Source organism: Pleurodeles waltl, chromosome 8 (genome assembly GCF_031143425.1).
Source record: "Pleurodeles waltl isolate 20211129_DDA chromosome 8, aPleWal1.hap1.20221129, whole genome shotgun sequence".
NCBI classification, from domain to species: Eukaryota; Metazoa; Chordata; class Amphibia; order Caudata; family Salamandridae; genus Pleurodeles; species Pleurodeles waltl.
Window position 1 is genome coordinate 1,523,268,824 of NC_090447.1, and position 121,896 is coordinate 1,523,390,719.

Sequence of the window (121,896 nt, forward strand, 5' to 3'; positions counted from 1 at the left end):
ATAGCTCTGGATACCGTACTCTCCGTGCCCAGTCTGGAGCCACAAAGAATACTTGGGCCAGAAGTGGTATTGGCAGGAAGGCGTAAAGGAAGCCCGAGATCCACTCAAGACTAAAAGCGTTGCAGAGCGAGTGCAGTCATGAAAACTTCAACATGCAAAACAGCTGACATTGAGTGCTCTCTACAGAGCCGAACAGATAACCAAAGCTCTCCCCATTTGTGAAAGAGACCTTGCACCTTTTCTAGAGGTAGACGCCATTCTAGATCGACTGACTCAATGACTGCATTTGTCTGCTCTGACGCTTGGGGATCACACCAGATGTTGAACCACCAGCGATATGCCCTGATGTGCCAGCCATGTCCAGAATCACAGAGCCTCTTTATAAAGTGTCCAGGACCCTACTCCACCCTGTTTGTTGCAGTACCACATGCCAGTAGTGCCGTCTGTGAACACTTGCACTACTTTCCCTTTGAGAGAGGGAAGTATTTCAATGCAAGCGTGATTCCCTGGAGCTCCAGAAGGTTGATGTTGGGCCCAGAATCCGCATCAGACCAGAGGCCTATGATCTACGCCTCTCCTATGTGGCCGCCCAATCCCAGTAGTGAGGCATCTGTCACTACTGAGATATCTGGTTGGGGGAAGCAAGAGATCCAGATTCCAAAGCCACCACAGCAGATCTTTCACAGTCCCCTCCGAGATCTAGACCATGTCGGAGAGATTACACTGATGCTGTGCCCACTGGAACTTAAGTCCCATTGAAAAGCCAGCATATGCCATCTGGCATGTGTCACTAGCAGGATGCAGGACGCCATGAGGCCCTGCAGCCTCTGAGTTGTTTTCACCAAAAGCCAGGATAGAGGCTGAAACATCAGAATCATAGCATGAATATTCTTGATTCGCTTTTTGGGAGGATAGGTCCGAAACTGCACTGTGTCCAGAACAGCCCCGATTAAACGGAGCATCTGATAGGAAGTCAAGTGAGACTTTGGCATGTTTATAGTGAACCTCAATGTATGCAGGAGGTTCGCCTTAGTCTGAAGGTGGGAGACAACTTTCTGGGGCGTGTCTGCCTTCAACAGCCAGTCATCGAGATAGGGGAAGACCGAAACCCCTAACCTGCACAGATGAGCTGCAACCACCGCCATCACTTTCGTGAACACCTGAGGGGTGCTGGTAAGGCCCAAAGGGATCACAGTAAATTGAAAGTGCTCGTGATCTACTAGGAATCGTAGACAGTACCCGTGGGCAGGCAGGATGGGAATATGGAAACAAGCACCCTGCAAGTATAACGCTACCATCCAGTCTCCTGGGTCCAAGGCAGACAAGACTTGAGCCAGAGTGATCATTTTGAACTTCTTCTTGCAGAACAGAATGAGGGCCCGAAGGTCTAGGATAGGACATAAGTCTTTGCCTTTTTTGGGCACCAGAAAGTAGCAGGAATAACAACTACAACCTACTTCTGGCACAGGGACACTCTCTATGGCACCTTTGGCGAAGAGAGCCGTGACTTTTTAGCAGAGAATTGCCAGATGATCATCTGGTAAGGGGCCGTAAGATGGAGGCATGGCCGGTGTGGATTACCCCCTTTGTATGATATGCAAAACCCACCTGTCTGTCGTGATGGTCTCCTAGTGGGGCAGGTGAATGTGAATCCTGCCACCAACTGGTATATGAGGGTGGGTACTGACTAGGAAGGTTTGGAGGCTGCACCAGGGTGGAGTGGGCAAACCTGTGTTTTCCTGTCCCATGGGCCTGCAGGATTCTGCATCCCCGGTGGCTGTAAAAGGGACCCAACAGGAAGCCCGTTCCGTTGCCACAAAAGGGGCAAAATATGGACTGTTGGTGGTGAGGTGAAACAGAGAGGCCAAGGGATCGAGCCATAGCCCGGCACTCAAACCTCTCATGCATTGAGTCCGCCTTGTCCCCAAAGAGACAGGTGCCATCAAAGGGCATGTCCATGAGGGTCTGTTGGACATTTCCTGGAAAAACAGATGCCCTCAACCAGGCATGGCTCCTCAAGGCCACCGTCAACGCATCTCATTTACCTGTAGAATTGGTTGTGTCCATTTCACAGGGAATGGTGAACTTAGCTGCATCTCTCCCATCAGCAAAGGCTTGGGAGATGTTAGCCCGGGTCTTCTCCAGGATCTGCGGCAGAACGTGCACGACCGTATCCCACAAGCAGTGGTTAAAGCAGCACAAAAGGCATGCAGTGCTCACCGACCGCAACGCCAGACTGGAGGAAGAAAACCTCATCTTCTTACCAAGTTCGTCTTTGATTCTCTATCCGGGGGAGTGGAAAGTAATGCACCAGATGACAATGATGCCTGGATGAAAAGGCTCTCAGGTGAGGGGTGTTGGGCCAGGAATTTAGGGTCGTTTGGAGCAGGCTGATGGGGGCGAGCAATTCTACTGTTTACAGGAGCCCATGTTCTGGGTCTTGACCAAGTACCCGGAAGGACATCAATAAGGGCTTCATTGAAGGGGAGGCTCGGCGGTAGAAGCCCCAGCTTGAAGCACCTCCGTCAGGAGATTCGTCCTGACCGCTACAGTGGACAGCTCCATGTCAATGACCTCAGCCACCCTACTGACCACAACAGAATAAGAGGTTCCCTCCGCCGTAGCCACGGTAGGAGGAGAATGCATGCCAGCATCTGGAGAAGTATCCAGACCATTAGCTTCACCCTATTTCTGTGCCCAGTCCAAATCAGGGTTATCTAGCTGGTATTCTAAAGGGTCCAGCGTCCCCTCCTATCCTTCCTTGTATTTGTACCCATAGTAATAAAGGTCCAAACCCAATCTGGGGTGAGAACCACATCGAAGTCAGAAGCAGCGTCGGCAGGCGCCGTTCTTTCTCCGGGTCATCGTGGGTAAGAATTGGGTCAACATTGATCGTGTGCACCACCAATGTCAGAAGCACTGATGACCTAGCTGGTGTCGGGGAAGGTCGCGATGGCACGACCAGGGTCAGCAAGGATCCGGAGGGACCACTGGGGGCAGAGGCCAAAGACGCTGGCGTGGAACCAAAAGGGCCCTCATATGAACCCCTAGGCCTCGAAGGTGCCACAGAAGGGTCAGAATGACCAAATATGAGGCGCATGGCCCCAAAACACATTGAGTTTGGCAAGGGTCGCCCTGGCTCACGGAAAACTGGGGAGGTGCGGAGCACAGCAAGGACACTCCTCCCACGTCGCATCGGCTGAGCGATGCGGTGAAGTTGGAAAACGCCTGGCCTTCTTTGACGACTTCTTTCTCTGACCTGAATGACACGAATATTATGATGATGAGTGGTGGTGACTCCGCAAACAGTCTCAAGACACTCCTCATGAGTGACACCATGAACGATGCAGAGTCGAGCGTCGAGCCTTCATGAGCTTTAGGGACCGCTCCCTCAAAGCCTTCGGGTGCATGGCCTGGCACTCAAAGCACAACTTCGGGTTGCACTACAAACACAAACGGACCGGATGCCGATCTGTCCCAGACATCATATGGTGACAGGCCTCGCAAGGCTTGAACCCGTTCTTCGGGGACATCATGAGGCGCCAAGGGTCAACACAAAAAACAGACAAAAGGGTCCAATACACTTAAAAAATTAACAGGGTATCTCTTCTCCACATCAGCGTGTGGCACAGAAAAGAACAGACGTCACTACGCCGATTTCCTCAAGTAGTGGAACTAAAATGTTGTGGATGATTGCATGGCAAAGTAGTGGCTTATGGAAGGTAGGTATCCATACACAGACTTTTGAAAGGTTTCTCTAATGGAAGGTAAACCTCAGTCAATTTCGAAGTACTTAATTTTTGTATGATACAACAAGATACAAGTAGGAAAATACAGGTCTGGTTGAGATGGGAACTGGGGGCAGCAAACAACACTCTACAGCCTTTTCCCCTGCTTAGGTCAGACTTTAGAAGGACAACATGGTTGAGCCTTTTTTGGGCGTTTCAGGTATGAAATCACAAAGTGTCCTTTTCACCCTTGCTACGTTCTCCAGAACATATGAAGTGGAGGCTGCCGCTTCTGTAACAGTAAGACTTTCAATAACAGGCAAAAGAAAGTGAAGGAAAAACACAAGACTTCATGTGGTTGTCTGATGAGGAACAAAATACGCAATGTACTTTACCCTCTGGATTTGGAGGATAAACAATTTCTAGTACCAAGAAGTTTTATGACTCATATTGTATGGATGAAAAAACTGGTTCTTTTCCAGTCCGTCCAATGAAATCAGGTGATCAGAAGATGAGCTGGAATCCAAAGGCACCTAACAGTGAGCTGTAGCCTCGGAGTTCTGAGCAGTATCCACCAACTGATAGGGAGTAAGAACCGCAGGTCCTTAGGATTCACAAAACCTATTGGTCCTTGAGGTGGGCAGAAGACTTTAGTAGGAGTGTGAACCTCTGGGGCCATGTGTAGGAAGTTGGCTCTGTGTATACTATTTCAAAGTATGAAATAGTCTGCACAAATCCCAAGGTTTCCCCTTACAGGTAAGAAGGTGGCAAAATCAGATAATACTAATGCACTATTTGTGGGAGTGTGGTCGAGCAGTAGGCTTATCAGAGAGTACTCTTAAGCATTTGTTGTACACACACAGGCAATAAATGAGGAACAAAGACTTACTCCAGTCCAATAGGTTTTTATATTGAAAAATATTTTCATAGTTTATTTTAAGAACCACAGGTTCAAGATTTACAGTTAACACTTTAAATGTAAGGTACTTCACTTAGGTACTTTAGGAACTTTGAATAAAAGCACTATCATATACAGTGTTTGCAAAAATGTCAATAAGCTATTTTCAAAATGGACAGTGCAAAAATCAACAGTTCCTGGGGGAGGTAAGTAAAGGTTAGATTAGGAGGAAAGTAAAACACTTTCAAGTCTCAGTTCTGGGGGCATAGGCAGCCCACCGTTGGGGGGTTCAAGGCAACCCCAAAGTTACCACACCAGCAGCTCAGGGCCAGTCAGGTGCAGATGTCAAAGTGGTGCCCAAAACACATAGGTGCCTATGGAGAACAGGGGTGCTCCGGTTCCAGTCTGCCAGCAATTTAGTACCTGCGTCCTTAGGGGCAGACTGGGGGGGGGGTGGAGGGGGGGAAAGGGAGGGAGGATTGGGCGCACAAGTAGGCATACAAAATACACCCTCGGCAGCACAGGGCCAGCCGGGTGCAGTGTGCAAAGCAGGCGTCTGGTTTCAATGGAGGGACCTGGGGGTCACTCTAGTGGTGCAGGCAGGCACAGGGGGTGGTTCTTGGGACAGCCACCACCTGGACAAGGTCACCTGGGGGTCACTCCTGCGCTGAATTTTGGTTCCTTCAGGTCCTGGGTGCTGAGGGTGCAGTGTTGGTTCCAGGCGCCGGACCCTTGTTGGAGGTCGCGGTCAGGGGGCGCTTCTGGATTCTCTGCAGGCATCGCTGTGGGGGCTCAGGGAGGGGTCGTCTCTTGTCACTCACTGGCTCGCAGACACCGGGTAGTCCTCCCTGTAGTTTTTGTTCTCTGGATCTTGAGCCGGGGGCGTCGGGTGCAGAGTGTGAAGTCTCACACTTCCGGCGGGAAACGTGAAGTCTTTGAAAGTTGCTTCTTTGTTGCAAAGAAGTAGCTGGTTTTGAACAGGGCCTTTGTTCAAGGGAGTTTCTTTGTCCTTTAATCCAGGGCAGTCCTTTGAGGCTTCAGAGGTCGCTGTTCCCTGATGGATGCGCCGCTGGTTGTAGGTTTTCGAAGTTGGAGACAGGCCGGTAGGGCTGGGGATAAAGCAGTTGTGGTCGCCAGTCTTCTCTGCAGGCTTGTAGGTCAGCGGTCCTCCTCGTTTCTTCAGGTTGCAGGAATCTAGTTTCCTAGGTTCTGGAGTGCCCCTAAATACTAAATTTAGGGGTGTGTTTAGGTCTGGGAGGGCAGTAGCCGATGGCTACTGTCCTGGAGGGTGGCTACACCCTCTTTGTGCCTCTTCCCTGTGGGGAGGAGGGCACATCCCTAATCCTATTGCCCCTAATGCCCATTGCTTCACAGCTTGTGTGCTGGTGGGGAGAAAATGACTAAGTCGACATAGGACTCCCCTCACGAGTGCCATGCCTACCTCCCACTGCCTGTTGCACAGGTAAGTCACCCCTCTATCAGGCCTTACAGCCCTAAGGCAGGGTGCACTCTACCACAGGTGAGGGCATAAGTACTATGCCCATACAGTGGCCAAGCAAAACCTTCGACATTGTAAGTGCAGGGTAGCCATAAGAGTATATGGTCTGGGAGTTGGTCAAACATGAACTCCACAGTTCCATAATGGTAACACTGAAATCTGGGAAGTTTGGTATCAAACTTATCAGCACAATAAATGCACACTGATGCCAGTGTGCAATTTATTGTAACATACACCCAGAGGGCATCTTAGAGATGCCCCCTGAATGCCAACCAGAATTCTAGTGTAGGCGGACTAGTTTTTGCCAGCCTGCGACAGACCAGACATGTTGCTGGCCAGGAACAAAGCCTGTACTGGGTGGAAGTGCTTCTCACCTCCCCCTGCAGGAACTGTTAACACCTGGAGGTGAGCCTCAAAGGCTCACCCCTTTTGTTACAGCACCACAGGGCATCCCAACTAGTGGAGATGCCCGCCCCTCCGGCCACTGCCCCTACTTTTGGCGGCAAGGCTGGAGGAGATAATGAGGAAAACAAGGAGGAGCCACCCACCAGTCAGGACAGCCCCTAAGGTGTCCTGAGCTGAGGTGACCCCTGCCTTTAGAAATCCTCCATCTTGAGTTTGGAGGATTCCCCAATAGGATTAGGGATGTGCCCTCCTCCCCACTGCGAGGAGGCACAAAGAGGGTGTAGCTGCCCTCCCAGACCTAAACACACCCCTAAATTCAGTTTTTAGGTGCTCCCCAGAACCTGGGAAACTAGATTCCTGCAACCTAAACCAAGAAAGACGCTGACCTGAAGCCCTGCAGACAAGACGGAGACAACAACTGCCTTCGACCCAGCCGTACCGGCCTGTCACCGGACTCAAAGAAAACTGCAACAGCGACGCATCCGACAGGGACCAGCGACCTCTGAAGCCTCAGAGGACTGCCCTGAACCTAAGGACCAAGAACCTCCTGTGAACAGGAGCCCTGTTCAAAACCAGCTACTTATTTGCAACAAAGAAACAACTTCCAAAGATTGCACATTTCCTGCCGGAAGCGTGAGACACTACACTCTGCACCAGACGTCCCCGGCTCGAGATGCAGAGAACCAACACCACAGAGAGGACTCCCCGGCGACTGCAAGCCTGTGAGTAGCCAGAGACGACCCCCCTGGGCCCCCACAGTGACCCCTGCAGAGAGAATACAGAGGCTCCCTCTGACCACGACTGCCTGTAACAAGGGACCAGACGCCTGGAACCAACACTGCACGCGCAGGCCCCAGGACCTGAAGGAATCTAACCTCAGTGCAGGAGCGACTCCCAGGTGACCCTCTGCCGAGCCCACCCAGGTGGTGGCTGTCCCGAGAAGCCCCCGCTGTGCCTGCCTGCAACGCTAGAGTGACACCCCCCCCCCCCAGTTCCTCCATTGTTTTCAACCTAAAAACCGATGCCTGCTTTACTCACTGCACCCGGCCGCCCCTGTGCCACTGAGGGTGTACCTTGTGTGCCTTCTCGTGTCCCCCTCCCCCCGGTGCTCTACAAAACCCCGTGGTCTGCCCCCCCAGAGGACGCAGGTACTTACCTGCTGGCAGACTGGAACCGGAGCACCCCTGTTCCCCATAGACGCCTATGTGTTTTGGATACCTCTTTCCTGTACACGTGACTAGCCCTGAGCTGCTGGTGTGGTAACTTTGGGGTTGCCTTGAAACCCCAATGGTGGGCTGCCTATGCCCCAAACTTGAGACTTGTAAGTGTCTGTCTTATCTCCAAAACTAACCTTTACTTACCTCCCACAGGAACTGTTGATTTTTGCACTGTGTCCACTTAAAATAGCTTATTGCCATTTCTACAAAGACTGTACATGATATTGTGTTTATTCAAAGTTCCTAAAGTATCTATGTGAAGTACCTTGCATTTAAAGTGTTTGATGTGAATCTTGAACCTGTGGTTCTTAAAATAAACTAAGAAAAGCTATTTTTCAATATAAAAACCTGTTGGCCTGGAGTAAGTCTTTGAGTGTGTGTTCCTCATTTATTGCCTGTGTGCAATAGAGCATTAGAATTCTCTCTTTTTGCCACTATCTGACCTCTAAGGGGAACCCTTGCACTCTGTGCACACTACTTCTCAATTTGAAATAGTATATACAGAGTCAAGGTCCTACATATATGTACTCCCTTAAACATACACTGCAACCTGCGCATGAGGCTACCAAGGGCCTACCTTCGGGGTGCCTGACAAGTAGTAAAAAGGGAAGGTTTAGGCCTGGCAAGTGGGTAAGCTTGCCAAGTCGAATTGGCAGTTTAAAACTGCACACACTGACACTGTAGTGGCAGGTCCGAGCCATGGTTACAGGGCTACTAATGTGCTGCAGGCCCACTAGTAGCATTTGATTTACAGTCCCTGGGCAACTCTAGTGCACTTTACTAGGGACTTACCAGTAAATCAAATATGACACTCATGGATAAACCAAACGGTACAAGCTCTATAGGGAGCACTTGCGCACTGATTAGAAGTGGTGAAGTGCACAGACAATAAACAGTCAAAAACGGACCAGAAAAATATTGTAGGAAGGCAGCAAAACGTTTGGGGATAACCCTGCAAAAAGGGCCATTTCCAATATCACACATGCAGGAGCTGATGGTGAGCCTCAAAGGCTGAAGCCTCTTGTTACAGTGCCATGGGCCACTCCAGCTAGTGGAGTTGTCCGCACACGGACAAAGCCCCACTTTTGGCAGCAAGGTGATCAGGAAAATTATGGAAAGCAGGGAGGAGTGACCCCCCCAAAACTCACCCCTCCCCCTGCCATCTAAAGCTAGGGCCATCCCTAAGGTGTCCAGAGCGGAGGTTGCCCCCCCCTTCCTGCAGAATCATCCATCTTAGTTTGGAGAACAGAAATCAATAGGGTTAGGTTTGCGTCCCCCTCCCCAAAGGTAGTGGACACAAGAACGGGGTGTAGCCACCCTCTGGGACAGTAGCCATTGGCTACTGCCCTCTGACCCCTGTAACCCCCCTAAATCCAGGATTTAAGGGCTTACCTGAACCCAGCTCATGAGATTCAGGCTGACCTGACAAGAAAGAAGAAGGACTGCTGAGCTGAACCCCCAGCAGAGAAGACAACGACAACTGACTGCCTCAAAAAACCTGCACAAAAACAGTGAGGCATCCAGCGGGGCCAGCCACCTCGACCAAGTTATAGAAGTCTGTCCTGCACCCAAAAGGACCAAGAACTGCAGTGGACAGTGGCCCTGTCCAAGAAGGAAACATCCAGGGACTCTGGCACACCTCCAGACACGCGAGTCCTGACCACCCTGCACCAGACACCCTACGGCCGGTGACCACGTGGCCCAACCAGCTAAAGAATCATCAGGTGATTGTGAGCAAGTGCCCACCCTGGGTTGACCTTTCGACCCCCCCACAAAGATGCCTGCAGAGGGAAGACCGAGGACCCCGACCCCTGAACGCGAAAGCACTGGATGAATATACCCGCACTGTGAGAGACTGGCACCTTATTGCAGTACTCCCCCACATTTTTGCCTGGTTTCCGAATGCAACTTGGAATAGAGTGCACTGGGATCCTGCTAACTAGGTTCCCGGTACCAGTGTTCTTTCCCTAAAACATTTTAAAAGTGATTGGATACATCTTTAGCTATCACTATAAGTCCCTAGTAAAAAGGTACTTAGGTACCCAGGGCATGCAGTACTTTGGATAAGCCCCTGGTGGCAGTGACAGCCTCAAGGGACATGCATCAAGATGTGCACAGCACTGTCATAGCAGACAGTCTCCTGCTGCAAACCTAAAATACCAACTCTACTTGGCACACTACCTGTGTGCCCGGTCCACCGTACACTGCATTAACTATGGGTAAGACACCCCTATAGCAGGCCTTACAGACCTTAGGCAGGATACTCCATACTATATGTGAGGGCACAGCTGAATGAGCAGTATGTTCCCACCGTGTCCCTGGCAAACCTGGGATATAGTGAGTGAATAGAGCTGCCATTTTAATGTATGTGCTGGACACTGGCCAACACGAGATTCCCAGCAAAATAATGGCTTCTCTGAACCCTGGGTTGTTTGGTATCAAACCACTCCGAATGATAAATTCAAACTGGTACCAGTACTGGATTTATAATAAAATGCACCCAGGGATCACCTTAGAGGTGTCCCCTGCAAAAGCCAACTATCCTGGCATATTTTCTGACTGGTTTCATCCAGCCTGCCACACCCACACAGTCCATATACAAACCTTGGTGGAGAGCCCAGTCTCCCTGGTTCGTAAACCAATGCCCTCCCTTGGTGGAGGAGCTAACCACCCACTCCCCCAGGAACGTGCAAAACCCCGGTAGTGAGCTTCAAAGGGCTACAGCTCCTGAAACTCGAGCCTCCAGGCCTGCTGCTAGCATCTGAGGGGTTGCCACTTTGCAAAACACCCACTTTTTGAGTGAGCAAAGGTGGGAAACCACACAAAGATTAGGAGTGGCGGCCTAGCATGCACCACCTCTAAGGTGTTGTCTGCGAAGTGGACCCTCAAATTCAGTTTCCTCTATCTTGAAATGAAGGAAACTAGCCAATCAAGTTTAGGGAAGTCACCCTTCCCAAAGGAAGTGGACACTAAAGTGGGTGGAGCCACCCATAGGTAAGTGTCCCATTGGACATTACCAGGTTTCCCCTAGAACGCCCACTAAATTCTGTATTTATTGGACATCCCTAGAGAAAGAAATCAGATTTCAAAATACAAAGAAGACCTGCACCAAAGAAGATCCAAAGCAAAAGAACTACAGACCTGTTGCACAAGAAAAGGCACCAAACCCTGCCTGCTGCACCCAGGACCTGCAAATTGCTGCTGTGGAGGAGCTGGACACTGGACCGAGCCCGAGAAACCCAGGTAATATCCAGGCTTAAAGAATCACCCCAGATATCCCTTTTGAGTGGAGGCACCACTCAAAAACCAAGCAAGATCCAATAAGCCAGTAAAGGTCGCTTCACTGGCTGGCCGATATGTCCACAACCGGAATTTGCAGCCGGACCCCACGACACACTAACTACCGTCCCGGACGTGACCTACAAGTGTGCCAAGATTGGTGGCAATGTGCCCTCCAGTGGCCGAGTTACGCCAATTCCCTGGGACAACCTCAAACCAGCTCCCCAAGAGCTGAAAGGATCCGGAGGAAGCTCCTGTAGAGGGACTTTAATAACACCCTGGGACCTACCACCAGAATGCTCACAGTGTCCTGTAAGCAGCCAGAGAGACTCACCTCCAAAAGGACTCAGTTGCGCACAGCTCTGGATCTCACCCCGCATCCGGCCGCTCTGCGCCCGCAACAAGGAACCAGCTGTGCTCCACTGATCCCCAAACCCTTGCGACCTCGACAGCCCAAGGGGACCCCGAGAAACCATCTTTTCCAAGTGGCCCCTACAGGTGGCCATGTGCCAAAAGCGTTTCCTACACTGCTCCCGCCGGAAATGGGAGCCGCAAGAGGCTCTCCGGCTGGTGCAAGGTGCCTACTGACTGCTGCGACCACCCTGCAAAAAAAAAACAAAAAAAAAACACAAAAGAGACTGGTAACTTAATTGTACGATTTTGAATGGTAACTGTACATTGATTCCAATGATGCGTAACTATGGGCAGAAAGACTAACTTTATTACAACTTTTAAAACTAATATCTAAAAATGTATTTGAAAGATCTTGGTCTTAAAAATTAAATAAAACTGAAGTATTTTTATAAACTCTGGTCTCAAGTTATTTATTGAGTGCATGTGCTGCATGATTGGTTTTGTGAGCACAACAAATGCTTAGTACATCTCCTGGATTAGCCTAACTGCTCGAGCAGCTACCTTAAAAATTGTAGCATTAAGTGGTCTAATTTTTGCTCATGGAAACCAAAGTGTGCTCGCCTGGACCCACTGCATAGTGTGCCTAGTTTTGCACACTGCATAGAGGGGCCAGCCTCCTACAGATGCCTAAAAGACCACTGCACCCGCAGCCCCCAGAGAACCCGACCTCCGGCACAGGTACATTCCTCCCTGTCTAGCTTAGGGTTTGCTCCAGGGGACCCCCTGGTCCTCACATGCAGCATCTGAGTGACCCCAGGGTCTCCTCACAGAGATCCATTGGAAACCCAATGCCTTGTTTGCATCCTGCACCCAGCTGCCATAGTGCCACTGAGGGTGTGCGTTTGATGCCTCCTTGTGGCCCCAACAGTGCCCCTCTAACCCTCCCCCTCCTACCCCCAGGTCTGCCCACCAAAGAACAGGTACTTATCTGCTGGGAGATCTGATTCAGAGTGCACCCTGTCTCCGTGGGAGCCCACTTTAAAATGGCTCAAATTTGACCTCTGCACCCGAACGGCCCAGTGTTGCTGGGAGCTTGGGGTTCACTTGAACCCCCAGCTGTGGACTTCCTAAGCCCCAGAGACTGAAACTGTTAAGTCAAGTACTTATCTCTAAAACTGCCCCAAGGATGTGTCCTGAAAATTGCAGTGTCAACATTTAAAATAGCTTTATTGGCATTTATTCAAAAACTGTATGCTATATGAATTACATTCAAAGTATTATTTTGATATATATGTGAAATAATATCTATTGATGTAATTACATGCAAAGAGAATCTTGTGATTCTAGAAATAAACACAATTTATTTTTCTATATAAAAACCTATTGGTCTGTAGTTTAGTCATTAAGTGTGTGCTTCTTCTATTGTGTACAAATGCATTTGTAGTATCTACTTTAGCCTCTGTGGAACACCTGGAGTCTGTGCATGTCATTTTGATATAGTATATAAAGAGTGAGCTTCCTACAAAGGGGGACTGACTGAGTTGGCGAGGTAGCATGTTCCAGGTCTGTGCTGCGATGTAGGAAAAGGATCTCCCTCTGGCTGCATTGTTACCAATTCTAGGGGTGGCAGCAAGGGCAACTTGTGCAGAGCGGAGTTACCGGTCTCTGGGTCTGAGAGACTCAGTTGGTGCATGAGTTGCTGAGTCTGAGTGGCTCTGTGAGTGTGCGCATGAGTACCTCAGTGAGTGTGAGTGCTTGGGGATTCTCTGAGCAGGTCTGTGTGAGTTCACGAGTGCCTCTGTGGGTGTATTACTGGGTGCATGAGTATGTGAGTATTGTAGGAAGCAGCATATATAGTGAACCAAAACGAGGTACACTGCGCAAAAAGTCAAAGCAATCAGAGGAACAAATTACATCCCAAATGCTCCTTTTTTCAGTAGTGTGGTCAAGCGACTCCTACGGTAAGTGAGACACACACTGAAAGAAATCACACCAATTTATAGTAATAACATGTACTTTTATATAAAGTCTGATATTTTGATTTATTAATTTTTACAGCTTGCAAAACTTGATACAGTGCATTTTTCAGATGTGGTAAAGTTATCCTATGAAGGAAGAACTAGCACTGCATACAGGTATAGTAAAGCGACTTACGTGATCAATCTCCACACGGACCATTCACCTCAGGCAGCAGGGTGCATGGGTACAGCTCAGCGTCAAGTGCCCCATGTAAGTCTATGGGGACCGGTTTGGTCACAAAGTTGCTTGAGGGATGGATTGGGAGTCCACATCAGAGGAACCCACGTGGGTTTCGAACCTTGAGACCCTTAGGCACGTAGTGACACCACCGATCCACTTCACCTCAGGCTGTGGGGTGCAGGTGCAGTGGTGTTTTATCGCATCAGGTCTGGTGCTGGAGTTCCTTGTGGTTGTAAGGAGCCCCGCAGAACCAGTCTATAGGCATCAACTTGGGGTTTAGTCCGAACAAGCCAACAAGTGGCCTCAGGTCTCACGAGGCAGAGAGATGTGGGGACAGCCTTGGTCCTCTTCTCCTAGGCCCAGGGCAGACGGGTGCAGAGGTGTCCTGAGACATGGGGTCTTTGTCACTCACTGTTGCTAGGGGTCTGCAGAATCAGGCTGCAAACGCTGTCAGGAAGTCCACATAGGGCAAGCTCTGGGTAGGCTGTGTCTGGGGACCATGGTAACACCACTGGACCACTTCAACTCGGGCTAGGCAGCTCAGCTGCAGTGATGTTGCCCAGTGTTGGGTTTTTGGCAGTCAAGGTCCTCATGGTTCTTCCTTGGGTGCCTGCAGATGCAGGGCAGCAGCTCCTGTAATCCAAAAGAGTTCTTCTTGGTGATTTGTGAAGCACGGACAGCGCTCCCTGATTTTTGGAACCTGCAGTGGCAGGACAGGTCAGATGCTCCTCAAGGGCCAGGCGCAGCAGGCTTGGCACCACGTCAGTCGTGCTTCTTAGGTCTATGGTTTTGCAGTCTTGTTGCACACTCCTTTTGTGTCATGGAAGAAAGTCAGAGAATCTGTGTAGGAAAGTGGCCTTGTTGGCATGGTTGCCCCCCACTTTTTGTCTGATATTGGTGATAACTTGACAGAGCGTGATGGGATCCTGCTAACCAGGCCCCAGCACTAGTGTGCTTTCCCAAAACTGTAGCATTGTGTCCACACAACAGCACACCCTTGGCACACAGTTAAGTCCCTTGTAAAAAGTACCCACGGTACCAAGGGCCCTGTTAACTGGAAAGTCCCCAAGTGCTGCAGCATGACTTATGCCACCCTGGGGACCACTCACCTAGCACATGCACATTGCCATTGCAGCTTGTGCGCGCTGGTGCTGAGAAAAAGGCAAATTCGACATTGAACCTCTCAGTGTGCCACACCACGAACCACTGCCGATGGTATACGTAAGTCAACACTCAAGCAGGCTTTACAGCCCTAAGGGAGGATGCACTATACCATAGGTGAGGGCATACCTGCATGAACAATATGCCCCTAAGTGTCTAAGTCCATTCTTAGACATTGTAAGTCTAGTGGGGCCATATAAAGTATATGGGCTGGGAGTTTGTCATTATGAATTCCACAGATCCATAAACTAAAGTCTAGAATGTTTGGTATCAAACTTGTCAGCACAATAAACCCAAACTGATGCCAGTGCTGGTTTTATTGAAACATGCACTCAGAGGGCATCTTAGAGATGCTCCCTGTATTTACCCATTCCTTTAATGCAGGACTGACGGGTCTGCGCCAACCTACCACGAACAGACAAGTTTCTGATTCCATGGGGTGAGAGCTTTTGTGCTCTCGTAGGCCAGAAACAAAGCAGACACTGTGTCCGTGCTTCACACCTCCACCCTGCAGGAATTCTAACACCTGGTGGTGAGCCTCAAATGATCAGGCTTCTTACCTAGAAGCAGGCCTGATTCTGAGTGTCCCCAGTCGCCATAGGTTCCCACTGTAAAACCCGGCAGCAACGTTGACCTCTGCATAAAGCCAGCCCCGTGTGGCTGGTGGAGGGTGCTTGGCACTAACTCAAACTCAGACCCATGGTATTATAACCCCCAGAGAATGGAACTGTAGGTCTGGTACTTACCGCCATAACTGTACTTTCTTTTATTCCCTATGGAACTGTTCCTGAAAATTGCAGTGTGTCAACTTTTAAAACATATTTGCTATATTCAAATAAGCCATTTATATTGCCAAATTAAAACAAATAGGTATTGATACATATTTTGGATACTTACTTGTAAATGTGCTTTCCTTGCAAATTGAATCTTGTGGTTCTAGAAATAAATGGACAAAAACAAGTTTTGGTATCTAAAAAGAATTGCCCTGAAATTAGGGCTTTGAGAGCATGCTTCATTTATTACCTGTGTGTACAAAAAATGCTTTGCACTACCCTCTGATAAGCCTAACTGCTCAACCACAGTACAACAAAACAGCATTAGTATCATATTTGTTGCCTCTAAACTCTTGTGAATCCCTGTACAGACTATATCTCAATTTGAAATAGCATATCCAGAGCCATCTTCCTACAATCTTGTATCAGTGGTTCCCCTAAATAGTCAATTTAGGGGAACCGGTATTGAGAGTGAAGGGTAGCAATCACTGGAGTACTGTAGGAATCTGGCCTGGTGTGTGCTAACTACCTATGGTATGATCACCTTATACAAGGTCCATGTATCCCTTATGAGTGAAGTGGAGTCAGTGTCAAGGAAGCCAGGCTCTCTAAAGGTAGCTGTGGATAAGTAGCCAAGGCTTATTTAGGAGACATGCAAAGCTCTCATGCAATACCACTGTAGTCATACAGCACTTACACAAATGAAAGAAGGCACTCAGTGCTACGAAAATAGAGGCTCTTTATTAGAGTAATACAAACACTAGTTAGGCAATACTCTAATTGTAGGTAAGTAAACATACTACACATGTACAGTAACAATCAGGAATAGGCTTAAAAAGCAATTGAGAACACTGAAAAACAGCAGACAAAACTCTAGACCAGGGGGAGTGGGGGTGGGGTGGTGTTGGTGTTAGGTGGATGCAGGAGTTGGTCGACGGTGGAAAGAAGACGGTCAACACTGGGGCAGGTGAAGAGTTCCTGGCTGATGCGGTCGACGTCCCACGCTGGATGAAGGATTGCAGTCAGTCTGTGGAGTGAAAAAAACACATACAAGACCTGAAAAAGGAAAATATCGCAGTTGCTAGCAGTGGAGCTGTTGGGGTCCAGGAAGGCCAAGTGAGGGGGAGAGGGAACTAAACCCACAGGGGATGTCCGTAGCGACCCTCGGCAGTGCGGAGAGTCCAAAGAAGAAGATGCAGCCCACACAGATGACTCGCAGGCAAGGAGCACAGGAGTCACGGTGAGGCCCATGCAGGACACTTAAAAAGGAGTCCCACGTCGCTGAATAACCATGCAAAGGGCTGAGCGTCACAGGGAAGAGTGATGTGGACAGGAGCAACACAAAGACTGAAGTTCCCCTGGAGGCGGTGCCATCAAGCCTTGTCAGTTGCAAGAGACACTATGCATGGAGAAGGGAAGGTCCTACCTTCACCCAAGTTGGACAGCTGGTAGGGAGGACACAAAGGACCACAAACTGTGATGCAGGATCCACAAAATCCATAGAAGAGGAGATCCATGCAGCCGGTCATCATTGCAGCAGAATGCCTGCAGATGCACAGGAGCGACTCTTTAATTCCACGGGAAGTTTGCTTCTTAGGGCAGACTGAAGACTCGCCACCCTCATATGATGCACAGCCGGGGAAATGTTGCAGTTGCTAGAAGAAGCCAGAGAAACAATGTTGGAGAGCAGAGGCGTAGCTGTAGATGCGGACTGTAGGTCCCTGTGGAGTCCAGCTGCGGTTCGAGAGGCCAGAAGTTTCAGTAAACAATGCAGAGGATTCCTGCTGGAGTCTTGCATGTCGAATCTGGGAACCCACCCATGAGGAAGACCCTAAATAGCCCTGGAAGGGGAACTGGTCACCTAACCACATGGCCACTAAGATGCCCCAGAGGCCTCTGCCCACCCTAAGGTCAAGATGGCAGAATCAAAGGGCCATCTGGGGTGGTGATAGACAGGGGAGTGGTCATTCCCATTTCCATTGTTCAGTTCCAGGACAGAGCAGGGATTAGGGGTCCCTCAACTGGTGCAGATTGGTTTTATGAGAGGATGGCACCAATGGTGGCCATCAAAGCATACCAGTGGCTTGGCGAGGCTACCCCTGACAAGTCATTTAACACCTTTTTTCTACCCAAAGGCAAAGGGTGTTGACTCCGTCACCTAAAGGAAATTCTTTTGTTCTGCCTTCCTGGACTACAAGTCGGAAACGTTTGATAACAAACATGCCCATGTTCAGAGTTACCCTTATGTAGCTGGCAAAGGTAGTGACCTATGTCCAGTACAAGCGTGAAATGGCATCCCCGCACTAATGAAGTCCAGGAAAATGGAGATGAGTCTGTGGGGGAATCTCTGCTCATGCAGGGGTGCCCTCCGACATCGGTACTTGCAGCAGGCCCTCTGGGCTAGGAGGTCCTGCCTTAGGAGTGACTTACAGGGACCTGGTGCAGTGATCTTCAGTGAAAGGGTGCATGCACCTTTACATGCAGGCTGCAATGCCAGCCCTGCAAACACATTTTACATAGGTCCCCATGGGTGGCATAACATGCTGCAGCCCATGGGGAACCCCTGGTGTCTCCCCGCCCTGGGCACCATATACTAGGGACTTACATGGGGGCACCAGTATGCAAATGTGGGAGGTATGAAGTCATAGCAAACAAATGTACAGGGGGAGTGCACAGTAACTGGGGTCCTGGTTAGCATACTGACAAGCAAAAAGTGGGGGTAACCATGCCACAATAAGGGTACTTTGCTACAGCTACATACCCTGGAGTCACAACACCCTGTAGATGACCACTTTCTGTGGGGAGTGGGCAACACCATGTCCAGAGGTCCTAAATTCCACCAGACACAAGTAGAATTTCCTAGGCTGTGTCCATTTCGGGCTGGTCACCCTAGGGGTGTGTCCAGCCCGAAATGCAAAATGCCTCCTACATAGCTAATGTTCCTGAATATCCAGGTGCCAGATGGGGTCTGGGGGTGGGCATCTCCCTTTCAGAGACTAGATCTGTCTCGGAATGCAGATCATGCTATGGGAAGGGGTGTCCAACACCTCACCCTGAGAAGCTTCGTGTCTGACCTCTAAAGAGCAAAGGATCTCACCCCTGGATCTCACTCTAGTCTGTTGGTGGCAAACTGGCTAGAACTGGTCAGTTAGCTTAGAAGCAGTTGTTATGTTTTCAGGAGGAAACTGTAAGGTACACTCTGGATGCGTGCATTAATAAATCCATCGCCAGGGCTTATAAAACCTGAGAGGTTCAACATCCCTATTTTCATTAAAGACATCATGGAGCTGGGCAACTCATATTAATCAGTGGCCAACTAAAATGGATTCCCTGTTCACCTAATATATCTAAGAAACGACAGACCTAGCAGGGGCATATCTTCTCTTGCAGATATGACCACGCATATAATAATATGCACCATGCCTTAGGGCTATAAGGCCTGCTATAGGGGTGACTTACAAATATTACATGCAATGTTTTGGGGACATGGCACACAGTCCATAATTTATGTTGTGTTTTCACTTTTAGGGGGCACCTTGTCAAGCAGTCTGCATGAGGTCAGTGCTGGGTCCCTTAGAGAAGAACAAGTTCTGCTACAGCTCTTAGCGACCCTCTGCAGTACCGAGGCACTCTAGGTAACACTTACTATGGGACTTAGAAGGGTGCTACAGAGCCTTATCACTTGGGATCAAGGGATCAGGTGTCTTGTTTTGGGGAAAGACTGGCACTGGGGACCAGCTTACCAGGAAGCCAGTGAACTTCAGTTAAAGCTGCATCAAAACTTGGCAACAAGTTGGGAGGGGGCAAGGGACGGACAGCTAAGTACCAGTGTGAGTATGACTTTTTTGTGATGTTCGTTAATTGGTTGCAATGTTACACAATGAGGACGGGCTGGGAGTTGAGATGAATTTGTGAGTATGGCACGTGGTGCCAAAAAAATCTTGCCATTGAATGTATTATGACCGCCCATGTTAAATATAGGGCTGCTCAGTTCCAAGGCAAACAAGACTTACTTGGTTTCACCTTATTCCATTTTCTTCTACCGTCCTACTCTTCCTTTATCCTTATTTTATCCTTGCAGGTTCATTTTTTTCTCTACTTTCTCCTGGTGATTGCTTCTCTATGACCCTGTTCCCCTTCCCATTCTGCCTTTTGCTCTTTGGCCAGGTCACTGGCACACTGGTCTACATTCTAAAAGTTTTAACATCTCATTTTCAGGGATAGGGAGGTCTTTCCATTATTGTAACACGGGAGAAGCTCACTACTATTCATGGAAATAAAGTGTGACACCCTCACATTTACAATATATGAGGTTCTATTTTGATGTATGTAGGAAGTTGGCTCTGAATATACTATCTCAAAGTGAGAGATAGTGTGCACAGAGTCTAAGGGTTCCCCTTAGAGGTTGATAGTGGGAAAATTAGATAATTTGAATGCTCTATTTTTTGGTGGTGTAGTTGAGCAGTAGGCTTGTCAGAGGGTAGTGTTAAACATTTGTTGTACACACACAGGCAATAAATGAGGAACACACACACTCAAAAGACTTAACCCAAGTCCAATGGTTTGCCTGCAGAACATCAGGATCCCTCGGCACCGGCGAAAAGTGAGGGCTACTTTGAGCGACCTCAAAAACTGAAGGGACCAGTGACAACTCCGGACTCTCCTGCTGAGGCGTGACAGTAGGACTCATCTCCCATGTCTTCTGGCATCGTGAAGATCGAGACCTCGACCTCGATCGGCTCCGCTCCAAACGGCGCCGAGAGTCATGATGACGCTGCTTCTTATGCTTTTTGGGAGAAACATGGAAGGAATCCTTTTTATGGCCCTTCTTCTTTGCTTTGGCTAAGAAGAGCTTCGCTTCGCGCTCCTTCAGAGCTTTTGGATTCATGCTCTGACACGAAGAGCAACCTTCCACATCATGCTCTGAACTAAGGCACCAAATACAGTCCGAGTGGGGGTCGGTCACTGACATCCGACCCCCCGCATTCTCTACACAGCTTGAAACCGGACTTCTTCGGAGGCGACACTGTAACCACCGAAAATCGTTACAGTTAACAACGAGCCAGGAAGAAAAACCATTGGCGAAGGCACGGAAAAAAGGAAAACTGATGTCAGTACGCCGACAAGGACCTATTATTGGCACGTTGACGTCAGACGGAGTCACGTGGAGCCATGCCATTATAACGTCCTCGTCGACGTAGACAGCTAGGAAGAAGACTTTCCGTCGGATGCTGGCGCAAGGATACAATTCAAAAGGTGAGGAATCCACAGGTAGTTGTATCCATCAGAAATATATTTTAATTTATTTTAGAACCACAAGATTCAACTCAGGTTACTCACGTTATCGCAGTCACCTGGGAGTCCCCTCTGCGGTATTTGTTTTCTGGAGCTCGAGGTGGGGGCATTGGATGCAGAGTGAGAAGTCTCACGCTTCTGGCGGGAAGGGAGAGTTCTTTCAAGAGTGGCTGTTCCCCGACAGATGCTTCGCTGTGCAGTTTGAGTCTGGGGACAGGCCGGTAGGGTTGGAGCCAAGTCAGTTGGTGTTTCCGTCATCTCTGCGGGGCTTTCAGGTCAGCAGAACTTATTTGTGCAGGTTGCAGGAATCTGATTTCCTGGGTTCAGGGTCGCCCCTAAATACTCAATTTAGGGGGGTGTTTAGGTCTTGGGGCAGTAGCCAATGGCTACACCCTCTTGGTGCCTCCACCCTTAGGTGATGGGGGCACATCCATATTGCTTTTGGGGGCATCTTCCAATCTCAAGATGGAGGAATTATAAAAGTTAAGAGTCACCTTAGGGGCTGTCCTGACTGGTGGGTGGCTCCTCCTTGTTTCCCTCATCATCTCCTCCAGCCTTGCTGCCTAAAGTGGGGGGTGGTGGGGGGGGGGGGGGGCAGGGGGGGGGGAGTCCATCTCCACTAGCTGGGATGCCCTGGGGTGTTGTAACAAAAGGCATGAGCCTTTGAGGCTCCCGTCAGGTGTTACAGTTCCTGCAGGGGGAGGTGAGAAGCATATTCACCCAGTACAGTCTTTGTTCCTGGCAACAGATTGACAAATGTACTCTCCCCATGTTGCCAGAAACTAGTCTGGTTGTGTCAGACTGGCAGAAACTGGTCAGCCTAGCACTAGGAGTCGGACTGGTATTCCGGGTCCCTCTATAAGATGCCCTCTGGGTGTATTTTAAAACAAATACCACACTGGCATCAGTGTGCATTTATTGTGCTGAGACGTTGGATACCAAACTTCTCATATTTCAGTTTAGCCATTATGGAACTGTGGAGTTCGTGCTTGTTAAACCCCCAGACCTTATACTCTTATGGCTAACCTGCAATTACAATGTCCAAGGTTTTGCTAAGACACCATAGGGGCATAGTGCTCATGCAGCTATTCCCTCACCTGGGGCATAGTACACCCTGCCTTAGGGCTGTAAGGCCTGCTAGAGGGGTGACTTATCTATGCCATAGGCAGTGTGAGGTTGGCATGTCACCCTGAGGGGAGTGCCATGTCGACTTAGTCATTTTCTCCCAACCAGCACACACAAGCTGGCAAGCAGTGTGTCTGTGCTGAGTGAGGGGTCTCCAGGGTGTCATACGGCATGCTGCAGCCCTTAGAGACCTTCCTTGGCAACAGGCCCTTGGTACCAGGTGTACCATTTACAATGGACATATCTGTGTGCCAGGGCCGTGCCAATTGTGGGTACCGGTTAGGGAAAGAACACCAGGCAGATCTTATCCTCCAAACCCACCCTTGCTGCCATCCACAGAATCAGGAAGAGCACATCTGAAGGCAGATGGTTTTCTTACCTTGTAGCCCAGTCAAACACGCTTCCACTCAAACTCAGACATGCAGACTCACTGAACCAGCTCACAAAGGATCTAAAGACATGGATCGCAGAGTGTGCAGCACGTCCGCAACAGCTATTTGAGCCTCCATGGGTGATAAGCCACCCTTTAAAAGCGTCTGATTGCTCAAATGACTGATGTGTGCAAAAATACCTTTATTAGGAATGAAAAACTTGCCTAACAATAGCTTTACAAGTATGTCTCAATAAAAACATAAAAGAAAATAAATGTTTTACCTAGAAGTTATTTTGAAAGATTAGCAACACATAACTAACCCACTGTTCAATATCAGTCATGTTTGGCCACTAGAAATGGCTGCCAATACTCTTTTTAGTTTTGTTAGTTCCAGAGTGATCTCCAATTAGTGAAGAATGTAACTTATTAAAAATGTGTTTTGCCAATTCTTCACCAACGATAACTTGTGCCTTCTTCCCCTTTCCTACAAAGAACACCTTTTCACCTAATTTGCCAAAAAAACATGAGAACGTTTAAAGGACGATTTCTATTTACTGCAGATGTTGCACGAGAGATACATTAAAAGCACGTAATATATATATATATATATATATATATATATATATATATATATACACACGCTAACAATCATTTAAAAAAATAAAATATAATGAAATGAATCAGACTAAACAATATTTGTTAACACATAAGTAGGTAGATCAATATAATTGAAAGGATCACCAATTCATGAAGCTTCATTCAAACAAGTACAGTAATTGTATGAATGTATAACAATTTTCTAATTCCAAAGTAATTTGAAAAATAACTTACCATCAATGGTGATTTTTTTGGAAAGTCTCCGTAATCCATGCTTCATTATTTTACTGAAATCATCAGGGTACACATTACTGCGTATATAAAATTCAGAATCTGGTTGTACTTTGTAGCATCCATTGTTCTTTACAATAACAAAATAAATATAAACTGAAGAAAATCTAAACATCGTAATAGTAAAAAAATAAAATCACATGGATGAATATACGTTAACAAAGGTAAATAATGTGTTCCTCTGATTGACAATTTGCACCCACACATTCGTTTTTTGAGAATGGATACCATAAGAATATCTCTCCACAGTAGCTGCCTCCGCTCTGGTGGGAGGAGCACATAAGCCATCAGAAGTCTGCTTCTTCGCCAAGGCATTGCACCTTTTAATAGGAAGAAAAAGATAGTTGGAGATGGTCCTTTTCTCTCATCAGCTAGCCTAATTTTCACAGCAATTAAGCAAATAAAAAGCTGATCATCCATTTAGCGTTCTTTAGTACAATGAATGACCGCTGTGGGTCAAATATATGTAAGAATGAGGAGGTAGAGAAAAAGTCGTCAGGACAATATTTAGACCAACGTGAAAGAGTGAACACTTTTGGAAAAAGAGAACCAGCTTGCCTCAATAGATGGTAGTTAAATGTGTGGCTACAGAGAGGGTTAGATGCTCGTTAACCCTTATGTAAGAAGTAATTACGGGAAAAAAAGAATATTGTATCGTCAACAAACCTATAGGTCCTCATTACAACCCTGGCGGTCGGTGTTAAAGCGGCGGTAAAACAGCCAACAGGCCGGCGGTAAAAAAAATGTAATCACAACCGTGGTGGAAACCGCCAACATAGACAGCCACTTTAACACTCTGACTGCCACAGTGGTACAAACAAACAGCATGGTGGTCACCACCAACAGACAGGCGGAAGACAATGTATCGCCCACAGTATCATGAGAGGCTAATCCGCCACCTTTTCAGGGGCGGATTCAACGCGAACAAAAACACGGCGGAAAAAGAACTTGGAAGGAAAAATGCTCACCTCTACACACCATACGAGGAACCAGGATGCCATGGAGCCGGAACTCCATATTCTACCAGCCATTGTCTTCCTGCTCCTCTACCAGGAGCACAAACGCCAGCGGCAAAGACCACAGTGAGTATTGCACCTACGACACAGGGGAGGGGGGAGGGAAAAGAGTGACACACACACGCAACACCCCCACCCTCACCCACTACAGCACACACACACAAATACATGTTGATACATTACAGTTACACCCCCCAAGGCCCCCAGAAGAAGGCAAGGACAATGGAAATGACTAACGATTCTGATCAATAAAAATCCAGTACTCATAAATATATATATATACACACTATTAACAAATATATACACCAAGAATTAAAGTCCATGTGCTGCACATACATAGTCCGTGGACCACTGGGCCCAAAATGCATGGGCGAGGCCCACACAAGATATCCAATCAAAACAGAGCGAACACTGCAGGGGCATCAGATCGAAATACAACAGGCACCTCAGGGGGAAGGGAAGGGGGGGGCACCTCAGCCGGATGAGTGCACAACGCCAGATCCATGAGGGGCCTCCATGCCCATTGATGTATCCTGGGGAGTGCAACGCCACAGTCTCAAGTCTTTTCAGTGGGTGGTTTGCCCACTGCTGCATCCTGGGGAGTGCAAAGCCACAGTCTCACAAGTGAATAACAGTCTCCACTGGTTCTGGAGGAGGGTTTGTGCCCAGAGTGCTTCCTCCTGCCAAGGACTGAGGTAGTGGATGCTTTTCTCTACTGGTTCTGGAGGGGGCTTTGTGCCCAGCGTGCTTCATCCTGCCAAGGACTGAGGTAGTGGATGTGAATCTCCACAGGTTCAGGAGGGGGCTTGGTGCCCAGCGTGCTTCATCCTGCCAAGGACAGAGGTAGTGGATGTGAATCTCCACTCACGGTGGGCCATGGAAGCTGTCCAGGCCCCTGAAACAGACCACCAGCTTCGTACGACTGACCACGGAGGATGGCAGCCATATCTGCGGTGGTGCCACTGGCATATGTGGCGTGTCCACTGGCAGTGATTGTGGCAGCCTCAGTAGCGGTGGTGCTTGCGGCGCTCATTGGCCTGCAGTGCTGGTGGGTGGCTCAGTGAGCGTGCTGGTGGCGGTGGTGTCCTGGGACGCGGTGATGGTAGCGCCGGTGTCCTGGGAAGCGGTGCTGGTGGTGGCGGTGTCCTGGGAAGCGGTGCTGGCGGTGTCCTGGGAAGCGGTGCTGGTGGCGGCGGTGTCCTGGGAAGCGGTGCTGGTGGCGGCGGTGTCCTGGAAAGCGGTCTTGTCCGCCGTGCAGGTTGGCGGCGACTTCCCTTTTTTCTGTGCCCCTTCCCCACCTTGGATGGTGGCACAGCTGTCTTCACACTCCCAACTGTAGTCCTGGGAGAGCCCTTGGTGGCAGGTATTTTGCCCTTCTCCCTCCGGGCTGTGGCCAACTTCTTATGTTTCTGAGGTGGGGGACTGTCTGTGGTCTGGCTCCTTGGCACACTGGCTGCCCTGCTGCTTGGCGCACTCCAGAAGCCGGTTACTGCTGGCACCACTGTTCCCGTTGATGTGGTGGCTGAGGTGCTGGGTTGTGACCTGGAAAGCCGTGCCATAGGGGACGGAAGGGGTGGGGGAGGGGGAAGAGGTCAAGGTTTGACAGGAAAAGTTTTAGACAGACTGGGAAGGGTAGATGGAGGGGGTTTGGGAGTGGAGGAAGAGGTAGTGGTTGTAGGAGGTGTACATCTGCTGAATTTGGGTGAAGGTGCATGGGCTGGAGGCTGTTGAGGTGGATGGGTGTTGGGTATGTGGGTGCCTGCGTTTGTGTACTTTGGGAGGAGGGCTCACAGACACACTGGGAGAGGAAACTGGGGATGTGTGACTGGTAGTGGTGTGGTGAGTGCACATGAGCCGTGTGTGGTGATGGACGTAGTGGCTGAAGATGTAGTGCATGCAGGTGTGAGTGGAGACGTGACAGGGAGGGATGAGGGAGACGAGGAGGAGGGGGACACAGTGGAGGCAGTGGATGTAGGTATGTCTGCATGGGTATGATGCTTGTGTGAGTGCCTGTGGGATGTGTGGTGCTTATGTTTGCCAGAGCTACCCTTGTGTGTTGAGGTGTGTGCATGTTGGTCTGATGGTGTGCTTGGGATAGGCTGAGGTACAGGGGATTAGGTCTGGGTGGAGGAAGTTGGAGGGGGGGAGGCTGGACACAGGGACAATGGCTGCCATTAGTGCTGAGGCCAGCGTATGAAAAGCTTGCTGTTGGGCTGCCTGACCAGAATGAATGCCCTCCAGGTATGCATTTGTCTGTTGCAACTGCCTCTCTACACCCTGGATAGCATTCAGAATGGTAGACTGCCCAACAGTGAGGTATCTGAGGAGGTCAATGGCCTCCTCACTGAAGGCAGCAGGGCTGGCAGGGGCTGAGGTGCTGCTGTGAGGACGGTGCTGGTGGGGGGGCGGCTGTACCTGTAGGTGCAGGGGGCACAGAGGGGCCCGCCACCGCAAGGGAGCTCCCATCAGAGGAGGAGTCCGTGTCGCTGGTCTCAGCGCCTGTCCCCGCTTTGGAACTCCCCTCGCCCGCTGTTTCGCCCTCCAGGGCCATGTGGGATGCAGCTCCCTCCTGCTCCGGTGCCACTGCTCCTCTGCCTGATGATGCTAATGCACATAAGAACAGGTAGACCACAAAAAGGTGGGGAAGACAGAAGAAAGACATGTTCAGTGCATGCAATACCGCTACAGTTGGCGGACACTACAGACACAGCAGCCCTCTGCACTACGCCATGCACTTAGAGTTCCCTAATTAATCACAGGGACATGGGGTACAAGGCCTATGCCCGACTGCTGCACACATGAGTCACAGGAGCCTGACTAGGTGTAGATGGCTCTTAACAGTGGTGGGGTGGCACATAGCCTGCCTTACGGAGGGAACATGCCTACAAAACTCGTCCTGGCCAAGGGGTACCCACAGCCCACCTCCCCCAACCAGACACCGCCAATGTGCGCTGAATCAGCTGAATGAGAGCGTACTCACCCCCTTGTGGCTGCTGTGATGCTCTCAAGCGCCCATCCAACTCCGGGTACGCCACCACCAGGATCTGGAACATCAGGGGTGTCATTGTGCAACGGGCACCCCCCCCCCCCCCCATCCCCCACATTGGGAACTCATCCCCAGCTGGGCCTCCCCTGTCTTCTTGCTCAAGCGGCGAATGTCCTCCCATGTTTTCCGGCAGTGGGTGCTACGTCTGTGGTTGACACCCAGGGTCCTGACTTCCTTGGCAATGACACGCCAAATATCCTTCTGGTGGGCACTGACCTACAGGAATAGGACAGGGGAAAAGGAGAAGATATAACCGTCTGCACTGTCAGTCATTGGCCCGCATTCCTACCCTTGCCATGACACACATACACTCACCGTCGTTTCATGCACGCCTAATTCTCCCCTTCCATCTTCCATCCACACAGGCATTGCCCATACAGCATGCTCACAGTGTACTTACCTGTTTGTCTGAAGGAACGTAGAGCAGCGTGTACGGGGGGAGGACCCCATCCACTAGTTTCCCAAACTCCTCTGTGGTGAAGGCAGGGGCCCTTTCCCCAGACACATGAGCTATTGTCTCTTCCAGACTGAGGTCACAGCAGCACTTGCAGTGTAGGTAATCTCCTGTTGAACATCAGGTATCAAGTGAGTGAACAGATAGAAAATGGCGGTCATGTCCGCTGCGGTGCGTACCGTCACCGCCAGCGTACATCGTCATTGGCTCCTGGGACCCATAGGGCCCAATGTTAACCAATGCAGGATTGCGCCGTGGTCTTCGACCGCCTACTGCGACGGTGTACAACGCCAGCGCAGTTACCTCATATCCCATTGTCCCACCTTACAGGTCAGGCAGCCGCCATTTCAGGGGGCCACATGGCATTATGTTTAAATGCGTCACACATACCTAGGCCTTGCATACACACTAAGACAGGCACATATCGGATTGAAAAATATGTGCAATAAAGTTGTGTTTTCGTACATCAGTGTTGGCTGACCCTCTGCTCGCTGTTCTCCTCCACAGAGTACGTCCGCTGGGGCAGGTGAGGAGATGGCGGCATCCTCCAGTGTACAGACCGCTGGTGGACCTGTTGACAATGGAAGAGCGACATGTAATTGTCACCTACAGACTGGACCGTGCCACAATCCATGAACTGTGTGCCCAGTTGGAGCCAGACCTGATGTCCGCTATCCGTCATCCCACAGGTATCCCCCCCCTATAGTGCAGGTGCTGTCAGTACTCCATTTCCTGGCAAGTGGGTCTTTTCAGACGACAGTGGCCATAGCCTCTGGGATGTCCCAGCCTATGTTCTCCAACGTGTTGTCCAGAGTGTTGTCTGCCCTGCTGAAACACATGCACAGCTACATCGTGCTCCCTCAGATAGAGGATTTGCCTACAGTGAAAGGTGACTTCTATGCCCTGGGACATATCCCCAACATCATAGGTGCCATTGATGGGACACATGTGGCCTTGGCCCCCCCCGCAGGAGTGAACAGGTGTACAGAAACCGGAAGAGCTACCATTCAATGAATGTGCAGTTGGTGTGTTTGGCCGACCAGTACATCTCCCATATGAATGCCAAGTTTCCTGGATCAGTGCATGACGCTTACATTCTGAGGAATAGCAGTATCCCTTATGTGATGGGGCAACTCCAGAGGCACTGTGTGTGGCTATTGGGTGAGGACATGGACCCTATATAGTGTGACTAGGTGTCTGGGAATGGGGTTGCCCCTAAGGGTAAGTGTGTGTCTAACAGTTGTTAACAACATTTGCTGATGACTCTGGCTACCCCAACCTGTCATGGCTACTGACCCCAGTGAGGAATCCTAGGACAAGGGCAGAGGAACGCTACAATGAGGCACATGGGCAAACTAGGAGGGTTATAGAGAAAGACCTTCGGCCTCCTGAAGGCCAGGTTTAGGTGCCTACATGACGGGTGTTTCCCTATTCTACGCACCAAAGAAGGTGTGCCAGATCATCGTGGCCTGCTGTATGCTGCACAACTTGGCTTTGCGACGACAGCTGCCTTTTCTGCAGGAGGATAGTCCTGAAGGAGGTCTTGTGGCAGCTGTGGAGCCTGTGGATAGTGAAGACGAGGAAGCAGAACAGGAAATCGACAACAGAAACAAGGTGATTCATCAATACTTCCAGTGAGACACAGGTAAGACGACATCACTGCCTGCTACATCTGATACACTTGTTCTACCTCTCATCTGTCTGTCACTTTCACCCAGTGTATGGACCCTGATTTGTCACTTTCCCTTTCGATTTCACAGATGTGGGTCCCACTGTGTGACCTCTGCTATGTTTCCTCATGGACTAGAGCTGTGTGACATAGGTATGCTGACAATACAATGGATATTGCTATTTTCCTCAGTTATTGCAAATACACATTTGTGAAAGCACAGACTGACTCCAGATTGTTTTGTGATTTAAGTGTGTTTATTTAAGTGCTAAATAGTGGAGGGGGTTGTAAAATGGTCAGGGGTGATGGTGGAGGAATGTCCATGGCAGAGTCCAGTCTATTTGTTTCACAGGTGCATTGTCCAAAGGGACATAGGAAGTGGAGCTGGGGCAGTTGGTGGATGGACAGTGTCAAAGTGGGACAGAAGGATGACAATCAGGGTGGTCTTATTTCTTGATGGGGGTCTTGGCATCGTGCTCTGTCTTTGTCCTTGATCTCAGGGACCGCTTGCAGGGTGGTTCTCCATCTGCAGGGGGTGGGGTGCTGGTGTCGAGGTCCTGTGGCGGTGCCTCCTGTCTACTAGCGCCGGCGGTGGGCAGTTCATCGTCCAGGCTAGTGTCAGGGGCCCCTTGTTGTGCCACAGTGTCCCTCCTGGTGTTCACGAGTTCCTTCAGCACCCCTACAATGGTGCCCAGGGTGGTATTGATGGATCCGAGTTCCTCCCTGAATCCCAAATACTGTTCCTCCTGCAGCCGCTGGATGTCCTGAAACTTGGACAGTACTGTTACCATCGTCTCCAGGCGAATCAATCAATCAATCAATCAAGGATTTGTAAAGCGCGCTACTCACCCGGAGGGTCTTAAGGCGCTGGGGGGCGCTACTGCTCGAACAGCCAGGTCTTGAGTTGCTTCCTGAAGGAGAGGTGGTCTTGGGTCAGACGGAGGTGGATGGGGAGGGAGTTCCAAGTCTTGGCTGCCAGGTAGGAGAAGGATCTTCCTCCCATGGTGGCTTTTCTAATGCGTGGAACGGCGGCGAGGGCGTGGCTGGTCGATCGTAGCTGGCGGGTGGGAGTGTAGAAGGTCAGGCGGTTGTTGAGGTACCTGGGGCCCAGGTCGTGGAGGGCCTTGTGTGCGTGGGTGAGGAGGCGGAACGTGATTCTCTTGCTGACGGGGAGCCAGTGCAGGTCTCTCAGGTGTCCGGAGATGTGGCTGTGTCGGGGGATGTCGAGGATGAGGCGTGCGGAGGCGTTCTGGATGCGCTGGAGTCTTTTCTGTAGTTTGGTCGTGGTTCCGGTGTAGAGGGTGCTTCCGTAGTCCAGTCGGCTGGTGACGAGTGCCTGGGTGACCGTTTTCCTGGTTTCGGTGGGGATCCATCAGACGATCTTTCGGAGCATGCGTAGGACGTTGAAGCATGATGATGAGACGGCGTTGACTTGTCTGGTCATCGAGAGGGAGGAGTCCAGGATGAAGCCCAGGTTGCGTGCGTGGTCCGTTGGTTTGGGTGCGCATCCCAGGGCAGGGGGCCACCAGGAGTCGTCCCAGGCGGAGGGTGATGATCCAAGGATGAGGACTTCCGTCTTGTCTGAGTTCAGTTTCAGGTGACTGTTCAACATCCACTCGGCTACGTCTTTCATCCCTTCGTGCAGGTTGGTTCAGGCGGTGGCTGGGTCGTTGGTGAGGGAGAGGATCAGCTGGGTGTCATCGGCGTAGGAGATGATGTTGAGGTTGTGTTGGCGTGCGATGGCTGCGAGGGGGCTCATGTAGACGTTGAAGAGGGTGGGGCTGAGTGACGATCCTTGTGGTACGCCGCAGATGACTTCGGTGGCCTCGGATCTGAACGGGGGGAGGCGGACTCTCTGGGTTCTTCCGGCGAGGAACGAGGTGATCCACTCTAGTGCCTTCTCTTGGATTCCGATGTTGCTGAGGCGCTGCACTAGGGTGTGGTGGCAGACAGTATTGAACGCTGCGGAGAGGTCCAGGAGGATGAGTGCCGCTGTTTCCCCGTTGTCGAGCAGGGCTCGGATGTCGTCAGTGGCTGCACTGAGGGCGGTCTCGCTGCTGTGGTTGGCTCGGAAGCCGGACTGCGAGTGGTCGAGGGATCCATTGGTCTCAAGGAAGGTGGCAAGCTGTCTGTTGACGGTCTTCGATGACTTTGGCAGGAAACGGGAGGAGCGAGATGGGGCGGTAGTTCTTGAGGTCGGTGGGGTCTTCAGGAGGGCGCCGAGTTTGGCATGCTTCCAGTTCTCCTGGAAGGTGGCGGTGTTGAAGGAGCAGTTGATGATGTCCCGGAGGTGGGGTGCGATGACGGAGTCGGCTTTGTTGAAGACGTGGTGGGGGCATGGGTCGGTTGGTGATCCGGAGTGGATGGTGTTCATCGTGTGGATAGTGTCTTCGGTGCTGACCGGGGTCCAGGCGCGGAGGGTGGTGTTGGGGGGCGTTGGGTGCGTGGTCTGTGCGCCGAAGCTGTTGTGTATGTCGGCTATCTTGCGGTAAAAGAACGAGGCGAGTGAGTCGCAGAGGTCTTGTGAGGGAGTGATGTCGTTGTTTCCGGCGCTGGGGTTGGAGAGCTCTTTAACGATGTTGAAGAGTTCCTTGCTGTTGTGTGCGTTGTTGTTGTTGTCTAGTCGTTCTTTAAATGCTGTCTTCTTGGTGGTGTGGATCAGCTGGTGGTGTTTGCGGGAGGCGTGCTTGAGGGCGGTCATGTTGTCTGTAGTCGGGTTTTTTCGCCAGGCTTTCTCGAGGGTGCGGCAGTTCTTCTTGGAGTTCTTGAGGTCGATGTTGAACCAGGAGGCTTTCTTGCTGTTGGGCTTGATGGGATGGGTTTTCAGCGGTGCGAGGTTGTCGGCGCAGTTGGTGATTAATTGTGTGAGGTTGTTGGCTGCTTGGTTGGGGTCCGCTGAGCTGGCGGGAGGGTTCTGGTTCAGTGATGTGGAGAGCTGGTCGGTGGTGATCTTGTTCCAGCTCCTGCGGGGAGCCTGGTGTGGGTGGTGGTGAGTCGTGGTTCTTCTGAAGCTGAAGTGGACGCAGCTGTGGTCTGTCCAGTGGAGTCCGGTGGAGTGGCTGAAGGAGATGTACTTGCTGGAGGAGAAGACTGGGTCAAGCGTGTGTCCGGCATAGTGGGTGGGGGTGTTCACCAGTTGCTTGAGTCCGAGGTTGTCCAGCAGGGTGGTGGTGTTGTTGTCGTTGTTGTTCTCCAGGTGGAAGTTGAGGTCCCCTAGGAGGATGTAGTCAGTGGAGGGGAGGGCGTGTGGGCTGATGAAGTCTGCGATGTCTTCGCTGAATTGTGTGCAGGGTCCTGGGGGTCTGTAGATGAGGGTGCCTCTGAGTGTAGTCTTGGGGTCGGTGTGTATCTGGAAGTGAAGGTGTTCGGCGGCTGTGAGGGTGTCGTCGGTGTTGGTTGTGATGCGGATGGTGTTCTTGTGGACGATGGCGATGCCTCCTCCTGTCTGGTTGGCGCGGTCCCTCTGGGTGATCTTGTATCCGTCCGGGATGGCGATGGCGATGTCGGGCGCTGAGGAGGCGTTCATCCAGGTTTCTGTGAGGAATGCGACGTCTGGAGATGTGGTGTCGAGCAGGTTCCAGAGTTCCACGGCGTGTCTGTGGATGGAGCGGGTGTTGAGCAGGATGCACTTCAGGTGGTTGCTGCTGGTGCTTGGTTTGGCGGGTGGGGTGCGGGTCTGGATGCAGGAAAACTTGCAGGATTGGCAGGTGAAGGGTCCGTGGGTGCGTCTTGGGGCGGCACGGGAGCACCCGGGGATCCGGCCGGTGTTGAGTGCGAGGAGGGTGGCGGCGCTGTAGGTCTTGCAGGTGGGCTGGCCTCTGCGAGGGCCAGGGGGTCTGGCGCTGGATGCGGGCCAGGCGCGGACGGGCGCAGACGGGCTTGCCTTAGGCGCGCCTTCGGCACGCCGCTGCGTGCGTCCGCTGTGGGGTGGGAGAGGGAGGGAGGAGTAGCTGGGAGGTGGGAGCGGGGCGGCCAATGGGGAGCGAGGGGGGGCGGAGCTATGGGACGCAGCAGCGGGAAACGGGCGGCAGGGGGGAAAGCGCGGTGTGCAGGGGAACCGAGGAGACGGACCCCCAACAGGCAAAAAAGGAGAGGGGAAACCCAAGGCAGCAAGGACACAGGTAAACAGGGGCGAAGCAGGCACTTACACGAGGGAGCAGGGAAGAAGGAGGAAACTGGCACTCGAGGCTGGGAGGAGAAGAGCAGCGGTCAGCGGTCACACGGGGGCTGCGTGGCGGTGAGGGGAGCGACCTGCCTGGAAAACAGGAATAGTGGTAGGTTCCCATGATGTTAGAGGGCCTCATGGAGAGTGGGTTCCCTAGGCCTGTCCTCCCCCTGTTGCCCAGCAGCCCTCCCAGTTCCCCTGTGTTCCTGGGCCTCTGTCTCCTGAACTGTGTGCCCACTGCCAATGCCCCCAATTCCCTGCTGTTCTTGGGGTGGTGGGTTAGCCTGAGTTCCCTGAAGTGGTGGACACACTGCTGCTTGACGTGTCATGGGGACAGAGGTATGGGCCCGGTGGGTGCTGGTGTTTCCAGAGGGGGGAGGCTCTGTTGTGGCTTCTGCCAGTGTGAGGGGAACCAACTGTCCTGAGGTCCCAGATGGGCCGGGCTGGTCATCTAGATCCAGTTGGGCAGAGCTGCTGTCATCAATGTGGGCCTCTTCTGTGGGTGGAGTGGACATGTCTGGAACATCCTGTCCGGTGACGTTGGTTAGGGGTCCTGCAGGGGGTTTAAAGGCATAGTTTATCTGTGTGTTCCATGGTGTGCAATGGGTGGGTGACCCTGTACCCCAGTGGTTGCATTCCTGTGTAGGAGCTTGTGTGCTTGATGTTTAGGGGTCTGTGTGGGTATGTGCAGTGGACATGCATTTATGATGGGTACCCATGCTTTGTTGTTGCATGAAGGGCCTGGTGTTGGGATGTGTGGTTTGTGATAGTGGGACATCTGTTAGGAGTTGGAGTGCTGGGGGGTGAGGGTGAAGGTATGTGATTGCATGCAAGTAGGGTGGGGGATGAAGTAGTGAAAGCTTTGACTTACCAATTCCTCCAGCTACTCCTGTGAGGCCCTCAGGATGCAGTATAGCCAAGACCTGCTCCTCCCATGTTAGTTGTGGGGGAAGAGGTGGGGGTCGGCCGCCAGTCCTCTGAACCGCGATGTGGTGTCTTGAGACCACGGAACACACCTTCCCCCGTGGGCCGTTCCACCTCTTACTGATGTTATCCCGTGTTCTTGGGTGCGGTCCCACTGCGCTGACCCTGTCCACGATTCTGCGACATAGCTCCATCTTCCTAGCTATGGTGGTGTGCTGCACTTGTGATCCGAATAGCTGTGGCTCTACCCGGATGATTTCATCCACCATGACCCTGAGCTCCTCCTCAGAAAACCTGGGGTGTCTTTGCGATGAACATGGGGTGGTGTGGGTGATGTCTGAGGTAATGTTTAGGGGTGTGTGGATGAGTGTGTGATGGTGTTTTGTGCCTCTGTATGGTGTTGTCATCTTTGCTGTGCTGTCTCTCTGGCCTTCGTCAATATTTTAGGTAGTAAGGGATTGTGGGAGTGGTGTGTGTATGTGTAAAAGGTGCGTGTATTTGGAATTGTCCAATGTGGTTGTGTTTTGTAAGAGTGTATTTTGAGCGCGGCGTTGTGTTATCACAAGTTTATCACTGACCTTTGGTGTTACCGCCAATGTTGTAATGAGGGCCATAGTGATTATGCTCAAATGGCGTTCACGAGAAAATCTCAAAAAACAAATGTATAAGATTTCAGTGTGCTCTAAAAAAACATTTTTAGGCTGCTAGTGAAACAAGCTGCTTGAAATACTATCGACAGCTGGTGACTAACATGGAAGATCGGTCAGGCACCCGCAAACAGGCTGGAAACACTGAAAGATAACCTTTGTTTGTGCTCAAAGATGACGATAGTCCCACGCCAATGAGCTGACACCACCATCATCAGTTTTGTGAAGACACGAAAGAGGATCACAGTAAACTTAAAAAGCTACTTGCTCACTTTGAAACACAGTTAACATGTGTGAAAAATTCAGGATGCGGGTGTGTGAATAAGCATTGTGAAGGTCCAGCACTACTATAAAGTATCCTGTTTGAGCACTGACAACACCTCAGCCAGGGTGTGCATTTAGAAATTGTCTTTGTGGAGGTAGCTGTTGACTGACCACCAAAAAAAAAAAAAAAAAAAGGACCTTTTAGTTTTTTTTGTGCACAAAGAAATGAAAAAGAAAAAGAACCACAACCTATCTCTGGAGGTAGGACAACCTACTCTGCGCTTGTGCAGAAGAGAGATGGAAACACCGCTGGAGCAAGGAAGATTAGCTCTCCATCAGACACTGAATGAACATAGCAACAGGTCATGAGCTTCGCAGGTTTCTAAACGTAGATGACCACTGCTGTTGCTTTTGCCATCTCCATTCCTCCCAATGACTCCCTCCCATTTCTGTTAGTCAGCACAAACCTTGGCACTGAAAAAATAAAAAATACCAAGCCAAAGGCACTTTACCGTCAAGTCTGCGAAGATCCACATCCAGAGCTGATCCCACATAGCCTGCTCTTCCTTGCCAGCACCAAATGTTGCGGCGTTAGTCACACAAGCGCAGAACATTTTGATAGCTGCCTGTGGATCTTCCATGGTGTGTACAAGCTTGAACTTTCTGGTGCAGAGCCTGTGGGTGTCTAAAACTGAAACTTTATAACAGAGGGCACAAAAACGCATAGACCTCAGCCAGATTATGTTGTGACTTTAAAGACTCATATTGACAAGCAGGCTGTATGTCACCACACTAGACTGAGGAATAATAGTGGGTAAGAGACAAAGAGCCCACACAAACAGTTGTAGACTACAGTTCTAAGAAAGACTATTATTTTGCCACACTATGTTCTATCTTGCGTGTGATGTTTAATTAAAAGACAAGTATTAAATGGAACATTTGTTGTACACACACGGGCAGTAAATATGAACACACACTCAATGACTTAGCCCCAGACCAATAGGTTTTTTATATAGAAAAATATTCTTCTCTTAATTTACTTTAGAACCACAAGATTCTGAATTCAAGTAAGTACATAAATTGTAAGGTACTTGGCATAAGTAAATATAGAACTTGGAATGAAAACAGTAAGGTACACAGTTCTGGCAAATATGCAAATAACCTATTTTAAAAGAGGACACTGCAAAATTCAACAGTTCCTGTAGGAGGTAAGTAGAAGTTAATTTAGCAGGTAAGTAAAGCACTTACAAGTTCAGTCTCCAGGGCATAGACAGCCGACTGTTGGGGGTTCAAGTCAACCACAAACACCCAGCACCAGCAACACAGGGGCGGTCAAGTGCAGAGGTCAAAGTAGCATAGGCGCTTATGGAGAAAAGGGGTGCTCCGGTTCCACTCTGCTAGCAGGTAACTACCTGCGTCCTCTGGGAGCAGACCCGGGGAGTTTTGTATAGCACTAGGTTGGGGGGTGTCCCAAACAGGCGCACAGGGCCAGCCAGGTGCAGTGTGCAAAGTAGGTGTCAGGTTTTGAATAGAAATCAATGGAGGGACCCAGGGGTCACTCTGGTGATGCAGGCAGGGCATGGGGTTCTTCTTGGGCCAGCCACCGACTGGGCTAGGATGAGGGATGCCTGCTGGTCACTTCTGGACCGGTAGTTGGTTCCTCTTGGGGGCTGCAGGGGCAGTGCTTCTTCCAGGCGTTGGGATCTCGGTTACCAGGAAGTTGCGGTGAGGGGGAGCCTCTGGATTCTCTCTGCAGGCTTCAGCGTGGGGATGCAGGGAGATTGTCTCAGGGTGGCCACGTCGTTGGAGTCACCTGTGGGTCCACGCTGCAGTGTTGGTTTCTCTGGACACAAGCTGGGGGCGTTGGTGCAGAGTGGCGGGGACTCACGCTTCAGGAGTGAGGTGGGTGTCACTTTAAAGATGGTTTCTTCCTTGTTGTTTGACAGAGCCCATATCCACTAGAGTTTTTTGGTCCTTTGGGTTGAAGGGCAGTACCCCGAGTCGGCAGAGGTCGCTGGTCCCGCAGGATGCATCGCTGTTGCAGGTTCTTTGAGTCTGGAGACAGGCAGGTAGGGCTGGGGCCGTCAGTTGTTGTCTCCATCTTCTCCACGGGTGTTTTGAGGTCAGGAAATCTGAAATCCTGGGTTCAAGGTCGCCCATAAATACTGAGTGTGGGAGGGTGTTAGGGCTGGAGGGCAGTAGCCAATGGCTACTGACCTTGAGGATGGCTACACCCTCCTTGTGCCTCTCTTTGGGGAGGGGGGCACATCCCTATCCTTATTGGGAAAATCCTCTAAAACAAGATGGAGGATTTTCCAAGGAGGGGGAGGGGGTCACTACAGCTCTGGTCAACTTAGGGGGTGGAACTGGCTGAGGGGGTGACACATCCTTGTTTTTCTCATTATCTCCGCCGGACTTTCCGTCCAAAGTTGGGGCTGTGTCCAGGGGGCGGGCATCTCCACTAGCCAGAGTGCCCTGTGGCAGTGTAACAGGAAGCCTGAGCCTTTGTGGCTCACTGCTAGGTGTTACTGTTCCTGCAGGGGGAGGTGTGAAGCACCTCCACCCAGTGCAGGCTTGGTTTCTGGCCTCAGAGAGCACAAAGGCTCTCACGCCAGGAGGTCAGAAACTAGTCCCTCTGTGGCAGGCTGGCACAAACCAGTCAGTCTTGCATTGAAGGATTGGGTAAAATACAGGGGGCATTTCTAAGATGCCCTGAGTGCATTTTGTAATAAATCCAGCACTGGCATCAGTGTGGGTTTCTTATTTGGAGAAGTTGGATATCAAACTTCACAGTGCTCAGTGTAGCTATTATGGAGCTGTGGAGTTCGTTTTGACAAACCCACAGACCATGCTCTTAATATGGACACACTATATTTACAATGTCTAAGAATGGACTTTGACACTGTAGGGGCATATTGCTCATGCAGCTATGCCCTCACCTGTGGAATAAAGCCGTAAGGCAGGGTGCATTAAGGCCTGCTAGAGGGGTGACTTACGTATGCCAAGGCAGTACTTGGTGTGCATGCCATCCTGAAGGGGATGCCATGTCGACTTTGCCTTTTTATCCCCACCAACACACACCAACTGCAATGGCAGTGTGCCTGTGTTAACTGAGGGATCCCTTAGGTTGGCACAACACATGCTGCAGCCCTTAGGGACCTTCCCTGGTCACAGGGCCCTTGGTAACACTGGTACCTTTTGCCAATCAATCAATCAGTAAATTTATAAAGCGCGCTATGTACCCGTTAGGGTTTCAAGGCGCTGAGGGGGGGGGGGGGGTGGCCAGCTGCTATCGGTCGAAGAGCCATGTCTTGAGGAGTTTCCTGAAGGTGAGGAGGTCCTGGGTCTGGCGCAGGGAGGTCGGCAGTGAGTTCCAGGTCTTGGCGGCGAGGTAGGAAAAGGATCTGCTGCCGGAGGTCTTGCGTTGAATTCGGGGAGCGATGGCGAGGGAGAGGTTGGCAGAGCGGAGTTGGCGGGAGGGGACGTAGAAGTTGAGTCTGTTGTTCAGGTAGGCGGGTCCGGCGTCATGTAGTGCTTTGTGCGCGTGGGTGAGGAGTTTAAAGGTGAGCCTCTTGTCCACGGGGAGCCAGTGGAGGTCCTTCAGGTGGTGGGAGATGTGGCATCGGCGGGGTATGTCGAGGATCAAGCGGGTGGATGCGTTCTGGATGCGTTGGAGTCGTTTGATGTCTTTTGCTGGGATGCCTGTGTAGAGTGTGTTGCCGTAGTCAAGTCTGCTACTGACAAGGGCCTGAGTCACAGTTTTTCTGGTTTCCGTCGGGATCCACTTGTAGATTCTGCAGAGCATGCAGAGGGTGTTGAAGCAGGAGGAGGAGACTGCGTTGACCTGTTTGGACATGGTGAGAGCGAAGTAGAGGATGAAGCCGAGGTTGCGTGCGTGGTTGGTAGGAGTAGGTGGGGGACCCAGTACGGTGGGCCACCAGGAGTCGTCCCAGGCAGAGGGGGAGCTTCCGAGGAGGAGGACTTCCGTCTTATCGGAGTTTAATTTCAGGCGGCTCTTTCTCATCCATTCGGCAATGGATTTCAGTCCCTCGTGGAGGTTGGCTTTGGCGGTGTGTGGATCTTTAGTAAGGGAAAGGATGAGCTGGGTGTCGTCGGCATAGGAGAGGATGCTGAGGTTATGCTGACGGGCCAGCTGTGCGAGGGGTGCCATGTATACGTTGAACAGCGTTGGGCTTAGCGAGGAGCCTTGGGGGACGCCGCAGATGAGGTTGGTGGCTTCGGAGCGGAAGGGTGAGAGTCGGACTCTCTGGGTTCTGCCGGAGAGAAAAGAGGAGATCCAGTTGAGGGCTTTGTCTTGAATTCCGGCTTCGTGGAGACGAGTTAGTAGGGTGCGGTGGCAGACCGTATCGAAGGTGGAGGATAGGTCTAGGAGGATGAGGGCTGAAGTTTCGCCGTTGTCCATTTGCTGTCTGATGTCGTCTGTGGCGGCAAGGAGTGCAGTCTCAATGCTGTGATTGCGTCTGAATCCGGATTTAGAGGGGTCTAGGGTGGAGTTGTCTTCGAGGTAGTGGGTGAGCTGTGCGTTGACGATCTTCTCGATGACCTTCGCTGGGAAGGGGAGAAGAGAGATCGGACGGATGTTTTTGAGGTCGGCCTTAGGTTTCTTGAGGAGGGCTTGGATATCGGCGTGCTTCCAGCTGTCCGGAAAGGTTGCGGTGTCGAAGGATAGGTTGATGATCTTACGAAGTTGGGGGGCGATGGTGGAGTCGGCTTTGTTGTAGACGTGGTGTGGGCAGGGGTCTGAGGGGGATCCTGAGTGGATGGATTTCATTGTCTTTCGGGTTTCGGCGTCATCTACGTGGGTCCAGGTGGTGAGGCGGTCGGCGTGGGAGTAGTTGTTGGGGGTGGGGTCTGGCGGAGGTGTGGTGTTGAGGCTGTCGTGGATGGCGGCGATTTTCTGGTAGAAAAAGGTGGAGAGTGCGTCGCAGAGTTTCTGGGATGGTGGGACGTCGTTGGGTTTGGAGAGCTCCTTCACGATGCAGGAGAGTTCCTTGCTGTTGTGTGCGTTGTTGTTCCGGCGTTCTGTGAAGTGGGAGCGTTTGGCGAGTCGGATAAGTTGGTGGTGCTTGCGGGTGGCTTCCTTGTGGGTTGCGAGGCTGTCGGGTGTGCGCCCGAGAAGCCATTTTTTCTTGAGTTTCTGGCATGTGCGTTTGGAGATGATCAGTTCGTCTGTGAACCAGGCTGCTTTTTTCTTTTCTTGGTTGACGGTGGGCCTCGAGTGGTGCGAGGGTGTTGTCGCAGTTGAGGATCCACTGTTGGAGGTTGATGGCGGCGGAGTCCGGGTCGGTGGGGTCGGACGGTGGGTTCTTGGCGAGGGTGCTGGTTAGTTGGTCTTCGTGACTTTTCACCAGCGGCGGTGTGCCGGTAGTGGGCGTGCAGTGGTGTTCGGTGTTTTTCTTGAATGTGAAGTGGACGCAGTGGTGGTCGGTCCAGTGGAGTTCGGAGGTGTGGCTGAATGAGATGTGGTTGCTTGCAGTGAAGAGTGGGTCTAGGGTGTGACCGGCGATGTGGGTGGGTGTGTTGACCAGTTGTCTTAGTCCGAGGTTGGAGAGGTTGGTGGTCAGTGATGCGGTGTTGGCGTCGTTGTTGTTCTCCAGGTGGAAGCTGAGATCTCCCAGGAGGATGTAATCCGTTGAGGCGAGGGCGTAGGTGCTTGCGAGGTCGGAAATGGTGTCACTGAAGGGGGCTCTTGGTCCTGGAGGTCGGTACCAGGAACTTATCTGTGTGCGAGGGGTGTCCCAATTTGGGGAAATAATGGTACATTTTAACTGAAAGAACACTGGTGGTGGGGCCTGGTTAGCAGGATCTCAACACACTTCAGTACTCAGTAGAGTCAGCATCAATAGCAGGAAAAAAGTGTTTGGGGTAGGTGGGGGTTGTGGACTGCAAAAAGGAGGCATTTTCCTACAGAGGGTGTGTAAGCTTGTTGAGGAGACAGCGTTAATTTGTTGTGTTATTGATAGAGAAGCAAAGGGTAAACGCCAGGTTACGCAATTGGTTAATGTGGGTGGGGGCATTAAACTGAGTGGGGGGGCCACCAGGAGTCATTCCAGGCAGAATGGGGTGTAGGCAATCACAAGCATTTCTTGTCTGAGTTCAGCTTGAGGCAGCTGACGTCCATCCAAGGGCAGACTGCTCTCCTCCCATTGGGAAAATGCATCTTGGCTTGAGCAGAGTCGTCCGACATGGAGAGGATCAGTTGGGTGTCATTGTCGTAGGAGACTATCTTTACCTCGTGTTTGATGATCTTAGCGAGCGAGCCATGAAGAGGTTAAAAAGCTTCTGGCAGTGTGTGGATCTTTGGGCTACTCTGCAGCAAGTGTCTAAGTTCTGATGTGAATGGTGGTAGTCTGACCCTCTGTGTTCTTCTGGTGAGGAAGGACCAGATCCAGCTCAGGGCTTTGTCTCAGATGCCAGCGTCGAGCAGCCTGTCACAGAGGCTGAAGTGGGAGACTGTCTAGAATGCAGTAGAGAGGTCTAGAAGGTTGAGTGCGGCAGTGCCTATGCTGTGCAGTATGATGCGTATGTTGTTGGTGGTGGCCAAAAGTACAGTTTCGGTGCTGTGATTGCTTCCAGATCGGAAATGGGAAAGTTCTAGGATACGGTGTCTCTCGAGGAACTCTACGAGTTCCTAGTTGATGGCTTTTATCCGTTACCTTGGCTGGGAAAGTGAGCAGAGACATGGGTCAGTAATTCTTCAGCTCCCTAGGGTCGGCTTTGGGTTTCTTGAGTAGCGGGCGGATTTCTGCGTGTTTACAGTCTGAGGGGAATGTGGCAGTCTTAAACGATAGGTTGATGGTTCAGCAAAGCTCTGGTGAAATGATGGGAATGACAAGCTTGAGGATGTGATGTGGGCATGGATCTGAGGGTGCTCCCAAGTGGATGGAGTTCATTATTCTTTGGGTGTCCTCTACAGTAATGGTGGTTCAGCAGTTCGTATCTGGTGGGGGAGCAAGGTCCATGGTGCTGAGCGGTGAAGGCGGGCTCTGTATGCTGAAGCCTTTGTAGATGTCCCAGATCTTACAGTGAAAGAAGGTGGGGAAGATCGTTGCGGAGGTCTTGGGAGGGAGGGATGGATGAGGTTTCTGCCCTGTGGTTCGTGAACTCTTTGACAAGGATGAAGAGCTCTTTGATATTGCGAGTGCTGGTGTTGAGGCATGCTTGAAATGCAGCTTTTTGGGTGGCGCGTATGTTATGGTGGTACGTTGTATTTTTGCAGGCGGTGCGGTTTGGTGGATTTGCGGAGGCTCCATTTGCATTACAATCGTCTGAGGCGCGCTTGGATTGATGTAGGTCTTGCGTAAACCACTTGGGAGTTTTGCTATGTAGATTCCATGCCAATTTCCTTAGGGGGGCTACATTGGCTGCACATTCAGAGTCAGCGCTTTAGTTTGCCTGCGGATTCATTGGAGTGGTTGACAGCGTTTGGTGATCTGTGCTTCCGTGACTATACCCCAATGTTTGCCAGGGGGTTAGGGAATGTGGTGGCGTGCAGTGTTTGAGTAGGTTAAGTAGATGCACTTGGTCAAGCCAACAGTGTTTGGAGGTGTGGATGAAGGTGAGGTTGTCCCCTGCTGAGAGAATGGCGTAGAGGATGTGAAGAGGTTTGTGGGTAGGGACGATGACTAGTTGTTTGACGCTGAGAATTGTGGGGTCGTACAGGATGTTTGATGTATTGGGGGTCATTGAGGGTATCAAGCTGTAAATCGAGATCACAGAGTGGGATGTAACAGGAGGAAGTGAGTGCTTGGAGAGGCAATGAGGTTGACAATGTCTTGTAAAGACTGGGGTTGAGGTGCAGGTGGCCTGTAGATGAGGGTGCCACGTAGGAAGGTGTTTCGGTTGGTCAGGATGTGGAAATGTAGATGCTCATGCGTTGACAGAATGTGACTAGATGATGAAAGGCGGAGGTTGTTCTAGTAGATTATGGCAATGACACCTCCAGGAAGGTTGGCTCTGTCCTTGTGTATGATTTTGTAGTTGTGCGTAATGGCCGTGGCAATGTCCGTGGTAGCTGCAGGGGTGATCCAACTCATAGCGAGATGGTGACGTCCAGAGCTGTTGAGTCGAGGTCTCAGACTTGTAGTGCATGCTTGACGAGGGAGCATGTGTTAAGAAGCAGTGAGGAATCATGAGGTGGTACTTGGGAGTATGCTGGAGCAGGCGCAGCAAGAAAATGATCCATGTTTGTACATGTGGTCAGCTTGGTGGCATGCTGATGATCTTATGGGGTTGAGGGCACGTAGAGTGCTTGCGTTAAACCAGCAGAAGGGGTGAGAACCAGGGTCCCTGGTGCTGGGTGGCGTCCATGCACAAACAGGCTTCCCTGTGGCGCACTAGCGTGGCGGCCGTCGTTAAGGAAGAGAGGTATGGAGGCGGTGGTCCAGCGATAAGGAGGTGGGAGAAGCGCTTTGCATGGGGTGGGTGGGGATGCTGGGACACCAGCATTGCGGGGTAAACACAAGAGGGAAAAAACGAGAAAAGGACAGAAAAGCAGCAAGTGAAAGGGAAAAAAAAGGTCCAGTTATTATGCCCAGTGGTGCCTCTGAAATGGGGGAGACTTAAAAAAGAGGCCTTTGAAGAAAGTGCAAATAGGACAGGAAGTGCAGTGACTAGTTGCAGACTCGCTAAGGGGGATTATGCATCCATGTGTGGGAAGAATAGCCAGCCCATTTAGATGTGCCAGCTGCACCATTTCATCCTGCTCAGGGTGGGCCATCAGGATATTTATGATCCAGTCACACCTGAGCTCCCTTGGCGTGTGCCTGTCTGGAGGGAATGCACAAGAGATGATGCGTCACCCACCCAAACATGTAGACATGCCAGTAGGCAGTAAATATTTAAGAAAATAAAACGGCAAATTTATTAATGTGACATTTTCAGCCACACAAATTAATGTTAGACTTGACCATAAGTTGTGATTTTGAATTGCGAGTCCATAGACACCAAAGTCCAAATTTTGTTTTTTTCAATTCGAAATTAGACAGGCTGCTTCAAGGTAACCCTGATGTTAGCTTAAGTGAAAGTTAGGCCTTGCGGTGGTGAAAGACAAGTGTAATCGTTTTTGTATTACCACAACAGGTTAAAATTAAAAATACACGTCCAACTTGCCCCTGCCCTTTGATCTGTCCCAGGCCCACTAAAGGGGTTACATATGTTTTAAAAATAAAAGGTTTGAACCTTGAAAGATTTAACTTGACAGATCAAAATGGAAGTTTAGAACTGCACACGCAGACTCTGGAATGACAAGCAAGTTATGTTGACCTACTACTTGGGATGCGCAATCATTACTGTGGGCGCACTAGTAGCCTTTAATTTACAAATCCAGGGCATAGGTAAGTACAATTTATTAGGGACTCATAAGTAAATCTAATATGCCAACTGTGTTAAGCATACATCACCATATTTTAAGGCAAGAGCGCATGCACTTCAGCACTGGTTAGTAGTGGTAAAGTGCTCAGAGGCCCAACAACAAGAAAAAGTCTGAGAAAGAGTAGGAAGGTCAACATTTGGGGGTGAACCTTAAGAGAAGGACATTTGACAATAAGCAAAACGCAAAATACATACAGATATTGTATTTGATTCTCATTTTTGAACCACTGTAACAATATGTCCTGCAGAAAAAAATATAAACTGAGCAGATAGGATAGATGCTCGTACAAAATACCAGTAGACTGGACTAACCAATTAACTGAAAGAAGAAATTGACTGCCCATACACAATTAAGTTCAGCTGCTAACTGTAAATCAACTATATTAACAGGGGAGCTATACTATATGTGAGTTATACTAAGTATGATGATGTACCTCAACTAACCAGTACCTCACCTACTTATCTCAAATGTCCGTAATACAAATGAAGGTCACTCTTCTTTCCATGAAAGAAACAGTAATGGGGCAGATGTCAGACAATACAAGATTGTATAGATCCTCTGAAAAATGGCCATTTAATTTTGGAATCTTTGAGAAACACTGCACTGGTCGCCACCATACTCTACACCACTCTACTCTGTACTAATACATTCTGCACCAATAAACTCTATTCCACTGTATTCTATGACACTGCTCTGTCCCATGCCACTGTACTCTACGCCAGTGCACTCTAAACAACTGCACTGTATGCCGCTGCCCTTTACTCTGCACCACTGTTCTCTGTGCCACTCCACTGACACTACAAAACTGCACTCTATCAATCAATCAATCATTAGATTAATAAAGTGCGCTATGTACCCGTTAGGGTTTCGAGGCGCGGGGGGCAGCTGCTATTGTCGAAGAGCCATGTCTTGAGGAGTCTCCTGAAGGTGAGGAGGTCCTGGGTCTGGCGTAGTGAGGTCGGGAGTGAGTTCCAGGTCTTGGCGGCGAGGTAGGAGAAGGATCTGCCACCAGAGGTCTTGCGCTGGATTCGGGGGACGATGGCGAGGGCAAGGTTGGCAGAGCGGAGTTGGCGTGAGGGAACAGACGTTGAGTCTGGTGTTCAGGTAGGTGGGTCCAGTGTCGTGTAGTGCCTTAGTGTGCGTGGGTGAGGAGTTTAAAGGTGATCCTCTTGTCCACAGGGAGCCAGTGGAGGTCCTTCAGGTGGTGGGAGATGTGACATCGGCGGGGTATGTCGAGGATCAGGCAGGCAAATGCGTTCTGGATGCGTTGGAGTCGTTGGATGTCTTTAGTTGGGATGCCTGTGTAGGGTGCGTTGCCGTAGTCGAGTCTGCTACTGACGAGGGCTTGGGTCACCGTCTTTCTTGTTTCTGTTGGAATCCACTTGAAGATTCTGCGGAGCATGCGGAGGGTGTTGAAACAGGAGGAGGAGACTGCGTTGACCTGTTTGGACATGGTGAGAGAGGAGTCGAGGATAAAGCCGAGGTTTCGTGCGTGGCTGGCTGGGGTGGGTGGGGGGCCCAGGGCGGTGGGCCACCAAGAGTCGTTCCAGGCCGAGGGAGAGCGACAGAGGATGAGGACTTCCGTCTTGTCGGAGTTTAGTTTCAGACGGCTGTTGCTCATCCACTCAGCGATGGATTTCAGTCCCTCGTGGAGGTTGGCTTTGGCGATGTGAGGATCTTTGGTCAGGGAGAGGACGAGCTAGGTGTCGTCGGCGTAGGAGAGGATGCTGAGGTTGTGCTGACAGGCCAGTTGTGCGAGGGGGGCCATGTAGACATTGAACAGCGTTGGGCTTAGCGAGGAGCCTTGGGGGACGCCGCAGATGAGGTTGGTGGCTTCGGAGCGGAAGGGTGAGAGTCGGACTCTCTGTGTTCTGCCGGAGAGAAACGAGGAGATCCAGTTGAGGGCTTTGTCTTGGATACCGGCTTCGTGGAGGCGATTTAGTAGGGTGCGGTGGCATACCGTGTCGAAGGCAGAGGAGAGGTCTAGGAGGATGAGGGCTGAAGTTTCGCCGTTGTCCATTTGTTGTCTGATGTCATCTGTGGCGGCGAGGAGTGCAGTCTCTGTGCTGTGGTTGCGTCTGAAGCCGGATTGGGAGGGGTCTAGGATGGAGTTGTCTTCGAGGTAGTGGGTGAGCTGGGCGTTGACGATCTTCTCGATGACCTTCGCTGGGAAGGGGAGGAGGGAGATCGGCGGAAGTTTTTGAGATCGTTGAGGTCAGCCTTAGGTTTCTTGAGGAGGGGTTGGATTTCTGCGTGCTTCCAGCTGTCCGGGAAGGTAGCGGTGTTGAAGGAAAGGTTGATGATCTTGCGGAGTTGGGGGGCGATGGTGACGTCGGCTTTGTTGAAGACGTGATGTGGGCAGGGGTCAGAGGGAGATCCTGAGCGGATGGAGTTCATGGTCTTTAGGGTTTCTGCGACGTCTACGTGGGTCCAGGTGGTGAGGCGGTCGGCGTGGGAGGAGTTGTTGGGGGTGGGGGTCAGGGGGAGGTGAGGTGTTGAAGCTGTTGTGGATGGCTGCGATTTTCTGGTAGAAGAAGGTGGAGAGATCGTCGCAGAGTTTCTGGGATGGTGGGACGTCGTTGACGTTGGGGTTGGAGAGCTCCTTCACGATGCAGAAAAGTTCCTTGCAGTCGTGTGCATTGTTGTTAAGGCGTTCTGTGAAGTGGGAGCGTTTGACGAGTCGGATCAGTTGGTGGTGTTCGCGGTTGGCTTCCTTGAGGGCTGCAAGGCTGTCGGGTGTGCGCTCGAGGATCCATTTTTTCTTGAGTTTCTGGCAGTTGCGTTTGGAGGTGATCAGTTCGTCTCTGAACCAGGCTGGTTTTTTCTTTTCTTGGTTGACGGTGGGTCTCTTGAGTGGTGCTAGGATGTTGGCGCAGTTGAGGATCCATTGTTGGAGGTTGATGGCGGCGGAGTCCGGGTCGGGTGGTGGGTTTTTGGCGAGGGTGCTGGTTAGTTGTTCTTCTATGGTGACTTTTCCCCAGCGCGGTGAGGCTGTAGTGGGGTGCGGTGGTGTTCGGTGTTTTTCTTGAAGGTGAAATGGACGCAGTGGTGGTCGGTCCAGTGGAGTTCGGAGGTGTGGCTGAAAGAGATGTGGTTGCTTGCAGAGAAGAGTGGGTCAAGGGTGTGACCGGCGATGTGGGTGGGTGTGTTGACCAGTTGTCTGAGTCCGAGGTTGGAGAGGTTGGTGGTCAGAGATGCGGTGTAGGCGTCATTGTTGTTCTCCAGGTGGAAATTGAGGTCTCCCAGGAGGATGTAGTCTGTTGAGGCGAGAGCGTGGGTGCTTGAGAGGTCGGAGATGGTGTCGCTGAAGGGGGCTCTTGGTCCTGGAGGATGGTATATGAGGGTTCCTCTGAGGGTAGTGTTGGGGTCCGTGTGGATCTGGAAATGAAGGTGTTTGGCTGTCTTGAGGGTGTCTTCCGTGTGGGTGTGGATCTTGAGGGTGGATTTGTGGGCGATGGCTATCCCTCTACCGATTCCGTTGGTGCGGTCTCTCCTGGTGCTCTTGTAACCGGCAGGGATGGCGATGGCGATGTCTGGGGCCGAGGAGTCGTTCCACCAGGTTTCGGTTAGGAAGGCTACGTCTGGGGCGGTGGTGTCGAGCAGGTCCCAGAGCTGGATGCCGTGCTTTCGTGCGGAGCGTGTGTTGAGGAGGATGCAGTTCAGGTGGTTGGTGTTGGTTGTTGTAGGCTTCGTTGTTCTGTTGCAGGTGAACTTGCAGGTGCGGCAGGAGAAGGGTCCTTTGGTGTGCTTCGGGGTGGCCTGCAAGCAGGCTGTGGATTGGACAGGGTTGAGGGCGAGGAGTTCGCTGACCGAGTAGCGAAGGCTGGGGATGGGGGGAGGGGGGGGGGGCGCTGGGCGCAATCCAGGCGCGGACGCGCAGTGTCAGCCATTAAGAAGGGAGGGGGGAGGGAGGAGCAGCTGGGGGGCAGGAGGAAATGGCGAATGGGGGCGGGGCTGCAGGGAGGCAGCGGCAAGGGTAGATCGGCAAGGGGGAGTGCCCAAGGGGCGAAAAAAACAGGGAAAAAAGCAAGGCACAAACAGTAAGGAAAAGTTCAAACACAGTCACAAAAAACAATTCTGGCACAAATTACAATCGGGATACAGCAATCAGAAGGGGCACAATGGGGTCAGAAGCGCAAGGAGGCAAGGCGCTGAAAAAAGAAAAAAACACTTACAGGACGGCGAAAAGCGTCCCACGGGTCAAGTGAAGCTTAAACAGAGCCCACTAGACACCAGGGATGAGACGCAGGAGGATGCCTGCGGGTAGAGGAGGGCCTCGAACACACTAGCAGCAGCGTGGGCGGGGGTCAGGGGCACGAGACAGCAGGGTGGTGCTGCCGACGTGGGGGGCGAGCTCTAGACCTAAAGCAGGTCAGAGGTCGCTCACTCGCGACGCGCAGCGCCAGCCATTAAGAAGGGAGGAGCAGCTGGGGGGGCGGGAGGGAGCGGCGAATGGGGGCGCAAGGGGGGCGGGCTGCAGGGAGGCAGCGGCAAGGGTAGATCGGCAAGGGGCAAAAAAAACAGGGAAAAAAGCAAGGCACAAACAGTAAGGAAAAGTTCAAAAACAGTCACAAAATACAATTCTGGCACAAATTACAATCAGGGTACAGCAATCATAATGGGCACATCGGGGGCAGAAGCTCAAGGAGGCAAGGCGCTGAAACAAAAGGAAAAAACACTTACAGGACGGCGAAAAGCGGCACACGGGTCAAGTGAAGCTTAAACAGAGCCCACTAGACACCAGGGATGAGGCGCAGGAGGATGCCTGCGGGTGGAGGAGGGCCTCGAACACGCAAGCAGCAGCGTGGACGGGGGTCAGGGGCACGAGACAGCAGGGTGGTGCTGCTGACGTGGGGGGCGAGCTCTAGACCTAAAGCAGGTCAGAGGTCTACACCACACTATTCTTTACTACTGCACTCTATGCCACTACACTGCATCACTGCACCCTATGCCACTGCACTCTAGGCACTATACTCTGAACTGCACCACTCTACGCCACTGCACTCTGCACCGAGTCTACTCTGCACTCTATGACACTGCACCACTCTGCATTACTGCACTCTCTGCCACTCTATTGTATGCCACTCTATGCTACTCTACCACATGCCACTGCACTCTAAACTACACTGTACACCACTACCTTCTACTCTGCAACACTGCACTCTCCGCCACTGTACAGCAATTTACTCTGTACTACTGCATTCTACGCTACTGCACTCTATGCCACTCTACATCAATCCACTCTACGCAACTGCACTGTACAGCACTATAATCAACTCTGCACTGCACCACTCAACACTACGCCACTGCACTCTCTGCCAAACAAGTCTACTCTGCACTCTATGCCAATGCACCACTCTACACTACTGCACTCTGCCACTCTATTGTATGCCACTCTACTTTGTCCCATGCCACTGCACTCTACGCAAATGCACTCTAAACAACTGCACAGTACCCCACTGCACTGTACTCTAAATGAACTTCACGCCACTAACTTATAGCCATGCTAAACAGCAGCCACTCTGGTCAAAACACATTGGCAAAGCCAATAACTCTTGCGTAGACAAGACCTATTGGCTTTGCCAATGCCTGTTAGTACTATGAGGTAGGATGTCCCTGAAAGAACTGTAAATGTGTAAGTCCTTGTTTTAAACATGCAAATGATGCCTCGTCGGGGGTAGTAAACGTTATATAAATACAATTACATCATATTATAGGCTGCTACAAAAAGTGGAAATACTTTCCAGTTAAATTTTTTAAAAAAGTGTTTTTCAAATACAGATTTGATTAATATATAGTTTATACCTATTACCAACATTATTTATAACAGTCTAATAAAACCACACACTCCACAGCTCACCTTGGAACACCATTACAGTATCTCTCTGAAAGAAAATATCTTTGCTATTAAAAAACTTCAAGTGACTCCTTTGGTTAAAGTTAATGCAGGTTTTCAATCCCCTTTATGTTTGCAGATTTACCAGTTGCCCACGTTTGAAATGCGTGCGGCGTCCCGAGCTGCTTCTAACGGCCCAATGAGGTACCGTGACGCAGCTCGGGAACAGGTAACTAGAAGGGCAGTGACACAAAAGAAAGTTAGTGAAAGAGGAAAGCCGAGATTATATATATAGAATATATAATCGGCACGAGTACTGACCTTAAAGAAGGGGTAGCGCCGCTCCGACAAGTCTGTAACACGGCTGCTCCGACCGCAATCGTTGTGCCCCTGGCAATGCGACCGTTAAAATGAAAAACGTGCATGCGCATGCGCGTCATCCGCGATAAAAATTCAAAGCGCGCATGCGCTTCCGAAGTGCCCGTGTTCTGTCTTTTTCCGATTCCCGTCCGAATCGGGTCTACTTGATGATATGCGCATGCGCAGAACTTTGCGCATGCGCAATAATGTTTTTGTCAATTTCTTTGACTTTAACTGCTCCCCCTCACAGCGCACTTGTAAAGCGCATGCGCATGGGTGCGCGCATGCGCGTTTCGCATTTTTTTGCTATTCTAACGGTCGGCTCAATGCGCTGGGATTGTTGCGATCTCAGCGGCGCTACCAGTCAGTACTCGGGCCTATTATTACGACTTTCCTTTTTAACGGTGAGTTTCTCTTTCACCTCTGTCCTCCTGCTTGTTGCATTTTCACATTTTTCGCGTATTTTAACGGTCGTCTTTGCCAGCTCCCTTCGCGTATTTTAACGGTCGTCTTTGCCAGCTCCCTTCGCATATTTTAACGGTTGTCTTTGCCAGCTCCCCTCACTGCTCACGGTGGTCTCGTTTCGGTCGCAGCGGCGCTACCTCCACCTTCTTTAAGGTCAAAACTCGTGCTTATTATTTATTCTCTCTCTATATATATATAATTAATACTTTATTTTTGAACGGTGTTTCTTTTGTGTCTCTGCTCTCCTGCATATTAACGTTCCTGTATTTCGTCTCTGTACCCCGTTGCGCTTTTAGAAGCAGCTAGGGCAGTGGTCTCCAAACTTTTTAATGCCCCCACACCCCCTTTGAAAAATAAAAATCATTGGGCCCTCCCTCTGAATTTTCACAATTATTTTAGAAAATGTGGCAATGTTTAAATATGCCTAGCCATATTTAAACATTGAAGTTAAGTACTGTTACCTTTTTAAAAGTGCAATAACATGTTTTTGCTTAAAACAAAACACTGTTATATGTGTAATGCTTCTTTTGGGCAGAGCCTGGTGAGCCCCCTCCCCGGGACTACTTCATGCCCCTTCCCAGTTTGAAGACCACGGAGCTAGGGACTTTTCACGCATTTTCAGAGAAGTAAATAAATGGCAACGCGATTATGATGATAAAATGCGTGCCTTTGCTTAGGTGGCGCGCAGGCATACAGCTATGAATGAATGAATGTTATTGCTACCCGTGTGATCATTATACAGGGCAGGCCATTATCTTTACAAGTGTGTACTTTCAGGCCTGCCCTGCCTAACGATCATGGGGACAGCAAGACGCTCGCTTATTATTGCTATGTGTGACATTTGTATAATTTAATTCTAAGGGTGACTTTATAATGGCTACACTTTATCTGTATTAAAATCCAGCTATCTGAAATGTTGGCATCTATGTAGCATGCACCATGGGGCAAGAGCCTGACGCACGTTGGTTGTCCACGCCACAGCCTATTTTCTCCTCACTCAGCAGTAACTGAGGGTCTTGTTGTCTGGATCCTTAGGCAGGGTAGGTCTGAAAGTATGCAGTTGTAAAATATTCAGTGTATTTATGAGTGCCTTTTTTTTTGGGAGAAAATATTGAACAATGAAACCCATGAAAAATACTGTATAGATTTAAACATTTTATGGCATGCAAGTATGAATGTGATATTTGCCTGTGGATTTTTGTCAATGTACGAGTTTACTGTTCATTTAAATACAGGTGATGTTTGAGGTGTTACACTCCCCTAATAAATGTAACAGTTTTGTTTAGGTGATTTCACCAGCACTTTTGTCACACAGACAACAATGCACATACATTATCCCTTCTTGTTTTGCAAGTAGTCGAAACCTTTTATTTTTACAAAATATTGTTTTCTCTCCCACCAATGTGCATTCCTCTCCCCTTCCACTGCCACATACGCCACTCTCATGCACCCTGCTTCTTCTATAATATATTTAAATATTATGGGCCTCGTTCCAGCCTCGCTGTGGTGGTCCTTCCGCACTGGAGCCACCACATTAAGTTGTGGGGCTTGGTAGACGCCTTATATGCCAGCCTGATTGTCAGAGAAGTGCAAAGGTGATTACTCCATTCTGCACGTCTGCCAGAGTTGAGATGCCTATGGTCCCAACAACAAAACCCCTTCAGAGATACCAACTTTGGGAGCCTATAGCCCTCCCATAAGTGTTCTCTCGATCCATTGAGAACACTTAGCCATTTAAAAAAAAATGTATCTTCCTCCAAGTCCTATCCACCAATTCCTTGCCTGGACAGCCTGTCAATTCCAGTTTACACCTGTACAGCCAAAGTAGGATAGCTTTATTTAGCCATATATTGGTGGTCAGCCCAAAATGGTGGCCTTTCCACTGGGGCATATGCACATTGAATAACTACACAAACCTGTCTAGCCTCATAATACTTGTGAATGTTTTGCAGCTCTATCCGCCTTTATATTTAGACTCCCGGAGAAAACACAGACCTACCATGGCTTCCAACCCATGCATAACAGGGTGCACACCTGCGCTTCAACCCATATAAGGAATGTGTCTGTTATATATAGGGTGTGTTTGGAAGAATGTAGAGAAAGCACAAGGCTCTAATAATCTACTCTACCACTCGCTATGGTGCGTTTTATCTGATGCGTTTGATCTATGTTTTGATTCCACTTGTCCATTCTAGCGAGTGGACAAATAAGAGGTGTTCTGTCCAATCAGAAACTGAATTAGCAATTAGGATGCCTTAAAATCTTATTATTGTCACATTTTCTCTGTGTTCAGAGACAGAGTTCAAAAGTCAGTTTGTCTTCTTGGAGTGCAAATAATTTTCCTTGTGACTGCAGAGTTCCTGGATTTTGTAAGGTAAACTGTCTGACCAAAGTGAAATGAGAGGCTTTTGTTATCTGGTTTTTCTTAACACATTTATTTAACTAAGTCAACTTCGCAAACATTTCAAAATATATTTCGGTAGCTGTGAAAGGCCCTTTTTTGTACTTCTGTGTGAATTAAAAAAATATATATTTTATTAGTATTAAAAACAAGTCATAACACTGTACGTGGTAATGTGCAAATGAAAAATGTTTTCTGAAATCCAATTTTCACAGAATTTTGTTCATACACTACATAGTATTATCATTAAAGTTGTAGGTTAATGAGCAGCTTTTGGGACATTTCTGGGAAATGTACTGTCTGTAAATGACAGTGTGCTACCACATCATGCCCTGGTAATATATTTATTTACAGTGAAGGTTGACACATAAACTGAGAAACACTCCTGCCCTGATGGCCAAGCTATTATTAAACTGAGGCAAGTCATGCATGGATCATGTGTTCCTATATGTGGGTTATATTTATTATACATGGAGCAAACATTTAGTGCATTGAATCAAACAAAAGAGGATTTTTTTTTTTTTACAGCAGAACTGCTGAACTCGCATATTTGAAGGTGCACTCATATCTGAGAATGAACAAAAAGGCGATTGTAAAATTCAATATTTGCCTAGAAACCCACAATCTGAGATCCATTTGCAGTTCAAGTATATTCCAGTTTGGTTGAGTAGATTATTCAAGCTACTTGACTTGCGTCTAGTAACATTTTTATGTTTTTTCGATGCCTGGAGCAGGTTAGTGCTCGCATTTTAAAATATGCCACACTTACCTGCGGAGAAATTGACATTGACTGCCATTGCCTTACATTCTTGTCAAAGTGGGCTAGCAGAGGGACCAAATTATCTCCCCCCGATATTTAAATTTAGTCATCTCCGCTGTAAGGGCTAAAGCCAATTGTTGATCAAGTACCTTGTCCATTGTGAACAATAAACATTTGTCCCAAATATCATTAAATCCAGAGACCTTTACAAAGACCTGAAAGATCTCTTGCAACCTCTTTAGTGTTCCAGTCACTTGCGTCTAGTAATAGAAAAATAAAACATAAGCAGCATTCTGGGGAAATTACCCCCCACCCCGTGCATCTTGTTCACCTTCAAATCTGCACACCCACCCGTATCCATTTGATAACACCCTCTACCACCAGCCCAAATATCATCGGCATGAAAGGGCAGCCCTGTACTGCTGGAATTCACAGGAGGCGTGCCCGGTAATTCTTATTCTTGCACAGGGTCTGTTGTACAACAACCTACCATCTCCGGTACTTTGGGACAAAACTACTTCTCTCCAGGGTTCCCAAATGAAATAGCCACTCTTCAGAGAATGTATATGATCGTGTATTGTCTTACATCTGCCCCATTAATGTTTGTTTTATGGAAAGAAGAGTGATCTTCATGTGCATTACGGACATTTGTGGTATGTAGGTGAACCACACTACATAAGTGTGAGGTACTGGTTAGTTGAGGTACATCATCATACTTAGTATAACTCACATATAGTAGGGCTCCCCTGATAATATAGTTGATGTACAGTTAGCAGCTGAACTTAATAATGCATATATGTATTGTTTATGTGTGTATGGGCAGTCAATCTCTTCTTTCAGTTAATTGGTTAGTCCAGTCTACTGGTATTTTTGTGCGAGCATCTATCCTATCTGCTCATTTTTTATTTTTTTTTCTGCGGGACATATTGTTACAGTGGTTCAAAAATGAGAATCAAATACAATATCTGTATGTATTTTGTGTTTGCTTATTGTCAAATATCCTTCTCTTAAGGTTCACCCCCAAATTTTGGCCTTCCTTCTTTCTCAGACTTTTTCTTGTTGTCGGGCCTCTGAGCACTTTACCACTGCTAAAGTGTATGTGCTCTTGCATTAAAATATGGTTATGTATGCTTACCCACAGTTGGCATATTTAATGTACTTATGAGTCCCTAAAAAATTGTACTTACCTATGCCCTGGATTTGTAAATTAAAGGCTACTAGTGTGCCCACAGTAATGATTGTGCATCCCAATTAAGTAGTACGTCAACATGACTTGCTTGTCATTCCAGATCCTGTGTGTGCAGTTCTAAACTTCCATTTTGATCTGTCAAGTTAAGTCTTTCCAGGTTCAAACCTTTATTTTTAAAACACATGTAACCCCTTTAGTGGGCCTGGTACAGATCAAAGGGCAGGGGCAAGTTGGACGTGTATTTGTAATTTTAACCTGCTGTGGTAATATAAAAACGATTACACTTGTCTTTCACCACCGCAAGGCCTAACTTGCACTTAAGCTAACATCCGGGTTACCGTGAAGCAGCCTGTCTAATTTCCAATTGAAAAAACAAAATTTGGACTTTGGTGTCTATGGACTCGCAATTCAAAATCACAACTTATGGTCAAGTCTAACGTTCATTTGTGTGGCTGAAAATGTCATATTAAGAAATTTGCTGTTTATTTTCTTAAATATTTACTGCCTACTGGCTGCCCCTGACTACATGTTTGGGTGGATGACGCATCACCTCTTGTGCATTCCCTCCAGACAGGCACACACCAAGGGAGCTCAGGTGTGACTGATGGACCATAAATATCCTGATGGCCCACCCTTGGCAGGATGAAATGGTGCAGCTGGCACATCTAAATGGGCTGGCTATTCTTCCCACACACATGGAAACATAATCCCCCTTAGCAAGTCTGCAACTAGTCACTGCACTTCCTGTCCTATTTGCACTTTCTTCAAAGGCTTCTTTTTTAAGTCTTCCCCCATTTCAGAGGCACCACTGGGCATAATAATTGGACCTTTTTTTCCCTTTCACTTGCTGCTTTTCTGTCCTTTTCTCTTTTTCTCCCTCTTGTGTTTACCCCGCACTGCTGGTGTCCCAGCATCCCCACCTGCCCCATGCAAAGCGCTTCTCCCACCTCTTTATTGCTGGACCACCGCCTCCATACCTCTCTTCCTTAACGACGGCCGCCACGCTAGTGCGCCACAGGGAAGCCTGTTTGTGCATGGACGCCACCCAGCACCAGGGACCCTGGTTCTCACCCCTTCTGCTGGTTTAACGCAAGCACTCTACGTGCCCTCAACCCCATAAGATCATCAGCATGCCACCAAGCTGACCACATGTACAAACATGGATCATTTTCTTGCTGCGCCTGCTCCAGCATACTCCCAAGTACCACCCCATGATTCCTCACTGCTCCTTAACACATGCTCCCTCGTCAAGCATGCACTATAAGTCTGAGACCTCGACTCAACAGCTCTGGACGTCACCATCTCGCTATGAGTTGGATCACCCCTGCAGCTACCACGGACATTGCCACGGCCATTACGCACAACTACAAAATCATACACAAGGACAGAGCCAACCTTCCTGGAGGTGTCATTGCCATAATCTACTAGAACAACCTCCGCCTTTCATCATCTAGTCGCATTCTGTCAACTCATGAGCATCTACATTTCCACATCCTGACCAACCGAAACACCTTCCTACGTGGCACCCTCATCTACAGGCCCACCTGCACCTCAACCCCAGTCTTTACAAGACATTGTCAACCTCATTGCCCCTCCAAGCACTCACTTCCTCCTGTTACATCCCACTCTGTGATCTCGATTTACAGCTTGATACCCTCAATGACCCCCAATACATCAAACATTCTGTACGACCCCACAATTCTCGGCGTCAAACAACTAGTCATCGTCCCTACCCACAAACCCCTTCACATCCTCTATGCCATTCTCTCAGCAGGGGACAACCTCACCTTCATCCACACCTCCAAACACTGTTGGCTTGACCAAGTGCATCTACTTAACCTACTCAAACACTGCACGCCACCACATTCCCTAACCCCCTGGCAAACATTGGGGTATAGTCACGGAAGCACAGATCACCAAACGCTGTCAACCACTCCAATGAATCCGCAGGCAAACTAAAGCGCTGACTCTGAATGTGCAGCCAATGTAGCCCCCCTAAGGAAATTGGCATGGAATCTACATAGCAAAACTTCCAAGTGGTTTACACAAGACCTACATCAATCCAAGCGCGCCTGCAGACGATTGTAACGCAAATGGAGCCTCCGCAAATCCACCAAACTGCACCGCCTGCAAAAATACTGACACAACGTACCACCAGAACATACGAGCCACCCAAAAAGCTGCATTTCAAGCATGCCTCAACACCAGCACTCGCAATATCAAAGAGCTCTTCATCCTTGTCAAAGAGTTCACGAACCGCAGGGCAGAAACCTCATCCATCCCTCCCTCCCAAGACCTCCGCAACGATCTTCCCCACCTTCTTTCACTGTAAGATCTGGGACATCTACAAAGGCTTCAGCATACAGAGCCCGCCTTCACCACTCAGCACCATGGACCTTGCTCCCCCACCAGATACAAACTGCTGAACCACCATTACTGTAGAGGACACCCACCTCCATCCACTTGGGAGCACCCTCAGATCCATGCCCTCATCACATCCTCAAGCTTGTCATTCCCATCATTTCACCAGAGCTTTGCTGAACCATCAACCTATCGTTTAAGACTGCCACAATCCCCCCAGACTGTAAACACGCAGAAATCCGCCCGCTACTCAAGAAACCCAAAGCCGACCCTAGGGAGCTGAAGAATTACTGACCCATGTCTCTGCTCACTTTCCCAGCCAAGGTAACGGAAAAAGCCATCAACTATGAACTCGTAGAGTTCCTCGAGAGACACCGTATCCTAGAACTTTCCCATTTCCGATCTGGAAGCAATCACAGCACCGAAACTGCACTTTTGTCCACCACCAACAACATACGCATCATACTGCACAGCGTAGGCACTGCCGCACTCAACCTTCTAGACCTCTCTACTGCATTCTAGACAGTCTCCCACTTCAGCCTCTGTGACAGGCTGCTCGACGCTGGCATCTGAGACAAAGCCCTGAGCTGGATCTGGTCCTTCCTCACCAGAAGAACACAGAGGGTCAGACTACCACCATTCACATCAGAACTTAGACACTTGCTGCAGAGTAGCCCAAGGATCCACACACTGCCAGAAGCTTTTTAACCTCTACATGGCTCGCTCGCTAAAATCATCAAACACGAGGTAAAGATAGTCTCCTACGACAATGACACCCAACTGATCCTCTCCATGTCGGACGACTCTGCTCAAGCCAAGATGCATTTTCCCAATGGGAGGAGAGCAGTCTGCCCTTGGATGGACGTCAGCTGCCTCAAGCTCAACTCAGACAAGAAATGCTTGTGATTGCCTACACCCCATTCTGCCTGGAACGACTCCTGGTGGCCCCCCCACTCATGTTAATGCCCCCGCCCACATTAACCAATTGCGTAACCTGGCCTTTACCCTTGTCTTCTCTATCAATAACACAACAAATTAACACTGTCTCCTCAAAAAGCTTACACACCCTCTGTAGTAAAATGCCTCCTTTTTGCAGTCCACAACCCCCACCTACCCCAAACACTTTTTTCCTGCTATTGATGCTGACTCTACTGAGTACTGAAGTGTGTTCAGATCCTGCTAACCAGGCCCCACCACCAGTGTTCTTTCAGTTAAAATGTACCATTATTTCCCCAAATTGGGACACCCCTCGCACACAGATAAGTCCCTGGTACCGACCTCCAGGACCAAGAGCCCCCTTCAGTGACACCATTTCCGACCTCACAAGCACTTACGCCCTCGCCTCAACGGACTACATCCTCCTGGGAGATCTCAGCTTCCACCTGGAGAACAACGACGACGCCAACACCGCATCACTGACCACCAACCTCTCCAACCTCGGACTCAGACAACTGGTCAACACACCCACCCACATCGCCGGTCACACCCTAGACCCACTCTTCACTGCAAGCAACCACATCTCATTCAGCCACACCTCCGAACTCCACTGGACCGACCACCACTGCGTCCACTTCACATTCAAGAAAAACACCGAACACCACCGCACCCCACTACCGGCACACCGCCGCTGGGGAAAAGTCACCGAAGACCAACTAACCAGCACCCTCGCCAAGAACCCACCGTCCGACCCCACCGACCCGGACTCCGCCGCCATCAACCTCCAACAGTGGATCCTCAACTGCGCCAACACCCTCGCACCACTCAAGAGGCCCACCGTCAACCAAGAAAAGAAAAAAGCAGCCTGGTTCACAGATGAACTGATCACCTCCAAACGCACCTGCCAGAAACTCAAGAAAAAATGGCTTCTCGGGCGCACACCCAACAGCCTCGCAACCCACAAGGAAGCCACCCGCAAGCACCACCAACTTATCCGACTCGCCAAACGCTCCCACTTCACAGAACGCCGAAACAACAACGCACACAACAGCAAGGAACTCTTCTGCATCGTGAAGGAGCTCTCCAAACCAAACGCCAACGTCAACGATGTCCCACCATCCCAGAAACTCTGCGACGCACTCTCCACCTTTTTCTACCAGAAAATCGCCGCCATCCACAACAGCCTCAACACCACACCTCTGCCAGACCCCACCCCCAACAACACCTCCCACGCCGACCGCCTCACCACCTGGACCCACGTAGATGACGCCGAAACCCGAAAGACCATGAACTCCATCCACTCAGGATCCCCCTCAGACCCCTGCCCACACCACGTCTACAACAAAGCCGACTCCACCATCGCCCCCCAACTTCGTAAGATCATCAACCTATCCTTCGACACCGCAACCTTTCCGGACAGCTGGAAGCACGCCGATATCCAAGCCCTCCTCAAGAAACCCAAGGCCGACCTCAAAAACTTCCGCCCGATCTCCCTTCTCCCCTTCCCAGCAAAGGTCATCGAGAAGATCGTCAACGCACAGCTCACCCACTACCTCGAAGACAACTCCACCCTAGACCCCTCTAAATCCGGATTCAGACGCAATCACAGCATCGAGACTGCACTCCTTGCCGCCACAGACGACATCAGACAGCAAATGGACAATGGCGAAACTTCAGCCCTCATCCTCCTAGACCTATCCGCCGCCTTTGATACGGTCTGCCACCGCACCCTACTAACTCGTCTCCACGAAGCCGGAATTCAAGACAAAGCCCTCAACTGGATCTCCTCTTTTCTCTCCGGCAGAACCCAGAGAGTCCGACTCTCACCCTCCCGCTCCGAAGCCACCAACCTCATCTGCGGCGTCCCCCAAGGCTCCTCGCTAAGCCCAACGCTGTTCAACGTATAAATGGCACCCCTCGCACAGCTGGCCCGTCAGCATAACCTCAGCATCCTCTCCTACGCCGACGACACCCAGCTCATCCTTTCCCGTACTAAAGATCCACACACCGCCAAAGCCAACCTCCACGAGGGACTGAAATCCATTGCCCAATGGATGAGAAACCGCTGCCTGAAATTAAACTCCGATAAGACGGAAGTCCTCATCCTCGGACGTTCCCCCTCGGCCTGGGATGACTCCTGGTGGCCCACCGTACTGGGTCCCCCACCTACTCCTGCCAACCACGCACGCAACCTCAGCTTCATCCTCTACTCCACTCTCACCATGTCCAAACAGGTCAACGCAGTCTCCTCCTCCTGCTTCAACATCCTCCGCATGATCTGCAGAATCTACAAGTGGATCCCGACGGAAACCAGAAAAACGGTGACTCAGGCCCTTGTCAGTAGCAGACTTGACTACGGCAACACACTCTACACATGCATCCCAGCAAAAGACATCAAACGACTCCAACGCATCCAGAACGCATCCGCCCGCTTGATCCTCGACATACCCTGCTGATGCCACATCTCCCACAACCTGAAGGACCTCCTCTGGCTCCCCGTGGACAAGAGGATCACCTTTAAACTCCTCACCCACGCGCACAAAAAGCACTACACGACTCCGGACCCGCCTACCTGAACAACAGACTCAACTTCTACGTCCCCTCCCGCCAACTCCGCTCTGCCAACCTCTCCCTCGCCATCGCTCCCCGAATTCAACGCAAGACCTCTGGTGGCAGATCCTTCTCCTACCTCGCCGCCAAGACCTGGAACTCACTGCCGACCTCCCTGCGCCAGACCCAGGACCTCCTCACCTTCAGGAAACTCCTCAAGACATGGCTCTTCGACCGATAGCAGCTGCCCCCCCACCCCTCAGCGCCTTGAAACCCTAACGGGTACATAGCGCGCTTTATAAATTTAATGATTGATTGATTGGCAAAAGGTACCTGTGGTACCAAGGGCCCTGTGACCAGGGAAGGTCCCTAAGGGCTGCAGCATGTGTTGTGCCAACCTAAGGGATCCCTCACCTAACACAGGCACACTGCCATTGCAGTTGGTGTGTGTTGGTAGGGATAAAAAGGCAAAGTTGACATGGCATCCCCTTCAGGATGGCATGCACACCAAATACTGCCTTGGCATACGTAAGTCACCCCTCTAGCAGGCCTTAAAGCACCCTGCCTTAGGGCTTTATTCCACAGGTGAGGGCATAGCTGCATGAGCAATATGCCCCTACAGTGTCAAAGTCCATTCTTAGACATTGTAAATATAGTGTGGCCATATTAAGAACATGGTCTGTGGGTTTGTCAAAACGAACTCCACAGCTCCATAAGTACTACACTGAGCACTGTGAAGTTTGATATCAAACTTCTCCAAATAAGAAACCCACACTGATGCCAGTGCTGGATTTATTACAAAATGCACTCAGGGCATCTTAGAAATGCCCCCTGTATTTTACCCAATCCTTCAATGCAAGACTGACTGGTCTGTGCCAGCCTGCCACAGAGGGACTAGTTTCTGACCTCCTGGCGTGAGAGCCTTTGTGCTCTCTGAGGCCAGAAACCAAGCCTGCACTGGGTGGAGGTGCTTCACACCTCCCCCTGCAGGAACAGTAACACCTAGCAGTGAGCCACAAAGGCTCAGGCTTTGTGTTACACTGCCACAGGGCACTCTGGCTAGTGGAGATGCCCGCCCCCCTGGACACAGCCCCAACTTTGGGCGGAAAGTCCGGCGGAGATAATGAGAAAAACAAGGATGTGTCACCCCCTCAGCCAGTTCCACCCCTAAGTTGACCAGAGCTGTAGTGTCCCCCTCCTTGGAAAATCCTCCATCTTGTTTTGGAGGATTTACCCAATAAGGATAGGGATGTGCCCCCCTCCCCAAAGAGAGGCACAAGGAGGGTGTAGCCATCCTCAAGATCAGTAGCCTACTACTGCCCTTCAGCCCTAACACCCTCCTTTTCCTGAAAACCTAAAGGACTGCTGACCTCAAAACACCCGTGGAGAAGATGGAGACAACAACTGACTTGGCCCCAGCCCTACCTGCCTGTCTCCAGACTCAAAGAACCTGCAACAGCGACGCATCCTGCGGGTCCAGCGACCTCTGCCGACTCGGGGTACTGGCCTTCAACCCAAAGTACCAAAAAACTCTAATGGATATGGGCTCTGTCAAACAACAAGGAAGAAACCATCTTTAAAGGGACACCCACCTCACTCCTGAAGCGTGAGTCCCCACCACTCTGCACCAACGCCCCCAGCTTGTGTCCAGAGAAACCAACACTGCAGCGTGGACCCCCAGGTGACTCCAACGACGTGGCCACCCGGAGACAATCTCCCTGCATCCCCACGGTGAAGCCTGCAGAGAGAATCCAGAGGCTCCCCCTCACCGCAACTTCCTGCTAACAGAGATCCCAACGCCTGGAAGAAGCACTGCCCCTGCAGCCCCCAGGCCCAAGAGGAACCAACTACCGGTCCAGAAGTGACCAGCAGGCGTCCCTCATCCTAGCCCAGTCAGTGGCTGGCCCAAGAAGAACCCCATGCCTTGCCTGCATCACCAGAGTGACCCCTGGGTCCCTCCATTGATTTCTATTCAAAACCTGACACCTACTTTGCACACTGCACCTGGCTGGTCCTGTGCGCCTGTTTGGGACACCCCCCAACCCAGTGCTGTACAAAACTCCCCGGGTCTGCTCCCTGTTAGCAGAGTGGAACCGGAGCACCCCTTTTCTCCATAAGCGCCTATGCTACTTTGACCTCTGCACTTGACCGCCCCTGTGTTGCTGGTGCTGGGTGTTTGTGGTTGACTTGAACCCCCAACAGTCGGCTGTCTATGCCCTGGAGACTGAACTTGTAAGTGCTTTACTTACCTGCTAAATTAACTTCTACTTACCTCCCACAGGAACTGTTGAATTTTGCAGTGTCCTCTTTTAAGAGAACAGAACCACAAGCACAAACAGAACTGTGTACCTTACTGTTTTCATTCCAAGTTCTATATTTGCTTATGCCAAGTACCTTACAATTTCTGTACTTACTTGAATTCAGAATCTTGTGGTTCTAAAGTAAATTAAGAGAAGAATATTTTTCTATATAAAAAACCTATTGGTCTGGGGTTAAGTCATTGAGTGTGTGTTCATTTGACCCTGTCACCAGGCAGGTCGCTCCCCCCATCTGCCATGCAGCCCCCTGTGGGTTGAACCTCCGTTGCCACTTTTGCCGCCTGACTACTCGCTCCCTTTTTTCTATTCCCCTGAGCTTGTGCTTCTGTGCCACTTGTTTTTTCCATTCTGTGCCCCTGTGTTTTGCTTTCTGTACCCCTGTGCTCTGTTGTCCCTTTCCCGCCGTTTTTTCCCGCCGTTTTTTCCCCGGGTTTTCCCCTGGGTTTTTCCCTTGCTGCTGAGCCCCTGCTGCCCCGCCCCCTTCACTCCCATTGGCCGCCCCGCTCCCACCTCCCAGCTGCTCCTCCCTCTGCCCTCATATGGAGGCCGCGAAGCGGTGGTAGAGAGCGACCTTTGACCTTGTCACCAGGCAGGTCGCTCCCCCCATCTGCCACGCAGCCCCCTGTGGGTTGAACCTCCGTTGCCACTTTTGCCGCCTGACTACTCGCTCCCTTTTTTTTATTCCCCTGAGCTTGTGCTTCTGTGCCACTTGTTTTTTCCATTCTGTGCCCCTGTGTTTTGCTTTCTGTACCCCTGTGCTCTGTTGTCCCTCTCCCGCCGTCTTTTCCCACCGTTTTTCCCCGGGTTTTTCCCCTGGGTTTTTCCCCGGGCTTTTACCTTGCTGCTGAGCCCCTGCTGCCCGCCCCGTTCACTCCCATTGGCCGCCCCGCTCCCACCTCCTCCTCCCTCCCTCTGCCCTCATATGGAGGCCGCGAAGCGGGCACGCCGCTGGCGCGCCTAAGGCAAGCCCGTCTGCGCCTGGACCGCACCCAGCACCAGAACCCCTGGAACTCGCACCCCCCGAAACGCCAGACTGCACTACGACGCAAGCACCCTTCACGCACTAAACAGCAGGCGAGACCACCCCTGCTACCGGGCCACCCCGAAACGCATCCAGGGGCCTTTCACCTGCCGGAACTGCAGATTCACCAGCATCCAACCCTCCACACCACCAGCCAGAGAATCCAACCACCTCCGCTGCATCCTCCTCAACACCCGCTCCGCTCGCAAGCACACCATCGAACTTTGGGACCTCCTAGACTCCACTGCCCCTGACGGAGACCTGGCTGAACGCCACCTCAGCACCAGACATTGCCATAGCCATCCCACAGGGCTACAAGATCTCCCGCAGAGACCGCACCAATGGAGTGGGAGGAGGAATCGCCATCATCCACAAAGACTCCATCAAAATCTCAACGAACACCGATGACACCCTCACCACCGCCGAGCATATGCACTTCCAGATCCACACCGACCCCAACACCACCCTCAGAGGAACTCTCATCTACAGACCTCCCGGACCCCGCCCACAGTTCAGTGACACCATCGCTGACCTCATCAGCACCCACGCCCTCGCTTCCACGGACTACATCCTCCTCGGGGACCTGAACTTCTACCTCGAGAACAACAACGACGCCAACTCCACTGCCCTGATCGATAACCTCGCCAACCTCGGACTCAAACAGCTAGTAACGACACCCACTCACGCCGCTGGACACACGCTTGACCCCATCTTCTCCGCAAGCCCCCACGTCTCCTTCAACCACACCACCGAACCACACTGGACCGACCACAGAAGCGTCCACTTCACCTTCAGAAAACCCACCACACACCACCGCACCCAACAGCTACCACGCCGCTGCTGGGGCAAGGTCACCGGGGACCAACTGACTACCGCCCTCGCCCTGAGACCACCCACCGACCCAGACACTGCCGCGACCAACCTCACACAGTGGATCAACGACTGCGCCAACACCCTCGCCCCTCTCAAGACCTTTACAACCAACCACACCAACAAGAAAGCCGCCTGGTTCACCGAGGACCTCCGGATCTCCAAGCACACCTGTCGGAAGCTGGAGAAGAAATGGCTCCACGACCGAACACCAGACAACCACACAGCCCTCAAGAGCGCCACCCGCAGACATCACCAACTCATCAGGACCGCCAAGAAGACCGCCTTCAAGGACCGCCTAGACAACAACGCACACAACACCAAAGAGCTCTTCAGCATCGTGAAAGAACTCTCCAACCCCAGCTCCATCACCAACGACATCCCGCCATCTCAAGACCTGTGCGACTCCCTGGCCACCTTCTTCCACCGCAAGATCACCGACATCCACAACAGCTTCAACCCCGACCCCCCCGCACCCACCACAGAGTCCACCACCCCTGCGACTACCACTCGCACCAGTCGCCTGACCGTCTGGTCCAGCGTCAGCGATGAAGACACCATCAAAACCATGAACTCCATCCACTCAGGATCCCCATCGGACCCCTGCCCTCACCACGTCTTCAACAAAGCCAGCGCAGCCATCGCGCCCCACCTCCGTAAAACAATCAACTGTTCCTTCGAGACAGCAACCTTCCCAGAAAGCTGGAAGCACGCCGAGATCAACGCCCTTCTGAAGAAGCCCAAGGCGGACCCCAAGGACCGCAAGAACTTCCGTCCCATCTCCCTGCTCCCTTTCCCGGCAAAAGTGACCGAGAAGATTGTCAACAAACAGCTGACCCGCTACCTCGAAGTCAACAACATCCTGGACCCGTCCCAATCTGGTTTTCGCAGTAACCACAGCACCGAGACCGCCCTCATCGCCGCCACTGACGACATCCAGACCCTGATGGACAAAGGAGAAACAGCCGCCCTCATCCTCCTGGACTTATCAGCAGCCTTTGACACGGTCTGCCACCGCACCCTATCAGCACGCCTCCATGACGCCGGTATCCAAGAGAAGGCCCTGGCCTGGACCACATCCTTCCTCTCCGGCAGAACCCAGAGCGTCCGCCTCCCACCCTTCCGCTCCAAAACCACTGAGATCATCTGCGGCGTCCCACAGGGATCCTTCCCTCAGCCCGACGCTGTTCAATATCTACATGGCCCCCCTCGCCCACGTCGCACGACAACACAACCTCAACATCATCTCCTACGCCGACAACACCCAGCTGATCATATCCCTCACCGAAGATCCCCACACCGCCAAAGCTAACCTCCACCGAGGAATGAAGGCCATAGCCGACTGGATGAAGGACAGCAGACTGAAGCTGAACTCAGACAAGACGGAGGTCCTCATTCTCGGACCCACCCCATCAGCCTGGGACGACTCTTGGTGGCCCACGTCACTAGGCACAGCCCTGGAACCCACGGACCACGCACGCAACCTGGGGGTCATCCTCGACTCCACTCTCTCCATGACCAGGCAAGTCAACGCCGTCTCCGCGTCCTGCTTCAACACCCTCCGTATGCTCCGCAGGATCTTCAAATGGATCCCCCTCGACACGAGAAAAAACATTACCCAGGCCCTCATCACCAACAGACTCGACTACGAGAACGCCCTCTACTCAGGAACTACAAACAAGCTCCTGAGACGACTCCAACGCATCCAGAACGCCTCGGCCCGACTCATCCTCGATGTCCCCCGCCGCAGCCACATCACACTCCACCTGAGAGGCCTGCACTGACTCCCCGTCAACAAAAGGATCACCTTCAAGCTCCTGATCCACGCACACAAAGCACTGCACAACACCGGACTCACCTACCTCAACAACCGACTCAGCTTCCACACCCCCATCCGAAGCCTCCGCTCAGCCAACCTCGCCGTCGCCACAGTCCCCCGCATCCGAAAAACCACCGCCGGCGGCAGATCCTTCTCCTACCTCGCCGCCAAGACCTGGAACACTCTTCCCCACCATCCTACGACAGACCCAGGACCTGCTGGCCTTCAGAAGACTCCTCAAGACCTGGCTCTTCGACCAGTAGCACCCCCCCTCCCCAGCGCCTTGAGACCCTTGCAGGTATGTAGCGCGCTTTACAAATGGAGTGATTGATTGATTGATATTTACTGCCCGTGTGTGTACAACAAATGTTCCATTTAATACTTGTCTTTTAATTAAACATCACACGCAAGATAGAACATAGTGTGTCAAAATAATAGTCTTTCTTAGAACTGTAGTCTACAACTGTTTGTGTGGGCTCTTTGTCTCTTACCCACTATTATTCCTCAGTCTAGTGTGGTGACATACAGCCTGCTAGTCAATATGAGTCTTTAAAGTCACAACATAATCTGGCTGAGGTCTATGCGTTTTTGTGCCCTCTGTTATAAAGTTTCAGTTTTAGACACCCACAGGCTCTGCACAAGAAAGTTCAAGCTTGTACACACCATGGAAGATCCACAGGCAGCTATCAAAATGTTCTGCACTTGTGTGACTAACGCCTCAACATTTGGTGCTGGCAAGGAAGAGCAGGCTATGTGGGATCGGCTCTGGATGTGGATCTTCGCAGACTTGACGGTAAAGTGCCTTTGGCTTGGTATTTTTTATTTTTTCAGTGCCAAGGTTTGTGCTGACTAACAGAAATGGGAGGGAGTCATTGGGAGGGATGGAGATGGCAAAAGCAACAGCAGTGGTCATCTACGTTTAGAAACCTGCGAAGCTCATGACCTGTTGCTCTGTTCATTCAGTGTCTGATGGAGAGCTAATCTTCCTTGCTCCAGCGGGTGTTTCCATCTCTCTTCTGCACAAGCGCAGAGTAGGTTGTCCTACCTCCAGAGATAGGTTGTGGTTCCTTTTCTTTTTCATTTCTTTGTGCACAAAAAAAACTAAAAGGTCCTTTTTTTTTTTTTGGTGGTCAGTCAACAGCTACCTCCACAAAGACAATTTCTAAATGCACACCCTGGCTGAGGTGTTGTCAGTGCTCAAACAGGATACTTTATAGTAGTGCTGGACCTTCACAATGCTTATTCACACATCCGCATCCTGAATTTTTCACACATGTTAACTGTGTTTCAAAGTGAGCAAGTAGCTTTTTAAGTTTACTGTGATCCTCTTTCGTGTCTTCACAAAACTGATGATGGTGGTGTCAGCTCATTGGCGTGGGACTATAGTCATCTTTGAGCACAAACAAAGGTTATCTTTCATTGTTTCCAGCCTGTTTGCGGGTGCCTGACCGATCTTCCATGTTAGTCACCAGCTGTCGATAGTATTTCAAGCAGCTTGTTTCACTAGCAGCCTAAAAATGTTTTTTTAGAGCACACTGAAATCTTACATTTGTTTTTTGAGATTTTCTCGTGAACGCCATTTGAGCATAATCACTATGGCCCTCATTACAACATTGGCGGTAACACCAAAGGTCAGTGATAAACTTGCGATAACACACAGCCGCGCTCAAAATACACTCTCTTACAAAACACAAGCACATTGGACAATTCCAAATACACGCACCTTATACACATACACACACCACTCCCACATCACCCACAAACCCTTACTACCTAAAATATTGACGAAGGCCAGAGAGACAGCACAGCAAAGATGACACCATACAGAGGCACAAAACACCATCACACACACATCCACGCACAAAACACCACACACCCCTAAACATCACCTCAGACATCACCCACACCACCCCATGTTCACCGCAGGTTTTCTGAGGAGGAGCTCAGGGTCATGGTGGATGAAATTATCCGGGTAGAGCCACAGCTATTCGAATCACAAGTGCAGCACACCACCATAGCTAGGAAGATGGAGCTATGGCGCAGAATCGTGGACAGGGTCAGCGCAGTGGGACAGCACCCAAGAACACGGGATAACATCAGTAAGAGGTGGAACGGCCCATGGGGGAAGGTGTGTTCCGTGGTCTCAAGACACCACATCGCGGTTCAGAGGACTGGCGGCGGACCCCCACCTCCTCCCCCACAACTAACATGGGAGGAGCAGGTCTTGGCTATACTGCATCCTGAGGGCCTCACAGGAGTAGCTGGAGGAATTGGTAAGTCAAAGCTTTCACTACTTCATCCCCCACCCTACTTGCATGCAATCACATACCCTCACCCTCCCCCCCCCATCACTCCAACTCCTCACAGATGTCCCACTATCACAAACCACACATCCCAACACCAGGCCCTTCATTCAACAACAAAGCATGGGTACCCATCATAAATGCATGTCCACTGCACATACCCACACAGACCCCTAAACATCAAGCGCACAAGCTCCTACACAGGAATGCAACCACTGGGGTACAGGGTCACCCACCCATTGCACACCATGGAACACACAGATAAACTAGGCCTTTAAACCCCCTGCAGGACCCCTAACCAACGTCACCGGACAGGATGTTCCAGACATGTCCACTCCACCCACAGAAGAGGCCCACATTGATGACAGCAGCTCTGTCCAACTGGATCTAGATGACCAGCCCGGCCCATCTGGCACCTCAGGACAGTCGGTTCCCCTCACACTGGCAGAAGCCACAACAGAGCCTCCCCCCTCTGGAAACACCAGCACCCACCGGGCCCATACCTCTGTCCCCATGACACGTCAAGCAGCAGTGTGTCCACCACTTCAGGGAACTCAGGCTAACCCACCACCCCAAGAACAGCAGGGACTTGGGGGCATTGGCAGTGGGCACACGGTTCAGGGGACAGAGGCCCAGGAACACAGGGGAACTGGGAGGGCTGCTGGGCAACAGGGGGAGGACAGGCCTAGGGAACCCACTCTCCATGAGGCCCTCCAACGTCATGGGAACCTACCGCTATTCCCAGGAGACGATGGCAACAGTACTGTCCAAGTTTCAGGAGATCCAGCGGCTGCAGGAGGAACAGTATTTGGGGTTCAGGGAGGAACTCGGATCCATCAATACCACCCTGGGCACCATTGTAGGGGGTGCTGAAGGAACTCGTGAACACCAGGAGGGACACTGTGGCACAACAAGGGGCCCCTGACACTAGCCTGGACGATGAACTGCCCACCGCCGGCGCTAGTAGACAGGCGGCACCACCACAGGACCTCGACACCAGCACCCCACCCCCTGCAGATGGAGAACCACCCTGCAAGCGGTCCCTGAGATCTAGGACAAAGACCGAGCACGATGCCAAGACCCCCGTCAAGAAATAAGACCACCCTGATTGTCATCCTTCTGTCCCACTTTGTCACCCTGTTCAACCACCAACTGCCCCAGCTCCACTTCCTATGTCCCTTTGGACAATGCACCTGTGAAACAAATAGACTGGACTCTGCCATGGACATTCCTCCACCATCACCCCTGACCATTTTACAACCCCCTCCACTATTTAGCATTTAAATAAACACACTTAAATCACAAAACAATCTGGAGTCAGTCTGTGCTTTCACAAATGTGTATTTGCAATAACTGAGGAAAATAGCAATATCCATTGTATTGTCAGCATACCTATGTCACACAGCTCTAGTCCATGTGGGAACATAGCAAAGGTCACACAGTGGGACCCACATCTGTGAAATCGAAAGGGAAAGTGACAAATCAGGGTCCATACACTGGGTGAAAGTGACAGACAGATGAGAGGTAGAACAAGTGTATCAGATGTAGCAGGCAGTGATGTCGTCTTACCTGTGTCTCACTGGAAGTATTGATGAATCACCTTGTTTCTGTTGTCGATTTCCTGTTCTGCTTCCTCGTCTTCACTATCCACAGGCTCCACAGCTGCCACAAGACCTCCTTCAGGACTATCCTCCTGCAGAAAAGGCAGCTGTCGTCGCAAAGCCAAGTTGTGCAGCATACAGCAGGCCACGATGATCTGGCACACCTTCTTTGGCGCGTAGAATAGGGAAACACCCGTCATGTAGGCACCTAAACCTGGCCTTCAGGAGGCCGAAGGTCTTTCTCTATAACCCTCCTAGTTTGCCCATGTGCCTCATTGTAGCGTTCCTCTGCCCTTGTCCTAGGATTCCTCACTGGGGTCAGTAGCCATGACAGGTTGGGGTAGCCAGAGTCATCTGCAAATGTTGTTACAACTGTTAGACATACACTTACCCTTAGGGGCAACCCCATTCCCAGACACCTATTCACACTATATAGGGTCCATGTCCTCACCTAATAGCCACACACAGTGCCTCTGGAGTTGCCCCATCACATAAGGGATGCTGCTATTCCTCAGAATGTAAGCGTCATGCACTGATCCAGGAAACTTGGCATTCACATGGGAGATGTACTGGTCGGCCAAACACACCAACTGCACATTCATTGAATGGTAGCTCTTCCGGTTTCTGTACACCTGTTCACTCCTGCGGGGGGGGCAAGGCCACATGTGTCCCATCAATGGCACCTATGATGTTGGGGATATGTCCCAGGGCATAGAAGTCACCTTTCACTGTAGGCAAATCCTCCATCTGAGGGAGCACGATGTAGCTGTGCATGTGTTTCAGCAGGGCAGACAACACTCTGGACAACACGTTGGAGAACATAGGCTGGGACATCCCAGAGGCTATGGCCACTGTCGTCTGAAAAGACCCACTTGCCAGGAAATGGAGTACTGACAGCACCTGCACTATAGGGGGGGATACCTGTGGGATGGCGGATAGCTGACATCAGGTCTGGCTCCAACTGGGCACACAGTTCATGGATTGTGGCACGGTCCAGTCTGTAGGTGACAATTACATGTCGCTCTTCCATTGTCAACAGGTCCACCAGCGGTCTGTACACTGGAGGATGCCGCCATCTCCTCACCTGCCCCAGCAGACGTACTCTGGAGGAGAACAGCGAGCAGAGGGTCAGCCAACACTGATGTACGAAAACACAACTTTATTGCACATATTTTTCAATCCGATATGTGCCTGTCTTAGTGTGTATGCAAGGCCTAGGTATGTGTGACGCACTTAAACATAATGCCATGTGGCCCCCTGAAATGGCGGCTGCCTGACCTGTAAGGTGGGACAATGGGATATGAGGTAACTGCGCTGGCGTTGTACACCGTCGCAGTAGGCGGTCGAAGACCACGGCGCAATCCTGCATTGGTTAACATTGGGCCCTATGGGTCCCAGGAGCCAATGACGATGTACGCTGGCGGTGACGGTACGCACCGCAGCGGACATGACCGCCATTTTCTATCTGTTCACTCAGTTGATACCTGATGTTCAACAGGAGATTACCTACACTGCAAGTGCTGCTGTGACCTCAGTCTGGAAGAGACAATAGCTCATGTGTCTGGGGAAAGGGCCCCTGCCTTCACCACGGAGGAGTTTGAGAAACTAGTGGATGGGGTCCTCCCCCCGTACACGCTGCTCTACGTTCCTCCAGACAAACAGGTAAGTACACTGTGAGCATGCTGTATGGGCAATGCCTGTGTGGATGGAAGATGGAAGGGGAGAATTAGGCGTGCATGAAACGACGGTGAGTGTATGTGTGTCATGGCAAGGGTAGGAATGCAGGCCAATGACTGTGACGGTGCGGACGGTTATATCTTCTCCTTTTCCCCTGTCCTATTCCTGTAGGTCAGTGCCCACCAGAAGAAGGATATTTGGCGTGTCATCGCCAAGGAAGTCAGGACCCTGGGTGTCCACCACAGACGTAGCACCCACTGCCGGAAAACATGGGAGGACATTCGCCGCTTGAGCAAGAAGACAGGGGAGGCCCAGCTGGGGATGAGTTCCCAATGTGGGGGGGGGGGGGGGGTGTGCCCGTTGCACGATGACACCCCTGATGTTCCAGATCCTGGTGGTGGCGTGCCCGGAGTTGGATGGGCGCTTGAGAGCATCACAGCAGCCACAAGGGGGTGAGTACGCTCTCATTCAGCTGATTCAGCGCACATTGGAGGTGTCTGGTTGGGGGAGGTGGGCTGTGGGTACTCCTTGGCCAGGACGAGTTTTGTAGGCATGTTACCTCCGTAAGGCAGGCTATGTGCCACCCCACCAGTGTTAAGAGCCATCTACACCTAGTCAGGCTCCTGTGACTCATGTGTGCAGCAGTCGGGCATAGGCCTTGTACCCCATGTCCCTGTGATTAATTAGGGAACTCTAAGTGCATGGCGTAGTGCAGAGGGCTGCTGTGTCTGTAGTGTCCCCCAACTGTAGCGGTATTGCATGCACTGAATATGTCTTCTGTCTTCCCCACCTTTTTGTGGTCTACCTGTTCTTGTGTGCATTAGCATCATCAGGCAGAGGAGCAGTGGCACCGTAGCTGGAGGGATCTGCATCCCACATGGCCCTGGAGGGCGAAACAGCGGGCGAGGGGAGTTCCACATCGGGGACAGGCGCTGAGACCAGCGACACAGACTCCTCCTCTGATGGGAGCTCCCTTGCGGTGGCGGGCCCCTATGTGCCCCCTGCACCTACAGGTACAGCCACCCCCCCACCAGCACCGTCCTCACAGCAGCACCTCAGCCCCTGCCCCTGTCAGCCCTGCTGCCCTCAGTGAGGAGGCCATTGACCTCCTCAGATCCCTCACTGTTGGGCAGTCTACCATTCTGAATGCTATCCAGGGTGTAGAGAGGCAGTTGTAACAGACAAATGCATACCTGGAGGGCATTCATTCTGGTCAGGCAGCCCAACAGCAAGCTTTTCATATGCTGGCCTCAGCACTGATGGCAGCCATTGTCCCTGTGTCCAGCCTCCCCCCTCCAACTTCCTCCACCCAGACCTAATCCCCTGTACCTCAGCCTATCCCAAGCACACCATCAGACCAGCATGCACACACCTCAACACACAAGGGTAGCTCTGGCAAACATAAGCACCACACATCCTACAGGCACTCACACAAGCATCATACCCATGCAGACATACCAACATCCATTGCCTCCACTGTGTCCCCCTCCTCCTCGTCTCCCTCCTCCCTCCCTGTCACGTCTCCACTCACACCTGCATGCACTACATCTTCAGCCACTACGTCCATCACCACACACCGCTCGTGCACTCACCACACCACTACCAGTCACACATCCCCAGTTTCCTCTCCCAGTGTGTCTGTGAGCCCTCCTCCCAAAGTACACAAACGCAGGCAAAAACACCCATCCACCTCAACAGCCTCCAGGCCATACACCTTCACCCAAATTCAGCAGATGTACACCTCCTACAACCACTACCTCTTCCTCCACTCCCAAACCCCCTCCATCTACCCTTCCCAGTTTGTCTAAAACTTTTCCTGTCAAACCTTGACCTCTTCCCCCTCACCTCCCCCACCCCTTCCGTCCCCTATGGAACGGCTTTCCAGGTCACAACCCAGCACCTCAGCCACCACATCAACGGGAACAGTGGTGCCAGCAGTAACCGGCTTCTGGAGTGCGCCAAGCAGCAGGGCAGCCAGTGTGCCAAGGAGCCAGACCACAGACAGTCCCCCACCTCAGAAACATAAGAAGTTGGCCACAGCCCGGAGGGAGAAGGGCAAAATACCTGCCACCAAAGGCTCTCCCAGGACTACAGTTGGGAGTGTGAAGACAGCTGCGCCACCATCCAAGGTGGGGAAGGGGCACAGAAAGAAAGGGAAGTCGCCGCCAACCTGCACGGCGGACAAGACCGCTTCCCAGGACACCGCCGCCACCACCAGCACTGCTTCCCAGGACACCGCCACCACCAGCACCGCTTCCCAGGACACAGGCGCTACCATCACCGCGTCCCAGGACACCACCGCCACCAGCACGCTCACTGAGCCACCCACCAGCACTGCAGGCCAATGAGCGCCGCAAGCACCGCCGCTACTGAGGCTGCCACAATCACTGCCAGTGGACACGCCACATATGCCAGTGGCACCACCGCAGATATGGCTGCCATCCTCCGTGGTCAGTCGTACGAAGCTGGTGGTCAGTTTCAGGGGCCTGGACAGCTTCCATGGCCCACCGTGAGTGGAGATTCACATCCACTACCTCTGTCCTTGGCAGGATGAAGCACTCTGGGCACCAAGCCCCCTCCTGAACCAGTGGAGATTCACATCCACTACCTCAGTCCTTGGCAGGATGAAGCACGCTGGGCACAAACCCCCCTCCAGAACCAGTGGAGACTGTTATTCACTTGTGAGACTGTGGCTTTGCACTCCCCAGGATGCAGCAGTGGGCAAACCACCCACTGAAAAGACTTGAGACTGTGGCGTTGCACTCCCCAGGATACATCAATAGCCATGGAGGCCCCTCATGGATCTGGCGTTGTGCACTCATCCGGCTGAGGTGCCCCCCTTCTCTTCCCCCTGAGGTGCCTGTTGTATTTCGATCTGATGCCCCTGCAGTGTTCGCTCCGTTTTGATTGGATATCTTGTGTGGGCCTCGCCCATGCATTTTGGGCCCAGTGGTCCACGGACTATGTATGTGCAGCACATGGACTTTAATTCTTGGTGTATATATTTGTTAATAGTGTGTATATATATATATATTTATGAGTACTGGATTTTTATTGATCAGAATCGTTAGTCATTTCCATTGTCCTTGCCTTCTTCCGGGGGCCTTGGGGGGTGTAACTGTAATGTATCAACATGTATTTGTGTGTGTGTGCTGTAGTGGGTGAGGGTGGGGGTGTTGCGTGTGTGTGTGTGTGTGTGTCACTCTTTTCCCTCCCCTGTGTCGTAGGTGCAATACTCACTGTGGTCTTTGCCGCTGGCGTTCGTGCTCCTGGTAGAGGAGCAGGAAGACAATGGCTGGTAGAATATGGAGTTCCGGCTCCATGGCATCCTGGTTCCTCGTATGATGTGTAGAGGTGAGCATTTTTCCTTCCAAGTTCTTTTTCCGCCGTGTTTTTGTTCGCGTTGAATCCGCCCCTGAAAAGGTGGCGGATTAGCCTCTCATGATACTGTGGGCGATACATTGTCTTCCGCCTGTCTGTTGGTGGTGACCACCATGCTGTTTGTTTGTACCACTGTGGCAGTCAGAGTGTTAAAGTGGCTGTCTATGTTGGCGGTTTCCACCACGGTTGTGATTACATTTTGTTTACCGACGGCCTGTTGGCTGTTTTACCGCCGTTTTAACACCGACCGCCAGGGTTGTAATGAGGACCTGTAGGTTTGTTGACGATACAATATTCTTTTTTTCCCGTAATTACTTCTTACATAAGGGTTAACGAGCATCTAACCCTCTCTGTAGCCACACATTTAACTACCATCTATTGAGGCAAGCTGGTTCTCTTTTTCCAAAAGTGTTCACTCTTTCACGTTGGTCTAAATATTGTCCTGACGACTTTTTCTCTACCTCCTCATTCTTACATATATTTGACCCACAGTGGTCATTCATTGTACTAAAGAACGCTAAATGGATGATCAGCTTTTTATTTGCTTAATTGCTGTGAAAATTAGGCAAGCTGATGAGAGAAGAGGACCATCTCCAACTATCTTTTTCTTCCTATTAAAAGGTGCAATGCCTTGGCGAAGAAGCAGACTTCCGATGGCTTATGTGCTCCTCCCACCAGAGCGGAGGCAGCTACTGTGGAGAGATATTCTTATGGTATCCATTCTCAAAAAACGAATGTGTGGGTGCAAATTGTCAATCAGAGGAACACATTATTTACCTTTGTTAACGTATATTCATCCATGTGATTTTATTTTTTTACTATTACGATGTTTAGATTTTCTTCAGTTTATATTTATTTTGTTATTGTAAAGAACAATGGATGCTACAAAGTACAACCAGATTCAGAATTTTATATACGCAGTAATGTGTACCCTGATGATTTCAGTAAAATAATGAAGCATGGATTACGGAGACTTTCCAAAAAAATCACCATTGATGGTAAGTTATTTTTCAAATTACTTTGGAATTAGAAAATTGTTATACATTCATACAATTTACTGTACTTGTTTGAATGAAGCTTCATGAATTGGTAATCCTTTCAATTATATTGATCTACCTACTTATGTGTTAACAAATATTGTTTAGTCTGATTCATTTCATTATATTTTATTTTTTTAAATGATTGTTAGCGTGTGTATATATATATTACGTGCTTTTAATGTATCTCTCGTGCAACATCTGCAGTAAATAGAAATCGTCCTTTAAACGTTCTCATGTTTTTTTGGCAAATTAGGTGAAAAGGTGTTCTTTGTAGGAAAGGGGAAGAAGGCACAAGTTATCGTTGGTGAAGAATTGGCAAAACACATTTTTAATAAGTTACATTCTTCACTAATTGGAGATCACTCTGGAACTAACAAAACTAAAAAGAGTATTGGCAGCCATTTCTAGTGGCCAAACATGACTGATATTGAACAGTGGGTGAGTTATGTGTTGCTAATCTTTCAAAATAACTTCTAGGTAAAACATTTATTTTCTTTTATGTTTTTATTGAGACATACTTGTAAAGCTATTGTTAGGCAAGTTTTTCATTCCTAATAAAGGTATTTTTGCACACATCAGTCATTTGAGCAATCAGACGCTTTTAAAGGGTGGCTTATCACACATGGAGGCTCAAATAGCTGTTGCGGACGTGCTGCACACTCTGCGATCCATGTCTTTAGATCCTTTGTGAGCTGGTTTAGTGAGTCTGCATGTCTGAGTTTGAGTGGAAGCGTGTTTGACTGGGCTACAAGGTAAGAAAACCATCTGCCTTCAGATGTGCTCTTCCTGATTCTGTGGATGGCAGCAAGGGTGGGTTTGGAGGATAAGATCTGCCTGGTGTTCTTTCCCTAACCGGTACCCACAATTGGCACGGCTCTGGCACACAGATATGTCCATTGAAAATGGTACACCTGGTACCAAGGGCCTGTTGCCAAGGAAGGTCTCTAAGGGCTGCAGCATGCCGTATGACACCCTGGAGACCCCTCACTCAGCACAGACACACTTGCTTGCCAGCTTGTGTGTGCTGGTTGGGAGAAAATGACTAAGTCGACATGGCACTCCCCTCAGGGTGACATGCCAACCTCACACTGCCTATGGCATAGATAAGTCACCCCTCTAGCAGGCCTTACAACCCTAAGGCAGGGTGTACTATGCCCCAGGTGAGGGAATAGCTGCATGAGCACTATGCCCCTACGGTGTCTTAGCAAAACCTTGGACATTGTAATTGCAGGTTAGCCATAAGAGTATAAGGTCTGGGGGTTTAACAAGCACGAACTCCACAGTTCCATAATGGCTAAACTGAAATATGAGAAGTTTGGTATCCAACTTCTCAGCACAATAAATGCACACTGATGCCAGTGTGGTATTTGTTTTAAAATACACCCAGAGGGCATCTTAGAGAGGGACCCGGAATACCAGTCCGACTCCTAGTGCTAGGCTGACCAGTTTCTGCCAGTCTGACACAACCAGACTAGTTTCTGGCAACATGGGGAGAGTACATTTGTCAATCTGTGGCCAGGAACAAAGACTGTACTGGGTGGATATGCTTCTTACCTCCCCCTGCAGGAACTGTAACACCTGGCGGGAGCCTCAAATGCTCATGCCTTTTGTTACAACACCACAGGGCATCCCAGCTAGTGGAGATGGACTCCCCCCACTTTAGGCAGCAAGGCTGGAGGAGATGATGAGGGAAACAAGGAGGAGCCACCCACCAGTCAGGACAGCCCCTAAGGTGACTCTTAACTTTTATAATTCCTCCATCTTGAGATTGGAAGATGCCCCCAAAAGCAATATGGATGTGCCCCCATCACCTAAGGGTGGAGGCACCAAGAGGGTGTAGCCATTGGCTACTGCCCCAAGACCTAAACACTCCCCTAAATTGAGTATTTAGGGGCGACCCTGAACCCAGGAAATCAGATTCCTGCAACCTGCACAAATACGTTCTGCTAACCTGAAAGCCCCGCAGAGATGACGGAAACACCAACTGACTTGGCTCCAGCCCTACCGGCCTGTCCCCAGACTCAAACTGCACAGCGACGCATCTGTCGGGGAACAGCCACTCTTGAAAGAACTCTCCCTTCCCGCCAGAAGCGTGAGACTTCTCACTCTGCATCCAATGCCCCCACCTCGAGCTCCAGAAAACAAATACCGCAGAGGGGACTCCCAGGCGACTGCGATAACGTGAGTAACCTGAGTTGAATCTTGTGGTTCTAAAATAAATTAAAATATATTTCTGATGGATACAACTACCTGTGGATTCCTCACCTTTTGAATTGTATCCTTGCGCCAGCATCCGACGGAAAGACTTCTTCCTAGCTGTCTACGTCGACGAGTACGTCATAATGGCATGGCTCCTCGTGACTCCGTCTGACGTCAACGTGCCAATAATAGGTCCTTGTCGGCGTACTGACATCAGTTTTCCTTTTTTCCGTGCCTTCGCCAATGGTTTTTCTTCCTGGCTTGTTGTTAACTGTAACGATTTTCGGTGGTTACAGTGTCGCCTCCGAAGAAGTCCAGTTTCAAGCTGTGTAGAGAATGCGGGGGGTCGGATGTCAGTGACCGACCCCCACTCGGACTGTATTTGGTGCCTTAGTTCAGAGCATGATGTGGAAGGTTGCTCTTTGTGTCAGAGCATGAATCCAAAAGCTCTGAAGGAGCGCGAAGCGAAGCTCTTCTTAGCCAAAGCAAAGAAGAAGGGCCATAAAAAGGATTCCTTCCATGTTTCTCCCAAAAAGCATAAGAAGCAGCGTCATCATGACTCTCGGCGCCGTTTGGAGCGGAGCCGATCGAGGTCTCGATCTTCACGATGCCAGAAGACATTGGAGATGAGTCCTACTGTCACGCCTCAGCAGGAGAGTCCGGAGTTGTCACTGGTCCCTTCAGTTTTTGAGGTCGCTCAAAGTAGCCCTCACTTTTCGCCGGTGCCGAGGGATCCTGATGTTCTGCAGGCAAACTATTGGACTTGGGTTAAGTCTTTTCAGTGTGTGTGTTCCTCATTTATTGCCTGTGTGTGTACAACAAATGTTTAACACTACCCTCTGACAAGCCTACTGCTCAACTACACCACCAAAAAATAGAGCATTCAAATTATCTAATTTTCCCACTATCAACCTCTAAGGGGAACCCTTAGACTCTGTGCACACTATCGCTCACTTTGAGATAGTATATTCAGAGCCAACTTCCTACATACATCAAAATAGAACCTCATATATTGTAAATGTGAGGGTGTCACACATAATTTCCATGAATAGTAGTGAGCTGCTCCCGTGTTACAATGATGGAAAGACCTCCCTATCCCTGAAAATGAGATGTTAAAACTTTTAGAATGTAGACCAGTGTGCCAGTGACCTGGCCAAAGAGCAAAAGGCAGAATGGGAAGGGGAACAGGGTCATAGAGAAGCAATCACCAGGAGAAAGTAGAGAAAAAAATGAACCTGCAAGGATAAAATAAGGATAAAGGAAGAGTAGGACGGTAGAAGAAAATGAGATAAGGTGAAACCAAGTAAGTCTTGTTTGCCTTGGAACTGAGCAGCCCTATATTTAACATGGGCGGTCATAATACATTCAATGGCAAGATTTTTTTGGCACCACGTGCCATACTCACAAATTCATCTCAACTCCCAGCCCGTCCTCATTGTGTAACATTGCAACCAATTAACGAACATCACAAAAAAGTCATACTCACACTTGTACTTAGCTGTCCGTCCCTTGCCCCCTCCCAACTTGTTGCCAAGTTTTGATGCAGCTTTAACTGAAGTTCACTGGCTTCCTGGTAAGCTGGTCCCCAGTGCCAGTCTTTCCCCAAAACAAGACACCCGATCCCTTGATCCCAAGTGATAAGGCTCTGTAGCACCCTTCTAAGTCCCATAGTAAGTGTTACCTAGAGTGCCTCGGTACTGCAGAGGGTCGCTAAGAGCTGTAGCATAACTTGTTCTTCTCTAAGGGACCCAGCACTGACCTCATGCAGACTGCTTGACAAGGTGCCCCCTAAAAGTGAAAATGAAACATAAATTATGGACTGTGTGCCATGTCCCCAAAACATTGCATGTAATATTTGTAAGTCACCCCTATAGCAGGCCTTATAGCCCTAAGGCATGGTGCATATTATTATATGCGTGGTCATATCTGCAAGAGAAGATATGCCCCTGCTAGGTCTGTCGTTTCTTAGATATATTAGGTGAACAGGGAATCCATTTTAGTTGGCCACTGATTAATACGAGTTGCCCAGCTCCATGATGTCTTTAATGAAAATAGGGATGTTGAACCTCTCAGGTTTTATAAGCCCTGGCGATGGATTTATTAATGCACGCATCCAGAGTGTACCTTACAGTTTCCTCCTGAAAACATAACAACTGCTTCTGAGCTAACTGACCAGTTCTAGCCAGTTTGCCACCAACAGGCTAGAGTGAGATCAAGGGGTGAGATCCTTTGCTCTTTGGAGGTCGGACACAAAGCTTCTCAGGGTGAGGTGTTGGACACCCCTTCCCATAGCATGATCTGCATTCCGAGACAGATCTAGTCTCTGAAAGGGAGATGCCCACCCCCAGACCCCATCTGGCACCTGGATATTCAGGAACATTAGCTATGTAGGAGGCATTTTGCATTTCAAGGCTGGACACACCCCTAGGGTGACCAGCCGAAATGGACACCGCCGAGGAAATTCTACTTGTGTCTGGTGGAATTTAGGACCTCTAGACATGGTGTTGCCCACTCCCCACAGAAAGTGGTCATCTACAGGGTGTTGTGACTCCAGGGTATGTAGCTGTAGCAAAGTACCCTTATTGTGGCATGGTTACCCCCACTTTTTGCTTGTCAGTATGCTAACCAGGACCCCAGTTACTGTGCACTCCCCCTGTACATTTGTTTGCTATGACTTCATACCTCCCACATTTGCATACTGGTGCCCCCATGTAAGTCCCTAGTATATGGTGCCCAGGGCGGGGAGACACCAGGGGTTCCCCATGGGCTGCAGCATGTTATGCCACCCATGGGGACCTATGTAAAATGTGTTTGCAGGGCTGGCATTGCAGCCTGCATGTAAAGGTGCATGCACCCTTTCACTGAAGATCACTGCACCAGGTCCCTGTAAGTCACTCCTAAGGCAGGGCCTCCTAGCCCAGAGGGCCTGCTGCAAGTACCGATGTCGGAGGGCACCCCTGCATGAGCAGAGATTCCCCCACAGACTCATCTCCATTTTCCTGGACTTCATTAGTGCGGGGATGCCATTTCACGCTTGTACTGGACATAGGTCACTACCTTTGCCAGCTACATAAGGGTAACTCTGAACATGGGCATGTTTGTTATCAAACGTTTCCGACTTGTAGTCCAGGAAGGCAGAACAAAAGAATTTCCTTTAGGTGACGGAGTCAACACCCTTTGACTTTGGGTATAAAAAAGGTGTTAAATGACTTGTCAGGGGTAGCCTCGCCAAGCCACTGGTATGCTTTGATGGCCACCATTGGTGCCATCCTCTCATAAAACCAATCTGCACCAGTTGAGGGACCCCTAATCCCTGCTCTGTCCTGGAACTGAACAATGGAAATGGGAATGACCACTCCCCTGTCTATCACCACCCCAGATGGCCCTTTGATTCTGCCATCTTGACCTTAGGGTGGGCAGAGGCCTCTGGGGGCATCTTAGTGGCCATGTGGTTAGGTGACCAGTTCCCCTTCCAGGGCTATTTAGGGTCTTCCTCATGGGTGGGTTCCCAGATTCAACATGCAAGACTCCAGCAGGAATCATCTGCATCGTTTACTGAAACTTCTGGCCTCTCGAACCGCAGCTGGACTCCACAGGGACCTACAGTCCGCATCTACAGCTACGCCTCTGCTCTCCAACATTGTTTCTCTGGCTTCTTCTAGCAACTGCAACATTTCCCCGGCTGTGCATCATATGAGGGTGGCGAGTCTTCAGTCTGCCCTAAGAAGCAAACTTCCCGTGGAATTAAAGAGTCGCTCCTGTGCATCTGCAGGCATTCTGCTGCAATGATGACCGGCTGCATGGATCTCCTCTTCTATGGGTTTTGTGGATCCTGCATCACAGTTGGTGGTCCTTTGTGTCCTCCCTACCAGCTGTCCAACTTGGGTGAAGGTAGGACCTTCCCTTCTCCATGCATAGTGTCTCTTGCAACTGACAAGGCTTGATGGCACCGCCTCCAAGGGAACTTCAGTCTTTGTGTTGCTCCTGTCCACATCACTCTTCCCTGTGACGCTCAGCCCTTTGCATTGTTATTCAGCGACGTGGGACTCCTTTTTAAGTGTCCTGCATGGGCCTCACCGTGACTCCTGTGCTCCTTGCCTGCGAGTCATCTGTGTGGGCTGCATCTTCTTCTTTGGACTCTCCGCACTGCCGAGGGTCGCTACGGACATCCCCTGTGGGTTTAGTTCCCTCTCCTCCTCACTTGGCCTTCCTGGACCCCAACAGCTCCACTGCTAGCAACTGCGATATTTTCCTTTTTCAGGTCTTGTATGTGTTTTTTTCACTCCACAGACTGACTGCAATCCTTCATCCAGCATGGGACGTCGACCGCATCAGCCAGGAACTCTTCACCTGCCCCAGTGTTGACAGTCTTCTTTCCACCGTCGACCAACTCCTGCATCCACCTAACACCAACACCACCCCACCCCCACTCCCCCTGGTCTAGAGTTTTGTCTGCTGTTTTTCAGTGTTCTCAATTGCTTTTTAAGCCTATTCCTGATTTTTACTGTACATGTGTAGTATGTTTACTTACCTACAATTAGAGTATTGCCTAACTAGTGTTTGTATTACTCTAATAAAGAGCCTCTATTTTCGTAGCACTGAGTGCCTTCTTTCATTTGTGTAAGTGCTGTATGACTACAGTGGTATTGCATGAGAGCTTTGCGTGTCTCCTAAATAAGCCTTGGCTACTTATCCACAGCTACCTTTAGAGAGCCTGGCTTCCTTGACACTGACTCCACTTCACTCATAAGGGATACATGGACCTTGTATAAGGTGATCATACCATAGGTAGTTAGCACACACCAGGCCAGATTCCTACAGTACTCCAGTGATTGCTACCCTTCACTCTCAATACCGGTTCCCCTAAATTGACTATTTAGGGGAACCACTGATACAAGATTGTAGGAAGATGGCTCTGGATATGCTATATCAAATTGAAATATAGTCTGTATTGGGATTCACCAGAGTTTAGAGGCAACAAATATGATACTAATGCTGTTTTGTTGTACTGTGGTCGAGCAGTTAGGCTTATCAGAGGGTAGTGCAAAGCATTTTTTATACACACAGGTAATAAATGAAGCATGCTCTCAAAGCCCTAATTTCAGGGCAATTCTTTTTAGATACCAAAACTTGTTTTTGTCCATTTATTTCTAGAACCTCAAGATTCAATTTGCAAGGAAAGCACATTTACAAGTAAGTATCCAAAATATGTATCAAGACCTATTTGTTTTAATTTGGCAATATAAATGGCTTATTTGAATATAGCAAATATGTTTTAAAAGTTGACACACTGCAATTTTCAGGAACAGTTCCGTAGGGAATAAAAGAAAGTACAGTTATGGCGGTAAGTACCAGACCTACAGTTCCATTCTCTGGGGGTTATAATACCATGGGTCTGAGTTTGAGTTAGTGCCAAGCACCCTCCACCAGCCACACGGGGCTGGCTTTATGCAGAGGTCAACGTTGCTGCCGGGTTTTACAGTGGGAACCTATAGCGACTGGGGGCACTCAGAATCAGGCCTGCTTCTAGGTAAGAAGCCTGATCATTTGAGGCTCACCACCGGGTGTTAGAATTCCTGCAGGGTGGAGGTGTGAAGCACGGACACAGTGTCTGCTTTGTTTCTGGCCTACGAGAGCACAAAAGCTCTCACCCCATGGAATCAGAAACTTGTCTGTTCGTGGTAGGCTGGCGCAGACCCGTCAGTCCTGCATTAAAGGAATGGGTAAATACAGGGAGCATCTCTAAGATGCCCTCTGAGTGCATGTTTCAATAAAACCAGCACTGGCATCAGTTTGGGTTTATTGTGCTGACAAGTTTGATACCAAACATTCTAGACTTTAGTTTATGGATCTGTGGAATTCATAATGACAAACTCCCAGCCCATATACTTAATATGGCCCCACTAGACTTACAATGTCTAAGAATGGACTTAGACACTTAGGGGCATATTGTTCATGCAGGCATGCCCTCACCTATGGTATAGTGCACCCTCCCTTAGGGCTGTAAAGCCTGCATGAGTGTTGACTTACGTATACCATCGGCAGTGGTTCGTGGTGTGGCACACTGAGAGATGCAATGTCGAATTTGCCTTTTTCTCAGCACCAGCGCGCACAAGCTGCAATGGCAATGTGCATGTGCTAGGTGAGTGGTCCCCAGGGTGGCATAAGTCATGCTGCAGCACTTGGGGACTTTCCAGTTAACAGGGCCCTTGGTACCGTGGGTACTTTTTACAAGGGACTTAACTGTGTACCAAGGGTGTGCTGTTTTGTGGACACAATGCTACAGTTTTGGGAAAGCACACTAGTGCTGGGGCCTGGTTAGCAGGATCCCATCACGCTCTGTCAAGTTATCACCAATATCAGACAAAGTGGGGGGCAACCATGCCAACAAGGCCACTTTCCTACACAGATTCTCTGACTTTCTTCCATGACACAAAAGGAGTGTGCAACAAGACTGCAAAACCATAGACCTAAGAAGCACGACTGACGTGGTGCCAAGCCTGCTGCGCCTGGCCCTTGAGGAGCATCTGACCTGTCCTGCCACTGCAGGTTCCAAAAATCAGGGAGCGCTGTCCGTGCTTCACAAATCACCAAGAAGAACTCTTTTGGATTACAGGAGCTGCTGCCCTGCATCTGCAGGCACCCAAGGAAGAACCATGAGGACCTTGACTGCCAAAAACCCAACACTGGGCAACATCACTGCAGCTGAGCTGCCTAGCCCGAGTTGAAGTGGTCCAGTGGTGTCACCATGGTCCCCAGACACAGCCTACCCAGAGCTTGCCCTATGTGGACTTCCTGACAGCGTTTGCAGCCTGATTCTGCAGACCCCTAGCAACAGTGAGTGACAAAGACCCCATGTCTCAGGACACCTCTGCACCCGTCTGCCCTGGGCCTAGGAGAAGAGGACCAAGGCTGTCCCCACATCTCTCTGCCTCGTGAGACCTGAGGCCACTTGTTGGCTTGTTTGGACTAAACCCCAAGTCGATGCCTATAGACTGGTTCTGCGGGGCTCCTTACAACCACAAGGAACTCCAGCACCAGACCTGATGCGATAAAACACCACTGCACCTGCACCCAACAGCCTGAGGTGAAGTGGATCGGTGGTGTCACTACGTGCCTAAGGGTCTCAAGGTTCGAAACCCACGTGGGTTCCTCTGATGTGGACTCCCAATCCATCCCTCAAGCAACTTTGTGACCAAACCGGTCCCCATAGACTTACATGGGGCACTTGACGCTGAGCTGTACCCATGCACCCTGCTTCCTGAGGTGAATGGTCCGTGTGGACGAAGTCCAGGAGATTGATCACGTAAGTCGCTTTACTATACCTGTATGCAGTGCTAGTTCTTCCTTCATAGGATAACTTTACCACATCTGAAAAATGCACTGTATCAAGTTTTGCAAGCTGTAAAAATTAATAAATCAAAATATCAGACTTTATATAAAAGTACATGTTATTACTATAAATTGGTGTGATTTCTTTCAGTGTGTGTCTCACTTACCGTAGGAGTCGCTTGACCACACTACTGAAAAAAGGAGCATTTGGGATGTAATTTGTTCCTCTGATTGCTTTGACTTTTTGCGCAGTGTACCTCGTTTTGGTTCACTATATATGCTGCTTCCTACAATACTCACATACTCATGCACCCAGTAATACACCCACAGAGGCACTCGTGAACTCACACAGACCTGCTCAGAGAATCCCCAAGCACTCACACTCACTGAGGTACTCATGCGCACACTCAGAGCCACTCAGACTCAGCGACTCGTGCACCAACTGAGTCTCTCAGACCCAGAGACCGGTAACTCCGCTCTGCACAAGTTGCCCTTGCTGCCACCCCTAGAATTGGTAACAATGCAGCCAGAGGGAGATCCTTTTCCTACATCGCAGCACAGACCTGGAACATGCTACCTCGCCAACTCAGTCAGTCCCCCTTTGTAGGAAGCTCATTCTTTATATACTATATCAAAATGACATGCACAGACTCCAGGTGTTCCACAAAGGCTAAAGTAGATACTACAAATGCATTTGTTCTACACACAGACACAATAGAAGAAGCACACCCTTAATGACTAAACTACAGACCAATAGGTTTTTATATAGAAAAATAAATGTTGTTTATTTCTAGAATCACAAGATTCTCTTTGCATGTAATTACATCAATAGATATTATTTCACATATATATCAATAATAATACTTTGAATGGAATTCATATAGCATACAGTTTTTGAATAAATGCCAATAAAGCTATTTTAAATGTTGACACTGCAATTTTCAGGACACATCCTTGGGGAAGAAACTAAAGCACAGTTTTAGAGTTAAGTACTTGACTTAACAGTTTCAGTCTCTGGGGCTTAGGAAGTCCACAGCTGGGGGTTCAAGTGAACCCCAAGCTCCCAGCAACACTGGGCCGTTCGGGTGCAGAGGTTAAATTTGAGCCATTTTAAAGTGGGCTCCTACGGAGACAGGGTGCACTCTGAATCAGATATGCCAGAAGATAAGTACCTGTTCTTTGGTGGGCAGACCTGGGGGTAGGAGGGGGAGGGTTAGAGGGGCACTGTTGGGGCCACAAGGAGGCATCAAACGCACACCCTCAGTGGCACTATGGCAGCTGGGTGCAGGATGCAAACAAGGCATTGGTTTTCCAATAGATCTCTGTGAGGAGACCCCGGGGTCACTCAGATGCTGCATGTGAGGACCAGGGGGTCCCCTGGAGCAAACCCTAAGCTAGACAGGGAGGAATGTACCTGTGCTGGAGTTCGGGTTCTCTGGGGGCTGCGGGTGCAGTGGTCTTTTAGGCATCTGTAGGAGGCTGGCCTTCTATGCAGTGTGCAAAACTAGGCACACTATGCAGTGGGTCCAGGTGACCACACTTTGGTTTCCATGAGCAAAAATTAGACCACTTAATGCTACAATTGTTAAGGTAGCTGGTCGAGCAGTTAGGCTAATCCAGGAGATGTACTAAGCATTTGTTGTGCTCACAAAACCAATCATGCAGCACATGCACTCAATGAATAACTCGAGACCAGAGTTTATAAAAATACTTCAGTTTTATTAAATTTTTAAGACCAAGATCTTTCAAATACTTTTTTAGATATTAGTTTTAAAAGTTGTAATAAAGTTAGTCTTTCTGCCCATAATTACGCATCATTGGAATCAATGTACAGTTACCATTCAAAATCGTACAATTAAGTTACCAGTCTCTTGTGTGTTTTTTTTTATTTTTTATTTATTTTTTTGTTTTTTTGCAGGGTGGTCGCAGCAGTCAGTAGGCACCTTGCACCAGCCGGAGAGCCTCTTGCGGCTCCCATTTCCGGCGGGAGCAGTGTAGGAAACGCTTTTGGCACATGGCCACCTGTAGGGGCCACTTGGAAAAGATGGTTTCTCGGGGTCCCCTTGGGCTGTCGAGGTCGCAAGGGTTTGGGGATCAGTGGAGCACAGCTGGTTCCTTGTTGCGGGCGCAGAGCGGCCGGATGCGGGGTGAGATCCAGAGCTGTGCGCAACTGAGTCCTTTTGGAGGTGAGTCTCTCTGGCTGCTTACAGGACACTGTGAGCATTCTGGTGGTAGGTCCCAGGGTGTTATTAAAGTCCCTCTACAGGAGCTTCCTCCGGATCCTTTCAGCTCTTGGGGAGCTGGTTTGAGGTTGTCCCAGGGAATTGGCGTAACTCGGCCACTGGAGGGCACAGTGCCACCAATCTTGGCACACTTGTAGGTCACGTCCGGGACGGTAGTTAGTGTGTCGTGGGGTCCGGCTGCAAATTCCGGTTGTGGACATATCGGCCAGCCAGTGAAGCGACCTTCACTGGCTTATTGGATCTTGCTTGGTTTTTGAGTGGTGCCTCCACTCAAAAGGGATATCTGGGGTGATTCTTTAAGCCTGGATATTACCTGGGTTTCTCGGGCTCGGTCCAGTGTCCAGCTCCTCCACAGCAGCAATTTGCAGGTCCTGGGTGCAGCAGGCAGGGTTTGGTGCCTTTTCTTGTGCAACAGGTCTGTAGTTCTTTTGCTTTGGATCTTCTTTGGTGCAGGTCTTCTTTGTATTTTGAAATCTGATTTCTTGTTCTAGGGATGTCCAATAAATACAGAATTTAGTGGGCGTTCTAGGGGAAACCTGGTAATGTCCAATGGGACACTTACCTATGGGTGGCTCCACCCACTTTAGTGTCCACTTCCTTTGGGAAGGGTGACTTCCCTAAACTTGATTGGCTAGTTTCCTTCATTTCAAGATAGAGGAAACTGAATTTGAGGGTCCACTTCGCAGACAACACCTTAGAGGTGGTGCATGCTAGGCCGCCACTCCTAATCTTTGTGTGGTTTCCCACCTTTGCTCACTCAAAAAGTTGGTGTTTTGCAAAGTGGCAACCCCTCAGATGCTAGCAGCAGGCCTGGAGGATCGAGTTTCAGGGGCTGTAGCCCTTTGAAGCTCAGTACCGGGGTTTTGCACGTTCCTGGGGGAGTGGGTGGTTAGCTCCTCCACCAAGGGAGGGCATTGGTTTACGAACCAGGGAGACTGGGCTCTCCACCAAGGTTTGTATATGGACTGTGTGGGTGTGGCAGGCTGGATGAAGCCAGTCAGAAAATATGCCAGGATAGTTGGCTTTTGCAGGGGACACCTCTAAGGTGATCCCTGGGTGCATTTTATTATAAATCCAGTACTGGTACCAGTTTGAATTTATCATTCGGAGTGGTTTGATACCAAACAACCCAGGGTTCAGAGTAGCCATTATTTTGCTGGGAATCTCATGTTGGCCAGTGTCCAGCACATACATTAAAATGGCAGCTCTATTCACTCACTATATCCCAGGTTTGCCAGGGACACGGTGGGAACATACTGCTCATTCAGCTGTGCCCTCACATATAGTATGGAGTAACCTGCCTAAGGTCTGTAAGGCCTGCTATAGGGGTGTCTTACCCATAGTTAATGCAGTGTACGGTGGACCGGGCACACAGGTAGTGTGCCAAGTAGAGTTTGTATTTTAGGTTTGCAGCAGGAGACTGTCTGCTATGACAGTGCTGTGCACATCTTGATGCATGTCCCTTGAGGTTGTCACAATCAGTGCCACTGCCACCAGGGGCTTATCCAAAGTACTGCATGCCCTGGGTACCTAAGTACCTTATTACTAGGGACTTGTAGTGATAGCTAAAGATGTATCCAATCACTTTTAAAATGTTTTAGGGAAAGAACACTGGTACCGGGAACCTAGTTAGCAGGATCCCAGTGCACTCCAGTCCAAGTTGCATTCGGAAACCAGGCAAAAATGTGGGGGAGTACTGCAATAAGGTGCCAGTCTCTCACAGTGCGTGTATATTCATCCAGTGCTTTCGCGTTCAGGGGTCGGGGTCCTCGGTCTTCCCTCTGTATGCATCTTTGTGGGGGGGTCGAAAGGTCAACCCAGGGTGGGCACTTGCTCACAATCACCTGATGATTCTTTAGCTGGTTGGGCCACGTGGTCACCGGCCGTAGGGTGTCTGGTGCAGGGTGGTCAGGACTCACGTGTCTGGAGGTGTGCCAGAGTCCCTGGATGTTTCCTTCTTGGACAGGGCCACTGTCCACTGCAGTTCTTGGTCCTTTTGGGTGCAGGACAGACTTCTATAACTTGGTCGAGGTGGCTGGCCCCGCTGGATGCCTCACTGTTTTTGTGCAGGTTTTTTGAGGCAGTCAGTTGTCGTTGTCTTCTCTGCTGGGGGTTCAGCTCAGCAGTCCTTCTTCTTTCTTGTCAGGTCAGCCTGAATCTCATGAGCTGGGTTCAGGTAAGCCCTTAAATCCTGGATTTAGGGGGGTTACAGGGGTCAGAGGGCAGTAGCCAATGGCTACTGTCCCAGAGGGTGGCTACACCCCGTTCTTGTGTCCACTACCTTTGGGGAGGGGGACGCAAACCTAACCCTATTGGTTTCTGTTCTCCAAACTAAGATGGATGATTCTGCAGGAAGGGGGGGGGGCAACCTCCGCTCTGGACACCCTAGGGATGGCCCTAGCTTTAGATGGCAGGGGGAGGGGTGAGTTTTGGGGGGGTCACTCCTCCCTGCTTTTCATAATTTTCCTGATCACCTTGCTGCCAAAAGTGGGGCTTTGTCCGTGTGCGGACAACTCCACTAGCTGGAGTGCCCCATGGCACTGTAACAAGAGGCTTCAGCCTTTGAGGCTCACCATCAGATCCTGCAGGTGTGATATTGGAAATGGCCCTTTTTGCAGGGTTATCCCCAAACGTTTTGCTGCCTTCCTACAATATTTTTCTGGTCCGTTTTTGACGGTTTATTGTCTGTGCACTTCACCACTTCTAATCAGTGCACAAGTGCTCCCTATAGAGCTTGTACCGTTTGGTTTATCCATGAGTGTCATATTTGATTTACTGGTAAGTCCCTAGTAAAGTGCACTAGAGTTGCCCAGGGACTGTAAATCAAATGCTACTAGTGGGCCTGCAGCACATTAGTAGCCCTGTAACCATGGCTCGGACCTGCCACTACAGTGTCAGTGTGTGCAGTTTTAAACTGCCAATTCGACTTGGCAAGCTTACCCACTTGCCAGGCCTAAACCTTCCCTTTTTACTACTTGTCAGGCACCCCGAAGGTAGGCCCTTGGTAGCCTCATGGGCAGGTTGCAGTGTATGTTTAAGGGAGTACATATATGTAGGACCTTGACTCTGTATATACTATTTCAAATTGAGAAGTAGTGTGCACAGAGTGCAAGGGTTCCCCTTAGAGGTAAGATAGTGGCAAAAAGAGATAATTCTAATGCTCTATTTTGTAGTAGTGTGGTCGAGCAGTAGGCTTATCAGAGGGTAGTGTTAAGCATTTGTTGTACACACACAGGACAATAAATGAGGAACACACACTCAAAGACTTACTCCAGGCCAATAGGTTTTTATATTGAAAAATAGCTTTTCTTAGTTTATTTTAAGAACCACAGGTTCAAGATTTACATCAAACACTTTAAATGCAAGGTACTTCACATAGATACTTTAGGAACTTTGAATAAACACAATATCATGTACAGTCTTTGTAGAAATGGCAATAAGCTATTTTAAGTGGACACAGTGCAAAAATCAACAGTTCCTGGGGGAGGTAAGTAAAGGTTAGTTTTGGAGATAAGACAGACACTTACAAGTCTCAAGTTTGGGGCATAGGCAGCCCACCATTGGGGTTTCAAGGCAACCCCAAAGTTACCACACCAGCAGCTCAGGGCTAGTCACGTGCACAGGAAAGAGGTATCCAAAACACATAGGCGTCTATGGGGAACAGGGGTGCTCCGGTTCCAGTCTGCCAGCAGGTAAGTACCTGCGTCCTCTGGGGGGGCAGACCACGGGGTTTTGTAGAGCACCGGGGGGGGACACGAGAAGGCACACAAGGTACACCCTCAGTGGCACAGGGGCGGCCGGGTGCAGTGAGTAAAGCAGGCATCGGTTTTTAGGTTGAAATCAATGGAGGAACCGGGGTGGGGGGGGGGTCACTCTAGCGTTGCAGGCAGGATCAGCGGGGGCTTCTCGGGACAGCCACCACCTGGGTGGGCTCGGCAGAGGGTCGCCTGGGAGTCGCTCCTGCACTGAGGTTAGATTCCTTCAGGTCCTGGGGGCTGCGCGTGCAGTGTTGGTTCCAGGCGTCTGGTCCCTTGTTACAGGCAGTCGTGGTCAGAGGGAGCCTCTGTATGCTCTCTGCAGGGGTCACTGTGGGGGCCCTGGGGGGTCGTCTCTGGCTACTCACAGGCTTGCAGTCGCCGGGGAGTCCTCTCTGTGGTGTTGGTTCTCTGCATCTCGAGCCGGGGACGTCTGGTGCAGAGTGTAGTGTCTCACGCTTCCGGCAGGAAATGTGCAATCTTTGGAAGTTGTTTCTTTGTTGCAAATAAGTAGCTGGTTTTGAACAGGGCTCCTGTTCACAGGAGGTTCTTGGTCCTTAGGTTCAGGGCAGTCCTCTGAGGCTTCAGAGGTCGCTGGTCCCTGTCGGATGCGTCGCTGTTGCAGTTTTCTTTGAGTCCGGCGACAGGCCAGTACGGCTGGGTCGAAAGCAGTTGTCGTCTCCGTCTTGTCTGCAGGGCTTCAGGTCAGCAGTCCTTCTTGGTTTAGGTTGCAGGAATCTAGTTTCCCAGGTTCTGGGGAGCCCCTAAATACTGAATTTAGGGGTGTGTTTAGGTCTGGGAGGGCAGTAGCCAATGGCTACTGTCCTGGAGGGTGGCTACACCCTCTTTGTGCCTCTTTGCAGTGGGGAGGAGGGCACATCCCTAATCCTATTGGGGAATCCTCCAAACTCAAGATGGAGGATTTCTAAAGGCAGGGGTCACCTCAGCTCAGGACACCTTAGGGGCTGTCCTGACTGGTGGGTGGCTCCTCTTTGTTTTCCTCATTATCTCCTCCAGCCTTGCCGCCAAAAGTAGGGGCAGTGGCCGGAGGGGCGGGCATCTCCACTAGTTGGGATGCCCCGTGGTGCTGTAACAAAAGGGGTGAGCCTTTGAGGCTCACCTCCAGGTGTTAACAGTTCCTGCAGGGGGAGGTGAGAAGCACTTCCACCCAGTACAGGCTTTGTTCATGGCCAGCAACATGTCTCGTCTGTCGCAGGCTGGCAAAAACTAGTCTGCCTACACTAGAATTCTGGTTGGCATTCAGGGGGCATCTCTAAGATGCCCTCTGGGTGTATGTTACAATAAATTGCACACTGGCATCAGTGTGCATTTATTGTGCTGATAAGTTTGATACCAAACTTCCCAGATTTCAGTGTTACCATTATGGAACTGTGGAGTTCATGTTTGACCAACTCCCAGACCATATACTCTTATGGCTACCCTGCACTTACAATGTCTAAGGTTTTGCTTGGCCACTGTATGGGCATAGTACTTATGCCCTCACCTGTGGTAGAGTGCACCCTGCCTTAGGGCTGTAAGGCCTGATAGAGGGGTGACTTACCTATGCCACAGGCAGTGGGAGGTAGGCATGGCACTCTGAGGGGAGTCCTATGTCGACTTAGTCATTTTCTCCCCACCAGCACACAAGCTGTGAAGCAATGGGCATTAGGGGCAATAGGATTAGGGATGTGCCCTCCTCCCCACAGGGAAGAGGCACAAAGAGGGTGTAGCCACCCTCCAGGACAGTAGCCATCGGCTACTGCCCTCCCAGACCTAAACACACCCCGAAATTTAGTATTTAGGGGCACTCCAGAACCTAGGAAACTAGATTCCTGCAACCTGAAGAAACGAGGAGGACCGCTGACCTACAAGCCTGCAGGGAAGACTGGCGACCACAACTGCTTTATCCCCAGCCCTACCGGCCTGTCTCCAACTTTGAAAACCTACAACCAGCGGCGCATCCATCAGGGAACAGCGACCTCTGAAGCCTCAAAGGACTGCCCTGGATTAAAGGACCAATAAACTCCCTTGAACAACGGCCCTGTTCAAAACCAGCTACTTCTTTGCAACAAAGAAGCAACTTTCAAAGACTTCACGTTTCCCGCCGGAAGTGTGAGACTTCACACTCTGCACCCGACGCCCCCGGCTCAAGATCTAGAGAACAAAAACTACAGGGAGGACTACCCAGTGTCTGCGAGCCAGTGAGTGACAAGAGACGACCCCTCCCTGAGCCCCCACAGAGATGCCTGCAGAGAATCCAGAAGCGCCCCCTGACCGCGACCTCCAACAAGGGTCCGGCGCCTGGAACCAACACTGCACCCTCAGCACCCAGGACCTGAAGGAACCAAACTTCAGCGCAGGAGTGACCCCCAGGTGACCCTCTCCCTTGTCCAGGTGGTGGCTGTCCCAAGAACCACCCCCTGTGCCTGCCTGCACCACTAGAGTGACCCCCAGGTCCCTCCATTGAAACCAGACGCCTGCTTTGCACACTGCACCCGGCTGGCCCTGTGCTGCCGAGGGTGTATTTTGTATGCCTACTTGTGCGCCCAATTCTCCCTCCCTTCCCCCCCTCCATCCCCCCCCCAGTCTGCCCCTAAGGACGCAGGTACTAAATTGCTGGCAGACTGGAACCAGAGCACCCCTGTTCTCCATAGGCACCTATGTGTTTTGGGCACCACTTTGACATCTGCACCTGACTGGCCCTGAGCTGCTGGTGTGGTAACTTTGGGGTTGCCTTGAACCCCCCAACGGTGGGCTGCCTATGCCCCAGAACTGAGACTTGAAAGTGTTTTACTTTCCTCCTAATCTAACCTTTACTTACCTCCCCCAGGAACTGTTGATTTTTGCACTGTCCATTTTGAAAATAGCTTATTGCCATTTTTGCAAACACTGTATATGATAGTGCTTTTGTTCAAAGTTCCTAAAGTATCTAAGTGAAGTACCTTACATTTAAAGTGTTAACTGTAAATCTTGAACCTGTGGTTCTTAAAATAAACTATGAAAATATTTTTCAATATAAAAACCTATTGGACTGGAGTAAGTCTTTGTTCCTCATTTATTGCCTGTGTGTGTACAACAAATGCTTAAGAGTACTCTCTGATAAGCCTACTGCTCGACCACACTCCCACAAATAGTGCATTAGTATTATCTGATTTTGCCACCTTCTTACCTGTAAGGGGAAACCTTGGGATTTGTGCAGACTATTTCATACTTTGAAATAGTATACACAGAGCCAACTTCCTACACATGGCCCCAGAGGTTCACACTCCTACTAAAGTCTTCTGCCCACCTCAAGGACCAATAGGTTTTGTGAATCCTAAGGACTAGCGGTTTTTACTCCCTATCAGTTGGTGGATACTGCTCAGAACTCCGAGGCTACAGCTCACTGTTAGGTGCCTTTGGATTCCAGCTCATCTTCTGATCACCTGATTTCATTGGACGGACTGGATAATAACCAGTTTTTTCATCCATACAATGTGAGTCATAAAACTTCTTGGTACTAGAAATTGTTTATCCTCCAAATCCAGAGGGTAAAGTACATTGCGTATTTTGTTCCTCATCAGACAACCACATGAAGTCTTGTGTTTTTCCTTCACTTTCTTTTGCCTGTTATTGAAAGTCTTACTGTTACAGAAGCGTCAGCCTCCACTTCATATGTTCTGGAGAACGTAGCAAGGGTGAAAAGGACACTTAGTGATTTCATACCTGAAACGCCCAAAAAAGGCTCAACCATGTTGTCCTTCTAAAGTCTGACCTAAGCAGGGGAAAAGGCTGTAGAGTGTTGTTTGCTGCCCCCAGTTCCCATCTCAACCAGACCTGTATTTTCCTACTTGTATCTTGTTGTATCATACAAAAGTTAAGTACTTCGAAATTGACTGAGGTTTACCTTCCATTAGAGAAACCTTTCAAAAGTCTGTGTATGGATACCTACCTTCCATAAGCCACTACTTTGCCATGCAATCATCCACAACATTTTAGTTCCACTACTTGAGGAAATCGGCGTAGTGACGTCTGTTCTTTTCTGTGCCACACGCTGATGTGGAGAAGAGATACCCTGTTAATTTTTTAAGTGTATTGGACCCTTTTGTCTGTTTTTTGTGTTGACCCTTGGCGCCTCATGATGTCCCCGAAGAACGGGTTCAAGCCTTGCGAGGCCTGTCACCATATGATGTCTGGGACAGATCGGCATCCGGTCCGTTTGTGTTTGTAGTGCAACCTGAAGTTGTGCTTTGAGTGCCAGGCCATGCACCCGAAGGCTTTGAGGGAGCGGTCCCTAAAGCTCATGAAGGCCCGACGCTCGACACTGCATCGTTCATGGTGTCACTCATGAGGAGTGTCTTGAGACTGTTCGCGGAGTCACCACCACTCATCATCATAATATTCGTGTTATTCAGGTCAGAGAAAGAAGTTGTCAAAGAAGGCCAGGCGTTTTCCAACTTCACCGCATCGCTCAGCCGATGCGACGTGGGAGGAGTGTCCTTGCTGTCCTCCGCACCACCCCAGTTTTCCGTGAGCCAGGGCGACCCTTGCCAAACTCAATGTGTTTTGAGGCCATGCGCCTCATATTTGGTCATTCTGACCCTTCTGTGGCACCTTCGAGGCCTAGGGGTTCATATGAGGGCCCTTTTGGTTCCACGCCAGCGTCTTTGGCCTCTGCCCCCAGTGGTCCCTCCGGATCCTTGCTGACCCTGGTCGTGCCATCGCGACCTTCCCCGACACCAGCTAGGTCATCAGTGCTTCTGATATTGGTGGTGCACACGATCAATGTTGACCCAATTCTTACCCACGATGACCCGGAGAAAGAACGGCGCCTGCCGACGCTGCTTCTGACTTCGATGTGGTTCTCACCCCAGATTGGGTTTGGACCCTTATTACTATGGGTACAAATACAAGGAAGGATAGGAGGGGACGCTGGACCCTTTAGAATACCAGCTAGATAACCCTGATTTGGACTGGGCACAGAAATAGGGTGAAGCTAATGGTCTGGATACTTCTCCAGATGCTGGCATGCATTCTCCTCCTACCGTGGCTACGATGGAGGGAACCTCTTATTCTGTTGTGGTCAGTAGGGTGGCTGAGGTCATTGACATGGAGCTGTCCACTGTAGCGGTCAGGACGAATCTCCTGACGGAGGTGCTTCAAGCTGGGGCTTCTACCGCCGAGCCTCCCCTTCAATGAAGCCCTTATTGATGTCCTTCCGGGTACTTGGTCCAGACCCAGAACATGGGCTCCTGTAAACAGTAGAATTGCTCGCCCCCATCAGCCTGCTCCAAACGACCCTAAATTCCTGGCCCAACACCCCTCACCTGAGAGCCTTTTCATCCAGGCATCATTGTCATCTGGTGCATTACTTTCCACTCCCCCGGATAGAGAATCAAAGACGAACTTGGTAAGAAGATGAGGTTTTCTTCCTCCAGTCTGGCGTTGCGGTCGGTGAGCACTGCATGCCTTTTGTGCTGCTTTAACCACTGCTTGTGGGATACGGTTGTGCAAGTTCTGCCGCAGATCCTGGAGAAGACCCGGGCTAACATCTCCCAAGCCTTTGCTGATGGGAGAGATGCAGCTAAGTTCACCATTCCCTGTGAAATGGACACAACCAATTCTACAGGTAAATGAGATGAGTTGACGGTGACCTTGAGGAGCCATGCCTGGTTGAGGGCATCTGTTTTTCCAGGAAATGTCCAACAGACCCTCATGGACATGCCCTTTGATGGCACCTGTCTCTTTGGGGACAAGGCGGACTCAGCGCATGAGAGGTTTGAGTGCCGGGCTATGGCTCGATCCCTTGGCCTCTCTGTTTCACCTCACCACCAACAGTCCATATTTTGCCCCTTTTGTGGCAACGGAACGGGCTTCCTGTTGGGTCCCTTTTACAGCCACCGGGGATGCAGAATCCAGCAGGCCCATGGGACAGGAAAACACAGGTTTGCCCACTCCACCCTGGTGCAGCCTCCAAACCTTCCTAGTCAGTACCCACCCTCATATACCAGTTGGTGGCAGGATTCGCATTCACCTGCCCCACTAGGAGACCATCACAACAGACAGGTGGGTTTTGCATATCATACAAAGGGGGTAATCCCCACCGGCCATGCCTCCATCTTACGGCCCCTTACCAGATGATCATCTGGCAATTCTCTGCTAGAAAGTCACGGCTCTCTTCGCCAAAGGTGCCATAGAGAGTGTCCCTGTGCCAGAAGTAGGTTGTAGTTGTTATTCCTGCTACTTTCTGGTGCCCAAAAAAGGCAAAGACTTATGTCCTATCCTAGACCTTCGGGCCCTCATTCTGTTCTGCAAGAAGAAGTTCAAAATGATCACTCTGGCTCAAGTCTTGTCTGCCTTAGACCCAGGAGACTGGATGGTAGCGTTATACTTGCAGGGTGCTTGTTTCCATATTCCCATCCTGCCTGCCTGGTGGGCTGTGGAAGGCAACCTTTCTCAAGAGAAGCCGTTCTCGCAGCCAACTCTGGTGGCCACAGTGATAATGGATGCCTCCACCGTAGGGTGGGGAGCTCATCTGGAGGATCTGGAGATCAAGGATCGTTGGTCTCCAGTAGAGCAGAGGTTTCATATTAATCTGCTGGAACTACGGGCGATTCGTTTGGCCCTCAAGGCCTTCCTCCCTTCCCTTTGCGGTCAGTCAGTTCAGATTCTGATGGACAACACAACTGCGATTTGGTATATCAACAAACGGGGGTGTAGGGTCGTACCTTCTTTGCAGAGAGGCTCTGCGACTCTGGTCCCGGGTGCGGGACCATCGGCTTTGTGTAGTGGCAAACCATTTGGCCGGGGTCCTAAACGTACATGCGGACAAGCTCAGTCGCTTCTTCTCGGACAACCACGAGTGGTGTCTACATCCGGATCTAGTTCTTTACATCTTTCGGATGGGGTTTTTTCCCTGAATAGACCTCTTTGCCACTCGAGAATGCGCATTGTCAGTCGTTATGCAGCCTCCAGTATCAGATGCAAGGAGCGTTGGGGGGCGCGTTTCAGATGTCCTGGTGCGACCAGTTGCTTTACGCGTTTCCTCCCATACCCTTGATTCCTCGGGTTTTGAGGAAGATTCGGCAAGACCGGGCCCAAGTCATTCTGAAAGCTCTGGATTGGCCATGAAGGGTGTGGTATGCAGACCTTCTCCGACTCACTGTACCCTCCGCTCCGTCTCCCTCTCAGGGCAGACCTCCTTTCGCAGGGGCAGGTTCGACACACCACCTCCAAAGCCTGCAGCTTCAGGCCTGGCGATCGAACGGGGCAACCGGAGTTCCTTTTCTCTCCCACCGAAGGTGGTGGACGTTCTTTTATCAGCCAGACGACACTCCACCAAGTTGGTCTATGCAAGTAGGTGGGATAATTTTGTTCGTTGGTGTGGGGAGAAGAAAATGTATCCCTTAAGTGCCCATCTTTCTGATGTTTTGTTGTTCGCGTTGTCATTGGCTCAGCGTGGTTGTGCTTTGCCCACGGTTAAGGGCTATCTTTCGGCCCTTTCGACTTTTTTTAGATCTTCCAGATCAGCCCTCCCTATTCAGATCTCCTTTGGTTGTTCGATTTTTTGAGGGGGCTTACTAATAAATTTCCTCCCAGGCCTTTTATTATGCCGCAGTGGGACTTGAATTTGGTGTTGACTTCCTTGCTGCCCATTAGGATATTTGTTTTTCAAAACGGTGGCCATCACTTCGGCTAGACGTGTTAGCAAACTGCAGGCTCTTTCTGCTCACCCGCCTTTCACCACTTTTTATAAGGATTAGGTGGTTTTGAGGACCAGGGTGGCTTTCCTCCCCAAGGTGGTGTCTCCATTTCACTTGGGACAATCAATAACTCTCTTGACGTTCTACCCTCCTCCTCATCCATCTAAGGAGGAGGAAAGACTCCATCGTCTGGACCCTAAGAGGGCTCTCAGTTTTTATGTCGACAGGACGAGAGAGTTCCGGTTGGATGAACAACTCTTTATTGGATACGTGAGGAAGGGGAAGGCCGTCCACAAGAGAGCGATCTCCAGGTGGGCCGTTCTTTGTATTAAAATATGTTACTCATTGGCAAAGAAGGATCCTCCTGAGGGGATCAGGGCTCATTCCACCAGGGCCAAGTCAACCTCATCGGCTTTGGCCAGAGGTGTTCTGATGGTGGACATCTGCAAGGCTGTGACTTGGTCTTCCCTCTACACCTTTGTGAAGCATTATTGTTTGGATGCAGAGGTGCGAATGGATGGCAATTTTGCGCGGTCGGTGCTGCAGGATTTCCTGGTTTGACCAGACAGACACCCTCCGAGGTGGTACTGCTTTGGGACTCTATTCATTAGGTGAGGAATCCACAGGTAGTTGTATCCATCAGAAGAGCAAGTTACTTACCTTCGGTAACGCTTTTTCTGGTGGATATATTAGCTACCTGTGGATTCCTCACGGTCCCTCCCGCCTCCCAGTTGTCTGTCTGGTCATACCAGGATCGGCATGGGTGTGAATAGACGAAGAAAGGGAAGGCGGTGCAGAAGTGTAACATCTCACGATGGGTGCTTCTTTGCATCAAAAAGTGCTACGCTTTGGCTAAGAAGTTTTTTTTAAAAAAAAATACGTATTTTTATTTATATTTTTGCCAACTTCATAGGGATTCGAGAGGTACCCATAGTTTGTGGGTTCCCCTGGAGGAGAACAAGAATTTATCCCAGACGACTCGGAGAGGCATCGGTCGACTGCACCATCGGCTTCAGTGGGGCCTATTCACCCAAGGTCTGATTCGGACCCTTGTTCCTATGGGGAGGAATTGGATGGATCCCTGGACCATTATGAATACCAGGATGACCATGCTGTGGACTGGGAACAGGATTTGGGTGAAGCCAGTGGTCTGGATACTTCTCCTGACGCTGGCATGCTGTTTCCTCCTAGTGTGGCTACGGCGGAGGAAGCAACTTACAGTATGGTGGTCAGTAGGGCAGCTGAGGTCCTCAGCCTTGAGCTACCTACTGTGGAAGTCAGGTCTAATCTCCTGACTGAGGTGCTTCAGCCTGGGGCTTCTACTTCAGAACCCCTTCTCTCATTCAATGAGGCCCTCACCGATGTCCTTTTGGGTACATGGTCCAAACCCAACACAGGGGCTCCTGTGAAAGGACTCTTGCTAGCCGCCATTGGCCTGCACCGACTGACCCAAAATTCCTGTCCCAACACCCCACTCCTGAGAGTCGTGTTATCCAGGCTTCCACTTCTTCAGGCGCATTCCCTTCCGTACCCCAGGATAGTGAATCCAAAAGGCTGGAACAATTTGCCAAGAAGTTGTTTTCTCCCTGCAGCCTCGCACTGCGGTCTGTGAACACTGCATGTTTTTTGTGACGTTATACCCACTCCCTGTGGGTTACAGTTGCGCAAGTCCTGCCGCAGATACCGGAGGAGGCCCGTGCTATCGTCTCCCAAGCAGTGAAAGATGGGAGAGATGCAGAAAAGTTCACTATCCGTTGTGGGCGGGATACGAGAGACTTTCTGGGCAGATCGGTTGCAACAACAGTGGTCTTACGGCGCCATGCCTGGTTACGCACTTGTAGCTTCTCGGGGGATGTCAAACAGTCACTCATGGACATGCCCTTTGATGGCACCCGTCTCTCTGGAGACAAAGCGGACTCTGCCTTGGAGAGATTCAATGATTCCCAGTCTACGGCTCGGACCCTTGGTCTTTCCTCCGCCACTCGCCCACCACATTCAGCTTTTCATCCATTTCGTGGAACACGGAAGGGGCACCCTGTCATGTCCTCAACCCAGCCATCGTGCCACGCACGCTGGGCAGCCTATGCATGGCCGAGGTCGCGGAATTCCACGTGGCTGTGAGACAGGGAACCATAGGTCTGTCCATTCCACCTCTGCCCCCCCCCCCCTCCCCGCTGCAGTCTCCAAACCCTCCTAGTCCCGGCACTCCTACCCAGTTAGGGGCAGGATCCGCCATCACCTGCCCCTCTGGGAACTTATCACCACTGATGGGTGGGTTTTGCAGATCATTCGGAAGGGCTACTCCTCCCCACCCTCCTTTGGAATCTGCAGCACCACACATGCCACCATCCTCCCATCATCTTCCGGAGGATCATTTTGTGCTTCTCCACCAGGAAGTCATGGCTCTCTTGGCCAAGGGAGCTATAGAAAGAGTCCCTGTGCCAGAAGTGGGTTGTGGTTGTTATTACTGCTACTTTCTTATACCAACGAAGGACAAGGGCTTACATCCAATCCTAGACTTTCGGGTCCTGAACTACTTCCTCAAGAAGGAGAAATTAAAAATGGTCACCCTGGCTCAGGTTCTTTCTGCCTTAGACCCATGAGACTGGATGGTAGCGTTGGACTTGCAGGACGCTTATTTTCACATCCCCATCCTGCCTGCCCACAGTCGTTAACTACGATTCATGGTAGGTCACGAGCCCTTTCAGTTTACCATGCTCCTTTTCGGCCTTACCACCGCCCCTCTGGTGTCCACAAAAATGATGGCGGTGGTTGCAGCTCATCTGTGCAGGTTAGGGGTCTCAGTTTTCCTCTACCTCAATGACTGGCTGTTGAAGGCGCCTTCTCCCCAGACAGTCGTCTCTCACCTTCAGACTATGGCGAACCTCCTGCACAAGCTGGGGTTCACTATAAATGTGCCGAAGTCACACCTGACTCCCTCTCAGACGCTCACTTTCATTGGAGCTGTTCTGGATACAGTGCGATTTCTCGCTTATTCTCCAGACAAGCGAGTCCAAGACCTTCAGGCTATGATTCAGATCTTTCTTTCAGCCTCGGTCTTGGGTTTCGGTGAGTGTGAGCCTGCTGGGCCTCATGGCCTCCTGTCTCCTGCTAGTACACATGCCAGATGGCATATGCGCACTCTGCAGTGGGACCTAAAGTTCCAGTGGGCGCAGCATCAGGGAAATCGCTCAGACATGGTCCATATCTCGGAGGGGACTGCGAAAGACCTGCAGTGGTGGCTTTAGAATCCAAATTGTGTCAACAGCAGATCCCTCTCCCTTCCCCAACCAGATCTCTCTATAGTGACAGATGCGTCACTTGTGGGTTGGTGTGGCCACATGGGAGAAGCAGAGATCAGAGGCCTCTGGTTTCCGGCGGAGTCGGGCTCCACATAAAAATGCTGGAGCTCCGGGCAATCAGGCTTAGGTCAAAAACATTCCTTCCCTCTCTAAGGGAAAGTGGTGCAGGTGTTCACAGACAACACTACCGCCATGTGGTACTCCAACAGACAACTCGGGGTAGGGTCCTGGACCCTTTGTCAGGAAGCACTACGCCTCTGGACATGGCTGGAATATCAGGGCATTATGCTGATGGTTGAACATCTGGCAGGCTCTCAACGCCAGAGCAGACAAACTCAGCCGCCGACGCACAGTCGATCACGAATGGCGTCTCTATCTGGAGGTGACGCAAGGTCTCAAGTGGGGAGAGCCTTGGTTAGATCTGTTTGCCTCCGCAGAGAACATGCAATGTCAGCTGTTTTGCACGTTGGAATTTTCGAAGACTGCACTCGCTCGGAGACGCTTTTCATCTCGAGTGGAGCTCCAGCCTCCTGTACGCCTTCCCGTCTAGCCCTCTTCTACCCAGAGTTCTCAAGAAAATCAAGTACGACCGGGCCCAAGTTATCTTGGTGGCTCCGGACTGGGCTTGAAAAGTGTGGTATCCAGAGCTATTGAGCATGTCCATCCATCCTCCACTCAGACTGCCTCTTTGGGGAGATCTTCTGTCACAGCAGCAGGAGACGGTTCTCCACCGGCACCTGTCCAACCTCCACCTTCATGCGTGGAGATTGAGCTGCAACAGTTGAATGCATTTGCCCTTCCACCCAAAGTCTGCAATGTTTCTTGGCAGCCAGGCATCCATCGACTAAAACTGTATATGCCTGTCGTTGGAATAAATCTTGTGGCATGGTGTACCAACAAATCTGTTGATCACATTTGTGCCCCTCTGTCAGAGATTCTTCTGTTCATTATTTAGCCCAGCAGGGCTCTGCTTTGGGCACCCTTAAAGGTTACCTGATCAGCCCTCACTCTTTAAATCTCCTATTGTCAGTAGGTTCTTAAAAGGGCTCACCCACTTAATTATCTCCCACTCCATTTATTATGCCTCAGTGGGATCTTAATCTTGTACTTACTTATTTAATGTGTACCCCCTTTGAGCCAATGCATAATTGTCCCTTGCGGATCCTCACATTCAAACTGTCTTTCTTTGTCGCTATCACCTCTGCTTGCAGGGTGATTGAGCTCCAGGTGCTTTCTTCAATGCCTCCAAACCTGTCTGTACACCCTGACAAAGTGGTGTTACGCATTAGAGCTTCATTCCTTCCTAAGGTATTTACACCATTTTATGTAGGCCAGTCCATCACTTTGCCTACCTTCTACACACTCCCACACCCTTCCCATGAGAAGGGGAGAGACTCCACTGTCTGGACCCAAAAAGAGTGTTGGTGTTCTACCTCCATTGTACTAAAGATTTCCAGGTGGACAATCAACTCTTTGGCTATGTGGGTGCTAAGAAAGGGAAGGCGGTGCAAAAGCATATCATCTCTCGATGGGTGCTTCTTTGCATCAAAATGTGCTACACTTTGGCTAAAAAGCAACCTCCTGAAGGCTTGCGTTCTCATTCCAACAGAGAAATTGCGGCTTCCACTGCGTTAGCACGCGGAGTTCCTGTCCTGGATATCTGTCGGGCAGCTACATGGGCATCCCTGCACACGTTTGATAAGCATTACTGCCTGGATAGTCAGGTCCGTCGAGGCGGCTACTTTGGTCGTTCAGTCCTGCAAGACTTTCTAGTATGATCTTTGTTCGCAGCCCCCCACATAGGATGGCATTGCTTGGGTATCAATTCTAAGGTAAGGAATCTGCAACTAGAAGTCTCTATCAGATGTACAGGTTAGTTGCCTTCGGTATTCGAAATATCTGGTGGGAGACACATTCTAGTTGCAGCTTCCTTACCGCCCGCCCATCCTCCCCGCTTTGCGAAATTATTTCTGGGGACAGGTGTTCCACCCTTTCAGGTCCTTAGCTCTGTCACACCAATCTCAGTGTTCTTAGCGGCTCTGCGCTCTGGCGTGGAAAGTCGTTAAAAGAAACTGACATCACTGCGGGAGGGCGGCGTCAGTGTACTACTCCAGACGTCATCAAGGCATCAGTCGATGCCTGCGGAGTCGAACAACGCCACCTACAGACGCCCAAGGGTATTGCTCGCAGCAAAATCTCCAGATACAGTCTAACGCCTGGGGGGAAATTCTAAGGTAAGGAATCTGCAACTAGAATATGTCTCTACCAGATATTTCATTACCGAAGGTAAGTAATTTGTACTTTAGGCCATTTGTGAGCTTGCATAAGGGGTCGCACCCCTTATCAGTATAAAGGTTTAAAAAAAAAAAAAAAAAAACCTGGTTTCTAGTGGCTTCTGCACCCCACCCCCTGCCAAAAGGGGCAGATCGGCCTAATTAATAAAGGCCAATCTGCCCCCTGGGGGGGTGGGGGGGGCAGAAATGATCTTTTAAAAAAATAGCTTGAGGGGGGAACAACCCTTGCCTAAGGGGTCACTCCTGTTCTCAATATAAATAAAAGCATGCCTGGTGCCTAATGGCTTCTGCCCTCCCTGGGGGCAGATCAGCCTATTTCTGATGGATACAACTACCTGTGGATTCCTCACCTAATGAATACTCCCATTGCGCCAGCGTTCGACGGAAATCTTCTTCCTAGCTTCTGCACGTCGACGAGGACGTCACAGTTGCCCACGCGACGCTGTCTGACGTCTTACAGGCAATAAGAGGTCCTCGCCGACGTCAGTTCACTTTTTTCCGTGCCATTCGAAACGGTTATCTTAGAGGGAGCTACTGTTGCTGTTCGACAGTGAGTGTGTTTTTTGGATCTCTTTTTTTCTTTGAGATTACAATGTCGCAAAGAAAGTCAGGATTCAAGCCCTGCCGTGAGTGTGGGGGCAAAATGTCGGTAACTAACTAAGACTGTTTGTGGTGTCTTAGTTCCGATCATGATGTTGACAAGTGCGATTCGTGTCAACATATGAATCCTAAGGCCCTGAAAGAGCGCGAGGCTAAGCTTTTTCTGGCAAAGTCGAAAAGGAAGGAAAAGAGATGTCATCGAAAATCCTCGTCACCAAAGTCTCATCGGCGTCATCGGGACTCCCGGCGTCATCGAGAATCACGGCGCCGGTCGAGTAAAGAGAGGTCGAGGTCACTATCAACTCGACGTCTGAAGACTTGGGAGGTCAGTCCCACTGTCACTCCCCATCCGTCGACGCCGTTGCCTTCTCCAGCCTCACTGACTTCGCCCGGGTCATCGGGCCAACCACCTTCAGTGTTTGAGGTTCCACAGCCTCAAATATTTTCTCCGTCGTTGCAGACGTCGAGGTCGGTGTCGCCTTCGAACCAGGCACCCCAGTACCCGGCTTTCCCGGCCCCTGGAGCTGATAGTACCGCATTTTTAAATGCGATGTTTTCCATCTTCCAGCAGATGGCTCCAGGTGGTGGACCGGCTGGTCCTTCGGGCCCTTTGGCCTTCAACATGGGTGCTCCGGCTCCGCTTCAACCGGCACCCTTTATGCCCTTTCTCCCCCTGGGGAACGTGGGCTCGGCGCCAGCATCGGCTCCGGTGGCTCCTGAGACTTTGGCTCCGGTGGCTTCGATGTTTCAACCAGTGGCGCCGTCTAGACCTCCTGCAACTCCGAAGCAGTCTTCTCTCCATGCGACTCCTCGATCGGCGTCGTTCTTCAACATCAGCTGACGCCATGTCGACGCCGAGGATAGAGGAGAGGCTGCACTCGAGGAGGCTTGCTCTCCACCTCCTTGAAGAGCAGGAGTACCAGAGACAAAACATGGAGGAAGGAGAGATTGAGGACTCTCGTGAGGGTCTCCATGGGCTGGACACTGCTAGTGGCCTAGATACTTCCCCCGAGTGGGACTTGTCATCTCCTGGGGAGTATACAGAAGAGGTGGCCACTTTTTATTCTGTTATCAGGAAGGCAGCTAGCTTCTTGGATCTTCCTTTGCCGGTAACTGAAGCCAAGCAGAATTTGTTGACAGAGGTGTTGCACCTGGCCTCTACATCAGCAGAACCACTTTTGCCGTTCAATGAGGCTTTGCTGGACCCTGTTTTGGAAGTCTGGAAGAAGCCGGGGTCTTCTTCAGCTGTCAATAGATCTGTGGCTAGGAGGTATCGGGCTGCACCGGCTGACCCTGGTTTTCTTACCAGACATCCAACACCTGAAAACTTGGTGGTCCAGGCTTCCTGCTCGGCAAGGTCTGCTCCTGGCTCTTTTCCATCTGTGCCCTCGGATAGAGACTCCAAGAAGATGGACATGGCACCCAAAAAGGTGTTCTCCTCATGTAGCACGGCATTGAAGTCCACCAATGCTACATGTATTTTAGGAAGATACATTTATGCCCTGATGGACGAGATTGCATCAACGCATACGGAGGTCCCTCAGGGGCTGTTAAATCTAGTATTGGACGCTCAGGCAGCTGCAACTCTGGTTATCCAATCTGGGTTGGATACAACTGACTCCATTGCTAGGGCAATGGGCACTGCTGTAGTTACGAGGAGGCAGGCTTGGCTTCGTAACTCATGATTTTCCTCTGATGTGCAGTCGGCCCTACTGGACCTTCCTTTTTTTGGGAACAAGCTCTTTGGTGCCAAGGCGGATTCGGCCTTAGAGAGGTTCAAGGAGAGCAGGGCCACGGCCAAGTCGCTGGGCTTGCAAGCCACTTCTTCTGCCTCCTCCAGATTTTTTAGGAGGATTTGATTGTGGCTCCTCCTCCTCCTCCTCCTCCTTTCGAGGGAAATTCCAGAAGCCTACCTCTGCTCTCTCCTATAGATCTTTTAGAGGGAGGGGTAGAGTCCGTACTAGGGGAGCCTCTCAGCAGCACTCTGCCTTTTCCTCTTCCTCTGGAGGGGTGCAGCAGGGGAAGCAGCCTTAGGCTTCCACCAATTCCCACTCACTCCACTCCTGTAGGGGGGAGGTTACTGAATTTTCTCCACAAGTGGGAGGTCATAACTTCAGACTCCTGGGTTACCAGCATTGTGAGAAAAGGCTACACCCTTCCCTTTTGGGACTTTCCGCTCCGCCCATCTTCTTGTTCAGAAGAACACCTCCTGTTGTTGGAACAGGAGGTTCAAGTCCTCCTTTCAAAGGGCTCGGTGGAGTTGGTTCCAGAGCAATAAAGGGGTCAAGGTTGTTATTCAAGGTACTTCCTGATTCCCAAGAAGGATGGTCGTTTGAGACCAATCCTGGACCTAAGGATCTTGAATTGGTTCCTCAAACAGGAAAAGTTCAAGATGCTGACCCTAGCTCAGGTGCTTTTGTCACTGAACAATGGAGATTGGATGGTGTCTGTCGACTTGCAGGATGCTTACTTTCATATCCTGATACTGAGGTCGCACAGGAAGTATCTCCGTTTTGTGGTGGGGTCGCAGCACTATCAGTTTGCGGTCCTCCCGTTTGGTCTTACTTCAGCACCTCGAGTCTTCACGAAGGTGATGTCGGTGGTTGCGGCAGAGCTCAGAAGGAATGGGATAGCAGTATTTCCTTATCTAGACGACTGGTTGATCAAAGCCAGGTCTCCGGAGCTCGTGTTGCATCACCTGCAGTCGACAACCCAGTTGTTGTTCGACCTGGGCTTTTGGGTGAACATGCCCAAATCTCACCTAGAGCCCTCTCAGCGCCTCCTGTTCATAGGGGCAGTACTGGATACAACATTGAACCGAGCCTTTCCTCCGCCTCAGCGGATTCAGGACATTCAGGCGTTGGTTCCAATGTTTCAAAGTGGAGCAGTCATTCCAGTCCTCAAGGTCCTACGTCTGCTCGGTCTGTTTGCTTCTTGCATACTGTTGGTCATGCATGCTCGCTGGCACATGAGGGCTCTTCAGTGGTGCCTCCGAAGGCAGTGATCTCAACACAAAGGGGATCTCGAAGGCTCGGTGAGAATCTCCAGAGATGCTGCCATGGATTTGAAATGGTGGATTGCGGACGGCAATCTTTCCAGAGGAAGGCCGTTCTCGCAAGCTACGCCTGTGGCCACAGTAATAACGGATGCTTCCACTCTAGGGTGGGGAGCTCATCTGTGGGACCTGGAGATCAAGGGACTTTGGTCTCCAGTAGAACAGGTGTTTCATATCAATCTGTTGGAGTTACGGGCTGTACGTCTGGCTCTCAAGGCCTTCCTCCCGTCCCTTCTTGGTCAGTCGGTTCAGGTCCTGACGGACAACACTACTGCGATGTGGTATATAAACAAACAGGGAGGGGTAGGGTCGTACCTTCTCTGCAGCGAAGCTCTACGGCTATGGTCCTGGGCAAAGGACCATCAGATTTGCTTGGTAGCAAATCATCTGGCCGGAGTCTTGAACGTACGTGCGGACAATCTGTCGCCATTTCTCGGCCGATCACGAGTGGCGTCTCCATCCAGATCAAGTTCGGTTAATCTTCCAGATGTGGGGGTTTCTTCGGATAGATCTGTTTGCCATCCGGGAGAACTCGCACTACCCGTTATTCTGCAGCCTCCAGTATCCGGTACAAGGAGCTTTGGGGGATGCGTTTCAGATGACCTGGTGCGACCAGTTGCTTTACGCGTTTCCCCCCATACCCTTGATTCCTTGTGTGTTGAATAAAATTTGCCAAGACCGGGCTCAAGTCATCTTAATTGCTCCGGATTGGCCAAGGAGGGTGTGGTACTCGGACCTTCTCCAACTCTCACTGTGCCCTCCGCTCCGTCTCCCTCTCAGGGCAGACCTCCTCTCGCAGTCGCATGGGCAGGTTTTACACCCCCACCTCCAGAGCCTGCACCTTTATGCCTGGAGATTGAACGGGGCAACCTGAGTTCTTTCTCTCTCCTGCCTGATGTAGTGGATGTTATCTTATCGGCCAGGCGACACTCCACTAAATCTATCTACGCTAATAGGTGGTCTAAATTTGTGGTTTGGTGTGGAGAGAGGCAGATTGATCCCTTACGTGCTCATTTGTCAGATGTTTTATCTTTTGCTTTGTCTTTAGCACAGAGGGGTTGTGCAGTGGCTACTGTTAAGGGTTACTTGTCTGCCTTGTCAGCCTTTCTCTGTCTTCCAGACCAGCCTTCTTTATTTAAATCACCAATAGTACTTAGATTCTTGAAGGGCCTTATGAATAAAATCCCTCCAACTCCTTTCGTTATGGCTCAATGGGATTTGACTGTGGTTCTAACTTCCCTTATGGGGGTCCCCTTTTGAGCCTATGCATTCTTGCCCCATAAGATTATTGGTTCTTAAAACGGTTTTCCTGGTTGCAATTACCTCTGCAAGGAGAGTGAGTGAGTTGCAGGCTCTATCGGTAAAACCCCCTTATACATCTTTTTATGGGGATAAGGTGGTGTTGAGGACGAAGGCTGCTTTCCTTCCGAAGGTTGTTTCACCCTTTCATTTGGCCCAGACAATTACTCTATCCACGTTTTATCCTCCGCCTCATCCGTCAAAGGAAGAAGAGAGACTACACCGCTTGGACCCAAAGAGGGCGCTAAGCTTTTATATAGACAGGACAAAGGATTTCAGGCTGGAGGATCAGCTTTTCATCGGATACGTGGGAAAGAGGAGAGGAAAGGCAGTCCACAAGAGAACACTCTCCAGGTGGGTTGCTCTTTGCATTAAAATGTGTTGCTCTTTAGCAAAGAAGGATCCTCCTGATGGTATAAGAGCTCATTCCACCAGAGCTAAGTCGGCCTCTTCGACCTTGGCTAGGGGTGTTCCTGTGGTCGACATCTGCAAGGCCGCAACTTGGTCATCCCTTCATACTTTTGCGAAGCATTACTGCTTGGACTCTGAGGTCAGAAGGGATGGCCATTTTGCACGGTCAGTGCTGCAGGATTTCTTGGTTTGACCATTCAGGCAACCACCACCGAGTGCGGTACTGCTTTGGGACTCTATTCATTAGTTGAGGAATCCACAGGTAGTTGTATCCATCAGAAGAATGAGTTACTTACCTTCGGTAGCGACTTTTCTGGTGGATACATTAGCTACCTGTGGATTCCTCACGGTCCCACCCGCCTCCCCGTTGCCTGTTTGGTCTAACCAAGTAATTCTTGAGTGTGCTCCTCTTGGTTTTGAGGATTTGTATATATTATGTATATATGTTTATATCTATATATATAGTTAATATATTTATTTACTTGTTTAAAAAAAAAAATGGTAGGTTGAATTCTCAGAATGATGTGTTTGTTTGGAATATCATTAAATATTACAATTGTTCTTTCATCTCAATGGCCTATTATTCTCAGGCACGTAAAAAATGTTGGTACTGACGTCGGCGAGGACCTCTTATTGCCTGTATGACGTCAGACGGCATCGCGTGGGCAACTGCTCGTCGACGTGCAGAAGCTAGGAAGAAGATTTCCGTTGAATGCTGGCGCAATGGGAGTATTCATTAGGTGAGGAATCCACAGGAAGCTAATGTATCCACCAGAAAAGTCGCTACCGAAGGTAAGTAACTCGTTCTTTAATAGCATTATGTCCATGGCAGTGAAGGGCTTAAGGACATGAAGACAACACCCACTTTAGCAAGAGGTTTCTGTTGACCCAGTGACAAGGTTGATGCAGGATACATTTGGGACTTTCCTATGGTAGTAGTATGACTGTTTTGCCATTATCATGCTTTTGAATACTGTATTTGAGATTTAAGGTGACATTGCTATTTGCGTGCCCTCCACTTGAACGTCATATTGGTTCTGCATGGAATAGTTACAAGGTGTATTTTCTCTTCTAGGGAATGACGGCTCCAAACGGGAATGAACAAGAAGGAACTGACCATTTTTATCTCACGAAGAAAGAGGGGACATAAACATGGACTATGTTATGAATTTAGAGTTTGATAGGTTATGTGGAATACCCCTTCCCTAAGATTTCTGTGAAATAAAGGGTTTTTTTTTCTAATTGTAAAGGCTGCTGATTAATAAAATGGACAAAGGAAATGCATAATCCATGGCTCCGGTCTTGAGATTGAATCATAGTTCATAATTTCAATAATTATCAAAAGTAAATGTGCTTTGCTAATGTGTCCCTCATTAGTGCTGACCTACCATTAGTATTTTTTAGTGAAAGCTAACTACCCAACTGCATCTCCAATAACATTTTTTTTAACCAGTTTTAAATTGCATTTTCAATATCACAATCTTGAATAAATTACATCTATGAAAGTTACATTATCATTAGTAAAATCCGCAATCCAGCTACATCGTCATTAATAAAATAGTTTCACATCAGTATCAGCAGGAGTCCTTGGTTCAGTCCTTAAACAGCAACATTGGAAAAAACAAGTCATGTGTTGATGTTAACTCACATTCTGCCATTACCATAAGTGCTATTCAATCTTCCTATCTCAAGCAGGTACTGCAAACATTGAAAATCAACAGTGACATCCATGAAGCTATAATGGCCACTAGGAAACTATTCGGGGACATCAAAGGGTGTAACAGAAGGGTGTTGTCACTCACCCATGGACAGGCTGGAAGGGGTTATGATGGAGGTGTGGGAATGTGGATAAAAGGGGATGGGGGAGGAGGGGGTTATGTCCCCGCCAGGGTAGGTTTAAGTACGGGCCACCAACTCTTGAATGTGTGCAAGTCAAGTAATAGTGCTTCCCATTCCACATTTCTGGGGTATTTGCGTAGTCCTCATATTTCTTGCCTCCTGAGCTCCTCTCCCTGTCCCCACTTCAGTATTGCTGCACACCAGTGGGCTATATCTAACAATACCTGGGCTTTCCAGTGCATGGCAATTAGTCTGCATGCTATCAGCAATGCTTGGTTTATAAACCGGTTCGCAGCTTTATCTGTTTTTGAGCACCTGAACAATCCCAACAATCCCAACAGTGCAACTTCCATTGTGAACACATCCAGTCACCTCTCAGCAAGTTGGACACTGACACCCATAAGGTTACAGACTGAGCAACTCCAGAATACGTGCATCGTGTCAGCACCTGCATGTTGGCATCTCGGGCAAACAGAGGAGGACCCAAACATTTAGGACAGAGTTGCAGGAGTGAGGTAAGCTATATGAAATATATTATGCAGGATCTACTGAACTTGGTATTCTGCATCATCCTGGGGTATGTAAGTACTGTTTCCAGTATTTCCTTGTCTACTCGCCACCTAAGCCCCACTCACCTAAGGACTACATTTAACAGGTTGTGTGCGGTGTATGCTAGTGCACAAACAAACCAGGTGACAAGTCTACAGCCTCAACCCATTATATACAGTGTGTGTATGATAGGGTGTTTATGGAGTTGCCATGGAGCCAAAGATGGCAGCCGTGGAGTAACTTTGCTCCAGGACCTGAATGCCGCAATCAACATTAATCCTGTCATTACACACACACACACACACACACAGAGACAGACACAGTGCTGCATCAGACTGTCAACTGGCCAGAACCAACCTTGCATACCATACCGGGCATGCCCGGCACAGGGGGAGGGTGTAGGGAGCTGGCTGCTACAAAGACCACAGCTGACACTAGCAGACTTTTACCCCACGGAACATGATTTTAGTCATCCTGCATACAGTGATCCAGCAACGTATTGGCACGGTAGACTGGGAACACACCATGGGTAAACCGAAATCACCAAAACCTCACCCCGTCCACCCTATCCCACACTCCATCATGGGAAGGAGCCTTGACACGGGCAAAGACCTCCAGCTCTCCACAGGACTTGGGTAAAAAACAGGCCACCATCCTACTTACCAATAAATCCTCTTGCTCATCAGTAGAAGCGCACATAAAGGAGATGTGTGGAATTTGGTCTCCTTCAGAAGGACCTGCGAAAATTGACTTCCCGGTTCACCAACACAGAACGTAATATCACAGAGATGGTACCACAGCTGAAGACCCAAAAACAGACCACCCAAGACCTTCTGGACAAAGTGCACTTGTTAGGTACATGCTGAGTCATGCCAGGCTAACGCCAAGTGAAGCATGCCAATGAAACTCATGACCAGGTTGTGACCCTGCCATTAGCAGACTACCTGTAAAAACCAAAGACCACGGGCCAGCCCATCCACTTCTTTCTTCAACACTGTAGGCGGCTTTTAAATCAGTCTGCTCCACACTATTAACGAGGGCTTCCTGAGGCACCGTACTGCAGTATCACTCGGATTGCCAGCCTAACTCTAGCAAATACACAGCTCAAATCCACTCATAAGGGGACAAACCTTGATAACTGGTGGTGTGGTGGTCCCCTACAAGAACAGAAATGACCCTGCCTACAGGCTGGATATTACAATTGCAATCTGCCATTCTTCAGTATGTATCACTCTGACCTACATAGCTAACTGGCCACCCCTATAATATCCGTCGCCTATTCAGTGTAATAGACCAGGCATCCACACTATATACTAGATCAGCCTAATAGTCTGTATTGATTGACTCTTATGGAGCACCTGTTTGCGACCCTATCATCCTTCGTTCTAGGTCCATGCCTCCTAGCTTACATCAAACTACTAAACATAAACCTCTCTTCAAGGGTCCAAGAGGGCTGCCTAATATTGCCCCCCTTTCCTGTTGGTCGTGGTTAAACAGGGTTGTCCCATCTCCCCAATCCTGTTCTCCATATCCATGTAGCCAATGGCGCACTGCCTCAGTTGGAAGAGCCCCGTTTGTGGGGGGGGGGGGTGAATACAGCTGCACGGAGGAACTTAGTGTTCCTTTACGCAAATTATGTTCTACTTTACATCTGAGATATGAAAATCGACACCACCTGTTCGACATCTGCCTTTCAGGACTTCGAAGCGGTGACTGGGCTCCAAGTTAACTAGGGAAAATTCTATACTTGTTCCGAGGTGAAAACCCACACCGCCAACATTGCCCCTACACTCTTAGCTTGGAAGTCCACAGCCTTCCGTTACCTGGGGTTCCACTTCACCACTTGCAGGAAGACAAATTTGAGGGCAACTCTGTCAGCAGCTCCCCAGAGCCCTCACCGGCAAGATTGCATTCTCAAAGATGATAATCCTTCCCCAATTGCAGTATTTTGTCAACGTACCAGCCTTTCCACCATACCACTTCTGTGATCTAGATCATTTGATGGGGGATACAATTTGGAATGATGGGTTGATAGTGGTTCAGGGAAGTTTGAGGGGACCCATGTTTCGAGTCTTACTACCTGGTGGCACAGCTTGATTGGGTGGCTCGATGGCTGGTGGGCAAAAACACATTTAAGATCACCACTGATGATGCCCTGCTCCTTTCCTGGATGGTTGTCGTGGAAATGTCTAACCAGAAACTTTTGCCTAACAAACAAACCAGATTGTTCCATATGCCCCTAACATTGCAATACAGGGCCTCACCAGCGTGTAGGGCTCATTGACAAGAGAGCAGCTACCAGACTGGCAGGCACACTCATTTGACACAGTGGAAGACCTCCTCCGGGACGGCCAGCTTTTGACCAGGACTATGCCATCTCCCAGGACAATTCATCACATACTGATGCCTGCTACCTCAATGGACTCCCTATGGTAAATCCTTACAGAAAAAACTAGACTCAATGTTGTTTGTATAATATATCAAATGGTTCACGGGTGACATCTTATCATTTGGCTTTGTAAAGCCATTGGAACACTTCGACATACCCCTGATGCAACTTAGGCAGTTCTGTACGGAGAACCACAGGAGGCATTTTCATGATCATCAATATGCCAGGGCCCTGGAATCACATAAGATGGTAAGACATAAAGCATGCTACAAGAATAACCAATAAGTGCTTCTACATAAGGGCTACCTCAACCCCTCCCCCCGCCCCTTAACAGAATATTCCTAGTGGCACACCTCACCTGCCTGAGATGCTCTTTCCCAGTGGTGCACCTTCAACACATGCTCTAGTCCTGCTCCACATTGGCACACTTTTGGGACAAGCTGCATAGCACTTTGGCCACAGTCCCATAACTTAATGCCACCGCACTAGGATTATTCCCATTGATGGAACCAACACAAAGTACAAGCCAAATTTGCTAAGCTGGCCCTCTTATTGGCCAAATGCCTCCTCTCTTTGTATTGAAAGGCCCCGCAACCGCGTCGCAGGCCCATGGCAATTGGCAGTGTCCTGCTAGGATGAGGCAGATAGGCTTGCACTACACTGGTAGGAGGCAGGCTGTATCAGACGGTGCCCCATCGCAGCAGCATGGGATGTGATGTTGCTACAATATAAGGCCCTTACAGCAGGTGCTTCCCCTTGAAAAACCCATAACTCACTAAACCACAGCCTTACCCAATGACAAAGTGGAACCTTACCCATGCCAACGGAAGGCCCCATATTGATGAAGGCATCACGATTTCATCAGTTTACCCACACAACACCTCTCAATTCCCCAGTCAGATGAGAACTTCTCTTGCAATGCCCCTATGCAGGTGTACACATCACAAAGGAGAACCGCCACCTTTCTCCTCAATCCACCCATCCCCTCCTGTTAAAGCAACCTCTCATGTAACTACCCTTTATGTGCTGACTGTCACCAGGAACTTCATACAATTAAGAGGCCCGAAGGACAACCGACACATGGCCAAAGTTTGCCTTTCTGCTCCCAATTAGAGAGTTCAGCTCTTTTCAAAATAATTATTTGTTTATTTCCCAACACAGCACTTATTACATACAGCGTAACTCTGAGTGCTCCTGAATTCCTTGACCAGCAGCCTTCCACCATAGTTAGCCGCCCTCAAATTGCAAATAGTACCAGGCAATTTCCACTGCCCCAACCAGACAGCCCTCACAATGCAGTGCACATGATACCCCAAGCTGGAGTACGGCCACCCTCGAGTGACGTTCCCATGCACACGAGATTGCAAGGTACCTACATAGCTGATAGCTATGTATTGCATGATGTAATTCACTGCCAAATTTCCTTTTCCACTGTATAAACTATGTGTAATGTGTTGTTTGTCGCTGTACTGGCATATTGTCTGTGATGGCCCAGAGTATTTCTACGGTGGCCCAGCAAGCGCCCGTATGCCAAGAAATGACCTGCTGGAAGGGCATGTTCCTCCTGTAAGCATTTATAAGAAAATAATGTACCCCCCTGATACAAAGCAACTAGTGTACTTATGCCTGCCTCTACCCAGGCCCTTGTGCCCACGCTACCAAACATTTTGCTGAATGAGGTTATGTAGCTCAGTGGTATCTCAAGCAAAGAATATGCGTGATATATCGCAAGCTCTGATTAAAACTCTCATGTGATCAGCAATAATCCATTAGCATCCTGTGAAACCTTGTCCTGGGGGAGGAAGATCCGCTAGACCACAAAGTGTGCTCGGGCTGCTGTGGGAGATTCAAGTTCTTCTGTGTGATGACCTGACAAACAACTTGCCGACCAATGCACCTGGGCCGCCAACTAGTAATGTTCAAAATCTGGAGCCCCAAATACCCCTTAGTCTAGGGACAACTGTAGTTTACGGAGTGCAATGTGGCAACTCCCCTTGTTTTGAATGAAACTCCTTATGGCCAAGTGTAATGGATGGGATGTGCCTCTGGGTGACAGACCAGGAGGTTATAGGAAAAGTAAAGTAGCAGAGGGAGCATTACCATCTTAGATAGGGACACTCTACCTTGCAAAGTGCTCCAAAAAGCCATGTGGGGATGCGGGTTGCTATGCTTCTTATAAGGTTGTCATCTATTAGATACTTTGTCTTGTGATAGATGTTTATGCCAAGGTATCAAAACGTGCGGGGCTCCTAACACAAAGGATTGGAATCCACAATGAAATGCTGCTGGGGACAGTTCAGGTGCAGCATAAACAGGCATGATTTGGCACAGGTCACCCCCAGGCCAGAAGCAACATGAAACTCCAGGGGTATGTCTTGGATATCAGCTATGCCCTCCTGTATGTTTCGGATGTAGAATAATGCATCATCTGCATATAACAAGACTACATGGATCTCCCCAGACAATGGGATACTCCAGGAACGCCCCTGCTGTTGGAGCCTCAGGGATAAGGGCTCCATTGCGAGGCCAAAGAGCAGAGGGGACAGCGGACAGACTTGCCACATTCCTCTGCTCACTCAGAAACAGGGGAAGATACACTGGCCAATATTCACCCGCACTGTGCGTTCAATGTATATGAGTAAAATTAACGCATCTAGTCATCCCTTGATGCCAAAAGTAGTCATGGTCAAAAACGGGCAATTTCAATCCACTATATCAAATGCTTCATGCAAGTCCAGCACCAAGCATGCAGCAAATGGCAACTGGACCAGAGGAAGCTTCATTACCCTGTGCAGAAGGTGTGTATTTAAAGTGGTGGTGGACCTACCTGTGTGCACCAGACGTGGCATGTGTTCACACAGCCTGCCCGCTATAACCTTGTTCAGGATTTTATAATCAGACCTCAACATAGAATGCGGGTATTAAGAGGCAAGCTCCATGGGGTCTTTCACAGGCTTGGAAAAGGATACTAAGATTTGCGGAGGGTGGGCAGAAGTCAACCGTCCGTTTGGAACTCTTGTTAAGGTTTGAGGAGTTTCAGGGCTACAAGGTGCTTGTAGGCTTTGTAGAATTAGATTTGGAATTCATACCCAGTGTTTTATGAGTTGCTGTGCCCCGCCTGACACCGTCTCTTTCTCTCATGAAAGGGGTGCGTTAAGATTTTCCCTATCTAGTGGACGACGGACTACTAAGTTGACAGACGCAAGAAAGTGACATATTGCAACCTGACTGTCCATAATAGAGGGTCATATGCGGTCTGATAATGCATAGTAAATGCCTTGTGAATCTGACTGATTTGTGACAATTGCTGGTGAATCCCTGATTATCGTGATCTGTGTGGGCAGGTTCATGCTGCGCAGGAGCCAAGACAATAAACATCTGCATACTGCTTCGCATGGTACGCACGGATGTCGAGGTGTTGTAGTTGCTCACTCATTTGAGCATGTCTATGCAGTGCCTTAATCATTGCACCCAGCATTGTACAGTCAGCTTGGGCCGTAGTTTGCAGTGCACCCAGGGATGTCTAAATACAGGACATGTCACTGTGTGGGCCTGCCTTCACCCCTACAACCGCATGGATGCAGTGACCTCTGTGGATAACTTTCATCGCTTCCCAGTCAATTACCTTGGACACAGATGTTCCCCAGTTGTCGAATAGGCTATGGGAGAGTGTCGCTGCTGTTGTGTCACAGAATACCTTATCTCCAAGCATGGTGGGCTGTAAATGCCTAGTGGGAACCTGTGACTATGACACACCCCACTAAAACTGTACCTGGAGGGGATTAAGGTTGGAATAGGTCTTCCCCCAGATATTCTGCCCTTGATGCCAATAGCCTAGTAGCTGTGACACAGAGTATCCAATCGAATCAGATACGCAAAGCATGTGGTGGGGGGGGGGCGGGAGAATTAAAGGAACATTCCCTAGAGTCTGAGTTCAGCAATCTCCTTCAGTCCAACAAAGTCCAGTGTTGAAGCCTACACCGGGGAGTATGGGAGTTGTAGGTGGGATCAATCACGCTGTGGGTCAACTAAACACCTAGAGTCAATGATACAGGGGATGTGGGCCCATTTAGTGAATATGGAGAACAAACGTGAGAAGTAGGCCTGCTATGTTGAATGGAGGGCCCTAAAAACAAGACCGTCCTCCCATCTAGTTGCCCCTCGACCAGCATGGGACCGCCCTTCAGGTCAATTTTGATTACTGTGAGCCTGAAGAGAACACCTGGTCTAAGCAAGATTATGGCTCTGCAAGCAAAGACAGACTATGTGGTATAAAACATTTCCTTAAAGCATTTTTTAAAACGGGAACCCTCCCCTCCCATGATATGAGTCTCTTATAGCAGTGCAATTTGAACACCCCATCACCTAAGATACTGCTGAACCGCATGTCTGTTACGTGTGGAGCCCATACCATGGACATTCTACCAGATTATGCTAAATTTAGACATGTCAGTATCCTAAGTGGGGAGAGTGTGGGCTCTGTAGCGGATCATAAGCCACATCATCACAGTTATACAAAACTGTAAAAAAAAAAAATCCTACCGTGGACATCCCTCAAACATTATGATCACCTAAACAGTAAAAAAAAAAAAAAAAAGGCCCATGGCTGAAAAGGTCCTGCATGTTACCAGCATGCATCATGTTTGCTAGGCAAGGGGGGTAGCCAGGCTGTCAGTTTCCACATTGTGTAAGCAGTCTGCAGTTCTACTCTCTCTGGGTCAGTTGGGACGACCTGTTACTACAATCTGATGAATACAGATTACTTCACCTGAGGTTCTTGTTGTGATATAAGCTCCTCTGCTGTTTCCCTTGTCAGCTCCTGCAGGGTTGCTGAGACCATGCTTTGACATCGGCTATGCCATCGTCTGAACAGTAAACAAGGGGTGAATGCAGTCTGCCCACAATGTAACCTCCAACCTCAAGTCTGGGTTTGTCCCTCCTTTGCCTGTTCTGGGGTAGATGCTCCTTTGAATCCAGCACCACCATGTTTGCGTGCCCAGTGCTTCTGGCGATGCGATGTTTCTGCCTCATGTTGTCAGTGAAGGGAAAGCGGATGTCTCAACCCAGTCCCAGGCATCCATGGGCTTGGTAAAGCAGTAACTTTTCATTCAAACCATGGCCTTCAGTTTAACTTGAAAAAGGAGGGAATAGTGGAGGTCAGCCTGCCTCAATCTGCACGTCAGCCCCAAAAAGGGAGCCCTGCGGCACTGCACTGATATAATACGGGAAGAGGAATACTGGCATTTTTGTAACGGAATGGCTTTGCTGTTCTAGCTGAGAGCCTGTG

The 121,896-nt window shown here is 50.1% G+C and overlaps 1 long non-coding RNA gene across 7 annotated transcripts; it reads left to right on the forward strand.

The window, feature by feature from the left end:
• Positions 1 to 51,280: 51,280 nt before the first annotated feature.
• LOC138248894 (uncharacterized) lies at positions 51,281 to 113,001 on the forward strand. 7 transcript variants are annotated; one of them, XR_011194655.1, is made up of 6 exons: positions 51,281 to 51,372; positions 68,279 to 68,451; positions 77,542 to 77,618; positions 77,914 to 78,098; positions 112,423 to 112,624; positions 112,908 to 113,001. It is a non-coding gene; the product is annotated as an uncharacterized lncRNA (long non-coding RNA). The 7 variants fall into 7 exon arrangements; XR_011194657.1 differs by having other exon boundaries at positions 77,566 to 77,618; XR_011194656.1 differs by lacking the exon at positions 77,542 to 77,618 and adding an exon at positions 51,523 to 51,586 and having other exon boundaries at positions 51,287 to 51,372; positions 68,267 to 68,451.
• The last annotated feature ends 8,895 nt before the right edge of the window (positions 113,002 to 121,896 follow it).